General features: G+C 38.5%; 1 protein-coding gene and 1 non-coding gene across 3 annotated transcripts; one reads left to right on the forward strand and one right to left on the reverse strand.

Moving 5' to 3' along the window:
* Nucleotides 1-3,464: 3,464 nt before the first annotated feature.
* UGGT1 (UDP-glucose glycoprotein glucosyltransferase 1) lies at nucleotides 3,465-116,454 on the forward strand. 2 transcript variants are annotated; one of them, XM_078451429.2, is made up of 41 exons: nucleotides 3,465-3,681; nucleotides 9,085-9,220; nucleotides 14,505-14,587; nucleotides 16,065-16,195; nucleotides 18,741-18,853; nucleotides 21,027-21,201; nucleotides 22,998-23,094; nucleotides 24,372-24,450; nucleotides 27,023-27,123; nucleotides 27,924-28,023; nucleotides 29,367-29,427; nucleotides 33,940-34,031; nucleotides 35,845-35,995; nucleotides 38,675-38,794; nucleotides 40,107-40,192; nucleotides 43,940-44,075; nucleotides 46,235-46,366; nucleotides 54,936-55,100; nucleotides 67,592-67,712; nucleotides 70,191-70,289; nucleotides 71,243-71,266; nucleotides 71,761-71,855; nucleotides 73,216-73,422; nucleotides 74,402-74,533; nucleotides 75,361-75,491; nucleotides 78,638-78,733; nucleotides 82,180-82,282; nucleotides 83,911-83,990; nucleotides 85,373-85,562; nucleotides 89,308-89,466; nucleotides 89,871-89,956; nucleotides 91,714-91,798; nucleotides 92,879-92,967; nucleotides 93,496-93,600; nucleotides 94,836-94,920; nucleotides 96,130-96,312; nucleotides 97,375-97,535; nucleotides 98,766-98,880; nucleotides 109,038-109,154; nucleotides 109,638-109,803; nucleotides 112,024-116,454. In XM_078451429.2, the coding sequence occupies exons 1-41, from the start codon at nucleotides 3,624-3,626 to the stop codon at nucleotides 112,047-112,049; spliced, it is 4,671 nt and encodes a 1,556-aa protein (XP_078307555.2). In that variant the 5' UTR covers nucleotides 3,465-3,623; the 3' UTR covers nucleotides 112,050-116,454. The 2 variants fall into 2 exon arrangements, with proteins under 2 accessions (XP_078307555.2, XP_078307556.2); XM_078451430.2 differs by lacking the exon at nucleotides 71,243-71,266.
* LOC132673974 (U6 spliceosomal RNA) lies at nucleotides 49,900-50,003 on the reverse strand. The gene has a single exon (XR_009608305.1). It is a non-coding gene; the product is annotated as a U6 spliceosomal RNA (small nuclear RNA).
* Nucleotides 116,455-144,179: the final 27,725 nt, after the last annotated feature.

Below are 144,179 nucleotides of genomic sequence, written 5' to 3' on the forward strand. Positions count from 1 at the left end.
AAGGATCAGGTGCAGGTAAGTCTCCCAAGGAGCTATTAGTGACATCTCCCAAGAGGGGTGGGGAGGGAATGGCAGTGAAGAGAGTCACCTCTGTGCCTGGAGGGCTTGCTCCCTCAGGGGCTTGCGCACACAGGGCATGCCTCCTGCAGAGCTGGTGAGCACCAGGGCTGATCCCTGCATCCTGAGACATGGAACAGCCTGCTTCCCCGAGAACTGTGATTTTTCCCAAAGGTCAGGCTTTCTCTGTAGACCTGAGTGGGCCATGGCTGGTCAGTCTGTGGGAATAGGGCTTCTTATTGGGGGAGAAAGTAAAACTTGTCGGTACCTGTGGACCTCACTACCCACATGCCACTGACCTGTAAAGCAGTGAAGCCAGTGCTCCTGTCTCACAGGTAGGGACACGTTTCTAGGTGTTGCCTTTTGGAACTTCATCTGCATTTTCTTATGCCTCTTCTCTTTTCCTCTCCTTTATTTGGCCACATGTTTAAAGTACGTTTTTTTAAAAGTTTTTTTTTTTTTAATGTTTATTTGTTTTTGAGAGAGCGAGACAGAAGCAAGAGGGGAGGGGCAGAGAGAGAGAGGGAGACACAGAATCCGAAGCAGGTTCCAGGCTCTGAGCTGTCAGCACAGACCCTGATGTGGGGCTCGAACTCACAAGCTCTTACATCATGACCTAAGCTGAAGTCGGGTGCTTAACTGACTGAGCCACCCAGGTGCCCCTAAAATATGTTTTGAAAATAAGTTCATTTACTTTTTTTATACAATTAATAGTCATGTGTTTTAAAATTTAAAGGCCATAGAGTGACATAAAAGGATGTAGAGTGAAAGCTTCCTTCCTATCCAGTGGTGGTACATGTTTAACAATTTACTTTCCAAAAATGGCGCCTCATGTAACAATGTGTGTCAACTATACTTAAATAAAAGAAAATTAGAAAAAAGAGGGGTGACTGGGTGGCTCAGTCATGTAAGCATTCGACTCTTTATTTCGGCTTGGGTCATGATCTTATGGTTTGTGAGTTCAAGCCCCACATTGGGCTCTGCACTGACAGTGTGGAGCCTGCTTTGGATTCTCTCTCTCCCTTCTCCTCTCTCTCCTCCTCTGCCACTCACAGTCTCTGTCTCTCTCAAAAGAAATAACTAAACTTAAAAAAAAAAAAAATCTGTCTCTCCCTCTTCCTCTGCCCTTCCACCATGTGCGTGACCACCTTCCCTCACTCTCTCTCTCTGAAAAACATTTGAAAAACAATTATAAAAAGGAAAGAAAAGTGGTTTCCTTCTCCATCAGGATATCTTGGGTTTTTCTGTGTGCAGGTTGGACCCTGAGAGTGAAAGGGAAAGCAGAAACTGCCAGGCCTCTTAAGGTTTGGGCTTGGAAGTCACAGAATGACATGTCCACAACACTCTCCCGGTCAAAGCAAGTCAAAAGACCAGTCCAGATTTAAGGGGTGAGGTGATAGATTCCACCTCGTGGTGGAAGGAATGGCAAAATCACATTGCAATGGGGAGGTGTGATAGCGGGAGGGGTGGGCCATGCTGCATAAATCGGATGGCCCTAGGTGTTTCTGTTGCCACAGCCCAGGGGCACAGGCCTATTAAAAGGTTGAGGCCTCATCATAGGATTACAGAACAGATTACTGAATGCTTGCCCTCTCCTTAGTCTTACCAACCACATCAACAGGGCTCCTGGATAATAATGTGGTTTACAGCTAACAGAACTATAACGATCAGACTCTACTTAAGATGCCATTTCTAGGGAAACCCAAAAATAACAGAGGAGAGAAAAACAAGGACACTGGAGGACATAGAGGTCTCTGACATGCACAGCTATAGCAAACAGTAAACACAGCTAACTGCTGGCCAGAAAAACACAAAAATTCACACTGAGGCCTATTTACCTCATTTCTTTCTACCCAGTACATCATGTATGGGTTTTAAGCAAAAGTTACAGGCATACAGGCAGATATTGTGGAATTATCACAATGGGATCTTTAAAGTAACAAGCCAAGGGCTCTAATGGAAAAAGTGGACAATATGCAAGAACTTCTGTGTCCTCATAAGATGTAAAGGCAAGGGGTGCCTGAGTGGCTCAGTTAGTTGAGTGTCAGACTTGGGCTCAGGTCATGATCTTGGAGTTTGAGTTTGAGCCGCGCATTGGTCTCTGTGCTGACAGCTCAGAGTCTGGAGTCTGCTTCAGATTCTGTGTCTCCCTCTCTCTGCCCCTTCCCTGCTTGTGCTCTAACTTTCTCTCAAAAATAAGTAAGGTTAAAAAAAAAAAAAAAAAAAAGACGGAAGGGCAAGGGAGCTCTCTGGGGTCTCTTTCTGTAAGGGCGCTAACCCCATTCAGGAGGGCCCCACTCTCATGACCTAATCACCTCCCCAAAGCCTCACCTCTAAATGCTATCACACTGACAGTCAGGTTTTACTATATAAATTTGAGGAGGACACAAATATGCAGTCCATAGCAGATGGTGAAAAGATCAGTGATCTGCTAGGGATTTGCGGGAGAATTGCAGAGGTGAATCGAGGAGTAAGTTATTATTTTTCGTTAATCTTTAACATTTATGATTTCCCCCTTCTAGATAGATTTGATTTTTAAATATTTTATTTTATTAAAAATAATTTTTTAAATGTTTATTCATTTTTGAGAGAGAGAGAGAGAGAGAGAGAGAGAGAGAGAGAGAGAGAGAAAGAGAAAGAGAGAGAGAGTGTGCTGGCAGGGAGGGGCAGAGGGAGGGGCAGAGAGAGAGGGAGGCACAGAATTCCAAGCAGGTTTCAGACTCCAAGCTGTCAGCACAGAGCCGGAAGTGGGGCTGAAGCTCAGCACCCTGAGGTCAAGACCCGAGCCCACGACCGAGGCTTAACCGACTGAGGTACCCAGGCGCCCCTACAGAAATTTTTGCACAGCGATTTATATTGGGCAAAAAATTTTTTTTTCCAAAAAAAAAAAACCAAAAAAAAAAAAAAAAACAAAAAAACAAAAGGTAAGCAAATTGCCACTGCCAGTATAATCTAAGCTAAATCGTCTCATAAAACTTAAAAAGTTTTCCTTTTCCCACGCTCCCAGGAACGGTAGTTATCAAAATTTAGTTAGGGGTTACGATAGTCTAAGATGCCCAGAAACATTAAGAAATTTTGTGCTTTAGTTGTGCAGCAGTGCTTGTAATGTAAGGGTTTAAGGAAGTAGCCTCTGAAGCTCCCCAAAGTCCAGGTCGGAAAAAAGGCTGAAACCCCCATTCGGCTTCACCAGCTGGTACAGCCTTGGGTCTCAGCTGTCGGCTCCTAGTCCCACTCCCCAGACCGTAAAAGTGCTCTCTTCCCAGCCACACTGCACAGCCAGAGAAAGGAGGGAGGCGGGGACTCCTCGGATACAAGATGGCGACCACACGACGCTCTAGGCTGCCCCAGCCGCGACTCGGTAGCCGGAAGTCCTCCGGCTCTCGCCAGTAGGAAGCGGAAGTAAAATGTAGAAGGCAGCTGGGTTATTGCTTTGCGAGACCGGCTTGTGAGGGGAGCCGCGGGAAAGGCGCGTGTCGGCCGCTCACTGGCGCAGCCGCTGCTGCCGCCGTCACCGCCCCGCCCCGGCGTTGTCGCTGACATCGTCGCGGACGAAGCGTGGCCCCAGCATGGGCAGGAAGGGGGACGCGAGCGGCGCGTGTGCCGCGGCTGCGCGGCCGGTGACAGGTACCCCTGGCGTGGCGTGGGGAGGTCTCGTGGACGGGGACAGGGTCTGGGACGTGAGGCGACCTCGTGCCCTGGTCACCTTGAGCTTCCGCTTCTTCCCTGACTCAGTTTCTCCTTCTGTGTACCAGTCCTCCCCCTATTTGTGAGTCCTCCGAGTTGCCCTCACTGGTCTTACGGGCAAAGTATAGTTTCTGCGAGAGTGGCCGCGGACTCTCTTGTAGCCGTTTTTGAGCCTTTACTGAAGAGCTTTGAGATCCGTGTGCCCAAGTGCAGAAGGAGGTGGGGGAAGTGCCCTAACTTGAGTTTGGACCACGTCTGACCCTAAGTAGGTTGAGAACCAGCAGTTTGCAGGACTCTGATTGGAGAACGACTTGATCTTTTTGTAGATTTCTGTTTTTTCCCTAAAATGAATCAGGGTGATGCCTACTGGTTGCCATTTTCATTTAAGTACGAGGATCTGTTGGCTGGTAATTGGATAATTCGGTTTCACTTTTCGTGTGGGACCTGCCAGAAGATCTGCGTACATCGCCAATAAGTTATGGATGTGAACTGTTCTCCGTTGGCCAAAACCTCTAGATTGTTTTGCATTTCTTGCCAGATTTGAGAACTAGCATATTATGTTCATTTGAAGTCTGGGGGTCTTATGTCTTACTGTGCGATACTATGTTGGAAACATTCATCAAGCACTTGCCAGCCAGTTTTAGTATGATGTTTGAAGACATTTAAAATAGTTATTTAAGGCCACAAAATAAGGGATGATGGTAGCCTTTCCACTTGACCTGCTTTAGACAAACTTAGTTGGCACTCATTTTTATTAAAGGAAATAAACATTGCTTTGTATAGTTGTGTGGCAGTTGTACAATGCACGCTTACCTTGAGGGGAAGAAATTGAACTATGTAGAAAATTCTTTTAGGTTTTTTTCTGCAGTTACCTGTGATCATTTTCATATCAGATGTATAGTAACTACTTTTATAAAAAATTAGCAAATGGTTTTGCTAATAGCTATAAATACATATTAACTTTAATTATTTGAGAAGTAAAATTATTTCTTGAGGGGTCGTTCCTAATATTTTTCTCACTGTTAATCTTGTATGTTGATGCTCAGATGGCTATCTATAAACCTGCAAGGTGCAAGTTGGTTTTTTAAGAGATTGTAAGCTATTATCTTCAATTTAGAAATGGAAAAAGAAAAAGTTGGTGATTTGTAATTTTATGCCTCTTCTGTTTTCCAAAAACCGAAAAGTGTTTGGGGCGCCTGGGTGGCTCAGTCGGTTAAGCGTCCAATTTCGGCTCAGGTCATGATCTCGCAGTGAGTTAGTTTGAGTCCTGGGTCGGGCTCTGTGCTGACAGCTCAGAGCCTGGAGCTTGGTTCAGATTCTGTGTTTCCGTCTCTCTCTGCCCCTCCCCCACTTGTGCTCTGTCTGTCTCTCTCAAAAATAAATGTAAAAAAAAAAGTGAAAAGTGTTTGCCAAACTGCAATTTTTATTAATATTTCCAAAATTTTACTGTAGGTCAGTGAGCAAGAGATAGTCATTGAACTGAGGAAGCTGGGCCATGGACTAGATCTTACAGATATAACATTTGCGCCTAGGACTTATTAAAGAATGTTTTTAATTTACCCATTTTGCCACAAGCATTATGTCTGTGATCATGGAGTGCCACCTTGGGATTCTGACAACGATTATTTCTTAGACTGTTCATATTTATAAGCAACATTTAAGGACCACTAGGATCGGAGTGTAAGATTCTCATAAAATGAAGGCATTCTCAAACAAAAGGCCGCTTCTGTGAAGTTCTTACTTCTGCTTCTCTAAACAGTCTTTTCTTGTGGTTTTACCTGTTGCATCTAGGCTGCGGGGTCTGGGTAGGAAAGTTCTTCTGTAGTGGCCACTTTCCTCTGTCACCTCCAAGCGGTGCTATACCTTGCCCCAAGAACTGTCACTGTTTTTCGAACAATTCAAGGGGAACGCTGGGCGAGTCTCGGTGCGTACAATTTTCATTTTAATCTTTTAAGTCCTAAGCATCTTTCCTCTTGGTATCAAAGTCCTTTCTTTGTATTTGCTTTCATTCATCCTTTAATGAAGACTTTGTTTATTTCATTCTGAGCACCTCCTGTGTTCCAGGCATTATGCTAGGCATTTGACCCTGACAAACAAAATTCCCTGCTTTTTTTTTTTTTAATTTATTTTGAGAGAGAGAGAGCACAAGCAGGGGAGGAACATAGGGAGGGAGAGAGAGAGAGAGTGCGAGTGCACAAGCAGGGGAGGAGGAACATAGGGAGGGAGGGAGGGGGAGAGAGAGAGAGAGAGAGAGAGAGAGAGAGAGAGAGAATGAATCTCAAGCAGGCTCCTCACTGTGATCCCAGAGCCCGATGCAAGACTTGAACTCCCAAACCTCGAGATCATGACCTGAGCGGAAATCAAGAGTTGGTCACCCAACAGGCTGAACCACCCAGGTGCCCCCCAAATTCCCTGCTCTTGAGGAGGTCACATTCCATCCCCAAAGCCAGCCTGAATACAGATCTGTCAGGCTGGTTGGTCACTTCTTTTGGGTCTCAGCTTCAGGCTGGCATGCTTGGTTTTGGGTTGAAACTGTGCCTTTCTCAGCCACCTGTATCCCAAGGTCTCTGTCCCTAGAAAGTCCTTGGACTTGCCTTGGTTCTCACAAGAAAGCTTTTTGCTTAGTTTGGTTCTGCACAGTATGAATTCTTACCCTTCCAAAGCTAGGGAACCGGGGGAGATAGCATGGTATTGTAGAACTTAAAAACAGGCAGATGTGGGTTCCAAGCATTGCTATTTATTAGTTGGGCAAGTTACTCGGCTTCTCCAAGCTTCCATTTTCTTATTTTTAAAGGTGAAATTATAGTGTTTCACCCATTATGCAGCATAGTTATGGAATATCTGCTGTTTGCCAGGTGCTGTGCTATTTGCTGTGGTGAACAAAATAGGCATGGCAACCACCCTCCAGGAGCTGCAGTCTCCTGGATAAGTTGTGTGGAAGGACTAGAAGTCATGGTGTATGCAAAGCACCTGACGCAGTGTTTGGCCCAGAGCATTTGGTCGGTAATGGCTAATGTTTCCTCAGGGACCTTTTGTCACTTCCAGTTCCCTCACCACTCTGTGCATGAAGCCTGCCTGGGGTTACTGACAGTGTTTCAATTTCCTGTCCATGGTCACATCTTTTGGGACAGCACATGTAGGCCCCTTCAGGAAAAATTGTAAACATAGCTGTAGCACAGTACTGCTTGAACGTAGTTCATATATTCTGTCTCCAGTTTAGACGTTTTGTGACTTTTGGGGATGATTTTTTCCCCCTAATCACAGAATATATATTTCCCAATTTTTTGAGACCATGCAGTAACAATGATGTGTTCTTATTCTATAGTTTAGAAGGTGGTTTCTTTTCCTTATAAAAACATGTTTTACTAGAACGGTTAATTCTGCTATAGTACTTGGCACTTCATGAAGTGATCTTCATGTCGCTTTTTCATTCTCACAGTGTCCAAGTGCGGTAGATACTGATATTCCTATTTCAGAGTCTGGGAGAAGGGCCAGAGATGTTACTAGGGGACTTGCTTATGGTTAAACTGCTAGTAAGTAGCAAAGTCAGTAAGTGAAGTAAGTCCCTAACTCTAAACGGTTCTCTCTTTTTTCCCAACCATGTTTTGCCATCATGCAGAGCAGGATTCTGAGGCTGCAGTCTGTGGACCGGTAGGGGAGGGTGTCTAAGAGTTTTTGAGTGGTCTGAAATTGTATCTAAAAGTTTGCATCCTTGTTTGCTCCTCTGCAGGAAATGTCAGTAACTTTTGCTACATTCTGAAAGTCCCCTCCCCAAAATCACTGCTAGCAGGTTTCAGTGTTGGGGGTCTAGTTTGGTTAGCCCTAGTCTTTGCAAATTTTGTGGGTTTTTTTTTTTTTTTTTAGTGCTTATTTATAAATGGGATGTTAATATTTGTTTATATTAATTTGTCAGTCGATTAAATCAATTAAGGTGGCAGTGCCTGAACTAAAGACTCTTAAAAAGCAGCTTTTCTATTTGGTATCTTTTATTTTGCTTTTGCCCATTTGTTCTTTAGAGATATTGTGTGTTATATATGAAGCAGGATGTTGGCACAGATGTTAATGCTTTTTGTAAAAAGAAGGTAGTGACTGGTCTCCCAGATGATAGCTTTTATAGCCAATATCTCGAGGAATTGGGGTGAGTGAGGTGAGCCTTACCAGACATTAGCATGCGCAAGCACAGCTTTGGCATAGTGTTTCCCACAGATTCATGGCCCCTTTGGGTTCCCATTCAAATGGGTAGAACTTGGATGCTGACTTATATAGCCCACGGGAAACCTGCTTAGGGTTCTGTGAGCAGACTTTTGAGATGAAAAATCAGACCAAAGAAGCCCTGCAGCTCGAGGCCTTTTTCTGAAATGATCTAGACACATCAGCATGCTTAAGGACATTGCTGCTGGGAGGTTGGAAGGCCTGCATTGTATGGCCATGCCAATTTACCAGTGACCCCAGCTTATTTTGTAGATAGGGACCTGTTTAACTTCCTTCATTCCGGGACTGTTTTATGCGTTTACATTGAAGTGTTAGCTTCCTAGGATTGCTGTGACAGTGCATCAAACTGTGTGGCTTACGGCAACAGCAGTTCCTTGCCTTCCAGTTGTGGAGGCTAGACATTCTAAATCATGGTGTCACAGCTCATGTTCCATCCAAAATCTGTAGGGGAGGGTCTTTCTTTCCCTCTTCCAGCATCTGCTGGCCCTAGGTGTTCTGTGGTTTGCAGCGTGGTTTGCAGCGTAGTTCCAACAAGTGCCTCTGTCCTCACTGGCACTCTCCCGGTGTCCCTTCACATGGTCTTCCCGCTGTGTGCCTATCTCTGTGTCCACATTTTCCTTTTTTTTTTTTTTTTTTTTAACACCAGTCATATTGGGTTAAGGTTCACCCTAATGACCCAATTTTAACCAGGTTACCTCTGCTAAGATCCTATTTCCAAATAAGTTCACATTTCAAGGTGCTGGGATTAGGACTTCATAACTTTTGGGGGGTGGGCACCATTTAATACCCATCATTTATGTTTTCATCTAAGCTTTGTTTACTCTCATGCTTCATAAAGTAGAATTATGTGTAAACTGCGCTGCCACCAACTGACTTTTATACTTCCGTAGAGGCGACCCAGGAAATGCAGTGCAGTCTTTATAGGAAAGCATTCCATGAACTTCACGGCTTTAGTTCTACATCAGTCGCTCAGCAAATATCTGTTGAACTATGGAGATATTAGGTGCTGTTATGTTTCAGAAACATTTCCATTTCTGTAATTCTCATGTTATTTTGTGTCTCTAAGTATTAAGATTCAGGTTTAAACATTTCCTGTGGCAAAACCTTTTTTTAAAATTTTCCTGTTTTTAGGAGTTTGCTATAAAATGGAACTTCTGATTGTATTCACTGGACTATGGCTGTTTTCTTCAGTAAAGGCAGATTCAAAAGCCATTACAACCTCTCTTACAACAAAATGGTTTTCCACTCCATTGTTGTTAGAAGTCAGGTAAGAAGACATCTTTTTTTTCTTTCATGTGTTTGAGTAAAAATGTAGGATCTGCTAGTGAATATTCAGGAGCCTTTTAGGCAGCGAGATTGTCATCATCACATGGATTTAGTCAGCACCTCTTTCAGTGTGCACTGTGCTGTGTACTAGTCAGAGGCTGTTATAACACAGAAGCTGTCAGTACCATAGGGTAATCATGATTCATAGAGATACTTAAGGACTTCTTTGGACAAATGTATTGAATTGGTTAAATTATCTTGCAAGAAAGGTATACATGTGGTCATAAAGGAAGAGGGTGTCGTACTTAAAGGAATTTTTCTATTTATTTGAAGAAGGTTTTAAGAGGTGTTTAATGAAAGAGAAAGAAGACAGCTTGGCAAGACGGGAGAAGGAGGGAATGCTCCTTCTAAGAAGCCGGAAGAAGACCTTGGGATAACAAGAGTGCAGAGGGGAAGCTGAGGACATAGCTGGATTTTATCTAAGATGTACATGTTCTACATTTTAACATCTCCAAAATTAGGATGCCTTTTGATGAAATCAAGATGTTACCTTACAAATTAAAATTGGTAGCATTTTCCTTTGTAGAGTTTCATTGAAAACAACAATGTGCCTTAACATCAACAGTGTCTTAAAATTGGTGAAATACAATATAGTCAATGATTTCTTGGGAGATTTTGTATTCTGAGTGTACCTTCAAGTTAGTGTTTATAACATAAAAACCAGACACCTCTCTTAGTCAGATTTTTGTTTATAGAGGGAAACTTATTTTTATTGTATCTGAAATACTATATAGCTAGGACTTGTAGAGGTAGAGAATTGTTCTAAAGCATGAATTTAGGTAGACTGAAGGTCAAGCAGTTGGTGAATCTCACAATTTGATAGTGCGAGAAATTGGAACTGTTTCATTACTTCAGTTAACTTTGGCCTTTCTTTGTACCCTTCAATTTAGAATTAGGTTTTCTGACATTTCCCCCTTAATCCCTAGAAAAATGTGAATGAGGAGATTTTGTTAAGATGATGTGTTGATGAATAGTTTCATCTCCTAAGGAAACGGCTTCATTTGGTATTGATAAGAGGACCTGTGGGAAAGTGGGATGAGTATGAGCCGGTTTTGACTTGCAGAGGAGCCTCATGGATTGTCACTTCTCTGTGCCTCCCTTTTCTCAGCAATAAAATGCACCCCCCCCCCATTCCTGCTGCATTCATTTCTTAGCAGTGTTATAGTGACTAATTTGATAAGTGGATTGAGCTCCTCCAGTGTCAGAACTTTATTAGATAGAGGGCAGCTGTAAAAGTGAAGTGACTGAAGGTTGTTGAGATCTAAACTGCCTGAGCCAGGACTCTGACAACTGAAATACGCCCCCGCCCCCGCCAATCTTATTTTAGATGATTTGTCTGGTATAAATCTAAGTGTTTGAGATTTACTATCATTTTCTAAATAATCTTGTGCAATTAACTGTAACCACTGATGTCTTATAATATTCTGCTTGACATTCTTTACTGAGTTACACTCAGTTACTCTCCACACTAATTTTTTGGTTTTTGTGCCTTGTCTCGGAAGATTCTTATGGTGTATACTTATGGGACTTTTGAAAAACTATGTTAAAACTGTCAGCCTTAATTAATCAATTTTTTCCCATTTCTTTGATCTCTGTGAAGTGAGTAATGTATAATGCTTCCTTCACCAACTTTCCTTTCACAAACATTGCCCCTTTTCATAATTTCCTGGCCATTTGCCATTTTGGTTGACTATTTAGTCCTCTTGTATGGCTATTTGCAGACAGTTTACCAAGGTAATGGGACTTCTAGGCAACTCAGAAATAAGTTGCACGTATTTGAAATCCTTGATAGTTACCTCCAGAGCTAACTGAGGCCACCAGTCTTCCCTCCCAGGTCCATGGCAGATATTGATGGCAATCACAGCCCTGTCCATCTGGGTGAGGGTGAAGAGACAGAATATTTCTTTACACATCGAGGCATGCAACTACCACAGATATTTTGCCTTCCTTGCATCTAGTGCTTAGGGACTAAAAATATTCCCGTGTATATTTTTAGACTGGCTTGATCCTAATGAAGCACATGTAGCTTTCTGGTTGTTCATGAATTGATATATATTTAATTGAAGTAAAACACTGAATATGTTTTGAACAGCCATAGTTACTAACAGAAATATTGTATAAATAAAGTACTATTATTAAAATTGAAACTTATAATCATTTATTGAGTACTAGATAGTGTAATGGCCCAAGAACGTACCATGGTAGAGATATAAATCAAATAGATTTGAGTTTACACTCCAGACTTTTAATTTGCTAATTCTGTGCCCTTAAGCAAATCAATAACCTGTCTGAATTTGTTTCTTTATGCTAAAGATGGTTGTAAGTCAGGATGGCTGTGAGGATTTAAGGACATGGGTGAATGTGTCAAGCACAGTGCCTGTCACATAGTAAGCCCTCTTTTTTTTTTTTTTTACATCCTTTAAAAAAAAATTTTTTTTTTAAATGTTTATTTATTTCCAAAGGAGAGAGAGACAGAGTGTGAGTGGAGGAGGGACAGAGGGAGAGAGATCGAGACATACACACACAGAATCTGAAGCAGGCTCCAAGCTCTGAGCTGTCAGCACAGAGCCTGACACAGGGCTCGAACTCACAAACTGCGAGATCATGACCTGAGCTGAAGTTGGGCGCTCAACCGTCTGAGCCACCCAGGCGCCCCTTTTTACATCTTTTTTAATGTGTATTTATTTTTGAGAGAGAGCAAGTGCAAGCTGGGGAGGGGCGGGGGAGGGGAGACAGAGTATCTAAAGTGGGCTCTGCACTGATAGCAGAAAGCCTGTTGTGGGGCTCAAAACCACGAACCATGAGATCATGACCTGAACTGAAGTTGGACGTTTAACCGACTGAACTACCTGGGCGCCCCCATAGTAAGCCCTTCTTAAATATTTATTTCCCTCCCCTTTCCTTTTGTTTCTTTAAAAAAAATTTTTTTTAATGTTTATTATTATTGAGAGACAGAGAGAGACAGAACATGAGCATGGGAGGGACAGAGAGAGGGGGAGACACAGAATCTGAAGCAGGCTTCAGGCTCTGAGCTGTCAGCACAGAGCCCGACGTGGGACTTGAACTCACAAACTGTGAGATCATGACCTGAGTCAAAGTCAGATGCTTAACCAACTGAGCCACCCAGGCACCCCTATTTCCCTTCCCTTTTTAGTTTTGTATGGAAGGAAGACCAATTCTGATCGCCAACAATAACTTTGGAAATCTAGAAAACAAGTTTACTACCAGATTTATGGGCATTCAGGTTGTATATAGTTTTTGTTTTGTTTTGTTTTGTTTTGCCATAGATTAAAAACTTTTTATTGTGATCTTTCAGAACATTTTTAAGTAGAATGGTACATTTAATGTGCTCTGCTTCTACCTGTCACCCATTTTAGCAATTACCAGCTCAAGTCCAGTAACCATCACCACACTACCTTCCTCCCTTCCCCTGCTGGAATATTTTGCAACAAATCCTAGACATCATATAATTTCATCTGAAAAACTATAGATGTTTTACTCAATGGAAAAGGTATAAGAAACTAAAAAACAATTTAAAATGAAAAGCAAAAAACATAAATGGTAGTAGCATTCCTTTTAATAATAATCTTGTTATTGTCTTACCTTTCTTGGATTAGGGCAGTGTATCTAGTAATTAATTTTTTTAAGATTGTTTGAGGGGCACCTGGGTGGCTCAGTTGGTAAGCATCCAACTTTGACTTTGGTTCATGGCTTCAAGTTCTGCACTGGGCTCTGTGCTGACAGCTCAGAGCCTAGAGCCTACTTTGGATTCTGTGTCTCCCTCTCTGCCCCTTCCCTGCTCATGCTCTGTGTTTCTCTGTCTCTCAAAAAAATAAATAAATGTTAAAAAAATTAAAAAAGATTGTTTGAAACTTAGATGTTGTAACACTTATTTATGCAGTGGATGATGAAGAGTATACTTCAAGAAGTTTTCCTGTAATTATATGAAGAACATATATTTATTGGCAGATGGCCTTGCAGGAAGGTCTTAGTTTCAGTGAATCCTTGTTCTCATCACTACAACCTTTGAGTGTATTATCCCTCCCCCACTACCTCAAGCATATCTTGTGAATGCAGCTTTAATTTATGAATTCAGGGTTTATTTGCATATCATAATCTGTCTTTGTATATGTTTTCTTAGGCCATAAGTTATTATAAGGTTGTTATGATGCCTATGTCAGTTACTAGAAAGCCTAGAAAAATGCCACATTCAAGGAGGTACTAAATAATTTAATACATTATGATACTGGGTATTTTCAGAAACCTAGTTTCAGAGAGGCTGTGTATTACCAGGAAATGTTTCTTATTTTTCCCATATTTCTGTGTCTAGCTGTGGAGTAGAGTGAGAGTTGTACACCCCAGTGTTGACAAGTAATGGGAAAGCCTTCCTTTGGCTAGGTAAGCTGAGATCAGATGTGTAGTTTGCTTTAAGACAGTGAGAGATCACCACTATGTTAGTATTATGTCTCGGAGGAGAAGATAACCAATTTACATGAATCATTCAGTCAGTACACACATTTTCTTCTAGGGATTTTAGACTCTTGAATGAAGGGAAATTTAGAATGGCCATTATTTTAGGTCTGTAGAGTAAAGTCAAGAAAAAATTAAGGTGGCGTTAAGTTCTAAGACCCGGTTTTTTTTTTTTAGATCAGTGCTAACTTTAAACTGAAATTTGGTGATCTTGAAATTTGGATTTAGGGATGTTAAAAGATTACAACATGCTGCCTTTAGTCTTCTAGAAAATTTTCTAGGGTTCATGTTTTCCTTGGGAGAGGACCTTAGGCAAAACATTTTTTGTTCTTTGTAAGGTCTTTCAGAAAATAAGTGAGCAGAACTGGTACCACAGTTATCGGTTCTTAATTCTACTTCCACTGCGGACAGCTTTTTCACAAATGGAGTTTCATAGGCTTTATTTATATTGGGACTTCCCTGTTACAGCATTGTGATTTTAGGTTTCTTAAGGGATACATATTAAGCTATTAATATGAATAAGTGAATAAGCTACTAAGCTAATTAGTTATTAATGGTTAAGCCAGTAAGAGTTATCGTTAGAATATATATTACACATGCTTGTGTATAATATAAAGTAAAAGCCAAACTGTTGACATTTGGAAACTTAAAAACCGAAACTTAAAAACCTATTTTTACTCTCTCAGAAATGTAACCTATATTAGAAGACTTTATTAAGTTGTTTCATTTCTGATATTTCCCCCCTTTTCTCCCAGTGAGTTTTTAGCGGAAGACAGTCAAGAGAAATTTTGGAATTTTGTAGAAGCCAGCCAAAATATTGGATCATCCGATCATCACGGTAAAATTGAAGCAGATGCTTCTTTGACTTTGGTATCTGCGAAAATATTAGGAAAAAAAATGGTCTCTTTCACAGTATGTATGGCTTTGCAATTAATGGAAAACATTTTTATCTTTAATGACTAGAGTTGTGATTCAAAAGTAATACTTTTGAAGCAAAGTTTATTATTTTTTATTTGAAAAATATTTTTTAAGGTTTTTTTTTTTTTTTGAGAGAGAGAGACAGAGCATGAGCGGGGGAGGGGCAGAGAGATTGGGAGACCCAGAATCTGAAGTAGGCTCCAGGCTCTGAGCTGTCAGCACAGAGCCTAATGTGGGGCTCGAACTCACAAACCGTGAGATCATGACCTGAGCCGAAGTCGGACGCTTAGCCGACTGAGCCACCCAGGTGCCCCTTGAAGCAAAGTTTATGACTTTGGCTGGAAGTACAACCTATGATTTCTTTTCCCCTCTTGTTTTTCTTTTGTGTTGTTTTATTAGAAGTGCTATAGAAATATTGTGTAGAAGAGAAATTCACTCAAAAATCATTTAGTATTAACTTAATCACCATCAGATTTGATTACTTTTTCTTTTGTTAATGAACTAATTATATAACTGATCTAATTATACAACTGATCTATTATCTATTAGGTTCGTTATCATTAACTAAAACCATCCAAAATGTTGCCTGTTCTGCCTGCCAGGCACCTACACCATATACCTACGAGTGTCAGGGTGTCAAATTAATGACAGTGTAAATTGTGTTGCTTATTTACAGTTTATAATGTGCATTCACATTTTGTAATTCAATAGAGTATAAACATTACTAGTCAAAGATGCCAATACACAGGTAGCTAAAACCTTGACAGGCCTTGCTGAAAAGGAAATGTGTGAAAACAATGTGACTGCTATTAGTATTTAACTGAATTGAGTCTCAACTGTTGGATTTTTTGAAAAATAATAGAAATTTTAAAAGTCAAGTCTGAATCTCTTTTGTGTGATATTAGCAGAGAAATACGGGACTAAAGAAGAGATGTACTTGGTCCAGTGAGGCATGGGGTAGGGTTTGGGAGTGACTTTGCAAAGTAGGTGATGTCCTTGCTGAATTCTTCCTGTGGAGGTAGGTAGGAGTTAGTTATCCAGGTAAGTGGGGCAGTTGCAATCCAGGTAGAGGGAATAGTGTGAACAAAGAGAAGAAGAGAGGGGTGCCTGGCTGGCTCAGTTGGTAGAGAATCTGACATTTGATCTCAGGGTCATGAGTTCAGGCCCGATGTTGGGTGTAGAGATCACTTAAATGAATAAAACTTTAAAAAAAAGAGAAAGAGTCCAATTAATTTGTGTACTCCAGGGAATTCTAAGCATTTGACAACAGTTCAGGAAGGATAGTGGTAAGATTTTGCTATCATATACCTTTGTAACACATAGCTTTATACTGTATGAACTATCTTATTTGGATATGTCTACCTGTAGATAATTATTTTGGTTAATGTTCTTGGCAGGTACTGATTATTCCTATTATCATGCAATATTGGAAACTGCATTTCAGTTTCTGTCACCTCTGCAGCAGAATTTGTTGAAATTTTGTCTATCCCTTCATTCCTACTCGGCTACAATTCAAGCCTTCCAGCAGGTAAGTTCAGTCAGTGCTTACAAGATAATGGTATTTTTTAGGGGTTGTATAACATGATGATTGTTTGTATTGCAGTTATCCTGGCATTGTGTTACAGAGCTGTAACTTTTCTGCCTGAAATTTATGAGGATTTATGATGTTTATAAATAGAAAGCAAAACTGATACTAAATCTTCAGATCTCCGATTTTTTAATTATATAATTTGCGTTTACTTTCATTTAAGAAAAAAAATATCCACACAAAAACAAAACTATGAGACTTCATTTATACAACACGGCATATGGGTAATAGTCTTGCTAAACCATTTGACTGTGAATCTGATCACAGCCTGTAGAATGTAAAAGCTGTTCATAGGAAATACAGGGGATGAGAAATATGAAGCAATATCAGAAGGGTAACAGGAAAATCTGGAATGTAGAAAACTTTGTAGTAAAAATAATCTGATTTCTTCGACAAATATAAGGAAAGAGGTAAGGAAGAGCTTCAAGAGAGACTTAAAATATATGTCAGCTTAATGCAATGTGTGGATCTTGTTGGATTTTGAGTTGAACAGACTCCTTAAAAAAAAAAGTAAGAGAATCAAAGATGAGCATACACCCATCATGTATTTGATGTGAAAGAAATGTTAATTTTAAGATCACTATTTTATTATAAAGTAAAACAGGCACAGAAAATCATTCACAAGAAATACATGGTGTAATGAACACTTGTAACTTTCGCCCAGGTCATGAAGTAGAACTTTGCCAGGGCCACTGGCAGCCTTTGTGCTCTGTTCTCATGACAGCTGCCTCTCGCCAGCCAAAAAGAACTACTTTCTTAACCTCTGTTGGAATGACTTGCTGTGTTTCTTTATCGTTTTACTGCCCAAGAGTGCATCTCCACACGATAGAATTCAGTCTTGCTGAGTTTTGAAAATTCTGATAATTTTTTGGGAGTGTGGCCCTAAATTTACAGGTTCTAGTTCTAGCGCTTTCTTTTCTTTGAATAACATACACTGTTAGCCCTATAAATTTTTTCACAGTCTGTATTATTGATCACATACTCATGATACAGTTCAACTTTTTCTCTGTCCTCTGTTCCCTGCAAATTGGCAGCTGGATCCAGAGGCAGGGCTTGAACTCATGACCCAGAGATCAAGACCTGAGCTGAGCTCAAGAGTAGGATGCTTATACCCAACTGACCTACCCAGGCACCCACGGTTTTCGTAACTTTTAAAGGCTGGCATGGCTCCCTCTTTTTTTTTTTTTTTATGTTTACTTTTGAGAGAGAGAGAGACAGAGTGTGTGGGGGGGGGGGGTGGGGGCAAAGAGAGGAGACACAGAATCTGAAACAGGCTCCAGGCTCTGAGCTGTTAGCACAGAACCCAGCGCAGGGCTCCATCTCACGGACCTGTGAGATCATGACCTGATGGCTCCCTCTTCTGTTGATTTTATGTAGTGTGAAAAAAATATGGTGGCTTTAAAAAAACATGGTTGTTTGGTTTTTGAGATTTCCTTTGTTCCTCTCCTGCGCTTTCATTGGATTTTCTCTTTAGTTGTCTCTGTATCTCTGTGCTATTCAAATTTTATGGCACCCTGAGCAGTTTCTCCTTACAGTGGGGTCCTGTCTTAGCAGGACTCCTGGCTTATGAGTTTAGAGAGTTGAGAGCAGCTAAAGGCTGTTCTTTCTTATTTTTTTGTGTTTGTAAGTTTTTATAGTAATTTACCAAAAAATGAAGAATGTAATGAAAAGTTTTAATACCAATTTTTCATAGCAAGTTTACCATTTTTCCACCTCTGAATTATTTTTCTTACGTCTATAGAAAAGGACAATATTAATGTATTACATAAATTACATTAGTGCACACACCAGTGCTTGTCATTATATCCTTTCTTTTCCCATCTCTTTATACTTAGTCTTCTCAGCGTCTCTCATTAAAGCTGCAGATTGACTTGTCTCATTATGCATTGGTGTTCATGCATTTCACTCCTGTCTCCTTCAGCCTTTCCCTGGAATATCTAGCTTACTGTGCTTCGTAGATAATTTTACCTTCCATCTATACTCTTTTTTTTCGGTCTAGTTTTTTCTTTTTCTTTTTCTTTTTTTTTTAGAGTCTATGTCATTCTATCTATTTCAGAGAAAACCTTCAAATTAATCTGCATATTGTACTTAATGTATGGATATGGACTTAATATACTTAATAGGGATTGTGTAGTTACACTTTGATGCTTAAAATTGATATTTGTAAGCTTGGTTTTCTTTAAGGTACATACCGTATTCCCTGGATATCTTTTGTTCTGTTCTGAGGTAGAATTTTAAAGTTCTGTTTTGGGGCTGGTATGAATACCAACCTCATACGGTGATATTGGGAGGAGCTAGATGAAATAATATGTGAGAAACAGTGACATGAAAAACTCTTCCTGTCACATTGTAGGAGTTCAGTAGATGTTGATTTTCCCTTTTGTTGATGTTATTTTATCATCTAATTACCTGTTTAGAGTATTCATGTCCTTACTCGTCTGTGGTTAGAAATCATGACGAGAATGTCTTGTGTCTTAAATGGCAGATAGCAGCTGATGAGCCTCCACCAGAAGGATGTAATTCGTTTTTCTCTGTGCATGGAAAGAAGACTTGTGATTTTGACACCCTTGAGACTCTTCTCCTCACAGCGTCTGAAAGGTAAATTGTGTGTTTCCTCACACATACTGTATTTCATTGTGCTTTCTTCCATATCAAGCCCACCCTTCGAATTTCTTACAGGTTTTGTGGTCTGTAGATACAGAGGTTTAAAGTGTGGATTCTGGAATCAGACCGACTAGATTTGAATCCCAGCTCTGTCACTTAAAATAGTTTTGTAAACTTAGGCAAATTATTTAACCTTTCTTTCCTACCTCACTTTGAAATAGAGATAATAAGAGTACTTTATGTTCCTGTTATTATTTAGTGATGACCCTCTGTGAGATTACATAGGCTTTGTCATTAGTGTAGTAAAGAATACCCTGTGTATTAAACCAGTGCCTGAAGTAATGATATTAATGATAATGATCTCTCAGAGTATTACTAGTTTCAGACAAAAGAGACTATTTAAAAGATAATAGCAAGCATAATTTGAATATTAAGTTGGTAATTTAATGGGCTGGCTTTTTGCTTAAAGTTAGGTTTCCTTTGGTGGACAGATATAACAGGTCTCTTGCTGTCTGGCTATGGCAGTAACCCCATTGTACCTTCTCTGTAATGCCGTTTTAAATTGGATAACTGACCTCTCTGTGATGTTGCTCTGCTCTACCAGAGGCCTAAGGGCATTTCAGGTAGGGTAGCTCTTCTTTAGTGAGGTACTCTTTCTTCCCAGCACTTGTTCTCTGCCCGTTAAATGGCGGGAGAGCTTTTTACTTAGAATGACAACCAGAAAATGGGGTACGTGTTCCAGCTATGTCCAGGCCGAGGAATGGACATTGGAGAATGGCTTGCATGGTAAAGTGGTGCTCCCTTGGGGTAAACAAAATTAATTGATTTAAAAAACTCTAACTTGTTAAAACAATAATGCAGACATTTATAAAGAAAAGAATGATGGCGTCTCCTCTTCTGAGAGGTGGTAACTGTTTTTAATGGTTTGTCATCATGTTTTAGGCTTTTTTCTGTGGTTATAGATTTATACAGGTAGGTAGGTTTATTTTTACAAGAGGCTTCTTCCCATTAGTACATGTATGTGTACCTCATTATTTTTAATGCATGAAAAATAGCTATGTAAGAATGTCTCACAGTTTTTTACTGAAGTTTTAAAAGTTGTTTCCTATTTTTTTGTTTGTTATTGTGGTAAGGCTATAGTGAATATCCTTACTTCTATCTCTTTACCTTCTGTGGAACAGTTTATTAAGAAATAGTTTATTGTAAAAGGAATGGCAAGTCATAAAGTCTGTGCAATAAGATCTATTGATATCTTGATGCTGATATTAGGAAATTTATTTTGAGGGGCAAGTTTAACAATTTATGAGGGAAACTTAAATATTAAATTATTTAGTAGGAAGATCATAGTAGTAAAAATGATAGAGGAGGGAGATGCTGTGGTTGACCAGTTATATGCTTAAAATCATCCTGCCTTTTCACGTTATTTGTGCTTATGTTTTCAGATAGAAGGATAGTCTATTTATATAGTAGAATAACGTAATAAAGCCTTAGTACTATGGGATGTGGATATGTATCCTTTTTCTGCCTTTCATCCTTCTCTAGGAATTGGTAACAATTACTAATCAAAGTCTGCATTTTATGGTTAGTATGATGTGGTTTTATTATTTTTAGTCATGAATAAGACTCATATTTGACAGTGTTCTTACTGACTGAAAACTGTTTTGATACTCTGTTTTTAAATTTTTTTTTTAATGTTTATTTATTTTTGAGAGAGAGAAACAGAGCGCGGGTGGAAGAGGGGCAGAGAGAGAGGGAGATACAGAATCAGGCTTCAGGCTCTGAGCTGTCAGCACAGAGCCTGATGCAGGGCTCAAACTCATGAACTGTGAGATCATGACCTGAGCCGAAGTTGGACGCTTAACTGACTGAGCCGCCCAGGCACCCCAATACTCTTTGTATTAAGATGCTTATAATCTTTATTTAAATTATTGCTCCTGTAGCTATATCTTGTACCATTTTTAATTTTTAAGAACTTTTTTTAAGTTTAAGAGGATGGGTGAAATAAGTGATGGGGATTGGGGGTGCACTTGTGATGAGCCTTGAGTGATTATGGAATTGTTGAATTACTATGCTGTACACCTCAAACTAATGTAACTCTGTATGTTAGCTAACTGGAATTAAAATAAAAACCAGAAAAAAAAATTAAGCTTCTAATATTTATTTTCAGGCCCAAACCTTTATTGTTCAAAGGAGATCACAGATATCCATCATCTAATCCTGAAAGCCCAGTGGTCATTTTCTACTCTGAGATTGGTTATGAGGAATTTTATAATTTCCACCGCCAACTTATATCAAAAAACAATGCAGGCAAAATCAATTATGTACTCAGACATTATATACTTGTAAGTATTGACTTATGTGTGTATTGTGTGTGTGTGTGTGTGTGTGTGTGTATATATATATACACATATATATAAAACTTAAAAAAATTTTTTTTAACGTTTATTCATTTTTGAGAGAGAGCACAAGTGGGGGCGGGGTAGAGAGAGAAGGAGACACAGAATCCAAAGCAGGCTCCACAGAGCTGGAACATAGGGCTCACACCCATGAGCTGTGAGATCATGACTGAAGTTGGACGCCTAACCAACTGAGCTACCCAGGTGCCCCTTATAGCTGTTAAAAATCTTGATTTGCCCTGCACGACCTTAGCACATAAGCTAATAATATCCCCCCTTTATAAAATTATTTGATCTACTTTTCATCATATCTGTTATTTGCACATAGGAGGTACTTTGCTTGCCAGTCTGAAGAAATAGGAAATAATTATGCTTAAAAAATGGCTTAATAAAGTGTACATTCTACTTAAAAATGAAACATGTAAATTATATTTTCTAGATTTAATATAATCATCATACTATGGAACTGATTCTTGAATTCCTTTCCAAAAAAATTTTTTTTCCATTCGGAATCTTTTCATTTGATGTAAAAGGGAGGATTTCTAAAGGCATAAAAACAAGGAGAATTGACTTAAAATTAAGTTTTTAAAGTCTTTTGTAACATTTAGCAATTAACATATTTATATGTAAACATATTTGCTTTTAAAGTTTCTGTGTCATAATAAGCTCAGTAAAATTGCGTGGTAAGTCCCTATAAGCAAAATATATATTAACAAAGTATTTTTTTAAGTTTATTTATTGTATTAGGAGAGACGGAGAGAGGGAGAGCATGCACAAGCAGGGGAGGGGCAGAGAGAGAGAGAATCCCAAGCAGGCTCTGTGCTCTCAGCTTGGAGCCAAACATGGGGCTTGAACTCCTGAACTGTGAGATTATGACCTGAGCTGAAACTGAGAGTCGGATGCTTAACCAACTGAGCCATCCAGACACTCCCAAATAAATATTTAAATGAAAATTTGTATGAACAGAAACAGATTTTTAAAAAAAATTTTTTAACGTTTATTTATTTTTGAGAGAGCGAGACAGAGTGCAAACGGGAGGGACAGAGAGAGGGGGAGACATAGAATCTGAATAGACTCCAGGCTCTGAGCTGTCAGCACAGAGCCTGACGCAGGGCTCGAACCCACGAACTGTGAGATCATGACCTGAGCTGAAGTCAGACGCTTAACCAACTGAGCCACCCAGGCACCCCTTGAAACAGATTTTTTTAATACCTAGTTTTGACAACTGCTTTCCAGGCTATATTGCTGTTATTAAAGATTAAAATATCTAAAGCGCCATCCTCATTCAGGATGGTGGTAAGCCTGTGACAGTTGGTCAGCCCAAACCCAACCTGAAGACTTTTTTTTTTTTGAAGACATTTAAATTCAATAAAAAATGAATACATCACACACACATGGTCCTATCAAAGTACTTCTGGGTTTGAAACCTCATCGGTATTTCAACTCTGCTTTGTAAGTTCTGGAGTTTCCTTTTCTTTTTCTCCATTTCTTCACGTGGTTTGGTTACTTCTGCCCTGTCACTGTCCCTTCATCTGGTTTTGCCTCTGCTTTGGAATTCCCATTCCCATACTTGTGGCAGGATACAAAATCTAAAGGAGGCTGAGATTCCCGTGGAAGTTTTAGCTATATTTTGAATGCATAATCCTAGGTGGTGGCTGTGTGATGTTAACATGTTCATGTCACGTTCATTGTGACATTTAAGAAGCCAGGTGTTAATGCTGGAATACTTACTCTGCTTGCAGAATCCGAGGAAGGAACCTGTTTACCTCTCTGGCTATGGTGTGGAGTTGGCAATTAAGAGCACTGAGTACAAGGCCAAGGATGATACTCAGGTGAAAGGTGAATTTGTGAATTAAGACCAATGTGTTTTCTTTTCCTTAAATGTGAGTTAAAGGGAATTTATTTCCTTAATGTAAAAGAATAGATTTAGGAGCATGATGAACCTGTGTTTGAATTCTGGTCCTCTTACCTGTGAGTTGGGTGATGTGAAGCAAATTCTGTAGGTCCTAAATTTTCTGTCTGTAAAGTGCAGATAATGGCATGTGCCTCCTAACGTATTTGTGAAGAGAAAATGAGATGTATAGGTAAAGAATGTAGCATAGTTCTTTGCACAAAAAGGTCAATAATTGTAGCTGTTGTTATTGATGATGTGTAATTCACAAATAACCATTAATTTGTGACCCAGAGTGAAATCCTAAACTATCTTAATGAACAATTTTGTGTTTTTGATTATTTTCTGCACTTGGAATACTTCTTATTGTACTACTCTAGGGTTTTGAATTTATTATTTCAACCACACAAGTTTTATGTGCAGTCTTTCTATTTCTTCCTTGTGAGCTTATTTTATTTTTATTTTTATTTTTATTTTTTTTAATATATGAAATTTATTGTCAAATTGGTTTCCATACAACACCCAGTGTGTGAGCTTATTTTAAAGATAAAAACGGGGGCACCTGGGTGGCTTGGTCGGTTAAGCGTCCGACTTCGGCTCAGGTCATGATCTCACGGTCCGTGAGTTCGAGCCCCGCGTCGGGCTCTGTGCTGACAGCTCAGAGCCTGGAGCCTGGAGCCTGCTTCCGATTCTGTGTCTCCCTCTCTCTCTGACCCTCCCCCATTCATGCTCTGTCTCTCTCTGTCTCAAAAATAAATAAACGTTAAAAAAAAAAATAAAAAAAAAAAAAAAGATAAAAACGGTTGGTTTGGGTAAATGGAGGATAGCCTAGTACCTCAACATTCTGTTACCAATAATTATATTTAGGATTAAGTTGCTTAATTGGAAGTTCTTTAGAATTTTGATACTGAAAAATCCACTGTTCATAATTTTAGAGGTATTAATTTTGAGCTTTTGAGATTTTTAACATGTAAAATTTTCCAAAGTTCAAGGGAAAAATACATTCTTACTGTATCCAGGAACACAGGATACATTGAAAAACACATGTATTCTGTCTAAAAAAAAAACACTCTACAAAAGGGTCATTGAGGTATTCAGTGTTTTAAGTAGTATTGTAATTTCAGGTGTTTCTAATTTGTTTTACATTATTCAAATTTTATGAGGTTAATAACATTTTTATTTCCTGTCTGAATGATTAGACATGTATTTGCTTGTGCTTTTATAGGAACGGAGGTAAATGCTACAGTGATTGGTGAGAATGATCCTATTGATGAAGTTCAGGGATTCCTCTTTGGAAAATTAAGGTATGTATATTTTTGGGGGAAATGCCCTTATTCTTTTAAACTTCCAAGCTTCTTTGCATTGTAGGTATCATCTTTCTCATTACTGTCTGAGTTACAGATCTCTCAGTAGTTCTTTATATATGTAACCTGATAGGAAGCGATTACCACTTAATTTACTGTATAGTTCATGATTTCCAGACATCTGAAGCACATTTTTGTTTTTTTAAATTTAATTAATTTATTTAAATTTTATTTATTTTAAAAATTTATATCCAAGTTAGTTAGCATATAGTACAACAATGATTTCAGGAGTAGATTCCTTAGTGCCCCCTCCCTCCCACAACCTCTCCAGTAACACTCTGTTTGTTTTCCATATTTAAGAGTCTCTTATGTTTCATCCCCCTCCCTGTTTTTATGTTATTTTTGCTTCCCTTCCCTTATATTCATCTGTTTTGTAACTTAAAGTCTTCATATGAGTGAAGTCATGATATTTGTCTTTCTCTGACTAATTTCGCTTAGCATGACACCATCCACGTAGTTGCAGATGGCAAGATTTTATTCTTTTTGATTGCCGAGTAATACTCCATTGTATATATGTACCACATCTTCTTTATCCATTCATCCATCGATGGACATTTGGGCTCTTTCCATACTTCGAAGCACATTATTGTTAAATGATATTATGGCTTCCTGTCTATGGCTTTAGTTGATTTTGTTTTCTGGGCCTTGCATTTGATGACATAAAGTTACACATAAAAGGAGACATCTAATTTTTTCACCCAGTTTTTCCCAAGAAAATCGACAAAGTACTTTAAAAGGTCATAGCTATTTACTTAAGCTAAACGTAGTCTGAAACAATGCAAAAGAGGTGCAGTAGATCTTATACACGTTTAGTTGAAATATATATTAGATTTCACTTTATTTTTTTAATCTTTATTTTTGAGAGAGACAGAGTAAGAGTGGGGGAGGGGCAGAGAGGCAGGGAGACACAGATAAATCTCTGCTGACAGCTCAGAGCCTGACGCGGGGCTCAAACTCACAAAACAGCAAGATCATGACCTGAGCCAAAGTTGGAAGTTCAATCAACTGAGCCATCCAGGCTCCCTAGATTTCACTTTATATGAAAGAGGATAGAGATGTTTTCTTGAAGAAAATTTCATAGCCATTTTATGAAAGTTTCAGAGAAATTTATGACTGAAAATTCTTCTTAGTAGTTACTTTAAATGTTGTAGTTATTTCTATTATGCCTTGATAATTGTTCAGAGCCCGGACTTCTGCTTTATCTGGAAATCTTAATTAGGACATCTACAGTGGCGTTTTCTCGTTTTTGTTTGTTTGTTTGTTTGTTTTTTGTAAAGGAAAGATCATGAAGAAGTATGTGTAGGCCAGTTTCACGTACTTGAACTTTAACATTGGGCCCAGTGAAATGACTTAACCAGACTAACAGGTTAGCAAAGATGACTCTGTTCATGTTGAATTTCTGTGGACATGTTGAGTCCATCCCATGCATATGAATGTTTCATTGTGTTTAACATCATTTTGGCTTCATTAGTATGCAGTCAGGTTTCATTTTTATTGGACCCAGCTTTCCAGAATATTTTTTCATATTCATGTTTTTTATGTTTGATTTTTGGATAGCATTATGATCTTATGTATTTAGAGCACAAAGGTAGTATGTAGCATATTAAAGACGTTTTCCGTTTTGCACATTCGGAATAGTTGTTTAGCTATCTAGAATAATGGGACCATTTTCGGATATGATCATCATGAAGAAGACGTAGTAACTGGTTGGAAATGGATTGGTTGGAAGGTGAAGGATCTGAGTAAATATTTTACTTTCTGTATGTGGCATTTAAGAAATTTTTAGTTGCTAGCATTTAAAAGAACAGAATTACTCAACAAGCCATCTGTTGTCTGATCTAAATGATACATATCTGCCTCTGATAACTTCTGTTTTACTAGCTTTAAATAGAATGCACTGTATTTCAAGATAAAACTAAGTGAAACCCAGTGCTCTCGGTTAACTTAAGTTGTATTATTCATGTGATGGAAGGATTTATGGGCATGTAGCTGAAAGAAATCCATCTTGGGACTGGCAGCATTGTATTTCCAGTTTTATTTTGAGAATTTAAAAAGATTGAGGAAAAGTGTGGAAAATAATAGAACATACGCATGTGCTCATCACCCAGAATTGATGGTTGTAATTGTACATGCTTTTCTGTTTCAAAGAACTATTTATGAAGTTTTTTTCCAACACATGCCTTCTTTTACTTGAAAGAAATGGTAAAACACTACAGGTAGACTTGGGGTCCCCTTTGTCCCCACTCTCAGTCGCATTCCCTCTCCCTGACATAGAGAATCACTGTAGTGGTGATTCATTTTTTAATCTGTAAATTTTATGGTTTAAAAGATTGTCATTTTCTGTATTAACTTATTTTTTAAGAAAAATAATTCTGCTCTAATATTTTCCCTTTATTGTAGGAATTTACTTATTGCTAAGGGGAAAATCATGAATATAAAGTTGGAGCCAACTTCTACGTGTGCTTTGAGAAAGAAAAGACATGTTAAAGGACTGATTTTATGTTTCTTTCAGAGACCTGCACCCTGACCTGAAGGGACAGTTGAAGGAACTCAGAAAACATCTTGTGGAGAGCACCAATGAAATGGCTCCTTTAAAAGTTTGGCAATTGCAAGGTAACAAATATGTAGAGGAATCACCGGCCTACTTTTATCTTGTGGAGAGCACCAATGAAATGGCTCCTTTAAAAGTTTGGCAATTGCAAGGTAACAAATATGTAGAGGAATCACCGGCCTACTTTTGACTGAATTTTATGGTATTAAAAAACTAATAGAATTTGAATTTAATTTTATTTATTTGCCTGATTCTCAGGGTACCACAGATTTTCACGATAAAGGGATTATGATTAATCAGAAAAGAAAGGAAGTCCTTTTGTAGACAGATTAACAGTATGCAGAAGTATGTATATAAATGAGTGCCAGATCTTTCTCTGTGTGAACAGATACTTAAGTTTATAATGTTTGTCTTAGTTTTTCTATTTCTTTATATATACATTTCTTGAATAGTGTATCTGTCAAATGTTAAAGACATATTAACATGAAGGATATGTGTGTTTTTCTGACCCAGAGGTCTATTTTATCAAAAATTTTTTTTAAGCATAATTTACTAAAGACTTTTACTATACTTTGTGGTATATTGTAAATTCATAAAAATGAAAAGGATTTGGGATGGATTTATCCTATGCTAAATGTAAATGTGTTAGTATATCTCTAGTGTTTTATGCAAGTATAGCAAGCAATGTAACAATAAACACTAGGAATTGAACAAAACCTAGAATTAAACCATGGGTGCTCTCTGAAATGGTTGCATTCTAAAACATTCTCAATTGCCAAGAAAATAATGAGAAATAAATGTTTTTTTCCCCTTATTTCTCATTGCATTAGATTAATACACTTTATACTTGACCTTGTTGCAGATCTCAGTTTCCAGACTGCTGCCCGAATCTTGGCTGCTCCTGCTGAATTAGCTTTGGTGGTAATGAAGGATCTTAGTCAAAATTTTCCTACCAAAGCCAGGTAATGAAGAGTAAGGCTCTAAGACATTCTTCTCTTTACTATATACCTAATTATCTTCATGTTTACATGCAAAATGAGACAAGTAAAATATGAAAATGCTTAGAAAATTAAAGTTTTAATACCAGCACCATGCCACTGATGACGCTATCTTTCTGGGAAGTTGGCAGTACCGTACATTGTGGGGTTGGAGACCCATGTAGGTTGTGTCCTTGGCTCTGCCTTGCTAGCTGTGTGACATTTGCAAATAATTACCTCTCTTCTCATTACCTCACTTCCCCAGCATTAAAATGGAAATAACGATCCCTGCCTGTCAGGATTAGATGAGTTAACAAAATCTGATGTATGCGGATGTAACTAATATAGGGTCTAGCAGCGACTGTGTTTTTCTTCCTGAAGAGTTTTGTATACATCATCTAATTTAAATTTTTTTTTTTTTTTTTTTTCAACGTTTTTTATTTATTTTTGGGACAGAGAGAGACAGAGCATGAACGGGGGAGGGGCAGAGAGAGAGGGAGACACAGAATCGGAAACAGGCTCCAGGCTCCGAGCCATCAGCCCAGAGCCTGACGCGGGGCTCGAACTCACGGACCGCGAGATCGTGACCTGGCTGAAGTCGGACGCTCAACCGACTGCGCCACCCAGGCGCCCCTACATCATCTAATTTAAAGTCAATGAGGCAGATGAGTTCTATAGGCTGACTTGTTCATGGTGACAGTAAGATTTTGAGTGCAGCTTTTTAAATACTGCTTTCAGTTGTATAATATCCTCCACATCTCATAAATCTTTTTAAAAGCCAAATTTTTAGAGACTAACAACTTAAATGGTTGCCATTGTTTTTCTTGAGTAACTGAATGAGCTATTTTGACTTCTTATGTGAGATGCTTTATAAATAAGTTTGTTTATTTGGTTAGTCTTGGCAACCATTTCTTAGAAAGACTTATAAATCATATAGTACAATCTCATTTAAGTCAGTATGCTATTGAAGATATACATGTAGGATGCCACCTCCACCAAAAGTGCTTAAGTAGCATGAGCAGTTTGTCACCTTAGTTTAACATTATCCCTTAGTCTGTGAGCAGTAGAGATTGTGTATAGGAATAGAGTTACATATATTTAACCTAAGATCTTTGGAATAACTGCACTTGATTTAAAATGCTGCTATTACTGCTACTTTTCTGTGATGTTGTATGTTGAAGTAATGAAAAAATATGTACATCTGAGTGGAGAAATGTATTATTTGTAAAGGTGAAGATTTTTTCGTTTTTTTGTATTAAGGAATTTGTTGTTTTACATACAAATATAGGGAAATTAACTAAACATCAATAACATTTTTATTTCTTTAGAGCAATAACAAAAACAGCAGTGAGTTCAGAACTTAGAACCGAAGTGGAAGAGAATCAGAAGGTATTACCCAGTGGTCTTTCTGTTTTGTATTGTATTTTTATTTATTTATTTTTTTTCAACGTTTTTTATTTATTTTTGGGACAGAGAGAGACAGAGCATGAACGGGGGAGGGGCAGAGAGAGAGGGAGACACAGAATCGGAAACAGGCTCCAGGCTCCGAGCCATCAGCCCAGAGCCCGACGCGGGGCTCGAACTCACGGACCGCGAGATCGTGACCTGGCTGAAGTCGGACGCTTAACCGACTGCGCCACCCAGGCGCCCCTATATTGTATTTTTAAAGATGAGGAAATCTGAGTTACATCAATGACATTGAACAAACTTTTACCAAAGATAGTGGTGTTTTATTCATTTCTGTAATCTTTTTTTATGTTTTTAATATTTAAAGTTGAATATGAATATAATTGAAACATCAGATGGTGCCACCACTTTGTTTAGATAAGCAGCATCCCCCTAACATGACTTACTCTCTGTTTTTAATCTGTCTGTTTGTCTGTCTACCTATCTATCTATCTATCTATCTATCTGTGAGAGAGAAGGAGAGAGAATGTGAGCGAGCAGGAGAGAGGGGCAGAGAGGGAGAGAGAGAGAATCTTAAGCAAGGCTCCTTGCTCAGCATGGAGCCTGACGTGGGGCTCAATCCCACGATCCTGGGATCATGACCTGAGCCATAATCAAGAGTCAGGTGCTTAACCAACTGAGCCACCCAGGCTCCTGGACTTAATTCCTGTTTTGTCCTCCTTGCTAGAAGCATCTATTTTCAACCCTCAGCTGATTGTTTTGATGTTTATCCCCAGCTTTATAGTAAACTTAAATTAGTGCTTTGTTTTCCAGTTTCAAGTCTTCTGTGTCGGGTCTCCCATTACAAGGATGACATTTAACTTTCTTTCACTGCCCCTCACCCCCATGTCTGCCACTACTCTGTACTGGCACTTCCCCATCCCTCCACTTTCTCTGTATTTTCATGTTGTGATTTTATTAATTTTTGTTCTGCTCCAATATGTTCTGGTTGTTCTTTATGTCTAGGGCATACCAGTTATCCTGGGACCTTGCTTTAATCTCTTTTGTTGGATCTCCTATTTCTTGAGTTCCTGGTATTCTTTGTTTTTGGTTACTCCCTTTTTTGGTGCAGTACATCATTCTTCATGAGAAAAGTTGCATTTCAGATTCTGAGAAATCAATTTTCCACTTCTGTTTTTATTGATAGCTTGGCTGAGTATAGAAATCTAGATTGGAAGTCCTTTAGAAGTTTTGTTACTGGACCAAAGTGAGTTGCTTCTTGGTGAGTTACAGACAGAGACCACACCAGGAGGAATTGCCTCACAAGGTCATCTTTATTTGTAGAAATAGGGAGATCACAGGGAATAATTTCCAAAACCATGACTACTCTTAACAGAGGTAGGCTGGCTCCTTTATTAGGGCTTGGATGAATAGTTCCAAGAAGGGGACTTTAACATTGTAATGAAGCTGAGGAAGCTGTGGAGCACTTTCTGATTCATTTGCACAGGTGTCATATTTCCTCAAATAGTTTCTTTTCCTTTTCTAGCAATTTGTTAGTTTCTAAGAGATGAACTTGACTGACAGAAACTTTTAGGAATTTCCTGAGTTCAGTGGGTCAGTTTTGAGTTCAGGGGTCAATGGTGACAGTTTGAAGGCATTGCTTCTTAGAATTTTGGTTTCTGTTGTGGTTATTGAGAAGTCTGAAGCCTTGGTATGAGATCTAGTTTTTCTTTCCAGAATCATTCAGGGTGTTGTTTTTGGCTCTAGTAGTCTGAAATTTCACAGTGCTATGCCCTTTAAAGAAATCTCTGTACTGTTGAGTGATTGATGGGCCCTTTGAATCTGGAAAATCATTTCCTAGAGTTTTGGGAAGTTTTCTTGATTTATTTCCTTGCATTTTTTCCATCTAGTTTCTCTCTTTTGTTTTCCTGGAATTCTTTATTTTTAAGATGTTGCATTTCCTTGACTAGCTTGGCCTAATTTAAAAAATGTGTATTTTCTTTCCTATTTTCCAATTCTTTTGTGTTTTATTTTAAAACTTTTTAGGGGAGGATTTTCAACCCCTTTGTTGACATTTTTTCCTTTAGTTGTCAAATCTTTAATTTCCAAGGGTTATTGTTCTTTGATCCTTTTTTTTTTTATGGTGTTCTCATGTCATTTTGAACGTGTCAGTAGTGTATATGTATGTTTTCTTCTCTTTTGTATCTGTTTCCTCTTAAGTTGACTTTATTTTTGTCTTGGTTTCTTGTCTTTAATGTTAGAGGCTTTCCTTACATGTCTGGTGATTGCTGCTCATATTGAAGAGAATGAGGCAGTAGCAGTAAGGAGCCGATGGCAAGCCTTGAGGCTTTTTGACTGTAGGCTATCCTGTTATGGCCATTTCCTAGCTTGTCCCAGTGTGTCAGTCTGAAACTTTTCCTCTTGAGCTGTTCAGTCCCCAGAAAAGTATCTTCTGATCCTTTCTTACCTAGAAGGGGAAGTCTGGCTGCTGGAGTGGTAGAAGCCAAGTAGGAAAGAACATTCAGGAGCTTCCACTCAGTCCCCTGTTTTCCGTATGGGATTCCCGCTCTCAGTTGTGTTTCATTTCCCTGAGTTCCCAGATTCTTTCACTCTTTCACAGGGAATGAAAGCATTCCATTTTTCTGGAGTGGAGGGACCTTGCTCCATGAAATCAACCGGGGAGTCTGGGGGCTCTTATCTTTAAAAAGCTATACATCAGAACTCATTTTTTAGGCTAGTAATTACCCCCTCTTACCTGTGTTCTTTGTGCTGCCAATTCTTGAGCCTTTCGAGGAGTTCCACAGGGTAACTTGTGGTTTCTGTTGGCTTTCCCCACTGTCAGCCTAGCCTTTAGCTTTCTCAGGGTTGTTAAAACTCTTGCTACTCACATATCTCCTTTCTAGCTTCCAAAATTAGTTGCCCTTTTTCTCTTTTGTTCTCTTTGTTGTTGTGGATTTATAACTCTATAAAAATCCCTTTTTAAAAAACTGTCATTTCAATAGAGTTTTAGGAGGGAAAGAAATGCTTGTGTTCAATCTGTCTTTACCCCAGATTTTTAAAACCTGTACATAGAAGATATTAGTTAAATAGATCTGAGGGATAAGTAAACCAAATTTATCTCCAATATTTACTAATTTGAAGAAACCTTATTGACATTTTTTATTTACCTTGTTTTTGATTTTCAGAATAGCAATATTAAATATTATCTTACTTTCAGGGCTCCCCCCACCAAGAGGACAGAACATTAGATTACATAGGCTATAGTACTTCCTAGATACTTCGGGGTTTCTTGATTAAATATTAAAATATAAAATACAAAAGTATAAAACATGTAAAAATGTGTACAAACATTAAATCTTCAGTGTGATGAATTTTCAAAAGTGAAGTTTGCTGTATTACCAGATCTTGAAACGGATATGAGTTATGCTTAGCAGCTCAGAATCTGTGTTTCTTACAGTCAGAGGGTGCTGTACTTATGGCCTGGGTGTGAGTGGACATGGAGTTTTTCCTTCCTAACGTAAGAAATTCCAATTCTGAATTGATGCAGCTTTCCATTTTCCCCTTATTTTACTTGCCATTTAATCCTTCAAGGCAAAGAAGCAAATGTTGTGGCTTCGTCATTGTTTTGTGCTTTACCCATGCAATACTAGACCTTGAAGTTTACTGAGTCTGCAGACTACTGGGACATGAAGGAAGCTCACTGGTCCCTGCCCTTCTTCCCCCAGCCCCATGAGAACTAAAGGTTTAATTTCCATCCCTAGTATCTGAGTAGTTTCTTCCCTTTGCTGTGTGGAGCGGCTCCCAAGGAAAGAGGAATTAAATGGAAAGGGTAGAAGTCAACAGAAGCTGACACATCCAAGCAGTGTGTCGGATGGGTCGGGCAGGTCTGAAGGGCTGCACAGTCACCTGTGTGCCATGGCAGCCACCACCTCAGGGAGCAGCAGTTGAGGCGCCCCATGGAGACCAGCGCTTGGAGAGTTAGCTTGCACATAGGTGCTTCCTCGGGGCAGCAACTCAGTTTCTTGATGTGTGTTAGTTTGAAGGTCTCAGGGAGGTGTGGGATTTTGAACCCTTTCAAATTAGGTCTTTGGAGTTCATCAGGAGGCCCAGCTGTTAGTGACTGCTGTTATCACCTTGTTTGGCATCATAAACAGGCAAGAGTAACAGAAGTCTCTTATGAAAAATGATCCTCAGCACTTGGCTTATTTAACCAGTCTCCTTCCTTCTCCTCCTTCTCTGACATTAAACAGTTGTATTAATCAAAGTTGGAAGGAGGGAGGGAGGAGAGGTGTATTTTATCACAACCAGCAGTTTCATTACAACAAAATAGATGCTATGAAAGATCTGTGGGAGTACATAAAAGGAAATCTTAACCCATCCTTAGGGTTTCCTTTAGTAAATAGGAGGATGCCAACATTTGTCCATGTAATAAAGTTAGAAACGTGGAAATTTTTGTTAAACATCCTCTTCTTGCTTCTTAACAATTTTTTTTTTTTTTTTTTTTAAATATTTCAGTATTTCAAGGGAACTTTAGGATTACAACCTGGAGACTCAGCACTGTTCATCAATGGACTTCACATTGATTTAGATACACAGGATATATTCAGGTATGGATAATGTTTTTCATTTTCTGAAAAGATTTTATAATGTTAGCTTCTTGTTGGGTGCCTGGGTGGCTTAGTTGGTTGTCAGACTTCGGCTCAGGTCATGATCTCATGGCTTGTGAGTTTGAGCCCCATGTCAGGCTCTGTGCTGACAGCTTGGAGCCTGTAGTTTGCTTCAGATTCTGTGTCTCCATCTCTCTTGCTCTCTGCCCCTCCCCCGCTTTTGCTCTGTCTCTCTTTCAAAAATAAATGAGAGCACTAAAAGAAAAAAAAATTACTGTGTTAGCTCCTTGTAACATGTTCAGATTGTGATGGCTTATTACCAGGTGAATGCATTTAGGTAGGCTCATGACTGGGATGGGCAGGATGACACTGTCATTTTTGTTTTAAGTTTATGTATTTATTTTGAGAGAGAGAGAAGGAGGGAGGGAGGGGCAGAGAGAGAGAGGGAGAGAGGGAGATAATCCCAGGTAGGCTTCAAATTGACTGATGTAGAGCTCAGACTCACAAACCATGAGATCATGACCTGAGCTGAAATCAAGAGTCAGACTGAGCTACCCTGGTGACCCTGTCATTTGATGTATGTTCAAGGTCTTGGACATTTAAGGCCCAAGTCTTTTGAGGGTGCCCTTTTAGAGCTATAGTTTTCCTCTCAACCATAAAAAAAAGAGAGAGCTCAAGCAGGTTCTTTTACTTCTGGAAACAGTGTGAAGTAGATTTATTCAAAATGCCTATGCATCTGGTGTCTCAGAAGGTGTTCTGTCTTACATATGTTATTTGAGTATCTACCCTTTTTGTGTTGTTAAAATGTGGCTCAGTATTAACTTGCTCTGAATTGGTCTCATGAATTTTTTGCAGGGGGGGTGGGGGAGGAGAGTGGATAGATAGAATTCAGATTTTGTCCTTGGGATTAAGGTTGATACAGTTGACACTGGGTTTCATAATAGTAAAAATAAAATTTTATTGCTAATGCTTCAGAAGAGCCAGTTCCCACAGTAAGATATTTTTCACATTAATTATTTTCATTGAACTGTTAATGTTCTCATACTGCTTTTTAGAGCTAGTAAAAAGTAAAATGGATGTGGAAACTTTAAATAAAGATTGCCCATATATGTTGTTTTTTTTTAAATAAAAAATATACACATATCTCTTTAATTTTTCAGGATTTACAAACTGAGTTCTTGCTCATTTAAACAGTTTTAAATAATACCCAGATAAAAGAACTAAGAAAAGTAACGTCTTCATCTTTGCTTCTTGTTTCTTCCTCCTCCCCATCTTTTCTACCTTCCCTCAGAAACCTCTACATTGGGTATAAATTCCTCTAGACCTTATACTGTGGTCATATGTGTGTGCACCTTGTAAATTGACACTGATGTTGAAATTTATGTTAAATCTATATAATGTATTTTTTTAAAATAGATTTTTAATTATGAGATAACTGTAGATTTATGTGCAGTTGTAAGAAATACAGAGAGGTTACTGTAGTGTTTTTAAAAAATATGCAATGTAAAATACAGATGATTATTTCATCCTCAAATTGTGTGTTTATATTTAGAGATAATTTTATGCCTGGTATATACATGGATAAGTATAAATAAACATGCACCAAGAAGCAAGTCCTATGTACTTTGTTTGATGTATTTTGACAAGATGAAGCAAGGGGAAGAGCTCCCTTTTTTGATTTCTTGACTGGTTTGAACAGGGCATTGAGTTTGAATGGATAGTTTTTTCATGGTGAGGTTTTTTTTTTTTTTTTTTTTTTTTTTTTTTTTTTGAAGCTTTTTCTACTAAATACCTACTTTCCCCCATTCTCCAGTCTGTTTGATGTGTTGAGGAATGAAGCTCGGGTAATGGAAGGTCTGCATAGATTGGGAATAGAAGGTCTTTCTCTGCATAATGTTTTGAAACTGAACATCCAGCCCTCTGAAGCTGACTATGCTGTAGACATCAGGAGTCCTGCTATTTCAGTAGGTATTCCGTTTGAGTGTCCAAGGGCATTCTGGGCAGACATTTTATTACGTCTTTCTCATTTGTCTTTTGTGAGAGGTAAGTTATTTCTATCATCTCCTTTATTGGCATCAAACAGTGATGTACAGCAACTGCTTATATGGGACCATGTGTATATAATAGTCTCTCTTTTTTTTTTTTTTTTTTTTTTTTTTTAACATTTATTTATTGTTGAGAGACAGAGCATGAGCAGGGGAGGGGCAGAGAGAGATGGAGACACAGAATCCGAAGCAGGCTCCAGGCTCCGAGCTGCCAGCACAGAGCCTGATGCCTGGGTCGAACCCACGAACTGTGAGATCATGACCTGAGCTGAAGTTGGACACTAAACTGACTGAGCCACCCAGGCGCCCCAAAGTAGTCTCTTAAATGCTCTAAAAGTTGAATTATTATATTTAATGTGGTTAAGACAGTGATTTTTCCAGTTTTGTATCCCCCTAGGATTCAGCTGAACATCTCTTGGGGAAAAAAGAATGCTGAATTTGTATTTTCTCAGTTGCATCCAAGTCTTGTGTAATTTTGTGTAGAATATCATTCTTTGGCTATTATCTTTTTTTTTAAACATTTTTTTTAAAGTTTATTTATCCTGAGAGAGAGAGAGAGAGAGAGAGCACGTGCACAAGCAATGGAAGGATAAAGAAGTAGAGAGAGAATCCCAAGCAGGCTCTGAACTGATAGTGCAAAGCCCGATGTGGGGCTCGAGCTCACAAACCCATGAGACCATGACCTGAACTGAAACCAAGAGTCAGAAGCTTAACTGACTGAGCCACCCAGGTACCCTGGCTAATATCCTTTAAAAGAACTTTGATTACTGGGGAACCTGGGTGGCTCAGGCAGGTTAAGTGTTAGGCTCTGGATTTAGGCTCAGGTAATTGTCTCACGGTTTGTGGATTCGATCACCGCATTGGGCTCTGCTCTGACAATGCAGAGCCTGCTTCGATTTCTCTCTCTTCCTGTCTCTGCCCCTCCCCCGCGTGCATGTGCACACACTCTTTCTCCCTTTCTCTCTAAATTAAAAATAAATAAATAAACTAAAAAAAAAAGAACTTTATTTTGTATGTGAAGGATTTATATAGATTTATATCTGCTGTATTGATGTCTCCTTGTGTATAAAAGAGAATGAGGGGAATAGAGCTGTCCTGGGCACTTGTGGTCAAAGCACAATTAATATTAGCAATGTGCCTGGCCCATCCTGCCTGACCCATCCTTGGCCCTCCTATCCTTTTTTCTTGGTTTCTATACAGGATTTATCATAGGGAAAATTTTTCCAAAGAAAATTATGTCAAATAAAGATGATCATTATTTGAGTTCTCTCTGGGTAATGTAGGTGTTATTTTGAAAAATATTGTTATGTCATTTGTTTTCCTGTTAAAAACATTTGTAATTACAAAGAGTAAAGAGATGAATGTAAGTAACAGCAATATGGCCCATCCCATACTTTCTCTGCCTTAACATTTAATCATTTTGTGTCAAATCTTGTTTTCTTGGAAGAAAACAATGTTTCCATCCAAGTCCTCTTTAGCTCTCTTCCCAGTTCACCGTTTTCTCCCTGCAAGTAATTCCTCTTCAGAAGTACGTATGCATTTCCTACTGTATGTCTTGAAATTTTGAAGATGCCATGGCAGTATTCTTTGTCCTTTTGTTACTCAGTAGTTTTGTCAGACTTATGTAGGTTGATCCAAAAAGGTTGTTTATCTTCTCATGTTTTATATTTTGCTTATTAAAAAAAATCTTTCATACAGTCACAGTTTAAAATTCAGACATACAAAAGGGTATGTATTGAAAAGTCTCATCACCCAGCTGTTCAGTTTTTGTCCCTAGAAGTAACAGGCATTATCAATTACTTGTGTATCTTTCCTTAAATACTCTATTTACACGAACAAAGTAACATACCCGTAGTTTCCCTCCTTGCCCTTTTTATAGAAATGGTACATACTGTTTACTGACTGCTCCCTTTATGGAATTAGGTTGTGCCCGATTTTGTTGCTGTGATAAGCAGTACAGTATCTTCTTGTATTTCTCTTTTTGTGCATATATGTGAGAATTTATTTGGAGTAGATGCATAGAACTGGAGTACTTAGTGGTAGGGTAGTAATAAAGTCTTACTTTATTACCTTGTTTTCCCTAAAGTGACTGTTCCAAGCACCAGTGTTGGGTCAGAGCTCCCATTACTCTATACCCTTGCCTATTCTTGGATATTGACAAACTTTAAACTTTTTCTCAGTTTAATGAGTGTGAAATTTGACTGTGGTTTTAGTTTCTGTTTCTCAGATTATTGGTGAAGATGTACTCCTTTCCTTGTATTAATTGCTCTTTTGAATTTTCTCTGTAAATTTCTTCATCTCCATGACTGATTTTCATTTCTCATATGTTGGGGGCCTTTTTTTATTGTTATGTTAGATTTCTGTACATTGTCTTGACCCTAGTCCTTTTATTGGTTTTGTAGGTTGCAAATATCTTTTATTCTGTGGCTTGTGCTTTAGTCACTCATTTTTATACTTGATCTTTGTAATTTTGAAAATGGTGCTTTCCATGTGATTCTTCTTAAAATCATTTCAAGTCTTACGGACAGTTCTAGCACTTTTCACTAATGGCGACTAAAGTGTATGCACCGTGTTTTGTTTTGTTTTTTTCCTCCCTAGTGGATCAACAACCTGGAGGTTGACAGCAGATATAATTCATGGCCTTCTAGTCTACAAGAATTGCTTCGACCCACCTTTCCTGGGGTTATCCGGCAGATCAGGAAAAACTTGCATAACATGGTGAGTAAAACTCATTGTGTAGCCATAAGCTCTGTTTCTCCCTTGACTTCTCCCACTTCTCCCCTACCTTTCAGCCATATAGACTGTTCACTTCTCTCCTATACTAGCTGCTTCTATCACCACTATGACCACTAAATATGTTCTTCTAACTCCATATTCAATCTGAAAGGTTTATTTTTTTAATTTTTTTTTTTATTTTTGAGACAGAGAGAGACAGAGCTTGAACAGGGGAGGGGCAGAGACAGAGGGAGACACAGAATCTGAAACAGGCTGCAGGCTCCGAGCGGTCAGCACAGAGCCCGACGCGGGGCTCGAACTTACGGGCCGTGAGATCATGACCTGAGCCGAAGTCCCGAAGTCGGACGCTTAACTGACCAAGCCACCCAGGCGCCCCATCTGAAAGGGTTTTTAAATGTATTTATCACATATAGGGCTGTGAGACGTCACAGTAGCATTACTGCCTCCATCAGGGTGTAAGGAAATGTTACCTTAACCTGAAAGTTTAGGTTGTGTTATATTAGTTTTATGATAGTTTTACCCAGAAGATGAATATGTTGCTACTCTTTTCCTTTAATGTCTTAATCTCTAAAATTTGATAGTTCAGTTTATTTCCTTAAACAAATCTGTGAGCTCCTACTTGTTTTTCTTTATTTCACTGCTTTCAAGAGAGAGAAGAGGTTTCTTAGTTTGCCCTCTTTTTTTCCTCTTATTTCTTCCTTTGCCATCATCTGCTCTTAAAGAGATTAGGGGTCTCCTTCACCAGAACTTGTAAGCGAAACTATCCTCTGTACTTGCCTGACTCTTGAAGCCACTTTTTTCCTTCTCAGTCAAAATTTCATTCTGTTTCTCTTACCCATATATCTGAACTTTATTAAATGTGATTATACATGGATTTGAAGCACATTATGAGACCTTAATACATAATAGCTAGTATTGGGATTTAAAAGTTAAGTTCTAAATGAATTCTTAATTCAGAGATGCTTACAATTGAATACACAAAAAGAGGTAATCTCCATTTTCTAAGGTAGGAGAGTTGCTAAAACTTGGGTTTTGTTAGGTGTAGTAGAAGTATGGGTGTTAGGAATCTGGAACACAGTTCCCATGCTATTAGCAGAACACCGTGAGAATTTAGTACTGAATTCTTTGAACATAAAGGAGGGAAACTGCTATTGTGTACCTCCTCTTTTATGTGGTTCAAGAGTAACTGAAAAAGATTACCTTCAAGTGCAAAGAGTAATGGCATTTTCATTGGCCCTGTTACATTTGAATAAATTTCATTTCATATGTTCCTTTCCCCCTTTCCCCTTCACAGGTTTTCATAGTTGATCCTGCTCATGAGACCACAGCAGAGTTGATTAACACAGCTGAGATGTTCCTCAGTAATCATATACCACTAAGGTAACACTGGTATTGATTGAATGATATATATCTAATTAGCTGAGGTTTCGTTTGTCATTTTTAAATGCAAGTCTGGTGCCATGGATAATTAATAGATCATTAATGACCTCTATATCTTTGCTTAGTATGAAGCAGTATCTTTTGAGGCAGAAAATTTCATTCTCAGTGAATAAAGGCTTATACCATTGAATTCTTAATAGCTCATGTAAAAATAATTTGTGGTCTCATCTTGCTTCCCAGTGGAAGGGAGTTTTCCTAGGTAAGTGTCCACATGACAGGGCCTATTTCCCCTTTCGGTGGAGATAAAGAGTTTTGCCAATAACTTGTTAGACTGACAAGAACTAAATGTGCATACAGCCTTTTGTAGATGCAGACACATTTATTTCACTTGTGTTGCCAAATCTACCAACAGGGTACTTGAATGGGTGGGTTTTTCACTGTGCTTTTTAAGACCAGTTTTTTAAGGCTTTTACATATACATGCTAAGATATTTTCACTTACATTCCAAATAATGTCTGGGAATTTTATGTGCTGACAAAAATTTGAATTCTTAGAGGACATGAAAATAGAGAAGAAAAGTCTAGCTAACAAATGTTGTGTGTTCTGTACGCAGCACTGAGCTAAATGCTGTGGATAGTATCTAAGCTGTATTCCTACCTTCTTGAAAAAAATACCGTGCGTACTTCCAGACTCTTTAAGAAGATATTTGATCAGGTGCTAGGTTGTGTCCTGGTCATAAGTGCTTTAGGATTTCAGGGAAACAAATGATTATGAACTAAGACATTTGGGAGGGACAAAGGTTTCATGGAACAGTCGGATTTCAGTTAGGCTTTGAAGAAAATAGAGGGGTTTTTTGATGGAAAAGCAGAGATTTTTGTTTAGTGAGATTTTTCATGTAAAACATGAATACCCCCTGGTTTGATGGAGGACTAAACTACTAGATTACAGACAGAGGTGTATTTTGGTTAAAAGGGAAATAAAAGAAGTTGGCCCATGTACACAGTGGGCATTAAGTAAATATTTATTGAATTGCATTGAGGGACAAGAAGAGGGAATGAGGTCTTCACGTTGCAAAGGTAGGTGAGAAGTCACTTAACTCATAGGTAGTAGGGAAGCATGCTTGCTTAGTTGGTGGAGAGACCCAAGGCAGAGTGGCTGTTGTTTTAGTCTTTGTCTGTGTTGATGTGGTATACCAGGGCATTGACAGGGTCTGAGGAGAGGAGAGGACAAATCTGGGAGACTCCCTAGTGGTACTTGATGAGAAACTGGGCCTGAGAGAAACAGAAGTCTGCATTTTAGGGCCTAGCTAACAGAAAAACTCTGATGCCCTTTCTAGAAATTGGAAACTTGGAAAGGGGAATTCCTTTGTGAGGAGATACTTAGCCCTTATTTTTGTTTTCATAAGAATTAACAGGTCAATCCTCATGTGATTTCTGTTACAAGTGAGATTTTAAAAAACAAAAACGATTTTCATCTATAAACAAACTCTCTTGCCACTACCATCTACATATACACACGCTGTCCACATACCTCAGGAGAGCAGAATGTTTGATATGTGTATTTTCTTCTTCTGTTTTTAGGCTTTACCTTTTTCTCTTTTTAATAGACTTTGTATTTTTTAGAGCAGTGTTAGCTAATTAACTGGTATTAATACATTATTATTAACTAAAGTTCATAGCTTACATTAGGGTTCATTGTTTGCATTGTATATTCCATGGGTTTGACAAGTGTGTGATGACATGTTTCCATAATCATACAAAATAGTTTCATTGCCCTCCAAGTCTCCTGTGCCCTACCTGTTTGTTCTTCCCTCTCAGGCACTGGCAACCACTAGTTTTTTTTACTGTCTCCATTATTTTGCCTTTCCCAGACTCATGATGTAGGTAACTTTATTAGATTGGCTTTTTTTTTCATTTAGCAGTATGATTATAAGGTTTGTTCATGTCTTTTTGTAGCTTGATTCTTTCTTTCTTTTTTAAATGTTTATTTTGAGAGAGAGAAAAAGCAGAAGTGGGGGAGGGATGAAGAGAGGGGGAAAGAATCTTAAGCAGGCTCCATGCCCAGCGTGGAGCCTGACTCAGGGCTTGATCTTATGATCGTGAGGTCATGACTAAAGCTGAAATCAAGAGTCAGCCACTCAACCAACCGAGCTACCCAGGCACCCCTAGATCATTTATTTTTATTGCCAAATAATATTCCATTATGTAGATGTACTATAGTTTTGTTTGTTTTTTTAATCCATTCATCTATTGACAGACATCCTGATTGCTTCCAAGTTTGGGCATTAATGAAGAAAACTGCTATAGACATCTGTGTGCAGGTTTTTGTGTGGATATAAGCTTTCAGCTCATTTGGGTAAATACCAAGGGGCGTGATTGCTTTATCTTAGGGTAAAAAGTATATTTCATTTTATAAGAAATTGCCACGCTGTCTTCCAAAGTGGTTGTGCTACTTTGCGTTCTTACCAGCAATGAATAAGAGTTCCTATAATGAGCTCTACATTCTCTCCAGAATTTGGCGTTGTCAATGTTTTGGGTGTTAGCTTTTCTAATAGGTGTGTAGTGGTATCTCATTGTGATTTTATTCTGAAATTCCCGAATGACATGATGTCAGGTGTCTTTTTTTATGCTTATTTGCCAACTCTGTGCCTTGTTTGCTGAGGTGCCAATTCCGATCTTTTGCCTGGTTTTCAACTTTTTATTGTGGAGTGTGAAGAGTTCTTTGTATATTTTGGATATCTGTCCTTTGTCAGATATGTGTTTCTCACAGGTTTTCTGTCTGTGGCTTGTCTTCATTCTCTTCTTTCACAGTTTCTTTCACAGGGCAGAAGTTCTTAATTTCAATGAAGTTTAGCTCCCCCATTTTTTTTTTTTTTTTGTCATGGATCCTGTCTTTGCTGTTAGTTCTAGTAAGTCATTGCCCACTTAAGATCACCTAAGTTTTCTGTGTTCTTTTCTAGGAATTTTGTAGTTCTGTGTTTTACATTCATGTTTATGGTCCATTTTGAGTTAATTTTTTGTGAGAGGTATAAGGTCTCTGTATAGATTTGTGTTTTTGCACTGTGAATGTGTCCAGTTTTTCCAGCACCCTTTGTTAATAGACTGTCTGTTCTCACTTCTGTTGGTTTTGCTCCAGTATGTAGGCTATGACTTCTGTATGGGCCAGTGAAAGGCTTTTGGGTTTATTTTTAATCTTATTTTATTTTTGGCCACTTTGTAGATGTGTAATGTATCTTTTTGTGGTTCTTTCCTTTAATCTAAAATTTAAATTGTGATAAACATGAACCTTGGTTGTAGCTTTTTGCCGATGGATAATAGTAAACATTTTCACATTTTTCATATTGTCTATGTTAAATCTCAAAATCCACTCCCCCCTTTTTATATAGATTTTCACATTCTGAAAACATTTATTTCCTCTGATTTTTCTTTAAAAACCATAAAGTCTCCATCTAAAACTAGCAAAACCCTTCACATCAGTGAAGGCCTCATTTCACCATGTGAGAACAGTGTGCTTTCACAGTTGAACAGTCTAAGTCACCTTTGGGAACCTGCTTTTATTCTGCAAGTGATGAGTGCCTTTACCCGCCATGTTAGAGTAGGATGTGAACCGTGCTTTTCAGTAGAGGAGGTTTTCATTGGAGGAAGCTGCAGTATGTGAATGAGAATCAGAGATGCCATTCCTTTTAACCAGTTGCATTTTTGAGATAAGTTTCTTTTTCTTCTTTTTGCCCTTCCCCCTCTTCCCCAGAATTGGTTTAATCTTTGTGGTTAATGACTCTGAAGATGTTGATGGGATGCAAGATGCTGGAGTGGCTATTCTGAGAGCGTATAATTATGTTGCCCAAGAAGTGGACGATTATCATGCCTTCCAAACTCTGATACATGTATGTTTTCAATCAAAATGGCGAATAATTTTCTTAATCTAACTTCGTCTAAGAAATAGTATGAATTAAGAGGATTTTATATTTCTGTGAAGAGAAGAAGTATGATAAATTATTCTTGCAAACTTCATATTTTATATTTAAGGAGTTGCCTTTACTGATTCACCAGTGTTCATAATAGACTGCTGTGGTTTCAACTAAGATAGATTCCTTAGGAGCCCTACTAAGGTATCTTAGTCTTCCGACTTTTGGTAATTTGAAGTCACTAATTTTTTTTGGTAAATGTGATGTTCTTTGCTTGTTTAAAAAAAATGTTTGCTTTTCCCCTCTAAGTTCTTTATGATAATTTAATATTCAAATCATAAATTCTAACTGTCTATTTTCTCCATTTTTTTTTTTTTACCTTGGAAACTCTGAAATGCCCTGATTTTTATATATACTTAAGATAATTGCTCAAGTTCAAACAAGGAACTCTCATTTTTTTTCCTGGTTTTGAATATATAAAAAACTTACAAGTAACAATTGTTTTGCTTATAGGTTAGTGGTAATTATTAGAAAACCATCTTTAAAGCATTTCACTTTTTTTTAACCTATAAACATGATGTCAACATGCTATTTTTTATGTTTGTTGTTTAGAGATTCAGTCCAGAGCATTTTTTATTAAAATGTTCATATATTTATTTGACTATCATCTATTGAAGACTCACCATTTCCCAGGCCTGGTACTAGCTGCAAGGGATACAGAGAAGTGTAAGACTTCACCCCTGTCTTTAAAGCCCTTACGGTGTGGTGGGGGACACGACCATGCAGATGGTTTAAGCATAGCTCACCCTAGCAACACCAGAACTCCCTCCACTAGGGATGTCCTGGTTGTGGAGTGGGAAGTGGTCCTAGCTGAGTGCAGGAGGGAAAACAGGAGTGAGTTGAATGATGGCTGCAAATCGGAGGTAGTAATTCCCTGTTGTCAATTCCCTGGGGCTTGAGCAGAGCTGAAAGAGGAACCTAGCCATTGAGGCTGCCAGGCCAGGCCATGAGTGTCCAGATTGCAGAGGATTAAACTCCAGATAAAAAACGTTCTGGTGCATGTATGTACCATGGGTCTGACCAAGGATAGAGAAAGTGGCAGGGATACTGGTTGGTGGGCTGTTGTTGGGATCTCTGAGAAGTGATAGCGAGGGGTGCTTAGCAGTGGGGCTACAGAGAAAGAAAGAAAGAAAGAAAGAAAGAAAGAAAGAAAGAAAGAACGAAAGAAAGAAAGAACGAAAGAAAGAAGTTCAGAAGTTGTTGAGGATGTGTTTTAACGTCTGTTTTTTAAAATTGTGCCTCCCACCTCCCGCCAATATCTGTGTCTATGAAGGAAAGGATAATATGAGTTTTTATTTCTTTTTGTTTATTTTTAATTGCAACAACAACAAAAATTTTATGTTCATTGTAAAAAATTTTTGAAAATATTATTAAAGTGAATCGATTTAAAATTTCTCTCTCTCCCCTCTCTAATCCTGTTCCTTAAAGGCAACCACTATTAAAAGGTTGTCTTGTATCCTTCTAGGTGTTTAACTATATGTATAAAGACATAGTTGTGTTGTTACTTGTTTTATATCTGCTTTTTAAAAACAAGGATATTTGCTGCATGTATTTTATAACTTATCCCCCTAAACATGATGGCCATAAGTTCTTATTTCAAGGATTATGTAAAGGTATTCAGATTAAAAAAAAATTAACACATTAAAATTTTTTTTAATGTGTATTTAATTTTGAGAGAGAGAGACACAGAGCATGAGTGGGGGAGGGGCAGAGAAGGAGAGGGAGATACAGAATCCAGAGCAGGCTCCAGGCTCTGAGCTGTCAGCACAGAGTCCAATGTGGGGCTCGAACTCACAAAGTATGAGATCATGACCTGAGCCAAAGTCGGTTGCTTAACCAGCTGAGCCACTCTACATTTGGGCCTTTATGTATGAACTGATTGGATCATTTTAAGAATATATAGTTTCTAATATGAGAAGGCATCTTAAAGATGTATATGAAAAAGGGATTGCTAATATGTTCCATATGACCTTTTAAGAAAAGTAGCCATGTTTCTCTATATTCAGAAATCTTTTGTAATAAACATTCTGAAATTTGGATTTAAAAGTGTGGGGGTTACCCGGTTTTTCTTTCTTCAGATCTATAACAAAGTAAGGACTGGAGAAAAAGTAAAAGTTGAACATGTGGTCAGTGTCCTGGAAAAGAAATATCCGTATGTCGAAGTGAATAGCATTTTGGGGATTGACTCTGCTTATGATCAGAATCGGAAGGTAAGAACTGCTTTGGCACTTCTCATTGGACCACACTGCTATATTTTCCTTATCTCTTTTTTGGGGGGAATTGTAATTAAAAAAGGTAGTAAAAGTATTTAGGTACTTCTCATTTAACAGTTTAAAAACCAGGTCACTTGTCTGTGTTTGCAAATGAAGTTTATATTTCAATTTTGTAAAGATATCATTGATTTTTAGCTGGCATGTTAACTATTAAATTGAAAAACAAATTTCTTTTTCGCAGTGCAGTGGTAGTACTTTGTGATATATGTTCCACATAAAAGCTATTAGAAATATATGATGCATGCTTAGCAGGTTATGATGTATCTATCCTATTGATGTGTATCATTTATTTAGTTGTTTAGGCTAAAGATAAAAATATATTTAGGAATACAATAAACAGAATGGCAAAGTGTGGTAATAAAGATATAGGGAAATATTTTAAATTTTTGTTTAAAAATAATACTATTTCTTGTGAGACATGAAATATAGTAAAAGGACCTTTATCGCAAGCAGAAACAAGGTAGTCGGTTTATTGAAAATAAATGTTCAGGCAAGAAATCAAAATACATTTCTGAGATGTTTTATTTAAAAAAAAATTTTTTTTAATGTTTATTTATTTTTGACAGAGAGAGAGAAAGAGTGAGCAGGGGAGGGGCAGAAAGAGAGGGAGACAGAATCTGAAGCAGACTCCAGGCTCTGAGCTGTCAGCACAGAGCCCAATGCAGGGCTCGAACCCACGAACTGTGAGATCATGACCTGAGCCAAAGTTGGACACTTAACTGACTGAGCCACCCAGGCACCCCTGAGATGTTTTGATTTAAAACAATAAAAGTGTATTTATTTACCAACTTTTTTTTTTTTTACTTTTGACAAGGCCTTTGGTTCTTTTGTTTGGAGATCTGAGTTGTGATCCTTTTAGAAACTGTACTCATAATGAATTGTTTATACTTTCTTTTTCATCTGGGTACAGAATTCTTCTAGATTTTTATAATCTCCCTCCCAAGTCTTCTATAGTAGTCTTACCCACATCTAGTTTAGCATCACTTATTTTTAGCCTGTCATCTTTTTGAATTTCTAGTCATTTGATTTGTTTTCTTGAGGAGACCAGCTTTTTCTTTTTGTAATCATATTTTATTGGTTGCATAATATTAAATGATTTTATCTAACTGAGAAAAATATTTGGCTTGGGAACAGATATATCTGATCTTTGGTAAACATTTAGCCCAAATGAGGGGAGAAAAGTGTGTGCATTCTAGAGAGTAGCTCACTAGAGTTAGAGGTCAGCATGCTTTATTAGCTAGTATTTGTTGCTATTAACTCGGTTAGTTGAGTTTGGTTAAGAGATCTATTCTAAGTTGTTCCAGGTTTTAGGGGGATTGAACAAAACACTATTTAGCAAGAACTATGAGGCTTACGTAAAACATCTTATAGATATAGTGTCTGTTTTATGCAGGTAACAACTTTGATTGCATACGAAGACTCTACCCTTTTTTACTCCTTCCCCATTTGATTTTTTTTTAAGTTTATTTTTTTTTAGAGAGGTGGGGGAGGGGCAGAGACAGAGGGAGAGAGAGAATCCCAAGTAGGCACCACGCTTAGTGAGGAACCCCATGTGGGACTCGATCTCGTGAACTGTGAAATCATTTTCTGAGCCAAAATCAGGAATTGGTTGCTCAGCTGACAGCCACCCAAGCACCCCTCCTGGTTTCTGTTTTTGATGCCACAGTTTATCTCTTTTTATGTTGTGTATTCCTTAACCAAGTATTATAGCTATCGTTATTCTTAATACTTTTGCCCTTTAACTTTTATATTACAGTTATTAAGTGGTTAACCCAGCGGTTATTAGAATATTCTTTTTGGTTTGTTTGTTTTTGAGAGAGAGAACGTGAGCGTGAGCAGGGGAGAGAGGCAGAGAGAGAGTGAGGCAGGGGATCTGAAGCAGGCTTCTTGCTGACAGCAGAGAGCCCAATGTGGAGCTCGAACTCACTAACTGTGGGATCATGACCTGGGCCAAAGTCAGACGCTTAACCAACTGAGTGTTGTATATTTTTGTGTGTTTTTATGTCACTAGTTAATCATCTTTCATTTCAGCTTAAACAACTCCTTTCACCATGTCTTGTAAGACAGGTTTAGTGGTGCTGAAGTATCTCAACTTCTGTTTGTTTGGAAAAGTCTTTACCTCTCCTTCATTTCTAAAGGATAACTCTGCCAGGTAGTGTGTTCTTGGTTAGCAGTATTTATCTTTCAGCACTTTGATATCATCCCACTCTTTTGTGGTTGGGAAGGTTTCTTTTGAGAAATCTGCTCTGAGCCTTCCCTGGTAAGGGAAGCGTGTTTTCTTTTGCTGCTTTCAAGATTCTATCTTTGTCTTTGATTTTTGACAGTTTTATCATTATGGTGTATCTTGCAGAGGATTTCTTTAAGTTGATTTTATTTGGTGACCTATAAGCGTCATGAACTTGATCAAATCTTTCCCTAGATTTGGGGAGTTCTCAGCCATTATTTCTTTAAATAAGCTTTTTTTTTTTTTTTTTTAAAGCTTTTTTCTTAATGTTTGTTTATTTTTGAGAGAGGGATAGAGCCTGAGCAGGGGAGAGGCAGAGAGGGAGACAGAGAATCCGAAGCAGGCTTTTTGCTCTGAGCTGTCAGCACAGAGCCCAATGTGGGGCTTGAACTCACGAGCCATGAGATCATGACCTGAGCTGAAATCAAGCGTTGGACGCTTAATTGACTGAACCACCCAGGTACCCCTGATCTAGTCTGATACTGTTTTTGGTTTTTTTTGCTTAAATTTTATTTATTTATTTTAATTATGAATAGAATTTATTGTCAAATTGGCTTACATATAACACCCAGTGCTCATCCCAACAACTGCTGTCCTCGATGCCCATCACCCATTTTCCCCTCTCCCCCAACCCCCCACTCCCCCATCTACCCTCAGTTTGTTCTCTGTATTTAAGAGTCTCTTATGGTTTGCCTCCCTCTCTGTAACTATTTTTTCCCTTCCCTTCCCCCATGGTCTTCTGTTAAGTTTCTCAAGTTCCACATATGAGTGAAAACATGGTATCTGTCCTCTGACTGAGTTATTTTATTCAGCATAATACTTTCCAGTTCCATCCATGTTGCTGCAATTGACATGATTTCATTCTTTCTCATTGCCAGGTAGTATTCTGTTATGTATATAAACCACATCTTCTTTATCCATTCACCAGTTGATGGACATTTAGACTCTTTCCATAATTTGGCTATTGTTGAAAGTGCTGCTATAAACATTGGGGTACATGTGCCTCTTTGCATCAGCGTTCCTGTATCCCTTGGGTAAATTCCTAGCAGTGCTATTGCTGGGTCATAGGGTAGATCTATTTTTAATTTTTTGAGGAACCTCCACACTGTTTTCCAGAGTGGCTGCACCAGTTTGCATTTCCACCAATAGTGCAAAGGGTTCCTGTTTCTCCACATCCTCACCAGCATCTGTAGTCTCCTGATTTGTTCATTTAAACTACTCTGACTGGTGTGAGGTGGTATCTCAGAAAAATCTGGAATGTGTCACAAATTTGAGTGTCATCCTTGTGTAGGGGCCATGCTAATCTCTGCATCGTTCCAATTTTAGTATATGTGCTGCCGAAGCGAGCACTGATCTATTCTGATATTAATGGTATTTCATTTTTCCTTTCATTTGTTGTATTCTTTGGCTAAAGTGTATCTGTTTGGTTCTTTTTTTATGATTTCTCTCTCCTTTTTTTTTAAATTTTATTTATTTATTTTTATTTTTATTTATTTTTGAGACAGAGACAGAGCATGAATGGGAGAGGGTCAGAGAGAGAGGGAGACACAGAATCCAAAGCAGGCTCCAGGCTCTGAGCTGTCAGCACAGAGCCCGACATGGGGCTCGAACTCACGGACCGTGAGATCATGACCTGAGCTGAAGTCGGACGCTTAACCGACTGCCCCTGATTTCTCTCTCTTCTTGCTAAACTTGTGATTTTGTTTGTGGTTTTTTGTTGTTGTTGAATTATCTTCCTGTGTTTTCTTGTAGGTAATTGAATTTCCCTTTAAACAACTTTTTTGAATTCTTTATTGGGTAAATCACAAATATCTATTTCTTTGAAATTGGTTACTGAAAGATTATTGCAATCCTTTGATGCTATCACGCTTTCTTGATGTTCCTTATAGTTTTGTGTTGCTTTCTTTGATTTGAGGTAGCAGTCACCTCCTGCAGTCTTTACTAACTGCCTTTGGGAGAGAAGTACTTTCTGTCAGACCTGCTAGGAATTCTGAGGCTTTCTTAGGCCATCTGTGAATACATATGCTCCATACTTGTTCTTTCTTGTACAGAATTCTTAAGCATGTGTAACTTCTCAATTCTACAGTGCCCAAGGCTGGGTGCTGACTGCCTTTCTTTTATTTTCCCCAAGGTGGCCCTAAAGCTCATGTATTTTGTCTGTCTCTGGCCCACGTGTTTGGGCTGGCTTTCTGTGCTTGCTCACTAGCCATCTGGCAAAATTCACTCTTGCCAACACTGTCAGGAGCATACACATGGAGCTGGCTACAGGGGGAGGGTGAGTGTGGGTGAGGTGAGCCGAGTGCTGTGAGTGTCTGCCTGTAGCCATTTGGTGGGATCTGTGGATGAAGTGTCCACAGTGGCTCATGGGTGGCTTCTTGATGGGAGTCCGTGATAGAGTAATTGGGATCCATCCCCTTTATTTTTTTATTTTTGAATGTTTATTTATTTCTGAGAGAGAGAGAGACAGAGTGTGAGTGGGGGAGGAGCAGAGAGAAAGGGAGACACAAAATCTGAAGCAGGCTCCAAGCTCCAAGCTGTCAGCACAGAGCCTGATGCAGGGCTCAAACCCACGAAGCATGAGATCTGAGCCAAAGTTGGACGCTTAACAGACTGAGTCATCCAGGCGCCCTAGGATCCATCCCCTTTAAATGCTTTCTGAGAGTACTGTCTGCAGCCCTCCCCCAGCGTCTTTCTACTCTCAGTCACGCAGCTCACAATTGAGTACTCTCGATGGGGTGAGAGAGAAATGAGCCTCTTTGGCAATGTCCCATATAGCTGGGGAAGTTGAGTGTTTGCTCACTTGTTCTCAGTTACCCCTACAGGAGAAATCATGGGCCCAGAAGATCTCTCTTGCTGCTTTGGCAGAGGGTGGATCTTCTTCTCCAGTGCATCCAATCTCATATTTTTTTTGCTCGAGTGATGTATTGGAACTTCTGCGCTGGAAACCTGGACTTACACAAAGACTGTCTTGTCTGAAGGTGATTGTTTAAGACAGTTTTTTCTAGGGCTTCTCAGACTATGGCTGGGAGAAGGTGGAGCCAGTTAATGAGCCAACATAGGGTCCACAGCTAGGGTTGAAGTCTGTATGCCTGTTACCTGATGCTTAGGTGGGTGAGCCTTCTTCTGGTTTCCTTGGCATATGGTGCTGGATTCCAAGGCTTCCACAAAGGCACTTTCGTTGTGGATAGATACCAAATTGTTGTTCAGGATTGGGGGCCACCAATGAGGGATGTCCTGTTCAGCCACGATACTGATGTCACTTCTGCTTTAGTGTTCAGTCCCCTTGTTTTAAGGTGTATCAGGTCAGGTTTTGGGTTGCAGCTGGTCATGAGATCTACTGAGGGCTGAAGAGCATCCCATTGTGGTATTGCATTCTTCCGTTCACTCAGTTGCCTTATGTGGTTTTTAAAATCAAATAAAACTGATGTGGTACCCAGTGATTTTCCAGATAGACACAAACAGCAAGAGTAGCACTCTGTAAAAAAAGAATAGGTGAAATAAAAGAAGGACCACTTTGGTAATACCAAAGAATTGAGGGAGTTCATGAAGTTTTCTCATATTTTACATTTGGAAAATGTCTAGCTTTATTATTTTTTTTCCCTTAGAGAAATGCTGGATTTTCTCCCAATGTGCTTGCTTGCTTTTTACCACTTTAACGTTAGATCTTATGTTGTTTTTTAAAAAAATTTGTCTTTAATGTTTTATTTATTTTTGAGAGAGCACAAGTGGGGAGGGTCAGAGAGGGGAATAGAGGATCCAAAGCAGGCTCTGTGCTGACAGCAGACAGCCTGATGTGGGCCTTGAACTCATGAACTATGAGATCATAACCTGAGCCGAAGTTGGATGCTCAACCGACTGAGCCACTCAGGTGCCTCCAAATTTTTTAATTCAAGTGTAATTAACATACAGTATTATATTAGCTTCAGGTGTACAATATAATGGGTCAACAATTCTATACATTACTTGGTGCTCATCATAAGTGATTCTGTTCACCCATCCCCCCACCTGGAAAACGTTTCACTTTAATTTTCTCTCATCCTACGAAGAAGCAGTATATAGTTGTCTTTTTATTGTGGATGATTGTATTTTCTTGAAAAATATTAGACATATTGGGAAAAAGGATATTTTTCACATGTGTTGAAATCTTGATTTTACTGAGGAGTCAAATGTGTAACAGACCTAGCTCCTCAGTAATTTCCTTAGACTTGGTTCTTTTCCAAGAAAAGAACTGATTAGAGGCCCTTCCCATGTAAGCAGATCATCTTCTTTGTATTTATGCCACTTAATTTCCCAGCTGCTTGGGTAAACATATACTTTCATGACAGGGATGTTGTGAGATTCCCAGAAGTCCTAAGAATCTAATGATTAATAAGATTTTCAAAAGTGTAGGAGTTGTACCTCCGCATATGAAAAAACCCAAGAGAAGATTCTTTTGAAAGTTTTTTAAAGGAGGAATGATTTCATTTAGCAGTTGTTACTACACTTACAAATTTCTGTATGTTTTGTTATAAATCTGAAGCTATGATATCCTCTGTGTATTTGAAAGTTGTAATTATTTTTAAAACTAGGCAGTACAATTAAAGTAGAATTTATAAACTGAAGATAAGATAGTCTATAGGTGTATATTTGTATCTTTCAAGGTAGTAAGATAATGATATTTAATTTCTACCTTATACATAAAGACGTTTTGCATTTGCTATGTTAACTCTGGGTCCTTATTAATCTGTTACCATTTGAATAGCTCATTCATAAGACCTTACCTGTAATTATTAAGGTTTTAAAATTATTTATAGTTAACATTTTTAGTTATTGATAGAACTTCTCATATGTAATTTTTAAGTTTGGCTTTTTGGTAATTAGGCTACATTCTGTTATTTGGTCTGGTAAGTTATTTATGCTTTGCAGGAAAGAAGGTATATAGTCAAAACATGTCCCTCTCCTGATTTTCACTTAGTTGCCATTTCCAGAGAAAACCAGTGTCACTTATTGTTGCTTAGAGTTATAATGTGGGTATTGTTTTGTTTTGTTTTGTTGGGGGGATTATTTTCAAAACTCAGAGTATATTAGAATTGAGTTTTTGATGAATATCTTCGAAATAGTTGAGACATCAAAGAACAGAATTAACATGGTAAGAATTTTGTAAGTGTAAATTTTAAAAGTTTATACTATGGTAGATAGAAATGGTAGGAATCAACCTAGAAGGCCTTTCTCCTTGTGTCATATTAGAGTCCATCTGGTAAGTCTGTCCCATCAGATACTACTGTGGCCAGATCTGATTAGAAACTAACCAGTCTGTTGCTGCTGCTGATTACCAGTTATCCAGCTGAAGTACTTTTCTATTTGTGATATCTACAATAGAGGCTATATATAATTCTACTATTTTCAGAAAGTATCAGTTAAAAGATGTCTAACAAGAATGTTTTAAGGAATGCTTTTTACATCTTGCATAGTAATGTGGGTTTTACTCTGGCAAGCTAGTCTTGGGTCTGTGGTTGGTATCTAGGGGGAATGAACCTATATTGACAATCAGAGAAGACTCTTCATTGTAGGCTTGTTTGCCTTTTTGTTGGCCTGGCATTTCCCTGAAAAGGAACCTCTTTTGTCTTAGAAGAAGATGAGGTTTAGTATATTATGGAGCAATTTTTAAGCACTGTCTTCCCATCAGCCTTGTTTTGTTTTTTAAAAGTGTAATTTCTTTGTTAATGACACGGATCCTCTTTAATTTAGATTGGAGTGTAAATATTTCATCTCAGGCTGTCTGCACAGGAGCACTCATAATTTACAGCAGTCTGTCATTGTGCTGTGCATTATGTAGCCTCTAGCCACATGTGGCTTTTTTTTTCTCACATGTGGCTTTTAAAATGGAAATTAATTAATTTTAGGTGCTCAGTAGTAACATGTGGTTAGTGGCTACTGCTTTGGATAGCCAAGATACAGTGTCTCCATCTTTGTTAAAGGGTGTGTTTTTACAATCTTAGCTATAGTATACGTAATTAAGGTTTGGTAGCCTGGACAGCTTCAAAGTACCCTCACCCCCAAATTACTTTCTAATTGGCAAGGCTTGTGGTTTTACAAAAACTCAATAATTCAATTCCAGATTACCCAGTAGGATATTAACTATGTCACTTCTGACATTTTTTTAATGTTTTTAGTTATTTCTTGGTAACTATATTTCTGTTGATTTTGCTTTTTTTGTTAGCACACGTATGTATGAAAAATATGCTTTATTCTGTTTGTCTCACAAAGGACAAAACATGTTGTTTGTGGTCCCTTGTGTTTCAGGAAGCGAGAGGCTACTATGAGCAGACTGGGGTTGGTCCACTGCCTGTTGTTCTGTTCAACGGAATGCCCTTTGAAAAGGAACAGCTAGATCCTGATGAGTTGGAAACCATCACAATGCACAAAATCCTGGAGACCACAACCTTTTTCCAGAGAGCAGTATACTTGGTGAGTGGTATTTCAAGGCTGATTTTGAAAGAGAATGGTTTGCTTATGTTTTTGTAGTCTCTGTAGTAAGCAAGAACATTCTGTAAGTATTACTGTTTTTCATACACCACTTATAGTTGGTTTGTAGACTCCCAGCAAGTTCTGCTATATTGAGAATATTCATGAGACTTTGTGCATTGTATTTGAAACAGCTAAGTTTATTGTTTTCAAGATTAAATGTTTAAATGTTTGTTTAAAACATTTCAAAGTAGTTAGCATTTCTAAGAGACATTTGTTTTACTGGTAGGGAATTTTGACTTAGGAAAGACTCAAATATTTGTATACACATACACACATTTACTGCTGAGACGGGTAATTCACGTGCCATAAAACTCAATCTTTTAAAGTGGAAAGTTCAGTGTTTTTAGTGTATACATAGAGTTTATGCAACTGTCACCTCTGTCTAATGTTAGAATATTATTACCACCCCTTGAAAATCCAACACACTGTAGCATTCACTCTCCCAATTTCCCCTACAGTAGCCCCTGGCAACCACAAATCTATTTTCTTTATGGATTTGCCTATTTGAGACATTTAATATAAATGGAATCATTGAATATGTGGTCTTATATGTCTGATTTCTTTCACTTAGCATAATGTTTTTAAGGTTTATCCCTGATGGAGCATGTATCAGTACTTCATTTCTTTTTATGGCCAAATAATAGTTCCTAGAATGGATGTACCACATTTTAAAAATCCGTTCATCAGTTGATGTATATTTAGGTTTCCATTTTTTGGCTACTGTGAATAATGCTGCCGTAGACAATCAAACACAAGTTTTTGTGTAGACATGTTCTTATTTGTCTTGTGTGTCCATTCTACGTAGAAGTGGAATTGCCTATTTATGTAGTAATTCTGTTTTCAACAGTTTGAGGAACTGCTCGACTGTTTTCCAAAGGGGCAGCACCAAAGCATTATACTTTGCTACCAACAATGTGTGCAGGTTCTATCTACTTTTTCCACATTCTAGCCAACAATCGATACTGTGTGTTTCTTTGATTATATCCTAATGGGTATGAAGTGGTATTGCATTGTGGTTTTCACTTGCATTACTCAAACATGAATAAGGTTGAGCTTTGTTTCCCATGCTTATTGAGCACTTATATCTTTTTTGGAGAAATGTCTATTAAAATTATTTGCCTGTGTTTAATTGGGCTACTTGTTTTGTTACTGTTATGAGTTCTGTATGTGTTCTGGGTACCAATCCCTTATATATAGGATTTGCCAATATTTTCTGTAATTTCATGGTTTGTCTTTTCACTTTCTTGGTGGTGTCTTCTAAAGCACAGATGTTTTAAATTTTGATTAGGTCCAATTTGTTTTTTTTCTTTTGTTCCTTGTGCTGTTTGTGCCGTATGTACAAAATTATTGTTTAATTCTAGGCCTCGAAGATTTATGCCTGTGTTTCTTCTGTTTTATAGTTTTCCCTCTTAAATTTAGTTCTTGGTTGTATTTTCAGTTAGTTTTTTTATATGGTGTGAGGTAGGAGTCCACATTTTTTTTTTTTTTTTTTTTTTTTTTTTTTTTTTATCCTATCCAATTTGGCATGCAACTGGATGTCTTTTGGGATATTCAGTTGTCCCAATACTATTTATTGAAAAGAATACTCTTCTCCCATTAAATTGTCATGGCACCCTTGTCAAAAATAAATTGAACATTAACGTATCGGTTTATTTATTTTATTATATTTTGTTAGAAAGAAAGTGCATGAACAGGGGAGAGGGGCAGAGGGAGAGAGAAGCTTAAGCAGGCTCCACACTGAGTGTGGAGCCCAAAGCAGGGCTTGATTACATGACCCTGGGATCATGACCTGAGCCGAAATCAAGAGTCAGGTGTTCAACCGAGTCAGCCAGGTGCTCCAATGTATAGATTTATTTTTGAACTGTCTTGTTTTCCATTCATCTATATATTTGTTCTTATGTAAATACTTCACGGTCTTTTTTTTTTCCCCCCCTTACAGTCTTGACTACCATTGTAATCAAGTATGAATTTTCCAACTTTGGGTTTTTCTTTCTCTTTTTTACTTTTTTAAAAGATTATTTGGCTTGTCTGTGTCCCCTTCATTTTTTTTTTTATGAATTGTAGGAGTAGCTTGTCAGTATCTGCCAAAAGGGACCGTTTGGTTTTGATAAGAATTGCATTGAATCTGTAGATCAGTTTGAGGAATATTGACATCTTGGCAATATTGAATTTTCTAACCCATGAACCCAGGATGTATTTCCATTTATTTAGGTCTTGTTATTCTTTCAGTGATGTTTTGTAGTTTCCAATGAAGGAGTCTACACTTTTTTCATTAAATTTATTTGTTAGTATTTTGTCCTTTTGATGCTATAAGTGGAATTATTTCCTTAATTTAATATTTTTAAAACTTTTAAAATGTTTATTTTGAGAGACAGGGAGGTGGGAGGGAGACACTTTGTGAGTTGGGGAGAGGCAGAGAGAGAGGAGAGAGAATCCCAGGCAGGCTTCACACTCTCAGCATAGAGTCCAATGTGGGGCTCAAAATCACAGAACCATGAGATCATGATACATGCTGAAATCAGGAGTTGGATGCTTAACTGACTGAGCCACCCAGGTGCCTCCTTAATTTAATTTTTGGATCATTCATTGATAGTGAATAGAAATACAATTGATTTTTGTATATTGATCTTATATGCTGCAATCTTGTTGAACTCATTTTATTCTAATAGCCTTTTTTTTTTTTTTTTGAAACTTTCTATGTGGAAAATATTGTCATCTTACACATGATGACAAAAGCATGTCATCTAACATAGTATTGATTCTTCCTTTTCAATCAGGATGTCTTTCTCTTCTTCTCCTTCTGCTCCTCCTCCTCCTCCTCCTCCTCCTCCTTCTCCCTCTCCTTCTCCTTCTCCTTCTCCTCCTCCTCCTCCTCCTCCTCTTCTCTTTCTCTTCCTCCTTCTCTTTCTCCTCCTCCTTCTCTTTCTCCTCCTTCTTTTTCTTCTCCTCCTTCTCTTTCTCCTCCTTCTCTTTCTCCTCCTCCTTCTTTCTCCTCTTCCTTCTCCTCCTTCTCCTCTTCCTCCTCCTCCTCCTCCTCCTCCTCCTCCTCCTCCTCCTCTTCCTCCTCCTCCTCCTTCTCCTTCTGCTTCTCCTTCTCCTGCTTCTTCTTTTCTTCCCTCTCCTTCTTCTTCTCCTCCCCCCCTCCTCCTTCTCCTCTCCCCTCCTCCTCCTTCTCCTCCCCCTCCTCCTCCTCCCCCCCTCCTTCTCCTCTTCTTCCTCCTCCTCCTCATTCCTCTTCCTCCTCCTCCCCCTCATCCTCCTCCTCCCCTCCTTCCTCCTCCTCCCCCCTCCTCCTCCTCCTCCCCCTCCTCCTCCTCTTCCTCCTCCCCCCCCTCCCTCTCCTTTCTCCTCCTCGTCCTCCCCCTCCTCGTCCTCCCCTCCTCCTCCTCTCCCTCCTTCCTCCTTCTCCTCTTCTTCCTCCTCCTCCTCCTCCTTCTCCTCCTTCTCCTCCTTCTCCTCCTCCTCCTCCTTTTCCTCCTCCTTCTCCTCTTCTTCCTCCTCCTCCTTCTCCTCCTCCTCCTCTTCTTCCTCCTCCTCCTCTTCCTCCTCCTCCTCCTCTTCCCCCTCCTCCTCCTCATCCTCTTTCTCTTCCTCCCCCTCCTCCTCCTCCCCATCCTCCTCCTCCCCATCCTCTTCCTCCTCCTCCTCATCCTCTTCCTCCTCCCCCTCTTCCTCCTCCTCCCCCTCATCCTCCTCCTCCCCTCCTTCCTCCTCCTCCCCCCTCCTCCTTCTCCTCCTCTTCCTCCTCCCCTCCTCCTCCTCCTCCCCCCTTCCTCCTTCTCCTCTTCTTCCTCCTCCTTCTCCTCTTTTTCCTCCTCCTTCTCCTCTTCTTCCTCCTCCTCATCCTCTTCCTCCTCCTCCTCCTCCTCTTCCTCCTTCTCCTCTTTTTCCTCCTCCTTCTCCTCTTCTTCCTCCTCCTCATCCTCTTCCTCCTCCCCCTCCTCCTTCTCCTCCTCCCCCTCCTCCTTCTCCTCCTCCCCATCCTCCTCCTCTCCCTCCTCCTCCTTCTCCTCCCCCTCCTCTTCCTCCTCCTCCCCCTCCTCTTCCTCCTCCTCCCCCTCCTCTTCCTCCTTCTCCTCTTCTTCTCCTTCCTCCTTCTCCTCTTCTCCTCCTCCTCCTCCTCCTCTTCCTCCTCCTTCTCCTCTTCTTCCTCCTCCTCCTCCTCTTCCTCCTCCTCCTCCTCCTCTTCCTCCTCCTCCTCTTCCTCCTCCTCCTCTTCCTCCTCCTCCTCTTCCTCCTCCTCCTCTTCCTCCTCCTCCTCTTCCTCCTCCTCTTCCTCCTCCTCCTCCTCCTCCTCCTCCTCCTCTTCCTCCTCCTCTTCCTCCTCCTCTTCCTCCTCCTCCTCCTCCTCCTCCTCCTCCTTCTCTTCTTCCTCCTCCTCCCCCTCCTCCTTCTCCTCTCCCTCCTCCTCCTCCTCCTCCCCCTCCTTCCTCCTTCTCCTCCCCCCTCCTTCTCCTCCTTCTCCTCTTCTTCCTCCTTCTCCTCTTCTTCCTCCTCCTCCTCCTCCTCTTCCTCCTCCTCCTCCTCCTCCTCTTCCTCCTCCTCCTCTTCCTCCTCCTCCTCTTCCTCCTCCTCCTCTTCCTCCTCCTCTTCCTCCTCCTCTTCCTCCTCCTCCTCCTCCTCCTCCTCCTTCTCCTCTTCCTCCTCCTCCCCCTCCTCCTTCTCCTCTCCCTCCTCCTCCTCCTCCTCCCCTCCTTCCTCCTTCTCCTCCTCCTCCTTCTCCTCTTCCTTCTCCTCCTCCTCCTCTTTCTCTTCCTCCTCCTCCTCTTCCTCCTCCTCCTCCTCCTCCTCCTCCTCCTCCTCCTCCTTCTTCTCCTCCTTCTTCTCTTCTCTTCCTCCTCCTCCTCCTCCTCCTCCTCCTCCTCCTCCTTCTCCTCTTCCTCCTTCTGTGTAATTGCCTGGCTAGAACTTCCTAGTATGATGCTGAATAAAAACTGTAAATGGACAACCTTGTTTTCTTCCTGATGTTAGGGGGGAAAGCTTTACTTTTTCACCTGTAAGTATATTAGCCATGGGTTTTTTGTGGATTCCCTTTGTCAGTTCATGGAAGTTTTCTTCTGTTCTTTGTTTATTGAATTTTTTTAATCATCAGAGTGTGTTAGATTTTGTCAAATTCTTTTTCTGTGGTGATCCTGTCGTTTTGTCCTTTATCTATTGATACGGTATATTATGATTTTTATGTAATGTTTTTATAGTTTTTTTTTTAATGTTTAATTTTTGGGAGAGACAGAGACAGAGTGTGAGTGGGGTAGGGGCAGAGAGAGAGGGAGACTCAGAATCTGAAGCATGCTCCAGGCTCTGAGTTGGCAGCACAGAGCCTGTCACAGAGCTTGAACTTGAAAACTGCAAGATTGTGAATTGAGCTGAAGTCTGTCACTCAATTGACTGAGCCACCCAGGCACCCCTATAGTTGTTAAATTTTTTATACCAACTTAATTTCACTAGTGTACCAAATCCTTGCTCTTATATAGCTCTGTTTATTCCCCACATTATGTTGTTATTGTCATACAAATTATATCTTTATTATATGCCCATCAGTATCAGTTTATAAGTGTTGCCTTTTGTTGTCGCATAAGTGAAATAGAAAAAAGAGCTACAAACAAAAATACATTCAGACCCTTTTTATATTTACCTATATAGTTACGTTTACTTGTACTCTTTTTTTTTTTTTTTTTTGGTAGGGATTCAGTTTATTATCTTGTGTGCCTTTTCATTTTCAGGGAATCTCCTTACTGTTTATTTTGGGTTACATATGCCAGTGAAAAATTCTTTGTTTTTGTTTTTCTGGGAATGTGTTTGTTTATCCTTCACTTTGAGTGATAGTTTGCCTGGATATGGAATTCTTGGTTGACTGTCTTTTCCTTTTAGCACTTTTAATATGTCATTCCATTGCCATTTGATCTCTGGGTTCTCTTGGAAACTAGCTGTTAATCTTATGAGGTTAGGAGTCTCTTTTCCTGTTTTCAGGATCCTTTCTTTGTGTTTCACTTTTGACATGTCATTAATTATGTCTAGGTATGGAACTATGAGTTTTCCTACTGGAGTACATTACATTTCTTAAATACCAAAATTAGGAGCTTACCAGTCATTATTTCTTCTAGTAGTATTTCTGCCTGTAATGACTTCTGACACCAAACTACTCAGAGTTAGGCCAAATTTGACAGTTTAAGGACAAATTTCCCACAGGCATGCCCTCACTTCGGACAGACAGTGGGCACAAGTTTGGGGGTCCCCTGGTCACCCTTAATAAGTATGAACTGGATAAAAATGCAGGGGCACATAATATCCTCCTCAGTTTTGGTAATTTGCTAGAAGAGCTTACAGAGCTCAGGATAATGCTATGCTTACAATTTGTGTTACGATGATACAGTAATGCAAATGTGAACCAGCCAAAGGGTGAGGTGCATAGGACAAGGTTTGGGAAGGTTCCAAACAAAGATTGTGTTATCTTCTCCCCATGAAGTCAGGATACATTATCCTTCCTGTTCACTGGTGTGTGGTAACGCATGGGGTATGGCCAGCCAAGGAAGCTCAGCCCAGTTTTGGTGTCCAGAGTTTTTATTGGGGCTTCCTATGTAGCCATGATTGATTGTCATTGGCTATGTAATTGAATTCCATCTGTAGCCCCTCTTGCTGTTGCCAGAGTTCAGACTGATACTATAGCCCCAAACCTCTAATCGCATGGTTGGTCTTTCTGGCTTGGGCAGCCTTCATTGAATTGTTTCATTAGTGTGAACTGTTGAAAGGCCCACCATGAGTCACCTTATTAGTATAAACTGTATGGTCTGAGGGACCTACCATGAGTAACAAAGATGCCACTCCTATTACTCAGGAAACTCCAGGATTAAGAGATTACTTTAACAAGGGAGCCAGACAAATTCTTTATTACACAACTGTCTCTTTCTTCCTTCTTCTCCTTCTGGACAGATATGTATATTGATACTCTGTAGCATCCCACAAGTCTCTTCCTTTCTGTTCCTTAGACTGGGTAATCTCAGTTGACATATCTTCAAGTTTACTGAGGTGTTTTTTTTTCCCTGTCGGCTAAAATCTGCTATTGAGTCCTTCTAGTGGATATTTAATTTCAGTTATTGTATGTTTAAGTCTGGTTTTTCTATTTGGTCCGTTTCCATAATTTCTTTCTCTTTATTGATATAGTCTATTGGTGAGTCGTAAGTCCCAAAGTTTCCTTTAGTTTGTGAGACAGGATTTCCTTTAGTTTTTTGGATATATTTAAAATAGCTGATTTAAAGTCTTTGTGGAGTAAGTCCAATACTTGGGCTATTTTAGGAACTATATATACTAACTGTTCTTTTCCTTAGTGTGGGCCATATAGTCATTTTTTTTGTACGTCTTTTAAATTTTTGTTGATAACTGGGCATTTCCGTTAATATAATGTGATACTTATAGAAATCAGGGTCTCTGCCTTACCAGGGTCTGTTGTTGGAGTGGTTGTTTTGTGACTTTCTCGTGCTAATTCTTTAAAGTCTGTATTCTTTGTCCCATGTAGCGTAAGTCTCTGCTTGTTAACTTATTGGTCAGCTAATGAATAAACAGAAATTTTCTTAAATTCGAGAGTCTAAGAAAGTCTCCTGTTTTTCCCCAGGAGTGTTTGTATACATGTTGGGGTGCTCCTTGAGCCTTCCCCAGGCAGTTTACAACTCTGTCGTAGCCTTCAGTTCTTGCTTGAACAGTGTCAGGTTAGTCAGAAGTGAGAGCGTTAGGGCCTTCTAAGATTTTTCTTGAGCTTAAACACATCCCTGGACACTGTGCATTTGGCCTTTTAGATTCCAAGGAATATGTGAGAGCCTTTCAAAACCTGTTATGGACATCTCATTCCCAAGCTTTTTCTTTTATGTTTTTGCCACTTCATGTGAGCCCAACGTTTGTCACCACTTCAAGCAACTGAGATATTAAACAATTGCTCCTGATTCTTTTGACAAAGATACCTAGGAAAAAGCTGTTGGCACAATATGATCTAATTCAGCTCAACTGGAGAGAGCACCTGGGAATATTCCTAGTCTGCTGGTATTTACATTTATTTCAGAGTTACTGGTTTTCAAGGCTCCTGTGTAGCTGGGAGAGGTAGATAGCAATAGGGCAAGTTAAAGTGTCTTGAAGGTTATTTTTGCTACCAGGATTTAGCCATATTTTGAATAAAAGTATTTGGAATTTTGCAAGCCTTTGGTTAATTTCCAGAGTTTTGAAAAAAATTGATTTTTTTCTAGTGTCCTTGATGATTTTTTTTTTTGTTTTTTGAGGAGGGGCTTTCAGAGATCATCACTCTATCATTCTGCTCAATGTCACTCTCACAGTATTTTTATCGTAGTAAAATATATAAAGCATAAAAGTTTATCATTTTAACCACTTTAAATTATGCATAGAGATATAATAAGTACATTCAGTATTATGCAGCATTTACCACTATCCATCACCAGAATATTTGATCATCTCAAACAGCAACCGTTTACCCATTAAATAATAATTCCTCATTGCTGGCTTCTGTCATCTACTGATAACTACTCTCCTGCTTTTTGTGTTTATGAGTTTGCCTCTTCTAGAGGGCATCATAGAATATTTGTCATTTTTGTGTCTTGCTTATTTTAAGGTTCATATGTGTTGTAGCATGTCAGAATTTATTTCCTTCCTATAAAATGGAATGATATGTATATACTACATTTTATTTATCCATTCATGTTTTGGACATTTGGGTTGTTTCCACCTTTTGGCTAGTTCACAATGCTGCTGTGAGCATTGGTGTATAAATATCTGTTCAAGTCTTTGCTTTTAATTCTTTTGGGTATATACCTAGGAAAATTGCTGGATTTTATGGATATTCTATCTTTTAACATTTTGAGGAACTACTGGACTGGTTTTTATAGCAGCCATACCATTTCACATTTTTACCAACAAATACACAAAAATTTCATTATTTCCACATCCTTACTGACAGTTGTTAATTTCTGTTATTAAAAAATAATTTATTATTTTTTTAATTTGGAGAGAGAGAGGGGTGCCTGGGTGGCTCAGTTGGTTAAGCAGCTGACTTCGGCTCAGGTCATGATTTCACGGTTCATGGGTTCAGGCCCCAGGTTGGACTCTGTGCTGACAGCTGAAAGCCTAGAGCCTGCTTCGGATTTTGACTCCCTCTCTCTCTGCCCTTCCTCTGCTCCCGCTCTGTCTCTCTCTCAAAAAAATAAACATTGAAAAAAATTTTAATTTAGAGAGAGAGAGCTGGGGAAAGAGAAGAGGGGGAGGGGTGGGGATAAGGGATCTTAAGCAGGTTCCAAGCTTAGCACAGATCCCGACTAGAGCTCCATCCTACAACCCTGGGATCATGACCTGAGCCAAAATCAAGAGCCTGATACTCAAGGGACTGAGCTACCTAGGTATCCTTACTTTCTATTATTTTGATAATGGCCATTCTAGTTTGTGTGAAGTGGTATCCTATTGTGGTTTTTATTTGCATTTCCTTAAGGACTAAAGAGACTGAGCATCTTTTCATTTGCTTATTGGCCATATGTATATCTTCTTTGAAGAAATGTCCATTCAAGTCCTTTATTCATTTTCAAATTAGGCTTTTTTTTTTTTTTTTTTTTTGTAGTTGAAGTGTAGTTTCTTACATATTTTGGATATTTATCCCTTATCAGATGTGATTTGCAAATATTTTCTTCCATTCTGTTGTCTTCTTCACTTTTTTGATAGCGTCCTTTGATGCACAAAAGTTTTGAGTTTTGTTGAAGTCCAGTTTACCTGTTTTTTCTTTTGTTGACTGTGATTTTGGTGTGCCGAGAAGTCATTGTCAAATCCAATGTCTTGAAGATTTTCTCCAAAGTTTTCTTCCAAGAATTTTATAGTTGCAGCCTTGATCTATTTTGAGTTAATTTTTGTGCATGGTGTAAGGGTCTCACTTCATTCTTTTGCATGTAGGTATACAGTTTTTCCAGCACCATATGTTGAAAAGACCAGAAATATATTTTTAAAAGAAGCTATTTATTGTGCTGATTGTTAGTGCATTTATTAAAACAAGCCCCAAAAACATAAAAAGTGTTGGCTAAATTCTATTACATGTCTCCTTATGAATGAGGACCTATCCTGGTAGTTTACTAGGGAATTTATTATTCATGGAGCTACTGAAATAAAATATGAAAACATAGTTTTTATTTGAATGAATTTGGCTTAATTTTCCAAAGTTAAGAATAGTCTAGAAGAATTGATAATTACTTTCTTTGTTCAAGTGATATTAATAAAAAGATGAAAGATAATTCAAACATTTTTGTTTTCCAGCATCCACTTAAACCATTTCTTCTACAACATTGTTGGATGTAAAAATTCAGAAGAGTTTTTCTGTTTTTAGACACCAACATACCTATTGTTTAAAAGAATGGTCATTTTCAAATATTCCCTTTTTGAATGCTAGTTTTCCTCTGTTTTTCCTTATATTGCCAGTGAGAAGTTTGGTTTGGTCTAGCTAAAGAAAGTTTTGTTTTAAATATTATGGCATAAGTCATATGTGCTCCTGTACATATTTAGAAGATACTAAATTGGGGAGAATGTTCAAGTGTGTAAAGTAAAAATGAAAGTTCTTCCCTTCATCTCAGTCCTTAGAGAAATAACTCTTTGTGACTTCATGTATGTTGAAATATATGTTTACATTTGTATTTTTTAGCTTACCTTTCTAATTGAATACGTTTTAGCTTTGTGTTTCTGAACATACAGCTCTATGTCAGTACTTTTAGATTGCTGCATAGTTTTTTAAGAACGAGCAATAATTGGGGCGCCTGGGTGGCTTAGTCATGTAAGTGTCTGACTTGATCTCAGCGCAGGTCATGATCTCACAGTTCATGGGTTTGAATCCTGTGTTGGGCTCTCCACTGATGACACAGAGTCCGCTTGGGATTCTCTCTCTCTTCCTCTCTCTCTGCACCCCCTCACTTGCATGCTGGCTCATGTGCTGTCTCTCTCTCTCTGTCTGTCTGTCTCTCTCAAAACAAATAAATAAACTTAAAAAAAAAAAGAATGAACAATCATTTATTTCATCCCCTGATATTGGACATTGCTTGTAAAGTTGTACTGTTATAAATAGTGCTGCAGCAAATAGTCTCATATGTATATCTTTGTACCTTATTTATTTATTTATTTTTTTGAGAAATATCAATTTTTGGAATTGTTTTGTCAAAGGGTATGATACATTTAAAATTTTGAATTAGAGTCACTGTAAAAAGGTACAATATGCAGATGGTATGAAATTCAAAATGTGTATAGAGGTATAAATGAAGAGAAACTTACCCATTCACTCCTATTTGCCTGCCATTCATCTTCTCTTAGAAATAATCATTGTGTGTGTGTGCGTGCGTGTGTGTGTGTGTGTGTAGACAGGCTGCATCAAAAGTTATGTACATTTAAAATTTTGATAGATGTTGCCAAATTGCTTTCCCTCAGCTGGCTAGGCTTCTAACTGGAATCAATTCAGATTTATAATAGAGACCAAAGTTGTATACATGGGGGTGTACATCTCTACTAAGTCATCTAGTACCTCTGTAAGTCTGTTGGGTTGTATGGATGGTTCATAGACTCATTATTAGTTTATAGTTTGAGAATTTGCATATGATTTCTCTTTCTTGGGATAATCAGTAGCCACAGAAGATGACTGATTGGAGTTTTTTAGACTTGACTGTGTATATTTGATTCACATCTATCTCTTCCTCGAAAATTGCTTTCAAATATGGTTTTGTATGAAATATTTTGAGTGTGAGAACTTGCAAGTTTCCATAGCCATTTACGCTTCGATTTGAGATCACTTCATGGAGTACAAGTATTTCTGTGTATCTGAGAGGCATGAAAAGGAAGAGAAAACGATAAGTGATTTTTCCTCCCTGCTGTGTAATTGTGACTCTGGAAATGTAGCATTACTTGGATGCCTGAGGTTGCAAAAAGCTTGTAGTGATTTTTATAAAATACGTTAAGTGCTTAAGAGAAGGCATTTGCCTTTTTCCTTTGGAGAGAGGCTAACTATGAGCAGATCTTAGGATGGATTTTTTTTTTATGTTAACTTTTATCTAGTTTGTAGAGTTTGCTTATTTCTGGGGGAAGAACAGTGATATGTGGAGAGACCACAGAAACATGGGTTTGCATTTCATATTTGGATCCTCTTAGCTCTTTGGTAAGGTATGTCACCTTTCTATACCTCAGCTTCCATCTTTAAAATGGATGTCACTAACATTGGCTTCGTGTTGATGCAGAGTTAAAGGTAATATACATAAATAACATGTCAAGCTGTGCTTGGCAGTGATAGGGACCTATAACATGAGAACTTCAGTTTTTGGCTCTTACCAGTATAAAGTTAATGCTTTTTAGTGCCTAATAAATGATTATTGCTGTAATTGGTTTAATGCTCGTTCCACTCCCACCAGTTCCTTTTTTCCTTTTAGGGTGAATTGTCCCATGATCAGGATGTGGTAGAGTATATCATGAATCAGCCAAATGTTGTTCCACGAATCAATTCGAGGATTTTGACATCTGAGCGAGAATACCTGGATTTAACAGCAACCAGTAAGGATCATTTCAGGAAGAACTTCGGATCTTTTTTGATTTATGTTTCAGAACCTTTGCATCTGTTGGATTGTAATGTTCAGAAGATAACCTAAGATTGTGACACAGTCTTATGTTTTAATTCATAATATTAGCCTCTAAATTCACAAGAATTTTCTCCAAGTTTATATAGATAAATCCTTGTAAGCTTTGAAAGAATCCATTGTCTTTTAAATGCCAGTTAAACAGGCCTTGGGTGATGAGACTACATCTGTATTTTTTTTTTTTTTTTTTTTACAGTTGTAGAGCTGTTAAGCAGCTGTCTTTTCTTCATCTTTGTTCTAGAATCAGCCAGCAGTGATGTGGACGAACACCTCAGGTGGTTTTACTCTGAGAAGCTAGGAATACCTGTCTAAAAATAAACCTTCATTGAGACATAGTGTACATGCCACAAAACTCAGCCTTTTGAAAACTTACACATTTTAAAGCACACAGTTTTAACGTATTCTCAGTTGTCTAATCATCACTGTCTAATTTTAGAATATATCTCGTTGCCCCAAGAAGAAATCATGTAACCATTAGTAGCTACTCTCCATTTCCCCTCACAACCGCTGACCTAGTGTCTGTTTCTAAGGGAGTTTTCTACTGGATATGCCATATAATTCAAGTTTTCTGTGACTGGCTTCTTTCACTCAGCATAAAGTTATTGTTTACCCATGTTGCAGCATGTCTCAGTACTTCATGCCTTTTTATGGCTGATGTTTTCTTAGATGGACAGTCCACATTTGGCTTACCTAATCCTCAGTTGATGGATGTTTGCGTTGTTTCCACAAGAATACCTTTCCAGAGGTAGTTGTGTGAACAGTGTCTTCCTTCTGCCTTTCCTTGTGACTTTGAAGTCCACTTCAGCAAATAGCTGGAAATGAGGTGGAGCTGTTGTCACTCGCCCTGGGGATGTCACTGGGTGAGAAAGATAAGCATAACAGAGAAGTCCAAGCCAAGGGCCTTTGCTGCTGTGGTGGGTGTGATGCACACAGCTCCAGGTGTGGTTGTTCCTTTATGGCAGCTGTCTTTAATCAACTTGAAACCAAATTCCTTTTAGAGGAAGAGGGACATCTCTCTGCTTCTGTTTGAAAAAGGCAGTGGTTAGAGAGTGAGATAAACTGTTTCTTCATAGTTAGGTTTTAGCTTTTTACCACTAGTTTGAATAGAGCAAATCAAGCAGTATTATGAGTCTTTGTTCTAAGTTTTTGTTGTTTCCATCATTTAAAATTAAACTGTAAAGAACTCTTTTTGGAGTACTCCTGAATAAGGAGCACAACAGTAGTTCAGTGTTTTGGGGTACCTTTCTCCACTAAATATAGTGCTCAGCTGTGAAGTGATGCTGGTTCACAGGGCCGAAAATGCAGTTTGCCTCATGAACATGTTGGAGCTGTCCTTGGAGGAGCAGCCGGCATCCTTCTGACCCAGTGGTCCTAGCTCTATTATTACCTACCCTGCCCTTGGCCTTTGTTGTCCTGGGACCTTCTTAGAAGGATACTAAGTTTCAAGGCTTTAAGTCTTCTGGAGCCTTTTCCCCTCCCCTGCATGATGTCATGAGCTCTTACTTCGCATTGCTTTCCTTTTACTTGAATCCTGACTGGAAGGATAGTAGGCCCCAGGCATAGTTGGTTGAGTGAAAGGACAGATGGGTGCATGGGTGGACACACATAGGTGGTGGGGTGGATAAGCCAGCTGTGCTTGGAGGATGGTGAGAGAAGAGTGGCATTTGTGTCGGAACACAGTAATGCAGAAGATTGGGGACATTCTTGGACATAGAGGGTTTATTATACAGAACAGAGACCATTTTGTAGGTAGGAAGAAATTACTGGGTAGTTCAGATCAAATGAATGAGTCGATGAAATTGGGATTTTAGCTAGAGTAACCCAAGGAAAAATGGTTGATAAGAGCATGGCCAGAGGCCATTAGTTGGAGAAGAGACTTGTCTAAAAAGAATGAAAATGACCTTTTGTTTATATTAAAGCTAAAATTGTATTATTTTGTTAGACGTGTAAAAAATGAAAGTCAGAGTCTTAGATCTTCTCTCCCATCATTCTCCCTCTTGCCCTCCATCGCCCAGTGGTATGGGGAAGGGCTTACTCAGGTGCGTCGACTATGGAAGGAAGACAAGGAGTTAGGGGATCTTATTAAGAGATTGGTTTCTAGTTGTAGAGTCATCGGGGTGGAATAGAATAAATATAAACCGTTAAAGTGGTGCATGTATGTATATACATACATGAAAGTTATATGGGATGTGTCCATTTTTTATTAACTTTGTGTCTTAAAATGTGATTAATTGGTAGGTGTCTTGTGAACTTGTTCAGTAAACATGAAACAACAGATTTCACTTAGTGTTTTTTATAAATCTTGTATTATGGTCAAATCAGTTTATTATTTGAATATTAACATTGGATTGAATTAGGCATGTTAATTATAAATCTGTTTCAATTTTTTTTTCAGATAACTTTTTTGTGGATGACTATGCCAGATTTACTGTCTTGGATTCGCAAGGCAAAACTGCTGCTATAGCCAATAGTATGAACTATCTGACAAAGAAAGGTAATCCATTTCTGGCTTATCTTGGATTCAGCATTTTTTTTTTTTTTTTAGTATTTGTAGAAGTAATTGAATCTTTAAGTGTCTATTGGAGATTCCGTAATTTTTTTCATTATTTCTTCAATGATTTGAATTTAGGAAATACCTATTTAAAATTCTTTTGTATGTTTTTGAAAATTCAAATGTTTTTATAAATTTATATTAGATATTAAGGTCAAATGAAACTTATTTTCGTGATTTTAAAATGAAAACATTTATGATGTAAACATGGGTTAATGGATTGCAAATTAGTTTGACTTACCTCTTCAGTGACAACACTGATTTAATTTTTTTAGGGTTTATAGGATAAACTTGGTTCTAGGAATCCTTGTGCATATTTTAAAACTGATCTTAATACGGAATCAGCTAGTTAGGCTAAAGTTGTGTGAAGTGATATTTTAATGGCAGACAGATGTTTTCCCCCTCTAGCCACTTATTACTCCTTCAGAGCACTGACTGTCATTTAAGGCAGCTCTTTTTTTTTAAATGTTTATTTATGTATTTTGAGAGAGAGAGAGAGAGAGAGAGAGAATGCCCATGCCTATGCAAGCGGGGGAGGGCCGGGGAGAGAGAGAGAGAGAGAGAGAGAGAGAGAGAGAGAAGCCCAAGCAGGCTCTGTGCTAAAATTCATAAACTGTGAGATCATTGCCCCTAGGCAGCTATTTTTATCTATGCTTTAGTCTTCTCCTAGAGAGAATTTCTGGCTTCCTAGATCTATGTGAATAAAAACAATTGCTCCATTTGGTTCAAGAAAATTGGTTCTGAGGGGCCCTGGAACAGTGCTGTACCATTAGGGGGACTATGGAGCAGAGAGAAGATTGATCATGTTAGACATTATTTAAAATTTTGACTTTACGGTAGGCATCAGTTATAGCAATGACATTTTCTTCTACTCTTTTTCCTTTACCTCTGTCTAGGAATGTCCTCCAAGGAAATCTATGGTAACTTTAAACTTTAGAATGTTTTGTTTCTTTTCTTAATTATCTTATGTGGTTTCAGGCAGCATTGTGATTTAGAATTTATTGATACTTTATTGTGACCTTTCTAGAACCTGTGGATAACAGTAGATAATTTTTCAAATGCAGACAAAATTTGTGTAAATGTTTGCAAAGAATTCTATTTCAGAAAGTTACAAATCCATATGATTAAAGACTATGATCTGTTACCCACATGTTTCATTGTACATGCTAACAGATGCCTAAACCATAGTAGAATTAATAAGTGCATGTTCCTAGCTTGTAATTAAGCCAATTGGAAGGTTACCCTGCTTTCGTTCTAGTAGAGAAATTTCACTACTTCTTCTTTGTATTTTTATTAAACATCATTTTCTTATTTTTTGCATGGTTTTCAGAAATTATTTGGCTTAAGAACAATACTGAAACGTGGAATGTGCTTTTTTCCCTCCGACTCAGTATGTTGTTTTCTTTTTATACAGATGATTCCTTCATTAGGCCTGTAACTTTTTGGATTGTTGGAGATTTTGATAGCCCTTCTGGAAGACAGTTACTGTATGATGCTATTAAACATCAGGCAAGTGTCTACACCTCCACTCTGTGTACTGATGTTACTGTTCTGTGCGGAAGGCAGCTGTCCTACTGTCTTAGTGCTTGAGGGAAAGGAGCATTGTTTCTTCGAAGGTCTGTCTTCTGGTGAGAAAAGAGAGGGGACTGCAGTGTTCAGACTTTATTTAAGGGAATAGATTCTTTTTTTTTTTTCTTTTAATGTTTATTTTTCAGAGAGAGTGAGAGTGGGGGAGGGGCAGAGAGAGACGGAGACAGAGGATCTGAAGTGGGCTCTGCATTTTCAGCACAGAGCCCACTGTGGGGCTTGAACTCATGGACTGTGAGATCATGACCTGAGCTGAAGTCAGATGCTTAACCGACTGAGACACCCAGGCGCCCTGAGAATTGAAATTAAAAAAAAAATATTTTAACTGAAGTAAAATATAGGATCAAAAGAAGTGCACAAATCATAAGATACATAGTGTCTCAAAGGGAACACCCAGGTGGCCACCATCTCAGTCAAGAAATAGAGAATTATTGAATTCCTGAAAGCCTTCTCCTGCTTGTCTCCATCACCCTGCTCCCCATTCCCTCTTCTTGATTATTTTTTACTTTATTTAAATGGAATCTTATATATGTTTGTTTGTTTTCTTTACTCAGCATTTTGAGATTTATCCATGATATTACCAATAGTGATAGTTCTTTTTTGCTGTGCTGTATTGTATTGTATTGTATTGTATGTCTATACCACAAAGTTTTGTTTGTTTGTTTAATCTATTTCATGGACAATGTCATCTTTTTCTAGTTAGGGGCTATTCTGAAGAAGCTGCTATGACTATTTTTGTATTTGTCTTTAGATAACACATTAGTATGAATTTTTGTTGCTTATGGTCATGACACAAGGTTTTATGGGTCCCAGATCTCTTCTCCCACATGGATTATTGTCTTTTTAATCAGGGAGAGATCAATTTTTACTAGGAATCTGGAAAGGCCATGTGAACAAAGAGGTGTTTGAACAGAAGCCTGAAGATTGGTTGGGGCTGAGGGAAGGAAAGATGGGATAGACTTGGAATTTGCATGCCACCATAAAGCATGGAGTATGTTAGAATAATACAAAGTGTTTTGGGGAATACAGGACTCTGATGGTCTGTAATGGAGCTGTATTTTTAGGGATGGTAAGAAATGAAAGGTAGGCTGGGGACCAGTTCATGTAGGGGTTTGAAAGCCTGGCTATAGCATTTTAATTTTATTCTGTGTGCAGAAGAGAACTGCTGACCACTTTTAAGAGAGATTGTATTTGCTACTTACTGGACTATGACTGATGTTAATGCCACTTTTTAATTTTAAAACATCTACCATATAACTCTTATTTCCCCTTTTGTAAATAGAAATCCAGTAACAATGTTAGAATAAGCATGATCAATAATCCTAGTGAAGATATAAGATATAAGAACACTCAGATCTCCAGAGCCATTTGGGCAGCTCTCCAAACACAGACGTCCAACTCTGCTAAGAACTTCATCACAAAAATGGCCAAGGAGGAGACTGCAGAGGCCTTGGCTGCAGGAGCTGACATCGGGGGGTTCTCTGTTGGGGTAAGTCTTTGTGTGTTGCATAGGGCTGCCTTGTTCTGTTACTTTCCACAGAAGTTCACTCCCGTGGGCTGATGCATCTTGTTCATGATCGGGATTTTTTATTTTAGTACTGAGTTTCAGAGGATTTCTTTTAGTTTGGAAGAATCTTTCCAAGAAATAACAATTCTGCCACATTCTGTTCACTACTTTTAATATTTTTAAATAAAATTTCATATCTTATATGATTCATATAAGTTTATATTTTATATAGTTTTTAAAAGATGAGCAATATTTTGATTTGTCTATATAGCAAAATGATTGAAGTTTCTTAAAAGTTAGGGGTTTATGTGTTCTTGATGTGTTCTGATATAGGCCCACATGTATTCATCATGTAAGTTACTTACCTTTTGGACTGTTTTGTAGTTTTCAAAAAAAAAATTTTTTTTTTAATGTTTATTTTTGAGAGAGAGACAGACAGTGTGAGCCGGGGAGTGTCAGAGAGAGAGGGAGACACAGAATCTGAAGCAGGCTTCAGGCTCTGAGCTATCAGCACAGAGCCCGACGTGGGGCTCGAACTCACGAACTACGAGATCATGACCGGAGCTGAAGTCGGACGCCCAACTGACTAAGCCACCCAGGCGCCCCTGGACTGTTTTGTAGTTTTAAAATTCTTACAAAATGATGGTGTACTTGATGTTTCAGTCAGAAAAAAGACTTGAAATTAGCAAGATTTTAAAATGCAGAATAAAGGTGTGATGAATAATTTGCCAGTTGAGCAATCACATAAAAGAATAGGAACAGAAAATAAGCATTACTTGATAAGTGGGAGGGTGGGGGAAAATGGGAAGAGTGAAGAATTGAAACATCATAATGTTAATTATTAAAATTTTGTTCTGACTTTCCATTAAAAGAGTATTTTGTGATTTATTCATTATGATTATTCATTTTTATGGCTTGCTTAATAACAATTACTTTTCCTTAATAACAATTACTTTCCTAGGGCATGGATTTCAGTCTTTTTAAAGAGGTCTTTGAGTCTTCCAAAATGGATTTCATTTTGTCTCATGCCATGTACTGCAGGGATGTTCTGAAGCTGAAGAAGGGACAGAGGGCAGTGATCAGCAATGGAAGGGTGAGGATTTTGTTCTGAGACAAGCTTGACCTCAAATTAGATCAGTGAACAGTGTTGGCGGTGTTCCCTGAAGCTAGTAAACTAACTTTTCAAACAGTCACTCTTTTCCTGAGGGGAATGGGGCTTATGCAGTGCTGATGATAATTTCTGCACCCTGATTTCAGAGGAGGCTTGCTTTTGTTACAAGTGTTCTTGTGGAAAACCTTCCCGCTGTTTATTATGTCCTGTCCTGTGTACAGTGACGAGAGTGTGGTGTCTCAGAGAATAAGCTGATAAAGTTTTGATCTGTGAAGTATTCATCCCCTGTGGGGACCGTGTTCATAGCTGCGCAGTCTCTGTGAACTTCATTGGTGCAGGCTTAGACTCTTTCATGCATATCTGAAGCCATAGACATCAGACTCGGGGGGCCAGGGGGGACATACCAAACTTTAAACTCTTAGCACAGAGGGTGAAATCTCTGCTGTCTGTCACTCACCACACTGCATCTCTTAAAAACATCTTAAAAACTTCACCGCACTGCATTTAGTTTTAGTATTTATATCCAGTGAGAATTAATGAAAACTTTATTGCTATTTTGTTTTACTTCAGAGTTGCTGACTGTAAAAATAGTGTGACGTATACAAGTGTACACTCTGTGTGGTTGAGGAATTGATAAATAACTGGATGAGTTGATTTGGGTTTAATTTTTGCCTTTTTCATTGATTTTATTAGATGTATACATGTCTTGGGTCTTTACCCTGATAGGCTTCTAAGATAGCCAGATGACCACTGAGGGCTTCTTTACAGCTTGCTGATTCTAGCACTGACTACGCTGCTCCTCTTCACAGATCATTGGGCCGCTGGACGACGGTGAACTCTTTAATCAAGACGATTTCCACCTCCTAGAAAATATCATCTTAAAAACATCAGGACAGAAAATCAAATCCCATATTCAACAGCTTCGGGTAGAAGAAGATGTGTACGTTTTGCCATGGAAGAAATTAATTAGCGCATACCATAGGGGCTGGGTTAATTGAACATTCCTCGTGCTTCCTATTTCATGGTGTTTTATTTTCAGCTTGAACATATAATAATGCTTTTCAGTTCAGGTGTTTACTTTTGCTTCTGTTGAAACAAGTTAATTTATTTAAAGAACTGAAGTAGGTCTCTTCGTTTTGTTTTTTCTTGGTTGTGGAAAATTTCAAACATATGCAAAAGTAGAGGGGTGAGGTGAGGGTTTTTTTTTAGTTTTTTGTTTTTTGTTTATAGCCTTGGAATACTTTTGTAAAGAGGTACTTTCCCTCATTTGTTTTATTTTGTTCAGGAAAGGAAAGTAGGCTAAATGCTTCTTTTCCTTTATTTATTAGCATAGAATAATGAGTTGTTTCTCTTGTATCCTGCATAGGTGATGAATTGGTTATTGTGGTTTTTAATATTTATTTTAATTCTTTCAGTGTTCTTGTTAGCTAATGTATTTTAATGAGTTATTTCTCAATGGGAAGAAAATGAATTATTTAACTGGTCCACGTCCCTGGTGTATAATGAGGGCCCATAGGTCATATACACATGGTTCTTGTATTAAATATTAAATGAATGTAGTAGGAGGGATATATTTTATGTTTAATTTTTTGAGGAACCATCATGTTTTCCCACAGAGGACGTACCATTTTACTTTCCCATCAGTAATGTGTAAGGGTTCCAATTTCTCCACATCCTCATCAATACTTGTTATTTTTTGGGGTTTTTTGGTAATACTCTAATGGATCTGAAGGGGTATCTCTTTGTGGTTTGATTTGCACTTCCCTGACAATTAGTGATGACATCTGAATATCTTTGGAAAAATATCCATTCAGTGCTTTGTACCTTGTTTTTTTTAAGTAATCTCTCTACCCAGTGTGGGGCTCCAGCTCACAACCCAGAGATCAAGACTTTCATGCCCACTGAGCCAGCCAAGTGCCCCTACTTTGCACATTTTTAATTGTGTTTTTTTATTATTGAGTTATAGGAGTTCTGTGGAAATATGTAAATATTTGGGCTATTGATCTTTTATAGATAGATGAGATGCAGATATTTTGTCCCATTCTGTGAGTTGTATTTTCACTCATTTGTAGTGTTCTTTGATGAGTAGTTGGAGGATACGCAATTTAAAAGTTCTGTTTTTTTTCTTCATCTCTTTCATATACCCTCATGCCACAGGGTTTAAGATACATGTCTTAATGAAGAACTGACCTCGATAGCTGCCAGAGTAGTCCCTTTGCCAAGCCTTGTGTGATAGGGGAAGGAGTCTTTTTTCATCTCAGTCAGTAGTGGGGCTACAGATAAGGAGGTTTCCTTCTACCTCAGTGGCTCTTCAGTGATACCCCTTGTTCTGGCCTATGAAACACTTCTCTGATGTAGGCTAGGAGGTGTTCCCATGTCTCGAAGCCATCATGTCACGGGCATAGGCTTGGTGTGGTGTGCCCTTGGACCACTCCCTCTCTCTGTGAAGTCTTTGTGGACTACATGATTGCCAGACTGTGCACCAGAGACTTGCCTTTTACTAAAGAGAAGTGGCTCTGGGTCTCTCCTAGGTGGATTGAGGGAAATAAGGTAGTCCCAGGGCTACCTAAAGATAAGCTAAAACTATTCGGGCTCTCAGAATTACCTTGCTTGCCTAGGGCTTTCAGTAGTGCCATAGCTGCGCCACCTTGGAGTGGCCCGCTTTGACAGCCACAGCTTTCACTCATGGCCTAGACCTGCAGCCACAAGGCCATCCTTAGCTTTCTGAAGCTCAGCTCTGGGCTGTTTGATCAGGGTGCTTTGTGAACTTTTAGGGGAGTTTGTTGTTTGCCTGCTCAGCCAAGTGTCTTGGCGTGTTTTTTGACAGTGTTGACACATCACAGGAAACAAGTGGCCTGGATTATATGTATTCAGAGTCAGTAGTGAGAAGTACCAGAGAGGTAGTTTGATATAGCTGTTTGGTTCAGTGAGAAAATGTATAGGCTTGATTCCAGTTCAGATAGTTACAGGTGTTTTTTAGAATTCTTAGAATTCAGTGCTTGGGGCGCCTGGGTGGCGCAGTCGGTTAAGCGTCCGACTTCAGCCAGGTCACGATCTCGCGGTTCGTGAGTTCGAGCCCCGCGTCGGGCTCTGGGCTGATGGCTCGGAGCCTGGAGCCTGTTTCCGATTCTGTGTCTCCCTCTCTCACTGCCCCTCCCCCGTTCATGCTCTGTCTCTCTGTCCCAAAAATAAATAAAAAACGTTGAAAAAAAAAAAATTAAAAAAAAAAAAGAATTCAGTGCTTGGTTCAGCAGATTTGACCTTTTTTATAAGTCTCCTGATTTAGTTCAAGATCTTCCTTAGTTAGAAATCAACTTTAGAAGGGTCACGGAAAGCAGAAATACTTTTCTACATTGTTTACTGCAGCTTTGATTGTAATAGTGAAATAGGAAGCAACCTGGATGTTCACTAGCCAGTTGGTGATTATGACCTATCCATAAACATATTAGTGAAAATATTGATGCACCCTGTGTTTATTAACTAACAAAAATATGTTTGTAGTATATGTTTGCAATATATTGTTAAATGAAGAAGCAGGTTACTAAATAATATAATCCCACTTATGATTATATATGTATTTATATATGTTTAAAAATATAGAAGAATTATGAACCAAAATGTCATCAGTGCTTAACTGTTGATAAGGGCATTGTATGTATATCTGTTTTCTCATTTTTTTCTGAATTTTTTCCAGTGAATTATTATTCTAATAATCATAAAAACTATTAGAGGTATTTAGCAGTGGGTGAGGGAGAAGGTAAATACCACAAACTGACAGTCTGTTACGGGATGGGCCCTGAGCTTGGTGCTTTCTGTTTAGCTGGTGCAATGTTTACAAGAGCCATACCAAGTAGGTACTACTATCCCCATTTCACATATGGGCAAATCGGTGTCTTCTTTCAAGGTTATGAAACTACTCAGTTACAAAATCGTACTTTTTCTCATGCATGCTTGTTGGTAAAAAGTTCGTACATTCTTCAAACTGTCTTGTTGGTATTCACTTAGGCTGATTATATCATGTTCAGCAATAATTGGAAAAACCTTCGGTTAAAGAGATGCTCAATCTTCACCATCCATGTCTTTCAGGGCAAGTGACTTGGTCATGAAGGTGGATGCCCTCCTGTCGGCTCAACCAAAAGGAGATGCAAGAATCGAGTACCAGTTTTTTGAAGACAGACATAGGTACAGAGTTAATGGTGAATTCATGCATGTTCTTGAATAAACTCTTAAGGTTGCCTGTATCTCATCTCCTTTATTTTTCCGTGTGAAGTGTGTACATAGTTCTTACTGGAATGGCAAATTTGTCCACTGTGTATTTTTCATATATATGCATTTTCATATGCAGAATTCATAAAGGGATCTTGGTTGCATAAACACTGATGTTTATTTCTAAATCTGAAATTTATTTAGACAGTACCCTTTTAGAAAACAGAAAGCATTTAATGACAGATCAGTTGTAATTTTCTGATAAGAATAAATGCAGGTTGTTAGAACACTTGTATCGTTCATCTTTTACTGAAAATGGTTTTGTTTTCAATAAAATAAAAATAAGTTTAGTATTATGAAGTTCTTGCCTTTTGTTTTTTTTTAGTTTTTTATTTGAAAAGTTTCAAAGCTGCTGAATAGTTGAAAGATTATTACAGTGAACACCCAAATATCTTCATCCTGGGTTCACTGGTTGTTAACATTGTGCCACATTTATCTGTCATCTACCTTGGGTCGTGTATGTATGTATAGTATATACAATGTATATGTTTGTGTACAGGTATACATGCACTCACATTTTTCCTGAACCATTTGAAGGTCCGTTTCAGACATCATTACACATCATGTCTGAATTCCTCAGCATGTGTCTCCTGAACACTTGGGGTATCTCAACCATTAGCATATTTCAGAGATTTAGCCTTGATACGGTGATAGTAAGTAGCACACAGTCCTATTCACATTTCTCTAAGGCCCCTGTAATGACCTTTGAAAACGGTTTTGTTCTTTGATTTGGTCCAGATCACACATTGCAGTCCTTTGCTGTGTGTCTCTGTAGTCTCCTTAAATCCAGAACTGTTCCCTGCTTTTTGTTTTTATTTTATTTTTTGTTGTTGTTTTTTTGTTTTTTTGTCTCTTATGACCCTTTTTTCTAACAGTCCAGGCCAATTATTTTGTGGAATGTCCCATAGTCTGGGTTGTTTTCTCATGATTAGACTTAAGATTAACTTGTCTTTATTTTTTTAATTTTTTTTTAACGTTTATTTATTTTTGAGACAGAGAGAGACAGAGCATGAATGGGGGAGGGTCAGAGAGAGGCAGACACAGAATCTGAAACAGGCTCCGGGCTCTGAGCTGTCAGCACAGGCGCCCGATGCAGGGCTCGAACTCACGGACCGCGAGATCGTGACCTGAGCCGAAGTCGGCGCTCAACCGACTGAGCCACCCAGGCGCCCCAACTTGTCTTTAGAAAGAACCTCTACAGTTGATATATGTAGCCAGGCAGGTTATATATCTTGATATATCTAGATATACCACTAAAACCTTAGAGGTTTTAGATACAGATGCCTGCTTCCTGCTCCTTTATGATTCTAATTTAATTAGTCTGGGGTAGATTGGACTTTGGTTTAGTTGACCCATGCTTTCTGATATCCAGTCCTTGTGGGGATCAAATCTGACTGGACTGTTTGATCCAGGCTAGAATGGAGAATCTGTTAGAAACCAGATGATTTCTGAAGCTGGTGCTGCTGGTCTGGAGCCACATTTTGAGAACAGCTGTATTAGAGTTAAAAAAAAAAACAAAAACAGTTATTTTAGAATAATTATTGGCGGCTGAAATTGTTAATTTTGTCAAAAATTGAAATCATCTGCTTTGATACAGGCACAAAGCTGTTCCGATGGTTATTTCCAAAGCTGTTAGGATTTGAAATAACCTTCATCACCATTTAAACTATACTTACACGGTTTTTTTAGTTAACATTTTATTTTGTACTTTTGTTTTCCTCCCACTGGGTAAATATTCTTGCACAGAATAGTAGTGGTTAGCGCCGGAACTACATTAAAACATTGTTCAGCACAAAGATAGGCACTGATTTGACCAGTTAAGATTTTGGAAAATTGGATGTGTTTTGGAATTCTTTCACCTTTATTCCTTTTCAAAATGTATCAGAAGTTCTTGCTCCTTTTAAGTCATCTAAGTCAATGTGACTTCATAGGGAGGCTGTGTAGCTGGAAACCACAGATGGGAAGATGCAGGTTCTCCCCCAGAAATCTTGGGGGTACAAATTGCAATCTAACCAGCTGCTGTTTTTTACTTATTAAGACAAAATATGTATAACTTAATATCCTTGTAAATTGGCTTAATTCTTCTGAACTTGTGATTAACAGTACATATTATCCAGAAAAATAATTTTTTATTTTCTTTAACGTTTATTCATTTTTGAGAGACAGAAGACACGAGTGGGGGAGGGGCAGAGAGAGAGAGGGAGACACAGAATCCAAAGCAGGCTCTAGGCTCTGAGCTGTCAGCAAAGAGCCCGACGTGGGGCTCGAACTCACGAACCGTGAGATCATGACCTGAGCCGAAGTTGGACGCTTAACCAACTGAGCCACCCAGGTGCCCTGAATTTTGCTAATTTTTAAATGAGAAAACTGGCAATATTCTTTTTTTTTTTTTTTTTTTTAATGTTTGTTTATTTTTGAGAGAGATATAGAGTCGAGTGAGGCAGGGGCAGAGAGAGGGAGACACAGAATCTGAAGCAGGCTCCAGGCTCTGAGCTGTCAGTACAGAGCCTGATACGGGGCTTGAACCCACGAACCATGAGATCATGACATGAGCTAAAGTCAGATGCTCAACCGACTGAGCCACCCAGACACCCCATCCAGAAAAATATTTGTGTCCTGTGACTCAGTAATCTCATGTCTAGGACTTTGTTCACCCTAACAAAATTTCCAGTGTGAAAAAAAGTGTATGTACGAAGTTACAGGCTGCAAGTCATCTAAATGTCCAGCAATAAGAAATAGCTTGGGTAAACATGGCAGATTCACAGGGTAAATAGAAGATTTTTTCCTATTCAGGATATTTGATGTGTAACAGTATGGAAAAATCATAAGGTGGTGGGGGAAGGAAGGAAATTGTTATAAAATTGCTACTATCTTTATACAGGCATTTGAGAAGGTCTACAGAGAAAAATGCCACAGAATGGTTGGGTTGGGGTGGCAAGATTTTATGCTTCTTTCTTTTTTCTCTCACAAGTTTTCTGTAATGTTCTTTGTATTTAAAAAATCTGTTATTTCTTCTCTCCTCATACCCTTCTTGTCAAGAAAAAAATATTGGCATGTTTGTAATTGTCAAAAACAAACATCAGCTTTTAGCAGTTTTCGGTTAAATACAATTTCAAGCTGGTTTTCTTCTATTAACACGTATCTTTTGGTTCATTTTGAGTGAATTTGAATCTTCAGGTTTTGCAAACTTTGAGGTAGATGTAATAACAGAGTTAACCACCATGTAGCCTTATTGTTTTAGATCTAAAGTGTTTTTGGAAATGCTGAGAGGGCTGATAGCTTATGTTGGCCTTAAAAAAACAAAGTTAACTTTGTTTCCTGTTTTCCATGAGATTCACATTTTGTCTTTTTGATCTCTGTAGTGCAATTAAAATGAGGCCGAAAGAAGGGGAGACATACTTTGACGTCGTGGCTGTCATTGACCCTGTCACCAGAGAAGCACAGAGACTTGCCCCGTTGCTCTTGGTAGGCATGGCTTCCGAGGCTGTTCTCATCTCTGTCTGAAGTGGTCACAGGTCCTGTGACTCTCTGAGAGTCTTATTGTTCCCGTAGTTATCTTCACAGGGCATTGGAAAATGCCACAGGGCATCATGGCAGAGCAAGTGTCTTCATACAAATTGGTAGTGGCTCTGGAAACATCCTTCTAACCTTAGGATGTTGGTACAAGTTTGGTTGGTTTCCTCATGTACTTAAAAAAAAAAATCCTAGGGGCGCCTGGGTGGCGCAGTCGGTTAAGCGTCCGACTTCAGCCAGGTCACGATCTCGCGGTCCGTGAGTTCGAGCCCCGCGTCAGGCTCTGGGCTGATGGCTCGGAGCCTGGAGCCTGTTTCCGATTCTGTGTCTCCCTCTCTCTCTGCCCCTCCCCCGTTCATGCTCTGTCTCTCTCTGTCCCAAAAATAAAATAAAAAAAAAAAAAAAAAAAAAAAACAAAAACGTTGAAAAAAAAAAATCCTATTTAGAGCAAGATGTCTTTTTTTTTTTTTCTTTAATGTTTATTTATTTTTGAGACAGAGAGAGAGCACAAGTAGGGAATGTGCAGAGACAGAGAGGGAGACAGAGAATCCACAGCAGGCTCCAGGCTCTGAGCTGTCAGCACAGAGCCCGACATGGGGCTTGAACTCACGAACTGTGAGATTATGACCTGAGCCAAAGTTGGATGCTTAACCAGCTGAGCCACACAGGCGCCCCAGAGCAAGATGTCTTTTAATTAACTTTATTTATGCCATGTTTTGATTTGTAAGGAATAAGAGGTAAAAAGATAAATGAATGTTGCTTTATCATTTTCCTTTTTTAAAACTAGCAATTTAAAAATTGTAGCATGTCTTGTACATTTGTATATGATACTACAGTTTTAAGAAAATTTAGGAGCTCTGCCAAAAATACAGTTGCTTCAACATTTTTTTTTTTTTTTTTTGAGTTGTATTTCTTTTTTAAGGTAAAGTTTTATTGATGTGTAATCAGCTAACCTTTTTGTGGGTGTGTGTATATATATGCATTTTTCTCACTGTAGTATGTAAACTGCACTGATGAACCTTTAAAGTTTTCCTTGTGTAGGGGTGCCTGGGTGGCTCAGTTGGTTAAGCACCTGACTTCAGTTCAGGTCATGATCTCACAGTTCATGGGTTTGACCCCTGCGTCGGGCTCTGTACTGACAGCTCAGAGCCTGGAGCCTGCTTCAGATTCTGTGTCTCCCTCTCTCTGCGTCCCTTCCCTGTTCATGCTCTGTCTCTCTCTCTCTCAAAAATAAATAAACATTAGAAAAATTTTAAAATTTTCCTTCTGTAGACAGCTCTCCATTATCCATCAGTTGCCTCAACACATGGGGAACAGTAATTTGCAGTAGCCCACTTGCTATGTTTTTGCCAAATGAAATGTATGTGTGATTTAGATTGTGCCCCAGAGTTGTGATTTCCAGAAATTTCTCCATTGCAGACTATTATTCTCTTTCTGTCTTTCTTGAGATATTAAGAGGTGTTCTCTCAACTCAGTGTCAGAGTGATAAATTTCTGAAGAGAAAATGTAAATATTTTGTCTCAAATATCATTTAGTTTCCCTATAGGAAAATGTGTTTTGTCTCTTGTTTGCACTTTTAGGTTTTAACCCAGCTGATCAACATGAATTTAAGAGTGTTTATGAACTGCCAGTCAAAACTTTCTGACATGCCTTTAAAAAGGTAAAACAAAGCTCTTTAAGAAATCAGTTGAAAATGTGGTACTAAATCTGAAAGCTGGTATTGCGTGTTAAGGATCAAATGGGCTTATAGCTGGACTTCATGTTTGAAAAGATCATTTACTGAATGTTTAGTTTTGCTAAATTTCTGCTTTAATCAGAAGTTCTGAGAACTTAGCATGGGCATGGAAGCATTTAGGTGGCGTTAACCCAAGCTACCGTGTGTGCCTGCCTGCCTTTCCTTCTTTCCTTCCTGCCTTTCCTTCTTTCCTTCCTGCCTTTCCTTCCTTCCTTCTTCTTTCCTTCCTTCCTTCTTCTTTCCTTCCTTCCTCCTTCCTTCCTGCCTTTCCTTCTTTTCTTCCTTCCTGCCTGCCTTGCCTTGCCTTGCCTTGCCTTGCCTTGCCTTACCTACCTGCCTGCCTTCCTCTTTCCTTCCTTCTTTCCTTCCTTCCTTCCTTCCTCCTTCCTTCTTCTTTCCTTCCTTCCTTCCTTCCTTCCTTCCTTCCTTCCTTCCTCCTTCCTTCCTTCCTTCCTTCCTTCCTTCCTTCCTTCCTTCTTCCCTGCCTCCATCCCTCTCTCAGAATTATGTCATTGTTTAATTTTAAACATTTGGATCAATGTAGCTATTAAATTTACATAGTTAAAAAAATGTGCTGTGGTGCAAGAAGAAACTTGCCTGTCTTTTTTTATCTTAAAAGTGGAGCAGAATTATTTCAAGTTGTAGTATATTTGTCAGAGGAAACTTGGTGAGGTCCATTTGCATGTGTCTTGAGGAAGGCAGGCTTAGCTGTGTGTTGTCTAAACCTTGGAATGGTCATTTATGAAAAAAATTATATAAAAAGCAGTTAATAGTAATAGGGTAGCACCTTCTGGGTCTGTGGGAAATTCCTTATATGTAAATGTGCTGTGTTTTATAAATTACATTCTAAGTGAATTCAGATATTGTTTCAAAGTCACTCAATGGCTCTCAGCTTCCACTGTTGTCCTTGAACAGGAGAAATGTTTAAACTATTATGCATAGTGTTTCCAGGGCCCATCTGAGAACCCAGTCACCATTTAGGACTTTGTGTTTAAGAGAAAAATAAGTGTTTTTCTCATTGAAGGGAAACATGTGCTTAGGAAATCTTGTGCCTCTAACAGCAGCCACCCTTAGCAGTCCCAGAAAGAATGACCTTTCCTCTCATTTCTGTCCCTCATGCCCTTATCTTGCATCTGCAACAACCACAGGAGGCATAATTAGGTCAAGATATGGTTTTGGAAACACTTTTCCCAGTGTGGGGGGCTACCTTTCCAAATATAGTTTGTTTTGATTTGTGTGGATGCCTGGGAACCTAAGGACTGTGGGTATATTAAAAAGGCTCAATTTTTTTTTCTTTCCAATTTCAGCTTTTACCGTTACGTCTTAGAACCAGAAATTTCTTTCACTCCAGACAATAGCTTTGCTAAGGGTCCAATAGCAAAATTTTTGGATATGCCACAGTCTCCTCTGTTCACCCTGAATTTGAATACACCTGAGAGTTGGATGGTGGAGTCTGTCAGAACACCATATGATCTTGATAATATTTATTTAGAAGAGGTAAGAATATCATTGCTTCTGTGTATATAATCATGTGTACAACTTTTTTTTAAGAAGTGGTGGTAGTTTCTGACTGAACAGACTGGATCTCAGTCAGGCAGGACTCTGAGATGTCCGTGTTCATGTGTGATTGTATTTTTAACAGCTTCATTGAGATTTTTTCACATATCATAAAATTTACCCTTTTAAAGTATATATAGTTCAGTAGGTTTAGAATATTCACAAATTTTGCAGTCATCACCGCTAGATAGAAACTCCATACCCATTAGCAGTCATTTCCCATGCCCCCTGATCCCTGGCCACCACTAATCTACATTCTATCTCTATGGATTTGCCTGTTCTGACTTTTCATCTAAAGAGAATCGTACATTTTTGTGACTGGCTTCTTTCACTTTAAATTATTATTTTCAGGATTCATCAATGTTGTGGCATGTATTAGTATTTAATTCTTTTTTATTGCCAGGTAATACTGTATGGACATACCATGTTCTATTTATCCATTCATTGATAGACATTTGGGTTGTTTCCACTTTTTGGCTATTATAAATAGTGCCGCTGAGAACATTCATGTCCCAAGTTTTTGTAGATGTGCTTTTATTTCTCTTAGAATTGGTGGATCATATGGTAATTCTACGTGTAATTGTTTGAGGGATTGCCAGACTGTTTTCCAAGGGTGACTGCACCATTTTCCATTCCTGCCCGTGATGTTGAACATTTTTTCATGTGTATATTGGCTATTTGTATATCATCTTTGGGGAGAAATGTCTGTTTAAATCCTTTGCCTATTTTAAAAAATTTGCTTACCATTTTGTGGAGGGAGTCATAAGAGTTCTTTGTATATTCTGGAAACAAGTCCCTTATCAAATATATGGTTGGTAAATAATCTCTTTCATTTTCTTAGCTATCTCACTTTCTGGAAAATGTCCTCTGAAGCACAAATATTTCTAATCTCAATGAAATCTAAATGACCTTTTCTTTTGTTGCTTTTGCTTTTGGTCGTATACCTAAGAAACCAACGTTTAACCCCAGGTCACAAAGATTTATTCCTGTGTTTTCTTATAAGACTTTCAAAGTTTTAAACTCTTACATTGAGGTCTTTTATTCATTTTGAGTTAATTTTTGTATGTGATGTGAAGTACGGTTATAGCTTTATTCTTTGCGTGTGAATATCCATTTGTCACAGCACCGGTTTGTTGAAAAGACTGTTCTGTCTCCAATGAATAGTCTTGGTACCTTAGCCAGATATCTGTTAGCCCTAAATATGAATTCAATTCTGGACTCTCAGATCTATTTCCTTGATTTGTGTGTCTGTCCTTAGGCCACACTTGTCTTATTGTAGCTTTGTTGTGAGTTTTGAAATTGGTAAGTGAGTTTTCCAATTTTATTCCTCATTTTCAAAATAGTTTTGACTGTTTTCGGTTCTTTGCATTTTGGAATCAGCTTGTTAATATCTGTAGAAAAGGCTGTTGGGATTTTTATAGAGAGTGCATTAAATTCCTAGATCAATTTGAAGAATATTACCATCTTAACATTAAGTGTTCTGATCTATGAACATGGGATGTCTTTCCATTTATTTAGGTCTTTAATTTCTTTTAACAGTGTTTTTTAGTTCTTAGTATACAATCCTATAAAAGATCATGTCATCTGCAAATAGAGGTAGTTTTATTTTTTTCTTTCCAAACAAGATGTCTTTTAAATTTTCTTGCCTAATTGGGAAATATTTAAGTTACCAGTTCAGTCTCTTTTTGTGGATTTGTTTAGATTTTCTATCTTAAGTCAGTTTTGTGTCTCAGGAATTTATCCCTTTTATCTAGGTTACAGCTTGTTGGCTTACAGTTGGTTATAGCATTTTCTTACAGTGAGTTGGCTCTTCCTCTCTTTTTTTGTGGTCAGTCTCACTAAAAGTTTGTCAGTTTGTTGATATTTTTGAAGAACCAGCTTTTGGCTTTGGTGATTTTTCTGTTTTTCTGTTCTTTTTTTCACTCATTTTCATATAACTTAAGGTAAGTGGTCCTTTTCCCCCAGTCCATTTTCAAAGACCGAGAGCTCACAAGAGTTGTTTGCTGATGTCTCTTCATAGCCCTCACTCTCTGTACCTAGTTCAGAGTGTATTAACAAAGGAATCAAAACATATGGTCTTGACTTACAAGGAGCTTACAGCAATTCAGGGCCTCCTTCCTTTCTAAGACATCTGTCTCTGTGTCTACCCTAAATATATTCTACAATTGAAGCCTGTTTGTGCATTCTGTCTTCTTCAGAATTGGGAGAACAGGAACTTGAAGGTAGTTATGAGAGAAATTCTCAGCCCTCTTATCATTAGAGTGAAGAAGAATCTTCCCTCAGGTGCTAAGTTAGGGGTGAGTGTTGTGTACACACTTGCCTTATTCCCTGCCTCAAACTTGTCTACCATATTTATAACAAACAGGAAGTGGAGTTGTTGCCCTTGAAGAATGAACTTTTGCTGAGGAGATTATAAAATGGCCACAAAAAGCACTAAAGAGCAGTGCAAGTAGGCACAGAACAGATGCAGAGTAGCTCTCTTCCATGTCCTTAGAATTTTTGCTGTTCTTTCCTAGACTTTCTCTGGTTTCTCTGTATCCACTAAACACACAGAGCCTAGGACTTGGTGCTTTCATGGAGGTGTACTCCTTAGCTTTCCTTATTAAACTTTTAGAATTTAGTGTAGCAGTAACATTAAGCTCCAAATAGTGTGTTATTAGCATTAGATAGGATGACAGAGCCAAGTCTGAACCAGCTTGGGATAAAAAAAATCCTTTCATCAGCCAAAGCCAGGCTGTCCCAAGACCTTGCAATTATATTATATATTCTGCAAGGTATCAGTATTAATTTAGGCAGTTGGTGTGGAACATGAATTTTATGCCATTATGGAGCCCTCAAATACATTTGGATATTTGGATTTAGAACAGCAGTATTTTGGGGCACCAGAGTGGCTCAGTTGGTTAAGTGTCCGACTTCGGCTCAGGTCATGATCTTGCAGTTTGTAAGTTCGAGCCTGGCATTGGGCTCTGTGCTGACAGCTCAGAGCCTGGAGCCTGCTTTGGATTCTGTGTCTCCCTCTCTCGCTGCCCCTCCCCTGCTTGTGCTTGCTCTCTCTCTCCCTCTCAAAAAAATATTTTTTAAAAAATTAAAAAAAAAATAGCAGTCTTTTCAGCTATATCCTAAAGGCCAAGATAAATTTACATTTTTTCTCTGCGGTTTCTCACTGTTTCTCATTATTTTTTCATTTTCTCATGGAAGTTAGTCCTGGTAGTATTCTTTTCTGTTTTCTTTATTATTTAGCTTTTACATCTGTTCATTCTTTTGGCAGGTTTTTTTTTTTTTTTTTTAATATGCTTTTTCCAATACTACCTTCCGAGATGGCAGTCTTATCCTCTCATCTGTACAAAAACCTCCTTATTGTGTTTTTTTTCCTCTTTCCAGCCCATCTGAGTTTTGAACATTGTAAACAGTTGTTGACCACCAGCACAGTCAAGATACAGAGCATTTCCATCGCCCCAGAAAGTTCTCTTGTGCCCCTTTGCAGGCAGTCCCCTCCCTTTCCTGCCACTATAGTTTTGCCTGTCCATGAATTTCTTAGAAATATGACCATAGAGTATGCAGCCCTTTATGTCTGGCTTTGTTCACTTTGCACAGTGCATTTGAAATCCATGTTGTTGCATGTGTCAATAGTTTGTTTCTTTTTATTGCCAAGTAGTTTTCAAGTGATTTAATTCTGCTATTGCAGGTGGATAGTATAGTGGCCGCTGAGTATGAACTGGAGTACCTCTTACTAGAAGGTCACTGCTATGACATTACCACAGGCCAGCCCCCACGAGGACTGCAGTTTACATTAGGAACTTCGGCCAACCCAGTCATTGTGGATACCATTGTTATGGCCAATCTGGTAAATAATCATCAGTACATCACATGGTGGTATTGAGTCATGCTAATTTGGGCAGTATGATTTATGATGGAGCAGTTTGCATTCTGAACATAAGTGGGATTAAAGTTCATAATTGACAGTTTGGTCAATATAAAAATCATAAGTTTACTTAAATTTATACATTGGAATTATATGTCAGCCTAAAAAAAATGCTAGCATATTCTGAATGTTCTGCTCTAATCAAATTGGCCCCTGCAAATGCATAGCTTATGAGCTGACAGCATTTTTCTTGGCTTTGGAGCTTTGTAGCTTCTTCATACATGACACATAAAATATAAGTGACTGATACTTCAGAAAAGGAAGTAACTGTTCCTCAGAAATAGCATTTTGATGAGAACTAAAATTTGTCTTTCTTCTTACCCTAGGGCTACTTTCAGTTAAAGGCCAACCCAGGAGCTTGGATTCTCAGATTAAGGAAGGGTCGTTCTGAAGATATTTATAGAATATACAGGTAAGATTAAGTGATGGAGGTGCTTTTTTTTTTTTTTTCCAGAACATTTTGCAGAGAATCAGCTTGAATTGAGTTCTACACTGGCAGTTAGCCAGGGAATAAGAATTTAATTTATGTGTGATGAAACAATGTTTCTCTGGGAAATTGAGTATAAAAGAATTGGCAGGGTATGATTACTTAATAAGTGGTATAAACAGTAATAAGTATAGTTAAGTTTCACTCTTTAGTCTTTCCCTTGTGCTAGTGGTATCTCCAAATCAGATCATTCTGTCACTGCGATGAAAACCATATGTAGATGAGAAATTGAGTCCTTTTGAAAAAAGAGAAAAGAAATGACGAACAGTTAAACTTTTTTACCTAGACAGTGTATTTCTCCACGCTGGGTGAGTTGCAGATGCACAGCATGTGGAAGGTGTGACTGTGAAATCTGGGTGCCAGCGCTGGCTTTCCTGGTCTGTGGTAGTAAGGAAGTACTTCCAGAGCATTTCCTCAGTAGCCAGGGTTCTGCCTTTAGGTTTGCTATAAATGGCTATTAGTTTTAAAAAAATTACATAGCCTTTTAAAAAAGTGTAATCTGAATTTTGCTAAACACAATTTAAATTAGTTTTAAGCTCTGTGAAGAGACTTTGTGTCAATTTTTTAGGGAGGGATTTCCATTAGACTGTACTTAAAACACCCTCTTGTTGTGTCATCTTAGTTCTGGACGATCTTACCCGACATTTGTGAAAGCTGTGTGGATTCTTGAAGCTATTATAATAACGTATTCTTTGTAAATACCATTCCTCTAAGTAATGTTTTCTCCACATATGGTTTTGCAGAATTTAATCCTGTCATAAGTTTACTTGTTCTTTTGAACCTTGTCCCTTCTGCCTTCTGTGTGCCCTTTCCCTAGCCATTCTTTCCCCTTCTCTTGGAGTGTGGAGACCTCCTTTCTTCCTCCTGTCTAGACCTCCCTTCCTCTTGGATATTCCTAGTCTCTGGAGCGTTTCATGCTCCCCCATGAGAATCTTACCTTTCCTGAGAACTCTGCTCTCTGTGGGATGACAGTGAATGCAGTGAATTTATATTTTATCGTGGCTTTCTGCACTTAACATCTTGAAAATTGGTACCTGGAAATTCTAGGCATTACAATTGACTGGGGATATTTTATTTTTAATTTAAAGTTTTTCTTCTTCTGCCCCAGATCTGCCTGAAAATAGCTTTTTATAGTTCTTCCTCCAGAGTATGGGCCCCAGATGGAGTTACAGGGCCTAGACTTGGCTGATTGTGTACCTCCAGGCAGAAGGATAGAGTAGACAACTTTACAGAACTCTGAAGTAGAGCCATGCTTTGTCACCTGTCCATGAAAGAGTAGAAGTGATGTGTTTCCAGTGATGGTTCAGTGGCTCATGTCCCTGGGCACTCCTTTATTGCTGGTGGTGAACATGGCTCAGACTTAGTAAATACAGGTGTTAAGTGCACCAGCACTGGGAGCCTCTCACTCTCTGAAAGGTAATTTAAAGGGGAGACCCAAGAAGAAAGTCTGGGCTGTGACTGATTGGAATGCTCAATGTTTGAAGGATAGAGATTCTGACAAGTGCTTCTGTGTATTTGAAGGGACTTGCTACGGTTTGCGGGAAAATAATTTGTTCTGGAAAACTCCTTTATGATAAAGATGATGGACAAATATGGCATTTTGATATCAGACTCCTTACTGCATTTCAAGAATTGTGATTTATAACATCTGCCTTACTCTTTCCCTTTGTTTTCTCTTGAAGCCATGATGGCACAGATTCTCCTCCCGATGCTGATGAAGTTGTTGTCGTCCTCAACAACTTCAAGAGCAAAATTATTAAAGTGAAGGTGAGCTTGGAAATACTAAGGCAGCGACTTTTATAGTGGGTAAAAGTAGCAGTATTCTGGCATTCAGTAGCTCTTATCTAGAAGTAGATGGATTTAACTGATAATAATGCTATCACTGTGATCATTGTTTTACAGCTTCTATGCATATCAGATCATCACATTGTATGCCTGAAGTTTACACAATATTGTGTGTCAGTTGTCTCTCAGTAAAGCTGGTGGGGAAGAAAAGAAACTGGTCTAAGGCTTTAATTCACCTTTGGGATTTTACTGTAGGGTTTATAAGAATGCTTCTTTACGTGTGAAATGTCTTTCGTAAATATACATTTGTGGTTTTCTTCAACTGAGAGATTGCACCTTTTGAGTAATCTCAGTGAGCAATACAAGTCTCAGATTTTCTGGTGTTTACATAGCCACAATTCACATTATTGCTGACTGTTCTCAGAAAACTGGGAAGAATGACAGTGAAAATTTCAACAACGGTAATTGGTAGCCCTATTTCATTTCTTTTCATGTCTCAGAATTTTAAAGTTCTTAGTGCCTTAAATTCAAGTAAAAGGTATTACAGAATAAGCAATCATTCCACACAGTAAAATCTAAAGCAGACCACACACAGAAGAGTAGAAAACTTCTCCCTGTGCTGGTGAGAAGATTCAACCCATCTTTATTCTGGTGAATCCTGAAAACAGGCTGTGGCATGAAGTGACTCTGTCCTGACGGGTAGCTCTCCTGTGGGCTGCACTCTCCCTGGAACAGCTGTCAGCTGGGTGGATGATGCTGCTAGTTTTGCTCAGACTCTGTTTCCTATATAGTTGAATTTGAGGTTCTTTGACCATTTTTCAGACTACAATTATTACTGAATTACAAGAGGTTTCTGTCTCATCACCTGAGGTGTTAATGTGGTATGTGAAAGATCATTCTGTTGAACTGGTCTAGACTGTAGGTGGGCCGTTGCCTGCCTGCGGCACAGCTTTCTTTCGCCAGAATATGGGCACCAGATTGAGTTATGGGGCCTAGACTTGGCTGTAGGAAGTAGGGGCTTCGTCCCCTACTGTTCATGGTACCCCTCACGTATGGTTACAGGTTCAGAAGAAGGCAGACATGGTGAACGAAGACCTGCTGAGTGACGGAACTAATGAAAATGAATCTGGATTTTGGGACTCCTTCAAATGGTAAATTGGCACCATTAAAAAAAAAAAGTAATATTTTTAAGGAAAAGTATAAGCCCCATCCCTCCCTTCTTTTGAGTGTAAGAATCCCATGTGGACCTTTCAGAGTCTGTACTCTGCAGCAAATCTTGCACTTCCACTTAGAGTAGATGGGTGTTTCCCACAATGAATGAAGGAGGTTAATGTCCCCCCACGGGGTAGTTACTTCTTGACTCTTACTGCATGGTGCCTGTCCTTCAGAGAGCTTAGTTTACTTTCCATTGAGTGGATTGCATTCTGTGGAGTAGCCTATGTTCAGTTTGTTTCTGAAGCTATGTGGGGCCTTGCAGGCAGCATCCTTTTCGTTATCCTGTGGTGGCTTGGCTCCCTTGTGCCCTCCCAGGGCGCCATTGATGCTTCGCCACCTCCCCTTGCATCACCCTCTAGGGAAGGAATAGGATGGGAAACACGGTCTCTGTAGCTCTCCCCTTAAAGGGCTGTGTGTCTATACTAGCAGTTCAGGTGTTCTTGTTTTTACCTTTATTGTTATAGGGGCTTTACAGGAGGACAGAAGACTGAGGAAGTGAAACAGGATAAAGATGACATAATTAATATTTTCTCCGTGGCATCCGGCCATCTCTATGAAAGATTTCTTCGGTTAGTCATGTTGGTTATTTCAGTACATTATGAATGAGTTTGTCACAGTGTTCTTATTTAGAGAGTAAGAGAGTAAATGTTTCATGGCATTCTATGCATTATGCTTCTGTATATGTGAAGCACTCTGAGGACTGTGAATACAGAATTGTATTTGTTTTGATCTGCCAATCTCATAAAGTCCAGCTGTATCATAAATGTATATGTGTGGATATTACAAGGCTATAAACCTTTAATACCACTGCGCACACATTATAAATAATGGTGTTTAATTGGCCACCAAGCATTGCTTAACCCAGAAACTAGGAAGTTAGCACAGAGAGTAGAAGTGGAACAGGGCTGTGGACCTGTCGCCTAGAGATTCATAGGGGTGTAGAGCCAGGAGTGATCTTAGTTCTCAAATAACACCTCTGTTTTACAGACAGATTCAGAGGGTGAAGGGACTTGCCTGAGGTCACACAGCCAGAGCCAAGGAGAGGCCACAGCCATGTGCTGGTTGACACAGCGGCTGCTGGGGGAAGGCTTGGCTGGGAATATGCTCCTTTGCTTGAGAGTGACTTTCCTAATGCCAGGTTCATTTTACTTTTAATTTTCCATGACAAATCTAGTATGGCAAATAATTAAACTGTCATTTTACTCAGGTTCAACCTTCTATTTCCAAGAAATAATAACTGACCTAAAATAGTAATGTCAAATGTTAGTAATAACTCAATTTAATTAAATTCCTTGATCCAGTGTGTTTTTGTCTGTTTTCGTAGTAGGGAAATCCTGACGCTGTAGCCACTTGCCATCCCCTGACCTCGTCCTGCTCTCCTCCCTAGCAGTGTCTCCAGGATAGGCTGTGGGGGGCAGTGCAGCCACACACAGCTGCTGCGGCTTTCCAGTTTTCTTTTCATAGTCATGTAGACTGTTAGCTACAACCTCCGTTATTCATTTGTAGCATAATTAATACGGCAGTTCATGAAGCAGAGTATTTAAAGATGTAACATGATTAAAACATCTGCCTTTGTCAGTTAGGTATATTTTTATAGGTGAGAAATACCCTTTCTTTTCCATTCAGTGATAACTTTATAATGAGTGCAGTTTTTAATTTTCCATTACTAAGGGTCTCTTTTTTAAAGCCATCAGTTCTGCTGTGAAAAACATTCAGCGGTCTTATGATCAGCTCTGCTCAATTTTGTTGAGATTAAAAAGCATTGGAAAATTAATATTGATTATTATTTGCTTTTGTTTGATAGTATAATGATGCTGTCAGTACTGAAGAATACCAGGACTCCTGTGAAATTCTGGTTCTTGAAGAATTATCTGTCCCCCACATTTAAGGTTTGTTCTCAGGGGAGAGGAAAGGAGACATTAAGGAGATATGATGGTATAATATACTTCTTACTGCTTCTCTGTTATTTGTGTAACTTAAAAATCTTTTCTTTCTTGGGTTTCCGTAGCTCAGCTGCATACTTCGTGTTGATTAGTCTTCTAGCCTGGACTCTTTAGGGGAACAGTCATCATAAAACCAAACATAAAATTATTGTGACCTGTTTGAAGTTTGGGTAACATAGGAGGAGAATCTGTATCTTTGTATTTTTTTTTTTTTTTAATTTTTAAAAAAAATTTTAGGGAGTGAGAGAGTGCAAGCAGGAGAGAGGGGCTGTGGGAGGAAGGGAGAGGGACAGAATCTTAAGCAGGCTCTACGGTCAGTGCGGAGCCCAACGTGGGGCTCAGTCCCGCAACCCTGGGATCCGTGAGCTGACGCACAACCAACTGAACCACCCAGGTGCCCCTGAATCTTTTGTTTTGATGAAATAATGTTGTCTTCCTCGGAGCATGTATATTCTAATTTAATTAGAAAGCATAGTGCTGGTTTCCAGTGGGGAGGATTATTCATTGTCTCATGGACAACAGTGATCTCTGGAAGTGTTGTTTCATCTGTGCACCATGAAAAACAGACTTGGGAAGTTTTCTGCTTTATTTATTAGTTAGTATTTGTCATCTAAATTTGTTTGTATCTTGTATCTTGTTTGTATCTTTTGTTGTTGTGGTTCTATAGATGTTACTAAACAACTTTTATTTTATTCAGTAATTCACTTCTGGTCCCCTGAAGGTACTTGTATTTAGGATCTAAAAACTTAAAAACAAATTTGTTCAGAATATTTGGATCTGCCGTGTCATTCCCTGGGTTAGGCCCAGGTCTGAGAAAGCCTTTGAGTCAAGCTCAAAAAATGTTTTACTGTAAATTAATAAGTTCATTTCCATAAAACACACACACACACACACACACACACAAACCTAAAAGCCTTCATTGAAAGATTTGTCATTTCACGTGATAATTAGAAGTCCTAAAGAAATGGGGGGTTTGACAAGTTTATATGTATTCTTTTAGTCACCGGTGAGTCACGGTCAGATTTCTGTATTCAACTGCCGTTATGGTAAATATGTTTTACTTGTGCTGTCATCATGGTGGCTGACTTCCATTAGAGAGCCGATTTTCTTCATCTGAGTAAATGGTTGTCTGTTGTTCCCTATGTGCCAAAATAGGAGTTCATACCTTATATGGCAAATGAGTACAACTTCCAGTATGAGCTTGTTCAATACAAATGGCCCCGGTGGCTTCATCAGCAGACTGAGAAACAGCGCATCATTTGGGGTTACAAGATCCTCTTCTTGGACGTGCTGTTCCCACTGGTTGTTGACAAATTCCTGTTTGTGGATGCTGATCAGGTAAGCTTTTAGAAGCCAGGTTTAAACAGTTTGTATTAAAGCCGTTAGACTTCCTTCTCCTTTTTAAATGATTTTACTTTTCTGGTTACAGAAAAATACATGCCTCTGTGACATTATTTAAAATATATGAAAAGGTACACCCAGGTGTGATCACTTTTACAGTTTGCATTTGAGGTATCTCCTTTTAATCTTTTTTTTCTATGCCTCTATACATCATACATGCAGTCTTGTGTCTTAATTCATTTAACACACAGACTAAAAACTGGAAGATTGAGGTTTAACAGTGCTTGCTATCGTCTCCAATTATTTACCCAAAAGCTAGGAGTTATCGGCATGGGTAAGATAGAGGAAGTTCTACCAGATAGATGCCTAGCTTTGATAGTTTGTAGCTCTTCAGATACTCTTCCTCCTGTCAAGATTTGACTTAAAACGAACACACTGTGATTTTAGAGCATACACACTCAAAAAGTGTTAATATAGTTCTCCTTTACAATCTTCCCCTTTTCCCTAGCCGGCTGAAACCTGAGATGATCATTTGAATGGAAGTGATAGAATGTGTGCAAAGGTCATGCGGCCAGAAACTTCATCCACCTTTTTGGGATTCCCTGCCTCCTTCAGCTCACTGTGTCACAACCAGCTTGACCTGAAGCATGTTTTCTGGGTTCTCATATAAACACACTTACCTTTGTTGAGCACTTGGTCTGTGTCAGTTATCATTCCGCATGTGTTCATATGTTAATTCATGTAATCCTGTGAGGTCTCCATTTTACAGATGGGGAAACTCCATCACAGAAGCTAAGCAGTATAAATTTGTTTTACTGCCACCTTTTCGAATACTTAGAATACTGTGTGCCAACCACTATGCAAAGTGTCTTACATGTTAGCGAAGGCAGCCCACTAATCAGTGAGGGAATCTGGGCTTAGCCTGGGTCTACTGCTGGAGCCTGTGCCGGTAACCTCAGAGCTGCCCTCTGTAATGTCTCAGTGAGACAATCTGTGTTTTAAGGAAACTGCTGTCTGCATGGCTGTTTAACAAATGACTTGTGATTTTTTTTTCTCCAGATTGTCCGAACAGATCTGAAAGAGTTAAGAGATTTCAATTTGGATGGCGCTCCTTATGGCTATACTCCCTTTTGTGATAGCCGAAAAGAAATGGATGGATACAGGTTCTGGAAATCAGGGTACTGGGCCAGTCATTTGGCTGGGCGAAAGTATCATATCAGGTACTGAAAAAGGAGTACTCTCCAAAGCTGTTGGATTTTCTTTTCTCAAAAAATTAATTTTACGTATTTGAAATTATGAATAGGTAATATGTTATTAATGTGGCTCAAAAATAAAAATTATAAAAAATATACTGTGAAAAGGTCTCCCAATTCTGTCTGTTTTCTACCCAGTTCCTACTCCTATAACAGATAACATCATCTATTAATTTACTGCAGTATGTCCTTCCAGAGTTTCTTGATTCTTTTTTTTTTTTTAATTTTTTTTTTTAATGTTTGTTTATTTTGAGAGAAAGAGTGCATAAGTAGGGGAGATGCAGAGATAGAGGGAGAGAGAGAATCCCAGGCAGGCTCGAACTCATGAACCATGAGGTCATGACCTGAGCTGAAATCAAGAGTCAGATGTTCAACCAACTGAGCCACTCAGATGCCCCTAGAGTTTCTTGATTCTTACATCTTTTTTTTTTTTTTACACAAAATATACCATCATATTTTCAGTTTTGTGCCTTTTTTTTTTTTTTTTTTTACTATAGTAGATCTTCTATCAATGTGTTGAGAGACCTTCTTTCTTAACATCTGCATTTTATTGCAGTATATGTAGGTTATTTGTGGTCTTTTGCTGTGACATACAGTGTTGCAGTGAATAAATACATCATTTGGTATATTTCAAATATATCTGTAGGACAAATTCCTAGAAGTAGAACTCCTAGGTCAGACTGTGTACCATTGCATTATCTGTTCTTGGCAGAATGTGGTTTGGAAGATCTGGAAGGTCTGGGATGTGTAGGAAGCAGCATTTACAGAGAATAAAAGTTGGGGTTTGGGGATTTCTTTATCATTAGTTATGTCCTTGGTCCAGAAGATCCATAACAGTGTGGATGTTTTTTTTTCCCAGCAACATCTAAAACATTATCAGGCTATTTTTGGCTGATGGTCAGCTTTTATTATCTAATCTGCTGACGTTTGGTAGAAGTTTTCTATTGTCAGAGACTTAAGGCAGCTAAATAAGGAAGGCAATTAAGAAAGAGTGACAAAGTGAGCTTATGGCAGAGTATGTGTTTTGCAATAATTTCCTGCCATCTTTGAAGAAGCACATGCTGACCCTGAGCTCCACTGGAGGCCACAGCTTACCTTTTCACAGAGAGGGCAGAATGTTTACCTGGTGACCATTATTCAGTGGGGTTATTCTTTGTCATAATCCATGGTTATAACAAGTAGTTCTTCTCTATCCAGTGCACTATATGTCGTGGATCTAAAGAAGTTTAGGAAAATAGCTGCTGGTGACAGACTCAGGGGACAGTACCAAGGTCTGAGTCAGGATCCTAACAGCCTTTCAAATCTTGATCAAGTAAGTGGCTATTTTTTTGGTTAACACTTGCAGTGATGGGTATGCAATATTATGTCAGAAATTGAATTTATTATTTTCCTCTCAGTTTTCTCCTCTGTTGGAACAATGTTTTGTTTCTTCATGGACAGGAGTGTGTGTGTGTGTGTGTGTGTGTGTGTGTGTGTGTGTGTGTGAGACATTTTTGTCCTCAACAGAATGCATAGGAGTGAAAAAATGTCGTAGGCCTAATGATGTTGGTTTGGAAGGGAGATGGAAAGGAGGATGCTGCCTCCTCAAACCATTACCATGTTGTTTAATTTTGCACCTAGGATAACCTGATAAATGTGTTTTCCTGCTTGCTAGGGGAAATTTGTTTCTCTTTAGAGACTAACTAGCAAGGATTCACAGTGTATAGTTTCACAATTTCCCTCTTTTCTGTTGGAAACCATGGTGTTTTTTTAAGAAGTTTATCTGAATCGATTTTTTAATGCTCAACATTTTTCAGAAGTAAGCTTTTAGTTTGTTGTGGATACCTACTTTCACATATTTTGTTTTGCTAAAGTCTGCATTAAACATTTTAAAACTTTCATTATGATATTTAGCACCCATAAAAGAAAACATACAAAACAAAACTATACCAATATATACATATTCACATGCACCAGTGAATTACCACAGATCTAATGCCCATATATGGCCATCCAGTTCAACAAGTAGAACATTACTAAAATCCTGCAGCTACCATTCTTAATAAAAGTATCCAGCATCCTGACCTTTGTGGTAATCACCCCATGCTTTTCTCTATAGAATTACTACTTTAACGTGTATCCTTAATACTGTGGTTTAGTGTTGCCTGTTTTGTTTTTTTTTCTCCCTACCTCAGTTGTATCTTAAAAGATAAACTCTTTTAAGTCTGATTTCTTTTGCTCAACATTATGTTTGTGTGATCCATCCCTGTTGGTGTGTGTAGAGGTACTACGTTTTGTTTATTCTACGTTTGGGTTGTTTTCCATTTTTGTCTTCCGTGGATAATGCTGCTGTGATCATTCATGCACCTGTGTTGCTGCACATGTACACATATTTCAGTTGTGTGTTCAGCTACATGTGTATTTGCTGGGTTACCATATTTGTATATTTATCTTTACTAGATGATCCCAGACAGTTTTCCAAAGTAGTTCTAACTTATATACTCATCAGCTGTGTAAGGATTCCTGGTGCTCCATGTTTTGACCAGAACTTATTGTCAGTCTGTTAATTTGGTACATGTGAACTGCTATCCCTTGTGGCTTTCATTTGGAGAGTTTATCACATTTATATCTAATATAAAATTATTAGTGAAGTAGGATTAACATCTGCTATTTTAATTCCCTTGTTTCTCCTATATATTTTTGACTTACTTTCTCAGTGGTTGTCCTGATGATTATCATTAACACTTATTTATGAAAGTTTAATTTGGGTTAATAATAACTTAATAGTATACAAAAACTTTGTTCCTATGGAGCTGTGGTTCCCCCCCTCCCCTGCCTACTTTCATTATCATACAGTTTGCATGTTTATACATTTTATGCCTGTCAACACAGATTTATAATTATTACTGTTTGTAATTATTTTTAAACCAGGGGCAGGGGGAAGGAGCTCTAAACCAGAAATACATTGATACTATCTTTTATATTTACCTACTTACCTTTACTGCTTTTTATTTCTTCATGTGGATTTGAGTTACTGTCTAGTGCCCTTTCATTTCAGCCAGAGGACTCACTTTAGTATTTCTGATAGAATGGCTCTGGAGCTACAAACTTCTTAGGTAATATGTAAATTTCTCCTTCATTTTTTTCATGAATAGTTTTGCTTGGATATAAAATTCTTGCTTGACAGTTTTTTTTCTTCTCATATTTTTCTTTGACTATATTGTCTCACAGCCTTTTAGCTTCCATGTTTTGTGATGAGAAATTAGCTGTTAATCTTGAGAATCCCTTATCTGACGAGTCGCCATCTCTAGTCTTTTGGGAGTTTGATTATGATGTTGGGTCTCTTGAGTTTATCCTACTTAGAGTCCATTGAGCTTCTTGAATGTATAGACTAATGTTTTTCACCAAATTTGAGAAGTTCTATATCTTTAAGTATTATTTCTGCCTCTTTCTCTATCCCCTTGGGACCCCCATTGTGTGCGTTAGTATATTTGATGGTTTCCCACAGTTTTCTGAGGCTCTGTTTATTTTTCTTCATTGTTCTTTCTGCTCCTGGATAATCTCAAGACTGGATAATCTCAACTGATTTATCTTCACTTGACCTGATTATTTTTTCTGCTGCTAAAACCTGTGGTTGAACCTATCTAGTGAATTTTCATTTATTTAAGCTATTGTGTTTTCAACAGATTTTTCTGTTTGGTTCTTTTGTATAATTTGGTTAATTTGTATAATTAATAATTTTATTAATCGTCTCTAATTTTTTGGAACATCATTCACATACTTGCCTTTAGTTCTGTTAGACATGATTTCCTTTGTTCCTATTCGAACATATTTAAGATACCTGATATAAATTCCTTGTGTCTAGGCCTCCACAAGTATAGTTTCTATTGATTGCTTTTTTGTCCTATATATGGGTTTTGTATATTTGGTATTTTGCTTATTGTAGTAGTTGTTTGTTTTTGGACTTCTAAACCAGTTCTGTGAAGTCTGCATATTTGGTATGCCTGCTTAGCTTAGTCGTCAGCTAAAATTGGACAGAGATTTCTTAAGTGTTCAAAACCACAAAGATTTCCAGTCTTTGCCAGAGGCCTCTGGGTGCCTGTTGGGATACATCCTCAACAGTCAGCCAGGCAGTTTACAACTGTACCTTAGTCTGCACTTCTCTGTTGCATAGGGCTTCAAGATCAACAAGAGGTGAGAGTTTATGGCTTTATTAGGGCTTTCTTACTTATGTACGCAACACAGAGCATGCTCAGAGCCTTACACGTACTGTTCTCATGGCCTTTTGTCTTCCCAGGAATCTGTCTTTTCTTTTCACAGCCTTCTGTGGTTATCTCATTCTTCAGTATTTCTTGTTAAGATTTTTGTTTAATGTATTCTTTGCTCCATCTCAGACATCAGACAGCCTCAGAAAGCTCAACACATTTTTCAAGGGCTGCCAAGGAGAAGCTTTTAGCATGGGGTAAGTTCAAGTGAGATTGAATAGAGACAGGCCTATACAGTACGGTCTTCAAATGATGGTTCTGCTTTTGGAATGAAGTTTGAAAGACCTCCAGCCTTGTTCTCCTTACTCCAGTATGGCAGTGCAGGCTGTTATTTTTTGAGACTAATGGGGAACAGGAGAATGGGAATAGAAGTCCAAATACCTCAAAGTTCACTGTTCTTAGCAACATTCAACCATTTTTTGTTGACTTTTAGGTGCTCCTTGGGTTGCTGCAAGCCTTTGGTTAATTTTCAGAGTTCTGAAAAAAGTTGATTCAATTTTTATCACTTTTTTGGTTGCTTTTATCAAAAGGCAGACTTTCAGAGCTCCTTACTCTGCCATTTTTGTTGGCGTTGCTCCTCATTGTGGTCTTATTTTGCATTTCCATAATTTAATGAAGTTGAGTACCATTTTGTGTATTTATGGTCATTTAGATATTCTCTTGTGATATGCTTATTTAAATACAGTAAAACCTTGGTTTTCAAGCATAATTCGTTCCAGAAACATGCTTGTAATGCAAAACACTCATATATCAAAGCAAATTTCAAGAACCATTGACTTAGTTGTAATCATGTGACATTCAGCATTGCATATTACTCGTATTGCAAGACATTGCTTGTTTATCAGGTTAAAATTCATTAGAAATGTTTGCTCTTCTTACAGAACACTCGCAGAACAAGTTACTCACAATCCAAGGTTTTACTGTGTTTAGATTATTTGAAATTTTTCTTCTTGATTTATGGGCATTCTTTATGTGTACTAATAGTGTAACCTTTGTTGTATATGTTGCAAAATTTTCTACTTGAACTCTCTTAATGGTATCTTTTGTTTTCAGGCTGGTCAGTATTTTCTTCTATGGTTAATGCTTTTTGACCCCTATTAAGGTCACAAAGACATTTTTAAAATATGAGCTTTATTTTTTTTCGCATTCAAATCTATATTCCAGTAGAAATTTGTTTTATATATGGTGTGAGATAGAGTTCAACTTTCACTTTTTTGTGCATATACAGTTACATCAGTTTGTTGTTGTTCTTGTTTAATGGAATGCACTGCTCTGCAATGCCATCTTTGCCAGATATGAGGTACTCATGTATGCGTGGATCTGTTTCTGGGTCTTCTAGTTTTTGACTCACCTGTTTGTCTATCTTAACATCCTACACAAATCTCAAATACTCTAGTTCTATATATAATAAGTCGTGATATCCAGTAAGTCAAATCCTCCCACCTCATTCTTCAAGAGTGTCTTAGAGTACTTTTTTGTCCTTTATTTTCTCATATACATTTTAGAATGAGCTTGTCAAGTTTAGGAGGAAAAACACATTTACTAGGATTTTATTTTTTATTTATGTCTTAAAAAAATTTTGTGTATTGTGATATTTTGACATTTTTTTAAATGTTTATTTTTGAGAGAGAGAGAGAGAGTGTGTGTGAGTGGGGGAGGGGCAGAGAGAGAGGGAGACACAGAATCCGAAGCAGGCTCCAGGCTCTGAGCTGTCAGTGTCAGCACAGAGCCCGACACAGGGCTCGAACTCATGAACTGTGCGAGATCATGACCTGAGCTAAAGTCAGACGCTCAACTGACTGAGCCACCCAAGTGCCCCTAGGATTTTATATTTGGGTTGTGTTTAATTTCTCATTGTTTTCCTCATAGAGATCTTAGATCTTATACATCTCTGTTAAGAGTTATTTTAAAAAATTTTTGTTTCCATTTGTTGCTGGTATCTAGAATTGCAGTTGATTTTTGTTCATTGTTGTATTCGGCTACCCTACTAATCTGTATATAGGGGCACCTGAGATATAATTTTGTATTTTCTGTATATGTAAGCATATAATTTACAAGTAATGGCAATTTTACTTTTTCTTTTCTAATTGCACAATTTTTTTTTTTTTTTTTTTTTTTTTTTTTTTTTTTTTTGCTTTTGCTGTTTACTGGGACTTCCTAATGTTGAACAGAAATGTTGATAGTGGACATTCTTGACTCAAAAGCAAAGTTTTCAGCATTTCACCACTAAGTATGATGTTTATTGTAGATATTTTTTAGATATTGTAGATATTTCCTCTTATTCAGATTAAGGAAGTTCCTTTTATTCCTAGTTTCCTACTTTATTTTTTATTTTATTTTTCATTTGGGGCCTGGCCTGGCCCTCCCTGCATGTCCTACTTTGCCCTGCCAACCACTTGGTGGCTCCACAGCCCTGAGACCCCGCCTCTCCTTATGTGCCCCATGCTTCAGGCCCCAGGCCACACCACCAGAAGTCTAGTTTGCTACTTAAAAAAAATCACTTGTGTTAAATTTTTTTATGTTTTTAATATCTGCTGAGATGATAGTATTTTCTCTTTTATTCTGTAAGTGTAGTTTAATTATATACCTAAATAAAATTTCTGAATTATATAATCCAGCTTGGTCATGATTTATTATTCTTTTTTATATATTTCTGGATTTTTTGTGCTTACTATTTATTTAAGAATTTTGTATTTATGTTTTTGTGTGACATAATAGCTTGTAATATCTCTGTCAGATTTTGATGTTGAGGCTATATTGGCTTACTAAAATGAGTTGGGTTTTGTTTTTTTCTTTTTTCATTTACCAGTAATGGTTTGTGTAAGATTGACCTTATTTCTTTCTTAAATGTTTGGTAGAATTCACTAGTGAAGCCTAATAGAAATTTCTTTGTGTTTAAATTATGACTTCAGTTTCTTTAAGAGTTATGGGACTATAGGGGTGCCTGGGTAGCTCAGTTGGTTGAGTGTCTGACTTTGGCTCAGGTCATGATCTCATAGCTCGTGAATTCGAGCCCCATGTCAGGCTCTGTGCTGACAGCTCAGAGCCTGGAGCCTGCTTCAGATTCTGTGTCTCCCTCTCTCTCTGCCCCAACCCACTCTCATTCTGTCTCTGTCTCTCTCAAAAATAAATAAACATTAAAAAAAAAAAAAAAAGAGTTATGGGACTGTTGACATTTTCTATTACTACTTTAATCAATGTTTTTGTTAAGGTGTCGCTAAATTTACTAACATAACATCATGAAGTTGTTTATACTACCCTCTCATTTTTAAAAAAATTTTTTTAATGTTTATTTTTGAGAGAGAGATAGACACAGAGCATGAGTGGGAGTGGGGGGGGGGGGGCGGTGGCAGAGAGAGAGGGAGACACAGAATCTGAAGCAGGCTCCAGGCTCTGAGCTGTTGGCACAGAGCCTGACGTGGGACTTGAACTCACCGACTGCGAGATCATGACCTGAGCCACCCAGGTGCCCCGTACTACCCTCTCATTTTTTAAAATTGAGATGTAGGGGCTCCTGAGTGGCTCAGTCAGTTGAGCATCCAACTTAGGGTCAGGGCATGATTTCACAGTTTGTGAGCTCAAGCCCCACATTGGACTCCCCATATTGGACTGACAGCTCAGAGCCTGGAGCTTGCTTTGGATTCTGTGTCTGCCTCTCCCCCACTCATGCTCTGTTCTCTCTCAAAAATAAATTAACATTAAAAAATACTTAAAAAGTAAAATTGAGATATAATTTATATAGCGCAACATGTTCAGATTGTAAGTGCACTGTTTTGGAAAATGCTTTCATCACTTCAGTTAAAGTCTGCTGGATCTATATTGATGTCTTCTCTCTCTCTCTCTTTCTCTATCTTTTATAATTTTCTGACATTGTTTACTGTGCTTTCTCTTTTTTGCCTTTATCACCTCACTGGGAATTAAAGAAACATCTTTTAGGGGCACCTGGGTGGCTTAGTCAGTTGAGTGTCCAGCTCTTGATTTCAGCTCAGATCATGATCTCACAGTTCTTGAGATCAAGCCCCACATTGGGCTCCATGCTGACTGTACAGAGCCTGCTTAGGATTCTCTCTCTGTCTCTTTCTCTGTGTGTCTCTCTCTGTCCCTCTTCTGCTTGCATGCGTGTACTCACTCTTGCTCAAAATGAATATACATTAAAAAAAAAAAAAAAGAAACATCTTTTAATGTTTTTCATCCTGTTTCTTTTCTGTTTCATTAATTTGTTCTTTATTGTGCTTACCTTTTACTTTATTTAATTTGTTGATTTTTTTTTCCTAGTTTCCTGAGATGTTTAGTTCATAATTTTTAGTCTTTCTAATGTATGCATTTGAAATGATCAGATTCTATCTCAGCAAGACTTTGGCTGCATTGCACATGTTTTATATGTAGCATTTTCCTTGTCATTTGGTACAATGTATTTCTAGTTTCCAGTGTGATGTCTTTGACTCTTAAGTAATGTAGAAGTGACTCCAAATACACAGGGATTTTCTAGTTACATTTTTGCTATTAATTTGTAGCTCAGTGGCTTTATGGTTTGAGGATTTCTTCTGTATGATTTCAGACATTTGAAATTTGTGGAGATTTACTATTAGACCCAAATGTCATCAGTTTTGGTAAACATTTCATTTGGTTTTTTGTATTCTGTAGATATTAGGTATAGTCCATTTGGTCATATTATGTGTTTTTGTCTGTTTTTCTATTAGTTACTGAGGGAATTGTATTAAAATATTTTTCTGTATTGTGATATCTTCATCTCTGGTTTTGTCAAATTTTGCTTTATGTGTTTTGAGACTATACCATTAGGTACCTAAAATTTAGAAGCATATATATCCTACAACTGAATTTTTAATGATTTTTGTTGGGGGAACCTTCACCCAATATTAGTACATCTATGCCAGCTTTCCTTTTGGTTATTGTTAAATGGTATATTGTTTTTATCCTTCTGTTTTCAATTTTTTCTATCCTTATATTTTAGTTCTATTAAAAAAAATTTTTTTAACATTTATTCATTTTTGAGAGACAGAGACAGTGGGGGAGGGGCAGAGAGAGAGGGAGACACAGAATCCAAAGCAGGCTCCAGGCTCTGAGCTGTCAGCACAGAGCCCAATGCAGGGCTCGAACCCACGAACCGTGAGATCATGATCTGAGCTGAAGTTGCACGCTTAACCAACTAAGCCACCCACGCACCCCAGTTCCATTTCTTATAAATAGGCTTATATCTGTTGGTTTTTACATTTTGTATAAGTCATTTAATTTGAACATTTAGTCCATTTATAGTTAACGTAATCACCAGTAAGACTGGCTTTTCTAGTGTTTCTGCTTATTTTATGTGTTCTGTTTCTTTTTTCTCCTTAGTTTCCTTCAGATGGAGAGTTTTTTATAATTCCATCTTCCCTCTACTAGCTTGAACTATACACTTTTTTTTAAAGATTTTTAAATTTTTAAGTAATCTCAACACCCAGTGTGGGGCTCAAACTCACAACCCAAAGAACAGGAGTCACATGCTCCACTGACTGAGCCAACCAGGAGCCCCTTGAACTATATACTTTTTTGCAGTTCTTTTAATGATTATCCTAGAGGTTACAGTATTATGCACTCCTGACTTTGCAAAGGCTAATGCTAGTTGGTATATTTGCACCTACCACACAGTGCAAAAACATTAGAACAGTGCTTTTCAAACTTCAGCATACATAAAAGATTCACCTGGAGAACTTATTGAAGCGTTAATTCCTGGGTCCCACTCGCATGGGCCAGTTCAGTAGGTGTATGTATGGTTGGGCCTAAGAGCCCACATTCCTAGCAGACTCCTTGCTGCATCTGCATAACCTCAGGTTGAGTAATACTGGCCTTAGAGTTCACTAACTCCATTTATCCTTATCCCAGCCTGAATGGCTGTTGCTGTGGATTTTAGATATCTCTGTATTTTAAACCCCAGAAATTCTTCTCCTACAATGGGATTGTTATCTATTTAGATATGCTCATGTGGTTACCCTGCAATCTTCTCTGCATTTCTGAGCTTCCATATAGGATTATTTTCCTTCTGCCTAAAGAATATCCTTTAATTTTCCTTAGTGTAAGTTCACTAGTAACAATTTTTTTCAATTTTTGTCATCTACAAGTGTCTTTATCTGTAATATTAGGTATAATTCAGGTAACACAAAATTTATCACTTTAACCATTTTTGAGTGGACAGTTCAATGGTGTTAAGTGAATTCACAGTGTTGTGCAGCTGTCCATCTCCAGAAGTTTTTCTTCATCCCAGACCAAAACTCTGTACCCATTAAATGGCAACTCCGCCTTCCTTCCTCCCTCCAGTCCCTTGACAACCTCTATTCTATTTTCTGTCTGTATGAACTTGCCTATTCTAGGTACTTTTAGAATCATATAATATTTTTCCTTTTTGTGCCTGGCTTATTTTACTTCGTATAATGTTTTCAAGTTTCATCCATGTCATAGCAGCTTTCAGAATTTCCTTCCTGTTAAGCTGAAAGAATTTTCCTGTGTGTGTGTGTGTGTGTGTGTGTGTGTACACACACACACCATATTTTGTATATCCATTCATCTGTTGATGGACATTTGGCTTATTTCCATCTTTTGACTATTGTGAATAATGCCTCTGTGAACATTGGTGTAAAAGTATCTGTTTGAGTCCCTGCTTTCTTTTGTGCATATATCCAGAAGTGGAATTTCTGGATCATATTGGTTGTGTCTTAAGATAGTGCAACATTTTATTGTGTCAAACTCAAAAGTTTTCCTGAGAAAAAAGCTTCAAAGCATACAGTTGGCTTGAAAACATGTAAGCTTCATCCACTTGGGATCAAGCCTCAGTTGACAAGGTTGATTTGGAGCATCCTTTATGCAAAGTTGTGAAGTATCAAAACCACACTCTATGCTTAGTTAACTTTCAAGAAGCACTAGTATTTTTTCTTAGAATTGCCCTCATGGAGAGAAGTCTAGGTGTAGGTTATTTTTGAGTTTTAAGCTAAAGTTTTTCAGGTGCTTATCATAGGTAGATGTTTTAGAAGTCCTCTAAACTGTAGTTTTACAAAAAATCACAAATAAGTATTTTAGCTTCTCACAGGTTTTTAGTAGACCCTTTCAGTTCTAAAAAATTGTGATTGGTATGTGATATGTAATGAGCAGCCATTACCGCTAATTTGCTCTGAGTTTATTTCAGTTTCCCTCAGAACTTGAGAGTATTGTGTCTTATTTTCTTTTTACCAAACAGGATTTGCCCAATAACATGATCCATCAGGTGCCAATTAAATCACTCCCTCAAGAATGGCTTTGGTGTGAAACGTGGTGTGATGATGCCTCTAAGAAAAGGGCTAAAACAATAGATTTGGTAAGCTGTCTGTGGTTCTTTTCTACATCTTATTCCAGTGTGATTTATGACTAGATCGTTATTAACACACAGATTCTTCTTTAGTCTTCTCTGTAGTTGTGCAGTTGGGGGACTGTAGCACATCCTGTAGTAACATCCACAGATCTCTGCTGCGTGCAGCAGGCAGCCAGGTTCTCTGGTGTCTGATGGGGCTGTTTCACTACTTACAATCAGTGAAGTTACTACTTGTCCATGGATTATCTCTGTGCCTTGTAATTTTATCAAAGGAACTTTCAGTTCCTGCTTTCCAGTCATTCTCCACAATTTTGTAGAAGCTTTATGTGACCCACTACCACATTGCTTCTGCTGGTCTCTCATTTGGCTCTTCATTGTTGTTCTTTTTGTTCAGTTGGGACTTAGAATCCAAGAACAGACACATCTTTTAATTCTGTATAATGTGCCCTGTCTTCAGCTTGGTTGAAGCATGTGATTTGGGTTTTACAGTGTAATAATCCAATGACCAAAGAGCCCAAGCTGGAAGCAGCTGTTCGAATTGTCCCAGAGTGGCAGGACTACGACCAAGAGATCAAGCAGCTACAGACCCGGTTCCAGAGGGAGAAAGAGACAGGAATGCTGGACAAGAAGACGACACAGGAGCCACACTGGGAAGGTAAGTCCAGCGGTCAGCCTTAGGGAAGTACTTATTTGCATTTCTGATTTGTGTTTGTTGCAAAAACAACAGAATAATGAATAAAAGGAATCTCAGCCCTTCCATCCTGACATCAACCAGTGTATATTTTTACTTTCCTTTTTTAGTTGGCCTTCTAAACGTATGTATTAATACAGTTGCTGCCCCCTTTTCTTTTCCCTTATTTTATTTTATTTTATTTTATTTTATTTTATTTTATTTTATTTTATCTTTTTGAGAAAAGGTGCGCTGAGAATTCTGTTATTTAGGCTCATGAATTTTGTGATATATAAGCTAAGCCTGACATTATTTTGGGGATCTTTTGTCAGATTCCTTGGTTTTTTATTAAATCTGTCCAGGCATTATTAAATGAACATATTTAGGGTCAAGACAAAGTGTATATTGATTTTGAAAAAAAAAGTGTTCTTTCAAAGAAGAATATTGGAGTGGACTTATTTAATTTAGGCTAAGAATAGAAGGGACTAAATCTTCATGTAATATTTTCCCCACTCTTGTGTAAATCTCTAATGGTGTACAGTTGACAAAAATCATTAGAATACAATAGTGACCGTTTGTAAACTATTAATAAGCTGAATTCTGGTTTTTTAACATTATTCAGCTCAAAACTAATTCTAAGAAGTCAGTTACAAAACATGGATCTTGAATGATTCACCTAATCATCCCGAAGACTGTACTGTGTTGTTTAGTATCATAAAATAATAATAATAATAAAATAAAAATAATAAAAATAATTCAAATTCGCTATTAACACCTGAAGGATTTCTATCGATACGTGGGTAAATAATGTACAATGCTGTTCAAATAAGAGGAAAACACAAATAAATGAAGTTGAGAAAACAGCAGTTACATTAAAGGAATCTGTCATTAATAAATATTCCCTTGAGGGGCACCTGGGTGGCTCAGTTGGTTAAACACCCAACTTAGGCTCAGGTCATGATCTCATGGCTTGTGAGTTCGAGCTCCGCGTTGGGCTCTATGCTGACAGCCTGGAGCCTGCTTCAGATTCTGTGTCTCCCTCTCTCTCTGCCCTTCCCCTGCTTGTGCTCTCTCTCTCTCTCTCAAAAATAAACATTAAAAAAAATATATATACACTCCATTGAAAAAATGTGCATATTGATACTGATAATGCTATTTGTTGGGAAGATGATGAGGAAAGTGCTCTGGGTCTACCTTGCCAAAGCTCTGTGTATTAGAACAGTCCTTGTTAAAAAGCAGAAACCATTAACATGTTTATACCCTCAGTAATTCCTTTCTTGGGAATTTACCTTAAAGAAATAAGTTCACATAAGAAAAAAGTAATAAAAATGGAGAAATTTATTATTTATAAACCAAAATTTTTTTAATTATTATTTTTTTTAATGTTTATTTTTGAGAGAGACAGAGAGTGCTAGTGGGGGAGGGACAGAGAGAGAGGAAGACACAGAATCCAAAGCGGCTCCAGGCTCTGAGCTGTCAGCATAGGGCCTGATGAGGGCTCAAACCCATGAAACCTGAGATCATGACCTGAGCCGAGTCAGACACTTAACCGACTGAGCCACCCAGGTGCCCCTAAACCAAAATTATTTTTTTAAGTTTATTGTTTTATTTTGAGAGAGTGTATGCGTGAGCAAGTGGGGGAGCGGCAGAGAGGGAGAGAGAATCCCAAGCAGGCTCCGTGCCATCAGCACAGAGCCCTATGTGAGGCTTGATCCCATGAACCATGAGATCATGACCTGAGCCAAAGTCAAGAGTCAGATGCTTAACTGACTGAACCATCCAGGCTCCCCAGTAAACCAAAATTATTAAAAACAGTTTAAACATCCAAGAATAGAGAGTGGTAAATGAGCTATACTTTTACTTAGGAAAATGTGTTTGTGTGTTATTAAATGAAAAAAGAAGAATCTTGACTAAAAATGTGTATATTTTTACCAGAAGTAAAGATTGTATTTGTGAAACAGTTCTGCTGGAATAGGGATATGCAGGTGGTTTGTGTTTTTAAAAACAAAAAGGTCTTTTTTGTTTTGTTTTTGCTTTCAAAATATAATACACTCCACACCAAAGCTTCTAAAAATTTCAAAATAGAGATAAAATGGAGGTGGGGCCACAGTTAATAGGTTACAGTACCAGAAGAAATATTCAGTCTGTATTTTTGTCACTTGAGGATAAAACCATTCTATTTTCAATTGTTCTCCTTTTCCATAGGACCTCAGAAACGAGAAGAATTATGATCTTCACAGGAGGACAGGAAATTGCACCATTTGAAAAACACTTTTTGTATTAAATGCTAGTTTTTTCTGATCTGTCTTTACAACTGCTGATAAACTGGCTGGGCAGGCGTGCCACACCTTTTGATTCTGAGCATTTGATTTTGACTTCTACACGCCGGTGGGCTCTGGATCTTTGGAGTCAAGGCTCTATTGGATTTGTACCTCAGAGGAAGACAAGTGGCTGATCTTTTGGGACTCTGTAAAGAGCAGTCTTCTAACCAGAAGGGAAAATGGCAGAGGCAACTGGAAGAAAATGAGTCCTGTGGTGCCCACACCAAGAGCACACACATGCTGCATCACCATGGGAAGCCGACCCGCCAGAGCCGCCATGTTCTTCCTTACCTCAGTTTACTGACAGCGGAGCTCAGTCTGCAGCCTGCGCTGTGGTGGCAGAAGCTTTGTCCGAGGTCCACACACCTTGAGGTTTATGCCAGTGCGTCCTGTGTCCTTGTGTTCTCTTCCCCAGCAGTGGGTTCATTGTTAAATGGAAACCCAACCAACAATCATGTGTCTTTGAGATTGGCTCCAGGCAATTAATTTGGAGACAGGATGGGGTGGGTTGGGATGAGGGTAGGAAACCTATCAGGAGTAGGATGACTTTAGGGTATTTTGGGGGAGGTGAAGAAGACAGAAATTGGCCATTCCCTTTTATAAACCGTCAGTACCACGTGACTAATTTAAAATGAAAACATTATTCTTATTCCCCACCCAACCCCAGTAAACTTCTTAGGAAATTGTTTTGTAAATAATTTTTCTATTTGTGAAAGTCTTTGCTTTTTCTTCCCACTTTCTTAAAAAAAAAAAAAAAAAGTCTGTTATTGATTTCCTCACTGGATACAGCCATAGTGAGCCCCTCTGGTGATCCATCTTGAGGGGCTCCAGTCTCCCTCGGGAAGGTCATCACATCATCCACCTTCTGCTCCTCTGGGTGGGGGGCAGGGGGTTCTTTCTCAGACCCAGGCAAAGTTGGCTTTGACTTTTCTCTACGCAGGACTCCCAGAGCTGAGAAGAGGAGAGATGTTGACTGTAATCCGTGTTCCTCTGTACGTGGTCCTCTGTTCCTTTTAGTTCAGTGCTGTGGGCTGCCTCTGGTTTGCCGAAATTGCCGGCACACCACTCTTCTGACAGCACATAGTTGCATCTTGAAGCAGCATCAGCCCTGCTCTTAGTGTCTTTACTTCAGTGGCCCAGAGTGGCCTTTCTGGAGCGGCCTCTCCTGGTGAGCGGGCAGTGTTGGGAGGCACCCAGAGGGAGTCTTCTGGTGTGTTTTTGGCCTACATGGGCGTGAGGCTCTAGGGGCTTCCCTCTGTCTGCCCAGGCTGCAGGGTACACAAGAGCACTCCTGTGGACTGTGCCTCCTTCCATTGCAAACCATTTTTGTCCCTAATATTTTGCCTGCTTTTTACAAATGTGAGGAGGGGCTGCAAATGATAGCTGAATCCTCACTCTTCTAAGCCAGGGAACATAGGTTTTCAGTCTTTTTTAGAAATCAAAGTCTTATGGCAAATATCAAGTAATTTATTTTTTTCTATAGTCACATAAGCAAAAGTTAGCTTAGGAGTCTCTCAGTCAGTCAGAAGGAGCTTTTATAATTCCATTAAAAGTTGGGAAGAAGGGAGCTCAAATTTTTAGATAAATGGATCCAAGACTGAAAAGGTCCCTCAGAGTCATTGCTGTTGACAGAGGCTGTAGCTTGAGTCCCCCCCCCCCCCCCCCCCCGTCCCCCCCTCCCTGCCGCTCACTGGTCAGAGCAGCTGAAGGGATAGAATCAATGAGAACAAAAAACATTTGTTTAGCCTCATCTTGGATCGAAGAAAAGCTGTCAGAGAGCCTTCTGCCACCACCACTTCAGTCCACCCGTGAACAGAACTGTGTACTTTCCGAGTTGATTTTCTGGGAGATTGAGTGGGAAATACTAAAGTCACTGGGGTGTGCTTTTTAAATGCTGGTTCCCTTGGGACATGGAACATGCCACCTTTCTCCATGTCTTTCCACCAGGTCTCTTATGCATATTCCATGTGAGGAACGTACAGTGTGAAATTTGTTCTCCGTGTAGTGTGTGTCCTCACTGCTCTTGTCCGTCACCACCCTAAGCACAAGTCTTACCAGTAGTTGTTTCTAAGTGTGTAAGACCTCGTTTGCTTTTGAAGTGGTGTAGGGCCTTCCTTCCTTCTCTTGGTTCATGTGGCAACAGCATCTTTCAGGATGAACCTCTAATGTCCTAGGAAATGATAATACCACTAAAATTTGGTCTTGGTCAGCTTTGTCCATTGACTACTGTGCGAAAGCAAATTGTGACCCAAAAGATAGAGATTTTTTTCCCAAGAAGCAAGAATTGATGGCACTGAAATGCTCAAGGTTCTGGAAACTGTTCACAGTGCATTGTTTTTAACCATCATTTTTATGGAACGGGATTTGTTGTCTCTCATCATGCCATAATGGGAAATTTTCTTTATGAATCAGGGCCAGTGTGATGTGAAATAATGTGACATGTCCGAATGACATGCAACATGTGAGTTTTTATGTTCTACGAACAGTGGCATTTGAGACCAAACCCCATTCACACAGCCTGCTGCTGGAGCTGAGGAGGCATGCCTATGTGTGTTTTACAATTGAACTCAGTACTGACCACACCGAGAATGATGACACATTAGTTTCCCATAAGGATGATAAGGTGTAGAATCTCAAGATGTGGCGTTTCTAACGGAAACATGCAGATGTTTGCCTACCTACTATGTGTATATGCCTCGAGGTAGGCCCTTGTTTCGTGAACTCAGCTAGTGGGAGAGCAAAGATTTTACATATGTTTCAGAAATCGTTTCCAGGAACGGAGCTTAATGAACTCTGCTCTCCTCCAGTCCTCATGCTGTGAACCATGTGGAGGCTGTGCTTGAAGGAACAACTTCTGTCTGGTTGCAGGACGTGGTGCCTGAACGAAGGTCCGGAAGCTGGCGGTGTGAGTGGGGTTTTCAGAAGGGACGGGCCCAGCTAATAGGAAGGAAATTCCATTGTCCTTTAGCTGGGAATCATACTTGACTGCCACTGTAATTTGGAACAAGTCAGACACCACCCTCCTAGGATTCAGTAAAATTCCTCTTACCCTACATCTCCCCTGTGAGTAAACTCGGGTACTTGAAAGTAGCCCTTTTCTAAAATTGCCATGAATGAGTCACAAGGGAATTTCTAGTGTGTTTTTCTGATTCCAATGTTAATGCTATGGCGTCAGATTTCATGGAGATGGAAATGTTCTGCTAAATCACCTGGTAAACTGGTAGATCATTTGGTAAATGGAAAGTTTTTCTTGGCAACAACAGATGGAAGGTGCATTGTGCACAAAGTAATTTAAGTATATATTCAACTGTTGTATAATTTTAATTTTTTAAGTATTTGATTTTATGGGGACATTTTTGTGGGATGATTAGAGTTAAATATAGCTGTCATGTGTCTAGTTTGGTGGGATAACATTTTTTGCTTAAATTCATGTTTTCCCTGTCTTGATGTAGTGGGGGAAGATCTCAATCACAACTTTGGTAATTGCCTGATTGAATTCAAGCAAATTTGACTTCATTAACTCAGGTTGTAATTAATATTTCAGACTATCTGGAGGATACCAATTTCTCTTTCATTTGCTATTTGATCTCTTGATCTAATTCAGAAATGACACTTGTGGGTAGTAGTGAGTCAGTGCACTAAGTAGATGGTCTCTCCCCTTCAGGGTGCCATTGAGTGCTGACAGTTTATAAAACGAAACCACAAAATCAGCTTCAAGCAGCGGCATGCTCCCCAAAAGTAGCACATTAAGCTTAAACTCCCTGATACTGATTTTGCAAGCAAGAGGCTGTCTCCTGAATCTTAAATTACCTAGCAACATAGAGGCCAAATGTGGAAGATTTAAGAAGAAACAAGTTGGGGTATGAGCTAAGGCCTTCATCCCACCTGTAATTTATGCATTGCCTTACTTGTCATTATTTAGATGTCCAGAGAAGTGGGCATAATTCCTCGTCAGAGTAAAAGTAGCAAAATTCAAGGCAAATGATTTGGGAAAAAGATTATCAAGTACCATGTTTTCCAACCAGTTATCCTTGATGATAATGAGGTAAACATAGAAAAAATGAAAAATACTAGAATTTTTAAAGGAAAGTATGTATTTAGAAAACCTTCTTTATAACTATTCTGTTTTACTGTAATCCTGCTCGTTAAATGCAACATAGGTGCAGGTGCTGCCCCTTGCTTGGGAACAAGTACCGGGGCCCTAGGTGTCTGCAGAGCCCTCTGCACCCGAAGTGAGTGGAGAATGAATTTCCTGGTACTGTAATGAAAATAAGGTCTGCTCAACACAATAAACTTTTACTTGTCTTCTTTAAAACTGTCTGGTTGGTCATTCGGCTTTTATGTTTAGGAAGGACATATCATTAGAGCTCAAAATCCCACCGTTTCATCTGACAGAAGAAGCAAGCCTGCAGGAAAGAGAGCTTTATCTGCACATTTGCTCTGGTGATGGAGCTGGGTCCAGCTCCACCAATTCTCACAATAGCACCCGTGCCTCTTGAAGGTTGCCAGCCTTGGAGAACTGCCACAGGCAGGATCTTGTAGGCAAGCTGCCCCAGGGGAGCTCACCATAATGGGCAGGGTGGCAGAGTTTGAACATTTTGCAGATTCTCTAAACTATTCTGGGGCCAGACTTGAAGATATGGTTCCTGACATTCAGATGCTCATTGGATACTGCCAGCCAGTGTATGGAGTGCTCCTGCTGAGGTGGAGGTCAGGGAGGGGGACTTGGTGGCTGTGAGAAGGCAGCAGAGGGCCCCTCAGGTGGAAGAGAGGAGGGATTTCTTTGGTAGTCAGGAAAAGCTTCTACAAGGAGATGATGCTTAAAATGATGTCTGAGGAATTATCCAGGTAGGGTGTGGGAGGTGGGGATAGAGGGAGGAGCAGGAGCTAGTTTGTCTCATTTAGGGAGCTGCAAGTGAACCTAGAGTCCATAGTCAGGAGAGAAATTCTGAGGCAGGGATCTGAGTTTGATCCCAGGGCCACAAGAAAGCCCGAGTGGTTTTTAACTGGGTACTGACAGGAAGTTGGCTTTTTCTTGTAATAAACTTTACTGGTAAATAGCACATCTAGGCCCAAGTACACAAACATACATCTTGGTAGGTTTTCAAGGTGAACAGACTTAACCATCATCAAGATAAGTAAAAAGAAGATTGGATTTTTTTAAAGTTTATTTAGTTTTGAGAGAGGGAGCTAGAGCGTGTGTGAGCTGGGGAGAGGCAGAGAGAGAATCCAAGGCAGGCTCTGCACAGGGGCTTGAGCTCATGAACTGTGAGATCATGACCTGAGCTGAAATCAAATGCGATGCTCAACCGACTGAGCCACCCAGGGGCCCCAAGGAGGTTGAATTTTATTTTAAACAACATTTAAACATCTGGCTTCCTGTAATGGCCAGAGTGTCTTGTATCAGACTAACTCTCCTACCAATAATTATATACATTTTATATACGTTTTTGAAATGCACTGTAAATTTTGAAATGCACTGTAAAGTGAGGAAAGTGACCAGAGACAAGCAAAACTGGAGGGGACTCATCCACTGAAAGAAGAGTAACACACTGGACAAGATCACATTTAAGTGACGGTTCCTCATGTAGCCCCACAGGGAATACAACAAAAAGTGGCAATCTCACAAGGTTGAGGAGCCAACTCAGAATTCAGGGTTGTTGGAGCAGCTTGGAAATTGAAAGGGAAATTCCAGAAAGAGGAAAACACAGAGCCTTGAGTTCACCTGTCATACTCCCCTCCAATTCTTGGTTGACTCCTCCTAAATTATGCATGAGTTGGGTAGGATTCCAGAGAGCCCAACAGAAAGCAACTGGAAGTCTGGAGAAGGTCAGCAGAGATTTCAGCAGATGTCTGGTGCTGGGGAGGGAAAGTTTGGAATTTATGACCCACCAGGTTAGAGAGACATAGTAAATTTTGGGGGCTTTCATTGAAAACCTGGAAAGCCATGCTTTAGAATGAGAACCACATCTGAGAACACTGGTTGAGGCCCTAGGACTAAGGGCAAAACTAAAACAGACCCACTCTACTAAAGCCTAAAATTGAGCCTTCAAAAAAAATCAAGGCGATCTGCTAGTAACTTGACTGCCTACTAAACAAAACTCAACAATTCAGTCTCCACACTGTATCACCCAGAATGTCCAGTATACCATTACAAATCAGGAGCCATCAGAAGAAATGTATGACACACAACCAAGAAAAAATCAAACAAATCCCCCAATAAGCAAGATGTTGAAATTACTGAATAAGAATTTTAAAATAATTATAAATACCTTAAAGGATCTATAGAAAAGGACAGACACAAAAATGAAGATGTGGAGAATTTTACAAGAGACATACAATTTTTAAAAGTCTCATGGATGGGCTTACAATATTAAACACTGCAAAAGAAAGGATCAGTGAATGTGAAGACAGGCTAATAGATATTATCCAAGTTGAATAGCAAAGAGGGAAAAAAAAAAACATAGATAAATGAACAGAGATGTAACAACTTGTGAGGCAATAGTGAAAATATAAAATATGCTAAGTGGAACCCTAGAGGAAAAAGAAAATATTTGGAGGAAAAGAAACAAGCAAAATGTTTTGGAGAAATATTAGCTAAAAATTTTCAAAATGTGATTAAAATATCAATATCCAAAAACCTCAGTGACCCTCTGTAATAGTTTTTAAAAAAATTCTAAAACCAGTTTTGAGGCCCTGGCTAGAGACCAGTGAATTATCTTGAGCATCCAATTAAGTTCATACCATCAACCACTTTACTGGTTGGATATGCACATTCTGGGCCACTGTACACCCACCCTAATCACCCAAAACCATATACCAGACAGCTAGCAGCAGCTCCCAAGCCCCAGAGCCCACTGGAATTGTTCAAATTAGCTAGTCCTAATCTTTTTTACCCTTCCTTGCCCATTCATTCCTGGGGAAACCATTATAAAAATTCTTTCCCACTGTTCCTATCTTGCCTTTTTCTTCAAGACCAACTCTAGTGTTTCCCCTGAGTGATCCTGCATGGTGTGAACTGTGAGCATCACAGAACTCTGACACTCTTCGGGTTTCTAACCATATGTCACCCCACCACCCAAAAGCAGGATGAGTATACAGGCCACACCTTAGGCACATCTTAGTCAAATGCTGAATACCAGAGATAAAATCTTTTCAAAGTAGCCAGGAAAAATAAAAAAGACACATGATACACAAGAACAGCAATAGGAATGACAGTTGACTTTTCAGCAGGAGAAAAACAGATGACAGCAGAATAACATTTTTAAAGTGCTGAAAGAAGGCAAAGCTGTTTTAGCATTCTATGTGTGGGGGAAATGTTCTCTGAGAATGAAAATGAAATAAAACATTTCAGAATAATTGAATGCAAATAAAATTCATTCCCAGTAGATCTGGACTATAAAAAATGGTAAAGATCCCTCAGGCTAAAAGGGAAATGATGCCAGATAGAAATTCAGATCAACAGGAAAGAATGGAGAGTACTGGAAATAGTAAATATGCAGGTAAATATACTATTTTTTTCTTTAAGATATTATTGATTGCTTAAACCAAAATTGATACCTATATGTCATAAGTATAATAGTTATATAGATAGAAGTAAAATATATGACAATTGCACAAAAGATGGGAGTTATAAGATTCTTATATGTGAATTGGTGTGATAGTAATGCAAGATAAACTGATAAGCTGAGGAAGCATGTTGTTTTCCCTAGAGTAACCATTAAAAACCAAATATGAAGTTATAGCCCTCCCCAACCAAATGGGAGATAAAATTCAGTGCTTAAATTTTTTAAATAATAAAAAAAAAACCCTATAATAATCAACCTGATAGAGGCAAGAAAGCAGGAACAAAGGAACAAGTACAGAGGAGATAAATACTAAACTAACAGCTAAACAGCAGACTTTAAACTGAAAAAAATCAAGATTTGCATCATATATTAATAGTTTTAAATATTCTAAGTAAAAGGCAGAGATTTTGAGATTGTGTTTTAAAAAATAATTTACAAGAATTAACAGTTAATACAAATAGGTTGAAATTAAGAAATATACCACAGAAACATAAGAAAACTGGTGTGGCTATGTTAATGCCAGGCAAAGTGAAATTCAAGACATTACCAGAGGTTTACAAAAAGGACATTCTATAATGATAAAAGTCAATCAAGAAGACATTAACAATCCTAAATATGTATGTACCTAATGACATTAATTTACAATGCATATGGGGTCAATCACTATTAAAGTGGGAAAAGCTATTGCAATAAACTATTTTGGAACTCTGGAACATGTTTGGACACTTAGAACAACCAGCATAGTGCTTCATGAAGAAGCTTCTGATCTTGTGTGAATGGCATGCATGAACTAACTACCACTTCCTATTTTTTTGGCACCACTGTGGCCATGGGGACAGCAGCCTGTGTTCTTGGAGTAGATGGGTGGTGCTGGTGTGGACAGAGATGACCTTGTTCTCAAAATATTTGGATCCATACATTTGAGCTGATCTAGTGATATGTGAGGAACTGGCACAGATACTTGCCTTGGTTTGGGCCCTCAGTAGCAGTGGCTTACACTGGTGTCATCCTTCAGAAGACTTACAGAGACAGGACCCTCTTCTTTTCCTTGTTGGAGACAGACATTTAAAGAAATTGTTCTCAGGTCACTGCTTGACTACAGAGATAATGGGATAGAAACTTCAGGAACCACACGAAAGGGATATATACTTTGCAAAAATGGTTTGGGAAAGTCACAATCATATGGCTTTGCCCTCAATAAACAAATATCATCAACCCCTGAGGATTGGGAAAATCAGATTTCCAGATTTAGCATATTATAAAATCCCAGAATGTCCATTTCTTAAAAAAAAAAACAAAAAAACAAAAAAACAAGTGAAAAACATAAAGAAACAGAAAAATATGGCTCACCCACAGGAAAAAAACGATTTGACAGAACTATCCTTGAAAAAGCCCAGACATTGGAATTATTAAACACATTGAATCAACTGATTTAATATGCTCGATGAGCTAAAGGAATCCATGGACAGAAAACTAATGGAAATCAGGAAAATGACATAAGAACAAAATGAAAATATATTAAAAAAAATAGAAATGATAAACAAGTAACCAAATTGTGCAAGTACACTAAGTGACATAAAATGTTCACTGAGGGTATTCAAAGGCAGATGTGTATATGAGCAGGCAGAAAAAAAAGACCAGAGAATTAAAGACTAAGACAGTTGAAATTATCCAGTTTGGGGGGATGGGGCGCAGAAAGAAAAATGAAGAATCTGAGGGATTAATGGGACACTATCAAGTGTACCAACATATGCATTGTAGGAGTCCTAGGAGGAGAAGAAAGTGCAGAAAAAGTATCTGAGGAAGAGATTGCCACAATCTGTTGAAGGACATGAATCTACACATCCAAGAAGCTTAATGAACTCAAAGCAGGATACATTCAGAGATCCACACCAAGACATAAGTCAAATTGTTGAAACCAAAGACAGAATTTTGAAAGCAGCAAGAGAGAAGCAGCTCATCAAGTACAAGATCAGACTAATAACAAAATTCTCACCAGAAACCATGGAAACCAGAAGGCAGTGGGATGACATTTATGTCCTTTAAAAACAAAAACAAAACCCCTCTCAACCAAGAATTCTATATCTGGCAAAACTATCTTTGAAGAAATTAAGATACTTCTAGATAAACAAAAGCTGTAAGATGTCATTAACAGTAGACCTGCCTTACAAGAAATGCCACTGGGAATATTTCTGGCTGAAACTCAGACAGTAACTCAAAGCCATAAGAACACTGGTAAATGTAACTACATAGACAAATATAAAAACCTCATTTACTTTTAGTTTATAACTCATCTTTTTTCTTTTTTTAAAAAATTTTCTTTTTTAAAAAATTATTTATTTTAGAGAGAGCATGAGTGGGGGAGGGGCAGAAGGAGAGAGGAACAGAGGATCTGAAGCGGGCTCTGCTCTGAGAGCAGTTAGCCCGATGCAGGGCTTGAACTCATGAACCGAGAGATCATGACCTGAGTCGAAGTTAGGTGCTCAACTGACTGAGGCACCCAGGCACCCCTCATCTGTTTTCCTATATGATTTAAAAGGCAAATACATAAAACAGTACTTGAAAATGTATATTAATGAGCACAAAATGTTTAAGGATGTAATTGGCAAAATAATAGGAGAAGGAGAGAAGTATATAGGAGCAGAATATATACTATTGAAACCAAGTTGCTATTCAAACTAAGTTGTTATAAATAAGTTTAAGATGTTAATTGTAATTCCTGACATAACCACTAAGGAAATAATTTTTAAATATATAGAAAAGTAAAGTAAAGAAGAAAATCGAACATACACTTCAAAATTTTAAGTAAACATAAAAAAAATGAATAACAGATTAATTGAGGAACAAAACGTGTGGCATACGGAAAACAAAAAGCTAAATGGCCGAAGTAGATCATGTCTTATCTGTATTTATTCCAAATGCAATGGGTTAAACTCCCTTATTAATAGACAGAGACTCGCAGATTGGGGGAAAAAACTCATCAACTATCTACATGTTGTCAACAAGAGACTTAAAATACAAAGACACAAAAAAGTTGAAAGTAAAACGATAAAAAAAAGATATCTCATGCAAATAGTAACCAAAAGAGAGTTAGAGAGACTTATATTATCTGACAAAATAGGCTTTAATTAAAAAAATTTACAAGAGATGAAGAAGGACATTATAGGAGCTCCTGGGTGGCTCAGAGGGTTGAATATCTAACCCTTGATCTCGACTCAGGTCATGATCCCCATGGTTCATGGGATCAAGCCCTGCATTGGGCTCTACACTGACAATGTGGAGCCTGCTTGGGATTCTCTGTCTCCCTTTCTCTCTTCCCCTCCCATGCTCTCTCTCTCTCTCTCAAACTAAATAAACTTAAAAAGAAAAGAAGGACATTATATATTGATAAAGTATCTAATCCAGCAAGAAGATATAACAATGACAAACTTGACCACACATAACAAAAGGGCCCCAAAATATATGACGCAAAATTGGACAGAATTAAAGGGAGAAATACAGTTTTACAGTAACAGGCGGACACTTCAGTGCCCATTTTCAAAAATGGATAGGTCAGACAGAAGATTAATGACATAAAGAGGACTTTAACAACAACCTAAAACAAGTGGACCTAACAGACATAAACAGAACACTCCCACAACAGCACAGCACGTACTCTTCTCAAGTGCACATGGAACATCGTCCAAGACACACAAAAACATTCTTCATGAGTTTTAAAAGACTGAAATCATATAAAGTATCTTCTGATGGCAATGGAATAAAACTAGATATCAATAATTGAAAGAAACTGGAAATTTCAGAGTAATAAAATCCACAAAAATTAACAGACTTTTAACGAATGGGTAAAAAAAAAAAGTCACAAGGGGAATTTTTAAAAATATAATATTCCAAAATTTGTGGGAAGCAGTGCTAAGAGGGAAATTTTTAACAGTAAATGCCTGCATTAGAAAGGAAAAGAATCTCAAGTTAATATCCTAACTGTAAACCTTAAGGAACTAGAAAAAAGAAGAGCCAACTAAAGCAGAAGGAAGGAAACAATAAAGATTACAGCAGATATACATGGGTTAAAGGGGTTAAAGAGTAGAAAAACAAGGGTACCTGGGTGGCTGAAGCAGTTAAGTTTCCAATTTCAGCTCAGGTCTTGATCTCATGGTTCATGAGTTCCACCCCTACATTGGGATCTCTGCTGTCAATGCAGAGCCCACTTCAGATCCTCTGTCCCCCCTGCTCTCTGACCCTCCCCTACTCTCTCTCAAAAATAAACAAACTTTAAAAAAGAGAGAGTAGAAAAACAACAGAGAAAATCAATGATGCCAAAAGTTTGTTCTTTGAAAGTATTGACAAACCCTTAGGTTGAGGGAGAGAGAGGGGTGAAGGGTAAGAGGGAGAAAGAAGACTTAATTAAAATCAGAAATGAAGTGGGGACATTATTACTGAAATAACAGAAATAAAGTGGATTATAAGAAAATACTATGAACAATTATAAGCCAGCAGTTGAATAACCAAGATTAAAAGGAAAAATGTTTATAAACACACAAATTACCAAAACTGATTCAAGAAAAAACAGAATTTAGACTAGACATATAACAAGTAAATAGATTTAATCAGTGACCAACAAACTCCCAACAAAGAAAAGCCTAGGAACCAGTGGCTTACTGGTGAGTTCTACCAAATATTTAAGATGAATTAAAACCAATCCTTCTCAAACTCTTGCCCAAAAAATGAAGTAGGGAGGGAACCCTTCCTAACTCATTCTATGAGGCTAGCATTGCCCTGACAGCAAAATGAGACAAAGACACCCCAAGAAAACCAAAGTCCAATATCCCTTATGAGTAGATGCAAATGTCCCCATAAAAGAGTACCAAATGGAATACCAGTAGATAAGGACTATACTCCATGAGCAAGTGGGATTTATCCCCAGGGCAAGTGAGGTTCAATGTATGAAAATTATTCACTGTAATATACCACGTTGATAGAAAGAAGCAAGGAAAAACACCACATGATCTCAACTTGTGCAAAAAAAAAAAAAAAAAAAAGTCATCTGATAAAATCCATTTCCCTTTCATGACAAACTAGGAGTAGATGGAAATGTTCATTATGTGATAAAGGCCGCATATGAAAAACTGGCAGCTAATATCACACTCACTGGCGAAAGTCTGAAAGCTTTTCTCCTAAGATCAAGAACAATATGAGAATGCCCACTTTGTCACTATTCATTATAGTGCTGCCAGTACCAATAGAAAAGAAAAAAAAAATGGTTACCAAACTGGAAAAGAAGAGGTAGTTACGTCTGTTTGCAGACAACACAATATGTAGAAAACTTCTAAGGAACCCACAAAGAAGGTTGAATTTAGTGATGTTGTAGGATACAAAATTGACAGACAAAAATCAGTTGTATCTCTATACACCAGGAATGAACAACTCAAAAAGGAAATTAAGAAAACCTTTACATTTACATAGCATCAAAATAATAAAATTCTTAGGAATAAACTTACCAAGGGGGAGAAATACTGTACACTGAAAACTGAAATTCATTGCTGATGGAAATTAAAGAAGACCTAAACAAATCGAATGACATGTCACATTAGAGGACTGGAAGACTTAATATTGTTAAAATGACAGTACTTCCCAAATTTATCTGTAGATTTAAAGCAAATCCTTATCAAAATTCCCACTGGGATTTTCTACAAAAATAGAAAAACTCACCCTAAAATTCATATAGAATTTCAAGGGACTCTGTATAACCAAAGCAACCTTGATAAAGAACAAAGTAGGAGGACTCACACTTTGCTTACTGCAAAGCTACCACAGTCAAAACAGTGACACCATCATAAGAATAGAGATATAGACTGATGGAATAGAATAGAGATGCTAGAAATAAACCCTTACATTTATGATTGATTTTTGACAAGAGTGTCAAGACAACGTAAAGGAGTAAAGTCAGTGTTTTTAAAAAAATGGTGCTGAGACAAATGTATAGCCACATGCGAAAGAATGGAGTTGAATCCTACCAAGTTAGTGATAGATCATTGGTTGTTTGTTTGTTTGTTTTTGAAAGAGAGAGAGAGAGAGAATGAGTGGGGGAGGGGGAGAGAGAGAGGGGGACAGAGGATCCTGAGCAGGCTCTGTGGTGACAGCAGTGAGTCCAATGAGGGGCTCGAACTCATGAACTGAGATCATGACCTGAGCTGAAGCTGGACGCTCAACCGGCTGAGCCCCCCCGGGGCCCCCCAAGTTAGTGATAGTTTCTTAATCATGACACCAAAAGCACAGATAACAAAAGAAAAAATTGGACTTCATCAAAATTTTAAGAGTTTGTCCATCAAGGGACACTATCAAGAGAGTGAAAAGACAAGCCACAGAACAGAAATAATATTTGTAGATTATATATCTGATAAGGGGTTAGTATCCAGAATATATAGAAACTTACAATTCAACACGAAAAAAAAAAAGCAAACAAAAACCCACTTAATTACAAAATGGGTAAAATGCTGGAAAAGACACTTCTCCAAAGAAGAGACACAAATTGCCAATAAGCACAACAAAATATCCTCAAATGTCCTAATTAACCATGAGGAAAATGCAAATCAAAACCCAATTTAAACGTCTCCAACCAGGAGGGGGACCTGGGTCGCCCAGTCGGGTAAGCGTTCCAACTCTTGATTTTGGCTCAGCTCATGATCTCACGGTTCGTGGGATAGAGTCCCAGGTGGGGCTCTTCCTCTCTCTCTGTCCCTCCCCCATTTGCTCTCTCTCTCAAAGTAAATAAACATTAAAAAAATTCCAACCATAATTATGTACTAATCTGTGTCTATTTTCAGTTCTGTCAATTATTGTTCCATGTAATTTTGTTACATTTTTTATTGTGGTAAAATACACATACCATAACATTTACTATTTTAACCATTTTTACATGTAAAATTTAGTGGCATTAAGTACATTCACAATGTTGTGCATCCAATACCATTATCCATCTCCAAAACTTTTCATCATCCTATACCAAAACTGTACCATTAAACAACTCCCCACTGTCTCCTGCCCTAGACCCTCATCACCTCTATTCCACTTTCTGTCTTTATGAATTTGATCCTTTTAGGTACCTCTTATAAGGGGAATTACACAATATCCTTTTGTGTATGCCTTATTTCATTTAACATAATGTCCTCAATATTGATCTATGCTGTAGTATGTCTTAGTTATCTCAAGCTTCCGTAACTAAATACCACAGACTGTTTAAACAACAGAAATTAATTTCTTACAGTTTTGAAGTCTGAAAGCCTGAGATCACAGTGGTGGCATGGTCAGGTTCTGCTGATCATGGCCATCTCTTTGCTGTGTCCTCAGATGGCAGAGAGAGAGAGAGAGTCCACCTGTCCCTTTCTCTTCTTATAAAGACAGTAATCCCATCATGAGGTCCCTACCCTAATGATGTCATCTAAACCCAATTATCCCCCAAAGGCCCTATCTCCAAATAACATCACATTGGGGATTAGGGCTTCAAAATATGAATTTTGGTAGTGGGGACAGAATTCAGTCCACAGCATAGTGTATATCAGAATATAATTCCTTTTCAAGCTTGCAGCATATTTCTTTATAAAGCATTTTATCCATTCATCTGTCACCGACTTTTGGGTTGCTTCTGTCTTTGGGCTATTATGAATAATGATGCTATGAATATTGGTGTACAGGCATCTAGTTGAGTCCCTGCTCTCAATTCTTTTGAGTAAACATCTAGGACTGGAATTGCTGGATCATATGGTCATTCTATATAACTTTTCAAGGAACTGGCATATGATTTTCCAGAGCAGCTGCACCATTTTACATGCCTACTGGCAATGCACAAGTGTTTCAATTTCCCCACATCTTTATCAATGCTTGTTTTCCTTTTTTGCAATAGCCATTCTGTTGGGTGTGAGGTGGTATCTCATTGTGGTTTTGATTTGTATTTCCCTAATGACAAATGATGCTGAGCATCTTTTCATGTGCTTATTGGTCATTTGAATATATTCCTTGGAAAAATGCCTTTGCCTATTAAAAAATTTCTGGGTTTTTTAAATTATGAATCAACAGGGTTCTTTATATACTCTGGATACAAGACTCTCATCAGATATATGATTTGGAAATATTATCTCTCATTCTGCAGGTGTCCTTTCACTTTTGACAGTGTCTTTTGGAGAAAAAAACTTTAATTTCAATTATGTCAAATTTATCTATTTTTTTTTTTTTCTGTTGCTCATGCATTTTGTCTTATCTAAGAATCCATTGCCAAATTCAAGAACATGAAGATTTACTTCTACACTTTCCTTCTAGGGAGTTTTATAGTTTTTAGCACTTACATTTAGGTCTTTTATCCATTTTGAGTTAATTTTTATTATGGTGTAAGGTAAGGGTTTAACTTAATTATTTTGCACGTGGCTTTTCATTTGTCCCAGCACCATTTGTTGAGAAGATTATTCCTTCCCCCATTAAATAGTCTTGACTTTGGGGAACCTAGGTGGCTCAGTCAGTTGAGCATCCAACTCTTGATTTCAGCTCAGCTCATGGTCCTGGGGTCCCAGAGTCATGGGATTGAGCCCCACATTGGGCTCCATGCTGAGCATGGAGCCTGCTTAAGATTCTCTCTCTCTCTCTCTCTCTCTCTCTCTCTCTCTCTCTCTCTCTCCCTCTCTGTCTCTGTCTCTCAGGGTGCCTTGGTGGCTAGGTCGGTTCAATGTCCAACTTTGGCTCAGGTCATGATCTCATGATTTGTGGGTTTGAGTCCCATGTCAGACTCTGTGCTGACAGCTCAGAGCCTGGAACCTGCCTCAGATTCTGGATCTCCCTCTCTCTCTGCCCCTCATGCTCTGTTTCTCTCGTGCTCTCTCTCTCAAAAATAAACATTATTTTTTTTTAAATAAAAAGTAAAAAAGATTCTCTCTCTCCCTCCCTCTCACTCTCTCTTTCTCTCTCTCTCCATCTGCCTGTCTCTTCCACCCACATGCTCTCTTTCTTTCTAAAATAAAAAAAGTTTCAACATCATTGTTTAAGCTCATTTGAATATGTACATTATTTCTTTTTTTTTAACATTGTTTTTAAAGTTTATTTATTTATTTTGAGAGAGCAAAAGCATGCATGCAAGGAGGGGAGGGGCAGAGAGAGAGGGAGAGAGAGAATCCCAAGCAGGTTCCACATTGTCAGCACAGAGCCTGATGTGAGGCTTGATCCCATGAACCGTGAGATCATGAACTGAGCCAAGATCAAGAGTCAGACACTTAACTGACTTGAGCCATCCAGGTGCCCCATCAGGGTTTATTTCTGGATTCTCCATTCTATTCCATTCATCTGTATGTCTGTCTTAAGACAGTACCACACTATTTTGATTATTTTTGCTTTATAGGTAGTTTTGACAAAGAAATGTGAGTCCTCCTACTTTGTTCTTCTTTATGAAGACTAATTTGCTACTCTCAGTCCCATAAAGTTCATACGAATTTTAGAATAGCTTGTCAATCTCTGACAAAAAAAGGCAGCTGGGATTCCTATAAGGATTGTGTTGAATCCGTAGATTAATTTGTGGGATATTGCTATTTTAACAATATTAGTTCTTCCAGCCCATGAACAAGGATATCTTTCCATATATTTAGATTTTTAATTTAACAGTGTTTTACCATTTTCAGAATGTAAGTTTTGCACTTATTTTGTTAAATGTACGAAGTATTTTATTCCTTTGGATGCTGTTGTAAATGACATTATTTTCTTAACTTCATTTTCAGATTGTTCATTGCAAATTTCTACAAATACAATTGATTTTGTATATTGAGCTTGTATTATGTAACTTTACTGAACTAGTTTAATAGCTTTTAGTGGATTTCTTTAAGATTTTCTAGATATAAGATCACATCATCCATAAATATAGTTTTACTTTCTTCCTTTCAATTCTGGATATCCTTATTTCTATTGCCTAATTTCCCTGGCTAGAACTGTCAGTACAATTTTGAATAGAATTAGTGGTTGTGAACATCCTTGCCTTGTTCCTGATCTTAGTGGGGAAAACATTCTGTCTTTCAACATTAAGCATGATGTTAGCTATGTTTTTCATAGATGCCCTTTATCAAGCTGAGTAAGCTCCCTTATTTTTCTAGTTTGTTGAGCTTTTATCATGAAATTTGTTGGATTTTGTCAAATGTTTTTTCTATGTCTATTGAAATGATCATGTGTTTTTATTGATATGGCATATTTTAGTAATGAGTGTTTAGATGTCAAACCAACCTTAAATTCCTGTGATAAATCCCATTTGGTTATATAGTATAATTCTCTCTTTTTTTTTTTAACATTTATTTATTTTTGAGAGAGAGAGAGAATGAGACAGAGGAGGGGCAGAGAGAGGGAGACACAAAATCTGAAGCAGGCTCCAGGCTCTGAGCTGTTGACACAGAGCCCGAGACAGGACTTGAACTCACAGACTGTGAGATCATGACCTGAGCCCAAGTCGGGTACTTAACTGACTGAGCCACCCAGGTGCCCTGTGGTCATGGATATAATTCTTTTTATACGTTGCTGGATTTGGTTTGCTAGTATTTTGTTGAATACTTTTTCTGTCTATTTCATAAGAGATATTGGTCTGCAGATTTTTCTCTTGTAATGTCTTTGTTTGATTTTGGTATCAGGGTAATACTGGCTTCCTTTTAAATGGGAATTAGAAAATTTTTTTTGTGAGTAAAATAAATTCAAATTTACAATGTGGTTACCAAAGACTATGAAATATATTTTTAATAAAACTCAAAACAGAATAAGGTTGATAATCAGCAAAGCAAGGGAAGAATGTGATCAAATTATCCAATCACATAAGTAATACTTGTTATTATATAAAGCCTGACGGATACAGGGAAAAAAGAGAAAAAAAATTCTATTACCAGAGATTACTGTTAACATTTTAATATATTTGCATATATATTCACATAGACATATATATCAAAAGTAGGCCAAATTGTATGTACTACTTTTTAAAATACAGTTTTACTTTTAGCAATTTTATACATGAATGGAGTTATACCTCTTTGGATGCTTTATGGTGTATATAAGAGGAAATACTCCTTGGGTGGGCATATCTAATAAGAAAACATACTAGTTCACACATCAGAAATCAGAGTGAGGACTGTCTTCCAGCTGAGTGATTTAGGTGTTCAAAGATACATTAAAATCCCAGGTCTTCTCATCTCTCTGCTCTGCCAGTCATAGCATCAGCTTGGTACTAAGATAGTCACCCACAGCATTTGGTGCTGCCTGTTTCCTTATCCACATGGTGGAGAACGTGGCTTGCCAGTGACAAATTTCTCTTTCATGTCAGGAGAGAACTTTCCAGAACACTGGGCAAGATTCTTCTGTTCTGGAGCCATCCAATAGGTCTCAGTCAAGCCCAACCCTTGAGCTGAGGTCAATTCCCCAAGTGCCTTTTCAGATAGGACTGGGAAAAGTAGGAGTGATTATTGGTAAGTCCATCACATTGTCTATCATGAAAGTTTAAAAATCAAATAGTACTTAAAAATGTATATGAAAGATCAGCAGGTTGAACTTGTATTGTGTAACTTTACTGAACCAGTACTGGCCCATTCTGCTCCACCCAGAGGCAAATATATTTCAACACTTTAAGTTATATTTTTCCAGTATTCCTCTCCAGATTTCTCAAGAATATACTTATATAGTGTTATTTCTTGATACTCAGGGTGATTGAGGATTTAACTCTTCCATAATAACATCTCCTGCTTGCCCACTTTCCCTCATACATCATTAAGTACAGTAGCTTTTGTGTTACATTATGTTATGTTATGTTATGTTATGTTATGTTATGTTATGTTATTATTATGTTTTATGTTACATTATGTTGTTAGGTTTTATGTTATGTTATGTTTTGTGTCCCCCAAAATTCATGTTTAAGCCCTAACCCACAATGTGATTTGATTGTATATGTGATTTGATTGTATTTGGAGATAGGGGCTTAAAGAGGTATCTTAGGTTAAATGAATGAGTGGGCTCTAACCCACTCCTAGTTTTGTTGATTTGATCAACTATTTTTTTGGTTTCTGTATCATTTGTTTCTTCTATAATCTTTATTACTTCCCTTCTGCTGGCTTTGGGCTTTATTTGCTGCTCTTTTTCCAGCTCCTTTAGGTGTTAGGTTAGGTTGTGTATTGGAGACTTTTTTTGCTTCTAGATGAGGGCCTGTATTGCTATATACTTCCCTTTTATGCCTTTGGGATAATTGCCTTTGCTGCATCCCAAAGGTTTTGGATACTAAATAAAGCCATGCATTTTAAGTTTCTACTTTAATTTCCTAGTTAACCCATTCATTTTTTAGTGGGATATCTTTTAATCTCCATGTATTTGTAACCTCCACACTCCCCCCACCCCCGCCCCGCCCTGTCATTCCTCTGTAGTGTGTGCTTTGATTTGTTTGTTAAAATAAGCCTGGGGCCCCTGGCTGGCTCAGACAGTTAAGCATCCAACTCTTGGTTTGGGCTCAGGTCATGATCCTGCAGTTTGTTAGTTTGGGACCCAAGTTGGGCTCTGTGCTGTCAGTGTGGAGCCTGCTTGAGATTCTCTTTCCCCCGCTTCCTCTCTGCCCCTCCCCTCTGTCTCTCTCTCTCTCTCTCTGTCTCTCAAAATAAATAAATAAACTTAAAAAAAAAGCCTGGTCCAAAAAAAAAAAAAAAGAAAAGGAAAAGGAACAACAACAACAAAAAAAACCCACACAAAAAACTATAAGCCTAATTCCAAAGAAAAAGAAAGAATGAAAGAAGAAAAAGAAAAAAAAAAATAGAAGCTTGATCCAAAAAATGAGAAAAGGAAACAAAGAAATAAAAGAACAAAGAACTATAAGCCTGATTAGAGAGAGAGAGAGAGAGAGAGAGAGAGAGAGAGAGAGAAAGCCTGGTTCTATTTCCACCAGAACTGAAGTCAATGCTTTGGAGCACTCTATGATCAGTAGACTTGGTACATGTGGGGGGCCTGTGTGCCTTGTGTCCTCTGGGGGAGAGGCCCAATGTGCTGGCTCACAGACCTGCCCTAGTAAAGATGCAGCTACAGGGCACAGAGGGGCAGGGTTTGGTATAAGCAGCTTCAGCCTCCCCTGGGAGCACAGCGTTGCTTGCTGGTGGGTGGTGGAAGATGGCATCACCCCACCCTCTCATCCCCAGGGATGACTTAAGATTTTCTATGTAGATAATCATGTTGTTTGCAAATGGGGACAGTTTTATTTCTTCCTCTCTCATATGTGCACAATTTTATTGCATTTTTTGCTTTGTTGTCCTGGTTAGGATTTCTAGTACTATGTTGCATAAGACTTGTGAGAACCATGTTCCTGATCTTAAGGGAAAAGTATTCAATCTTTTACTGTTAAATATGATACTGGCTGTAAGGCTTTTTTTGTAGGTGCTTTTTATCAAGTTGAGGAATTTTCTCTTTATTTCTAGTTTTCTGAGAGTTTTTGTCATGAATGGATAGTGAATTTTGTAAAATTCTTTTTCTACATCAATTGATATGATCATGTGTTTTCTTTTTTAGCCTTCTGATACAGTGTATTATATTGCTTGCTTTCAAATATTGAACCAGCCTTGTATCCCTTGAATAAATCCCAGTTGAGCATGGCACATAATTATTTAAAAATATTTCTCAACTACGTTTGCTAATAGTTTGTTTAGGAGTTTTATATTTAAGTTCATGAGACATATTGGCCTATAGTTTTCTTTTTTTAAAAAAATATGGTCTTTGGTTTTGGTTTCAGGGCCTCATAAAATGAGTTAGGAAATGTTCCCTTCTCTTCTATTTTCTGGAAGAGATTGTCTGGAATTGGTGCTAATTCTTTAAATGTTGAATGATGAATGTCTCCAGGGAAACTATCAGGGTATGGAGATTTCTTTTTTGGAAGTGATTATAGATTCAACTTCTTTAATAAACATAGGATTTATTTGGGTTATCTATTTCATTCTGGGCATGTTTTGATAGTTTGTGACTCTCTAGGAATTGGCACATTTCATCTAAGTTGTTGAATTTATGTGGATAGAGTTTTCATAGTATTTCCTTTTTATACTTTTAATGGCTGCAGCATCTATATTGATATCCCCCCTTTCATTCCTAATATTGGTAACTTGTGTCTTTTCTCTTTCTATTTTTATCAATTTTATTCAATATTTATCAATTTAATTGATCTTTTCAAAAGCTGCTTTTTTTCCTCTATTTTTTCCTATTTTCAGTTTCATTGATTTCTGCTCTTATTTTTATTATTTCCTTCCATCTTCTTGCTTTAGGTTTTTTCCCTCTTCTTTTCCTAGTTTCTTGAGGAGGGAACTTAGATTACTAATATGAACCTTTTCTCTTTTCTAATATAAGCATTTAGCACTATGTATTTCCCTCTCAGTACTGCTTTAGACATATCCCACCAATTCAGATATGTTGTGTGTTTTTTTATGTTTATTTAATTATTTTGAGAGAAAGAGAGAGAGAGAGGGAGAGGGAGGGGCAGAGAGGGAGAGACAGAATTCTAAGCAGGCTCTATGCTGTCATTGTGGAGCCCAAAGTGGGGTTCTGTCTCACGATTGTGAGATCATGACCTGAGCCAAAATCAAAAATAGGATGCTTAACTGACTGATCCAGGTGCGCTGATAAGTTGTGTTTTCATTTTCATTCAGTTTTATGTGTTTTTTATTTCGTTTGATGCTTCCTCTTTGATTCATGAGTTATATACAAGTGTGTAGTTCAGTTACCAAGTGTTTGAAGATTTTCCTGTTATTGATTTCTACTTTAACTCTATTATGGCCAGGAATATACTCCATATGATTTCAATTTTTAAAAATTGTTAAGGTTTGCTCTATGACCCAGGAAATGGTCTATCTTGGTGAATATTCCATGGACACTTGAAGATCATGTATATTCTGTTGTTGGCTAGAATGTCCTATAAATGTCAATTAAATTCTGTTGGTCAGCTCTTCCATATCTTTACTGATTGCCTGTCTTGTTGTTCCATCCATTGTAGAGACTGGAGTGTTCAAGTCCCCAGCTATGGCTGTGGATCTGTCTACTTTTTCTTTTAGCTTCATGTATTTTGAGGGTCTGTTGTTTGGTGCACATATATTTAAGATTATGATGTCTTTCCAGTGGATCGATTCTTTTATCTTGTAATATTTTTCTTTGTCATGAGAAATTTTTTCTTTGAAATTTATTCTATGTGATATTAACATATAACCACTCCTGCTATTTTTAAAAATAATATTTGAAGGATGTATCTTTTTCTATTCATTAACTTTCAACCTATCTATAGGTAAGTTTGAAATGAGTATCTTATAGATAGCATGTAGTTGGGTTGTGTTTTTTATAATCCACTTTGCCAATCTGTCTTTTAATTGGTATATTTAAACCATTTACATTTAAAGTAATTGTTGCTATGTTAGGGCTTAGGTCTTTCACATTATTATTTGTTTTGTGTTTGTTTCCTTCATTTTTTATTCCTTTGCTTTTCTTTTCTTGCCTTCCTGTGGGTTACCTGAGCATTTTTTAGAATTCCGTCTTGATTTACTTATATGAATATGATTTTTAAACCTTAGTTCAGATAAAGAAGCTCAAAGGAGGTGATTGTTATGCACATATCCAAATTAGAGATTTAGGGATCATCAATATTTCCAATATTTTCAATATTTCTTATATTTTTCTATTTGTTCCTTCTGTTTCTTGTTCATCTCTGTTCCTTTTTTCATGCTTGCCTCTGGGTTACTTGAACATTCTGGGGGACCTATGTTATGATTTCTTTGTAGTTTTTTTGAGTACGTCTCTGTGTATACTTCTATTTTAGGGGTTGCTCCAGGTCTGACAATATACATACACAACCGATTAGACTACTCTTACCAGCATTTTACTGATGCTGAGAAAGTATAGAAAACTTACTTCCATTTAAGTACTTTTAATTTCTCCACTTTTAAAATATAGTTGTTGTAAGTATTTCCTCTCTATATATCGAGCATCACGTCAGATCATGTTAAAATTTTTACTTCAACCATCAAACAAAATTTGAAAAACTTATGAGGAGAAGGATATTTACCCTTATTTTTTATGCATTTCATTGTTCTTTCTTTTTTCTTTTTGATGTTCCAAAATTCTTTCTGTTATCATTTCCTTTCTGTTTGGAGAATGACCTTAGTCATTTTTAGAAGTAGGTCCACTGGTGACAAATTCTTGTAAGCATTTCTCTGCCTAAGAGTGACTCCTTCATTTCTAACGGATATATTATCTGCATGTAGTTTGGCATTGACAATTCTTTTCTGTCAGCACTTGAAAAATGTCGTGTCATTCCCTTTGGTCTCCTTGGATTCAGATAAGAAATTTGCTGTCATTTGAAGTGTTTTTCTTTAGACAATGAATTATTTCTTTCTAGCTACTGTCAGGATTTTTTCTTTGTCTTTAGTTTTCAGAAGTTTGATTATGATATGTCTTGGGTGGATTTATTTAGGTTTGCTCTTTTGGACTTATTCACTTCTTGAATGAATAGGTTTATGCTTTTCACCAAATTTTGGAAATATTCAACAATTATGTCTTCAAATATATATGTATATATATTTTTTTGTTCCACACTTTCTCTTCTCTTCTTGGAACATTAACAACACAAATGTTAGACTTTTGTTATTACCCCATAGGTCTCTGAGGCTCTCTGTTCATTTTTTTCCCCATCTATTCTCTCTTTGTTGGTCAGACTGAATCAATTCTATTGATCGACAGATCAGTATGCTTTCATATCTTATCTTCAGTCTATTATTGAGCCCATCCAATGATTTTTTAATTTTGATTATTTGATTTTTTAATTCTATAATTCCTCTATGGTTCTTTTTATGTTTTCTATTTCTTTACTCAGATTTTTTATTTTTACGTGTTTCAAAAATATTCGTGATTGCTTATTGAAGCATTCTTATGATGGTTGCTTCAAAATCTTTGCCAGATAATTCCAACATTTGAGTCCATCTCAGTGTAAGCATTCGTTGATTGTCTTTTCCCCTTCTAGTTGTGATTTTCCTGGTACTTGGTATGATGAGTGATTTTAAAAATTAAAAAAATTATTTTACTTTATTTTATATTTTAGAGAGAGAGAGAGCAAGCAGGGGAGAGGGGGAGAGGCGGGAGAGGGGGAGAGGGAGAATCTCAAGCAGGTTCTATGCTCAGTGTTGAGCCTGATGCTGGGCTCAATCCCACGATCTCTGAACTGAAGTAAAGGGTCAGATGCTCAACCAACTGAGCCACCCAGGTGCCCCTGATGAGTGATTTTTTACTGTATTCTGGACATTGTGAGTATTATGTCCTGAGACTCTGGATCATATAGAAATAATCTATTTTAGCAAATAGTCATTCTGTTTAGGTTAGTGTGATGGTCTTGGCCTACTTTTGTGGGCTGTGGTTCCAATGACAATTTCATTTCTGAGTCCTTGCAATGCTATTCTGGTCTACTTTGTATGTGTGCTATTCAAGGCTGCTCTGAAAAACCTGGGTCAACCAGCTGTCTGCACAAAATATCCTATGCAGGTTTAGAGAATCCCTTTCCCCAGTTCTGTTCTGTCAAAAATCCTCCCACCATTCCCTAGCTTGGAGAGGAGGGGCATTTCCTGCCACTGCTAGGTCCAAGCTTCCCATGTTTTCCACTGACACTACCCACAGAGGAGGAATCTCTAGGGCTTCAGCCACTGCTGAATCGTGGGTGGAAGTGAGACCCCCCTTGATTAACACAGCCAGCAGTGGGGGAGGAAAATGCCCCAGGTTATCTGCTGTTGCTGTGCTGCCATAAACTATTTGCTACCCCTGAGTGAGGGATTTCAGTCCAGAATCACCACTCAGTCTGCTGGTGCCACACCTGGAGGGGAGGAAAACATTCCATCCAGGGTCACAGATGTTAGTGGGCAGGGAGAAGTCTCTCTATTCCTTCTCCACTGACTGACCTGTCGACAGGGCAGCAAAGTACTGTCTCTGGACTGGCCAGGGCTCTCTGCTACCATTCAGTCACCAACCTGCCTTCCATCTTTCAGAGTCCTTGTTTTGGACTGAATGTTTGTGTCTTCCTCCAAATTCATATGTTCAAGTCCTAATTCCCGGTGTGATGGTATTTGGAGGTGTGATGGTATCTGGGAGGTGATTAAGATGGGGTCATGAAGCTGGAGCCCCCCGATGGGATAAGTGCCCTTATACAACTGGGAGGACAACAACTCTCCTTCTCCTCCTAAGGATGCACTGAGGAAAGACCATGTAAGAATGCATCAAGAAGGCAGCTGTTGGGGCGCCTGGGTGGCTAATTCGGTTAAGCAGCCGACCTCGGCTTAGGTCATTATTTCGTGGTCTGTGTGTTCGAGTCCCGCGTCTGGCTCTGTGCTGACAGCTCAGAGCCTAGAACCTGCTTCAGATTTTGTGTCTCCCTCTCTCTGACCCTCCTCTGCTCATGCTGTTTCTCTCTCAAAAATAAACATTAAAAAAATTTTAAAAAGAAGAAGAGGAAGAAGAAGAAGAAGAAGAAGAAGAAGAAGAAGAAGAAGAAAAGACAGCTCTCTGCAACCAGGAAGAGGGCTCTCAGCAGACACTGAATCTGCTGGCACCTTGATGTTGGACTTCCCAGCCTCCAGAACTGTGAGAAATAAAAGTCTGTTGTTTAAGCTACCAGTCTGTGGTATTCTGCTGTGGCCCTCTGAGCTGACTGCAACACCCCTCTTGTGATTGTCAGCTGTGTTACATCCAGGTTTTTAGGTGTACGTGGTGGAAGCAATTGGGAGAAATAGTGTCTATGAAGTTTCATTGACAGAGTAGAAGTTTTTGATTTTTATAAAATCGGATTTATGGATTTTTTTTCCTGTTATAGTACATGCTCTCTGTGTCATATTTAAGGCATTTTTGGCAAACCCAAGATTACTGTATTGCTGCATAATAAATAACCCCCAAACTTAGTGGCTTAACACAATAACATTTGTTATTTTCACAAGGGTCAGGAGTTTGGGAACACCTTGGCTGGGTAGTTGTGGCTCAGTCTCTCATGAGGGTGCAATCATCTTAAGGCTTGATGAAGTAAATATCTATTTCTAAACTCACTCATGTGACTGAAGGCAGGTCTTCTGTTCCTCACCATATGGACCTCTCTCCTCACAGCAGACATGCTGCCCTCTCCACAGAGCAACCTCATGACATGCAGGTGGCTTTCCCCAGAATGAATATGGGGAGAGAGACAGATACAGAGGGATGATGGAGAGGGGGAGAACCCAAGATGGAAACTGTAGTCTTTTAATTGCCTAATCTTGGAAGCGACATTTTATCACTTCCGCCATATCTGTTTGCTAGAGGTGATTAAGTCTGTCCACATTCAGGGCGAGGGGGATTAAACTCCACATCTTGACAAAAGGAAGATCAGAGAGTTTGTGAACATCTCTCTTTAAAAAAAAAATGTTTTGAGAGGGGGGAGGGACAGAGAGAAAGGGTGACAGAGGATCTGAAGCAGGCTCTACACTGACAACAGAGAGCCTGATGTGGGGCTCAAGCTCACAGACCTTGAGATCATAACCTGAGCCCAAGTCAGATGCTCAATTGACTGAACCACCCATGTGCCCCTGTGAACATCTCTTTAAAACCAACATGACCACTAAATTTTTCTTCTGTTTTCTTCTACAAGTTTTACACATTTAGCTCATACACCTACGATCCATTCCAAGTTAATTTTTGTATATGGTGTGAGATAGAGTCCTTCCCCTCCTCTGCCCTCCCCTTCCCTCCCTTCTCCTCTTCCCTCCCCTCCTCCTCAGCCTTCTTCTTCTTCTTCTTCTTCTTCTTCTTCTTCTTCTCCTTCTCCTTCTCCTCCTCCTCCTCTTCCTCCTTTGTGTATAAGGCTATTTGTTGAAAATGATGACCTTTTCTCCATAGAATTGCCTTAGCGTCTTCGTTGATAATTAACTGACTGTATATTTGTGGGTCTATTTTGTTGCATTTAGCTATGTGTCTGTCTTCACATCTATATCACACTGTGTCAATTTCTGTGGCTTTCTGAAATCAAGTAGTGTAAGTTCTTTTAGTTCTTCTTCAGAGACATTTTGGCTATTTTAGGTCCTTTGAATTTCCACATAAATTTTAGAATCAGTTTGTCAATTGCTACAAAAAATCTTGCTGGCATTTTGATTAGGATTTCATTAATCTTTGATCAATCTGGGGAGAACTGACATCTTTACGATAATGAGTCTTCAAACCATGAACACAGCTTATCTCTCCATTTGTGTAGGTCTTCTTTAATTTATCTCAGCAATGTTTTGTGGTTTATGGTATACAGGTCTTGCACATTTTTTGTCATATTGGTGGGGACTGGAGGCACCGAAGAGCCTGGGCCAGAGAGCCAAGCATGCCTCTTGAGAATGAGGTTTGGACTGTAGAGATCCTTCTTCCTCTCATTCGGCCCAGAACAGCGACAGTCATGAGGGAAATGCCAGATGGTCAAAGGAATGAAAGAATGAACAAATGGGTGTATTCCTGGGGTCAAAGTCCACAAATTGACTTCTGATGGTCCTCTTAGTTTGGACTGGTGGAATAATTCTGAGCCTGGAGCTTCAGATGGATTCTGATATAGCTGCATAGTGACTGTCAGTTAGAAGGGGGCTGGGGAGTCTCTACTGAGTTGTGAGGTCTGCAACCCCCACCCTCTCCCAGGGAAGTCATCTTCCTAGGGCTCTTGTGTGGCAGCTCAGTTGCCACATATTGTGCCAGGCACCTTACAGATGCCAATTAATTAATCTTCATGATCCCCGACTTAGGTAGATGCTATTTTTATTGCCATTTTGTCAGGTGGGGAAACTGAGACACAGGAATTTAGGAGCTTTGTGTAATTAATTGCTCACAATTACACAACTGGAAGGTAGTGGGGTGTGTCACAAATGCTTGTTGCACCTGGATACGAATAAAAACATGGACCAACACAGAAAATGTGTTGTAGAACACCTCTGTGCTACATCCTTCTGAAATTTTAAATTTTGAACTATGTCTTATACAAAGGAGAGTGTAAAAAATATATCTGTTCAGTCTAAAGATTCATAATAAAACAATACATCTCTCCTAGGTTGTGAAGGAGAACATTCCAGGTAACTTAGAAACAACTCCTCTCCTCCTCATGTGCCCCTCCCTGATCCTGACCCCTTCGCTCTACTAGAGGTTATCATATTTCTCTCTCTTTTTAGACTTTTTTTAACATTTATTTTTGAGAGATGGAGCACAAGTGGGGGAGGGGCAGAGAGAGAGAGGGACACACAGGATCGGAAGCAGGTTCCAGGCTCTGAGCTGTCAGCGCAGAGCCCGACATGGGGCTCAAACCCATGATCTGTGAGATCATGACCCAAGCCAAAGTTGGACGCTTAACCAACTGAGACACCCAGGCACCCTGAGGTTGTCATACTTCTAAAAGTATTAATCATTGCTTTTCTTTACAGTTTTCCCTACTGGATATGTAAGTAATGCAGTGTATTAGGTTGAACCATATGAAATTGAATATAGATGATTTCACATGGTTTAACCCAAGCATTTTCAGGGGGCAATATTGTTTCGTGGGGGTGAAAATTGGCTCTTGGTTGGGGACAAACAAAAAAATACCTAGACAACAGTGGTTTATGGTGCTCCAAAGAGCCACAATATAGGAACAGACATACAGCGTATCTGCGGAATTAAAATTTCATGGGAGGTTGACATTTTAGGAAAAAAAAAAAAATCTCTAAAATGTCTCCTTTGGCAGGTGATAAAGAAAAATAGGTTGAGAAACACCATCTTAACATTTAGTTTTACCTGTTTTTTGAACTTTATGTAAATGAACTTTACAAAAATCCTGTGCATGCGTCAGGTATGTGGACATTTAGTTTTGAGGTTTGTGCACGTGGGTGCAGCCTGTTTGCTAGTTTCCTTGCTGTAAACTAGTCCACCGTGGGAACATGCAAGCTGGCTCGCCCCCTGCCTTTCCAGTGAATGACCATTCGGGTTGTTTTCAGGTCTTTTGCTATTGTAAACCTTGTTTTACACGGGTCCTGGTGCGCTTGTGGTCATTTCTCTTGGGTACACACTGGAAGGAGAGGAATCTTGGGCTGTGAGGCACCTCTGTTAGATATCCACCTTTATTAGATGTCAAGAGGAGGTCCCGTGATTGCTGCATTTTGCATTTCCACTAGCTGTGTATGAAAATTCTTTTTTTCCCCGTAAGTCTTTCCTAACACTCTATACTTACAGAGGTTTTAATTTTTTTGCTAATTTAGTGGTGGGAAATTGCATATCATTGTTTTAATTTGTGCTTCTTTGAAAACGAAATTGGATATCTTCTCCCACATTTACTGGGCCTCTTAGGAAGTAGCAAGTTTTAGGTTTTACGCCATTGAGTTAACGTTTTTCCTTGTTGATTCAGACTTAAAAAAAAAAAAATATATATATATATGTGTATATACGTATACGTATATACACATATGTATATACATATATACACATATATACGTGTATACATAGACATATACATATATACACATCATATATATACATTTATATTTATAATTTATATACATTTATATACATTTATAATGTATGTATATATATAAATACGTGTATACATATGTTCTGAGTATGAATCATTTTTTAAGTATATGTATTGCAAATATTGTTTTCCCCTCTTAACCGACTGAGCTACCCAGGTGCCCTTGTTGTTTTCATTTTTTTTATGATGTCTTTTAAAGACCAGAACTTCTCAATTTTAATGGAGACATTTTCTAAATAGCAATCTTTTTCTTTTGGTTTATGCTCTCTTTTGCTTGTTTAGAAAATCTTTCCCTACCCCAAGGCCCTAAAGATTCTACTCTGTATGCCTGTTTAAGTCTCACTGATATGCTTTCCCTATTGATACTTGGAGATTTTCACACCTTTTCACTGCCCCGCACCTCTTGGCGACGCCTCCGTGAGGCTGGCCTTGTTGAGAGAGAGAGAGGGACACACAGGATCGGAAGCAGGTTCCAGGCTCTGGAGCGGGTGAAATGAGCCTTGTTGCTTGAGCAGGTGAAATGAGGCCCCGGGCATCCCTCTCGCTGCCTCCCGCGCGGGGGCGCTGCTCCCGGCTCGGTCACAGGCGTGGCGTAGACAGGCTCAGCCACCACGAGCTGACCTTCCGCGGCCGGCAGGTGGCGCCCGCGTCCCGCGCTCCTGCACAGCCTGGGTCCTCCCAGGAGCATCTGGCAGCTGCTTCTTGCTGTGTCATCTTGGGCTCTGCCTCTCCTGTTTCTATCTTCAAAACAGGACAGCTTTCAGAGCTTTTATGATGATTTAAGATTATGGTGGCAACAGCTGGAGATGGGAGCAGCTGGTTCTCTGCAGTCCCCACCACTCCCTATTGCCTTATGCTCAGCGCTGCTCTCATTTATTCATCTCGCCAGGCACCTGAAGGCATGTGACTTTGAGATCTCTCTTGTCAGACTTTGGCCCACTTAGATGGAGAGGAATTCAGGGCTGTGTGAGTCAAACGTCGCTTTAAAAATTTTATTCTGGTGATACCTCTAAGTGGTTTAGAAAATCTGAAAAGCATAGGAAAACAAGATAAATAGCCTATGTTTTCAAGTCAAAAATAAATACTGCGAATATTGTTTTTTTCCCTTCTTTCTGTGTAGTCTATTCTTTTAAATGTCTTTATATAAAGCATCTACTGTGCCCCCTGTTGTGTTCGAGAATGGGGCGGCTCTGGAGGGCTGGCTCCCTGGGATTGCAGAGACCCAGGACAGACACTAGTCCAGCCCAGGTGTGTGGACAGCATCTGGTTCATTGCTGGACAGAGTCTGGTCTTGGTTTCTGTGTCAAGTGGCACAGGACGGGCCTGACAGCTGTCCCCGCAGTCCTTCAGGGTCTGGTCCCCGGCAGTGGTGGGACCACAAGCAGCAGGAACTGCTGGTTTGCGTCCCACCAGCAGGGTCCCTTTCCTGCCTCCTCATGGTGTCCTGTGAGGTGTCTCCTGTGAGGTGATGGCCATTCGAGCATCCGGGGGCATCCCCATGCACACATGGGGTTCTGGGAGTGGGACGCACCTGTGCTGTATGCTAGTGACCACCCAGACCCAGGTTCCCGCCTCGGTAGCTGCTGCCCTGGCCCAGGACCCACCGCTGCTTGCAGATCTTTCTTGATTCTTTTGGCTTCTGGGTTCTGAGGACTGGCCAGGTGGAGGAGCGAGGGGAGGGGAGTTCCTGAGCAGTTGGACGTGGGGTTGCTCAGCCCAAGGGGATGCAGATCCATCTGCTAAACACAGTGGGGCTGTGCACTCCAGGTTGTGACCGTCTCCATACTAAATTACACTCCAGCCCTTTTGAGGACCCTGCCCTGGCAAAGGGGGGCTCTAGTATCACGTGGAAATCACTGGGAGCAGGTGGAGTCCCATCGGATTGTGAGGTCTGAGAAGTTGTGCGGCACCAGTAGGCTCGCACATCCTGTTAGTAACTAATGGCAG

Source organism: Panthera onca, chromosome C1 (genome assembly GCF_046562875.1).
Source record: "Panthera onca isolate mPanOnc1 chromosome C1, mPanOnc1 haplotype 2, whole genome shotgun sequence".
Taxonomy (NCBI): Eukaryota; Metazoa; Chordata; class Mammalia; order Carnivora; family Felidae; genus Panthera; species Panthera onca.

Excerpts from the sequence above, each read along its gene's own strand:
- UGGT1 (XM_078451429.2), top strand. The coding sequence starts at position 3,624 with ATGGGCAGGAAGGGGGACGCGAGCGGCGCGTGTGCCGCGGCTGCGCGG. Across the intron at positions 75,492-78,637 it reads CTTCGGGTAGAAGAAGATGT|GGCAAGTGACTTGGTCATGA; the intron begins GTACGTTTTGCC and ends CATGTCTTTCAG. Across the intron at positions 109,155-109,637 it reads GGGCTAAAACAATAGATTTG|TGTAATAATCCAATGACCAA; the intron begins GTAAGCTGTCTG and ends TGGGTTTTACAG.